This window comes from Thermobia domestica, chromosome 8 (genome assembly GCF_964235325.1).
Source record: "Thermobia domestica chromosome 8, izTheDome1.hap1.1, whole genome shotgun sequence".
Classification (NCBI taxonomy): domain Eukaryota; kingdom Metazoa; phylum Arthropoda; class Insecta; order Zygentoma; family Lepismatidae; genus Thermobia; species Thermobia domestica.
In genome coordinates, this window is record NC_137461.1 from 181,109,170 (window position 1) to 181,253,348 (window position 144,179).

At 37.4% G+C, this 144,179-nt stretch overlaps 1 protein-coding gene across 1 annotated transcript; it reads right to left on the reverse strand.

Annotated features, from left to right (window-relative positions):
- Window positions 1-115,993: 115,993 nt before the first annotated feature.
- Window positions 115,994-116,401, reverse strand: LOC145692395 (ATP-dependent DNA helicase Pif1-like). Its single transcript, XM_081767699.1, has one exon. It carries the CDS (start codon window positions 116,399-116,401, stop codon window positions 115,994-115,996), a length of 408 nt encoding a protein of 135 aa, XP_081623825.1.
- Between the last annotated feature and the right edge of the window lie 27,778 nt (window positions 116,402-144,179).

Below are 144,179 nucleotides of genomic sequence, written 5' to 3' on the forward strand. Positions count from 1 at the left end.
ATTTTAGTTATGTGTAAATAACTAAAATACACATTAGTAATAAAGCTGAGGGAGCTCCTTTCTCAATTATCTAACCATCTCTGACGTCAAGAGTACGTGTTTAGACGAAATCATCACATCTACACGTGTCTGGAGTCAGCAAGTATACCAGCAGATTTAGGTATTTAAATACTCTCTACAACCCAGAAACGAGGAGTAAGTCGGAGTTAGATTGCAGAGTTAGTCTTTGGAGTTAGTTTTCGTAGATAGTCTCCAGAGTCTGTCATGTGCCGGTCATTGGAGTTATCTTTGGAGTCAGTCGCGAAGCCAGCGGAGTCGGTCCGGAATAATCTTTGTAGTTGGCTCGAGAACATCGGAGAGAATAATTTATTAAACGAGCCGTACAAACTATCATTCGGTCAACGACAGGCGGAACATCGGACGATCATCAAGAGGATATCAGGAAGCCCAGCACAGAAAATGGAACAGCAGGTACTGTGACGTTAGAACTCATCCCTTCTTTCCTTCACCCACCCACACACTCTCTCTCTTCAAATATCTTGAAATTCTCGCTTTTATTTCTCTTAAAATCAGACGGATGTCGTCCGGTCCCAGGACCCGTTCTACTTATGAGAAACATCCCAAGGAACTCTGATTGACCACAGAGCTTCCTTTCAAAATACTTTTCAAATTAAGTACACGTAGAACTCACAAAAGTGATTTACTTACGTTACGTGAGACGTTTTGCTATACGATTCCACTGTATAAAAACAAGAAGAAGAAGAAGAAGAAGTAGTAGTAGTAGTAGTGTAAGTAGGAGTAGTAGTAGGAAAGGATTAGAAGCCCCACAGTTCTTGTTTTGTTCCACCTTGACTGCCATGATATAAATTTAAACTCAATTTTCTTCTTTAACCCCAACAAAGTGACAACTTTCTTCTGTTACAACACAATACATACACCAGGTTTGCACCAGGCCGTAACCAGCCATAGAGGTTTAGAGGGGAGATGAATATGTTAGGGGAGACATTAAAAATTCTCTTACACATATCTAAATTGTGTTTCCTGTGTTGAGGTCTGGAGATACCACGAAAAGTTTAGGGGGTCCGGCCTCCTAGCCCCCTCTGGTTGCGGGCCTGGTTTTGACAATCACAAACTCCAACACATAAGAAACGTGTTTTTTGTTACTATGGTTAGGGTCGAGTGTTAAAAGAAACATGCTGTTCAGAATATGCTATCTACAATGCAGTGAGCAGAGTGGGTCGGCGCGTTGTGAGTTGCAGTGGGTCATGGTGAGTGGTGGGTCGCAGTGGGTCTCAGTTGGTGGTGGGTTACAGTCGAACACATGCTGTTGACCCACGACCCACTGATACTCAGCAAGCTCGACCCACTTGACCCACTGACTCACCCACTCACTGACCTACTCCAACTCTGGCACTTTTCAAAATATCCGTATATATTTGGGGAAAATTCCAAACGATATGTAGTTGTTTCGTTTCAGGTTAAGGTATTATGAGTCTGCTGTTTCACTTTTGAACGGAATTACGATTCCCCATGTTTTTTCTACATTTTTTGTGAAAAAAAGTTAATGAGCAATACAAAACACAACGGTTTTTCGGTTCGGATTGGGTTGGGTTAACAGCTTGAAAATGAAATCTTTACGTTTAATGTCCAACGATTATGCCTGTTAGGCTGAAATAAGACTATGATTGAAGTAAGTGAATTATGATGGACGAAATGGTGGAATGAGAAAGTGAGAGTGTCCGGAGAAACCCTCGAACACGATGGTGTCCGTCATAACCTTACTTGCCTTGGGAACTAACCAGTCACCTCACCCATCACATAGTTTAGTACGCGGGACCTCAGTTTCGATTTCCGGTGGGACAACCTTTGAAATATTACATGTCCTCGATGTATCTGTGTTCGTGTCCCTGTCGTTCGAGGATACTGGAAAAAACTGTACAACGAGAATAACCGAATATAATAGAGATAGTTACGCAAATACTTTCGGTCTTTTTTTAAAATTTAAACTTGAATTCTCAGGACAAAATTATTTTATCATGACTGAAATCAGTGTTTCATCGTTAATAAAATATTGGAATCGTAAACGTTTGCAATTTTCTACATAGACGAGTGTTTCTAGACTCTTACTTAAAAGAGCGGTCTTAGAGTCGCTTGAGCATTCGTTTCGTGAGTTAGGGGTATGCGGTTTGACTCCCTCCGAGGATATTCAGAAAAATTTTATAATTTAGAATGTAAATTTTTCTGATGTGTAATAATATGAAAAATAGTCAATTTCTCTCGCTCTTACAAGTTAGAGTTGAAAAGACTTCCTCCACATGGAAAAACTAACAACATTACGTCACAGTCTACAATCTCGATTTCTACTGTCTATAAACTTCGCGTGTTTCGCAGATACAAACGGGTCATCCTTCAGGTCTAGTATGAGTCATAAATTTGTCTGAAATGTAATTGTGGAATTGCTATTAAGTTTTTCCACTCTTACTAGAAATAATATTTTCTTTCACCATTTTCAACACGTTCCATATATACGTTCAACAAAAATTGGTAGATAGTAAAGATTCTTTTTTTTTATATTTGTTTGTATATTTTGTCAAAATATCAATATAACGCATGCATAATTCAATGTTCTTTACCCAAAGAAACGGTGTTACTATGTATCGTGATGAAGACAAATCCTACTTAGTTTCCCTTAAGGCATCCAAAGGTTCGATTTTCATATTGTCCAGTAGCTGACACTTTCTTTTCCCGCCTCTTTTCTCTTCAAAGTATCTCTTGTAAGGCAATCCATCCATATACAGGATCCAAAAAAATTCCTTTCATTTTTCTTAACTTCAGTATGATTATTTGCATTGGAATAGGACGTAATATTGAGGTATCAAATAATATACAGTAATATTAATAATGGGACGTAATATACAGAAATAATAATAATAATAATATAGAAGACAAGTTCTGTATGAGGACAAATTGTATTAAAATCTGTAAAATCGCACGTAGGGTTAGGCAGAAGTGACAAAATAGCCGGGATTGGAGAGAAGTGTCAGGACCATCAGGACATACCTTATGCATACGTCCCTACCACTAGCTAAATGTTAAAACGGAAAGTTTCCAGGCAAATTTTATGCTGAAAGTTGGGATACAGAACTGCCAAGAGCCGTAAACAAACTTGTTTTTAAGTGACGGTTATGCCGACTAAGCAACAGAAGACGTCGATGACGAGAATGAAACAAATATTGGAATATGGAAGGTTGAAGGAAGCGGAACCCCGAGAAAACCTACACACAGTGTGTATTTTCACCGCAATGCCCACTAGGCGAGAGCTGGGTGGAACAGGGTGAACCATTAAATTAACAACACTCAGTAATACTACTACTACTACTATTATTATTATTATTATTATTATTATTATTATTATTATTATTATTATTATTATTATTATTATTATTACTAATAATAATAATAATAATAATAATAATAACAAATAATGGTATTAAAAGTTTTAAAGTTGCCCTAAAATTTGGCAAAAGTTACTTAAACATAGAGATTTTTGAGAAGGGGTTAAGTACCTTCAAGACACACCTCTGCAATACCCAAATTTTAAACAAAAGCTTTCCACTGAAGTTTCATGTAGAAAGTATTCTATTGTATGTTTTAACTAACTAACTAACTAACTCTATGGCCTATGGAACCCGGAGGTTCAGTGCCGTGTTCACAAAAGCTCTCCACTGACTTCTATCCTTAGCTAATTGCATCCAGTTTCTACTTTGTATTCCTATCTCTGCGAGATCCATCTTAATATTATCCTCCCATCTGCGCCTAGTTCTTCCTAATGGCCGTTTTCCTATGGGTCTACCAGTCAATACTTTGAAAGCGTTTCTACTTTCTTCCATTCTAGCTACATGACCTGCCCACCTAAGCCTCCTAGACTTGACGACCCTAACAATGTTGGGTAAACCGTATAAACTATGTAGTTCCTCGTTATGAAGCTTCCGCCATTCCCCATTCCCGTTCCTCTTGGGTCCGAATATTCTTCTCACTATCCTGTTCTCAAATACTTTCAGTCTATGTTCTTCCCTCAAAGTAAGCGACCATGTTTCACAACCATACAGAACAACAGGCATGATTATCGTTTTATATATTTTAAGCTTCAAATTCCTCGACAGAATTCGCGACGACATGAGATTTTGAACCGAATAGTAACAAGGAAAATAACTACAATAAAAATAACTGAATAACTAAAGGGGTTCCGTACCTTCAAGACACACCTCTGCAACTACCCAAATTTTAAACAATAGCTTTGCCCTAAAGTTTTATGTAGAAAGTATTCTACTGTATGTTTTAAGGAAAATAACTGTAATAAAAATAACTGAATATCACTCAACAGTAAGGCATATAATAAACTCTTTTTTAGGATATGCAGAGGTAATTATAAAAGCTGCGCTACTAAAATACCTACACAGACCATACTTCAATGAGCTCTCAAATACAAAGCAACAAAAAGCCTGTAAGATGCAGTCTACAGAGCAGTTGTTACTTAAAGAACACTATTTTGAGAATAGACACAAGACTAGAAATGTTTACGATACTTTTCGTCTCGTCTCGATTCTCATATTCTAAGCGAGACGATAATTTGAGTTAGCCTTTTCCCGTTTGGAATGTAAAATGTTAATTCTCATTTTTGTGTTTGTTTTAGAAACAAACCTCTTCTCGTGGAGAACATTAAACGAAACCAAAATATTCTTGCCAAATGTCATGTTTCTGCTTGTAATGGTATGAGCTGTGCGATAAGTAGCTCCTAGCTTTAATCTTGTACGAAATAATAATAATTATTATTAGTGTATTATTATTACTATTATTATTCATGAAGATTTGAGAGTTCAAGTATTGAAACGTGCGAGTATTCAAATATCTGAATATAATAAAACGTGTGTCATCGTCAATCAATCGCTTTCAAAAATCCTAAAGTAAAAAAAATGCCGGACGTGGATACGAACAACGAACCTCCAGATTACTGGTTCAGCGCCTTGACCATTGAACCACGATCACTACGCGGTAAACTATTCGTCTTTAGTCTCGTTACTTTAGGTGTCTTTGCCTCCGCTTGCAAAGTTGTATGTTATATTTCTTCGTTTAAGAACGTCTCTCGTATTTCTTTTATGATGATATAAGTCAATAATCTTCGGGAAAGTTTATATTAATAACTTGAGTTGTTCTTAAACCTTTGGTTCAGAAAATTGTTTCTTCTCCACACGAAACCACAGATATGAGTGATTTAATTTTCATAGTCTGCATTTGTTTGGAAACAGTCGCCATTACCAGATCAATGATTTATATCCGCCCCGATACAATCGCAATGTCCAACATGCAGAGGACTTGCTCGAATTCATACATGTCTTGATAAACAGAGTATTATCAATGGAATCAACATCAGGTTTCGAAGTGTGTCTCTTGATAAGAACGGCGATGTGAACATTGATAGTGAAAGATTAAAATTGGAAATGAAAGTATTTTGCAAACAAAAATTAAAAGGTTCAGTTATGGCTGATTTAATTGATAATGTACAAATACAGCCAAGATTGACGGAAAACGATACTCATCAGTTGAAGGGTATCGACGAAATGGACTTCTGTTCATAAAGAAGAAGAAGAAAATAATATTTTTCATTTATACTGAACAGTGTAACGCTAAATTTAGTGCATTTAATAATAATAATAATAATAATAATAATAATAATAATAATAATAATAATAATAATAATAATAATAATAATAATAATAATAATAGAGAAATTAAAATATCTTATTTACACATAAATATGTATTTTGTGATCGTTTAGTCGCTTAAATATGGTAGGATTTTTTATTAATGTACTAATGACGGTATTATTTCGATATTTGTCTTGTAGGAATAAAGAAAATTCATTTAGAATAATTGATCTCAAAAGAAATCGTACGGACGTTCTTTTTCACTAAGGACATACCTATCTATACTGTAGAGGTCTTTGGTTCGGTCACAGTGCAACGTACGTTTACGGTGAACAACATTACAGGTGTATGTATGTAGATTTTGTCGAGTTCTTTTGTTTTCTCTCGCATATTATTATTTAAAAAGCTGAAAAAGCTAATCCTATTCTTCATTTGCTGTGTACATAAGGTGGGTCTTAGGGAGGTTTTAACACCCAACCTAGAGATTCCGAAGTTTTTGTAAATTTTGTCTAATTTGGGAACGGTATCACAAATTTGTCTTTGGTTGCAGCCATACTTCATTTGTATATTACAAATATTCTTCATTATCGGTGGGCACGAACGAGTTTTCTTTAAAACTCGACTCGTCTTGAAATAAACGAATCGATTTTTCTGTAAATTTTGTTTAATGTAGGAACAGTATTTCGTGAACGATCAGCTTCAATTTTCCCTTCTTTGCAAAGGAATTTATGACCTATCTAAATCTAAGTTAATTAGTTTATGGAAACAAGTAAGAATAAATGCTAATTACACGGAAATTTTGTCATAATCAAAGCAGACATCACATTGTTTAAAGCATGTATACACGACTTCAAAAGTGCATTACCACCTGCAATTCTCTGTTTCCTGCAATAGCAGGCAACCCAGAAATCTCGGCGGTAGGGTTGGTTGCAAATTCAAAAGGCGTTGGACTAAACCTCAATTTTGTCACAAATATATCAGTGTGGCAAACTGCAAATAAGGGAATAAAACAAATTGTTAAGAATGACAATTTTATTATTGTGACGGAGTTGGATGACATCAAAAGTTAAAAACTGACTTACTTAAGCAGTTGAAACAAGATGAATGTTAAGAAAGAGATATCAGAAGAAAGCATTTCTCTCTTTCCCCCCACCCCACCCAAAAAAAGAAACTCATAAAAAGAAAAAGTTATATAATATAAAAGTTTCATATAAAAGCCTAACAGCACAAAAACAAATATCTACACGAAACGAAAAAGAGACAAGCACAGAATAGGGGACACCAGTGGCGTAGCAGACTTGCGGCCCTGCCATGCAAGATAAAGAGAAGGGACCCTAGTTGTAAACCCTATTGTTATACTAATAATAATAATAATAATAATAATAATAATAATTATTATTATTATTATTATTATTATTATTATTATTATTATTAGTATTAGTATTAGTATTATTACTATTATTAAAAAGTCGTTTTATTTCAAAATCTCTGCCTCAGAACATGAATGCATATAGCGATCATGTGTGCACCTTTCGTCAATTAGCGGACCCAAAGGCCAAAAGGGATGGAAATCTCCAAGAGAGAGAAACAATAAACTTTCTTATGGTAAATTCTAGTTCAAAGTTCGAAGTACTTGCTTTAGCACGTGATTTTTTGTTTCTTTTTTCAGGGAACAGAAAAGTTCTGGCGCCTAAGAAATTTGCAAGTGGATGTATTTACATTGCAATGTTTGGTAACAAAGATATTATGATTAGAAAACAATCTGGCAAAAAGTAAGCTTAATTTCTTCTTCTTGATATATTCATGTCCATATACTTGCGATATCGAATGTTGATATATGATAATATAGATATCAATGATAGCGATATATCGACATATCACAGGCCCAGATTCCGAGAAGTTATGTTTGAAATATACTGGAATCAACAATCAAATTCTAATTAAGTTTTCCATTTCCGTATTCTATGTTGAGGGGGAAGGGCGGGAGTCTACTTAGCTACACAGGCCATATCAATTGTGTTCTTAAATCAGCCATTACACCCGCTATTATCAAAGTGTTAAGTCAGCCATTGTCTGTGAGTTACCCCAGTTCCATTCGAAGTTTGAATTGAAGGCCTGAATTGCAAAACATCCCAAGTCTGCCCTTCTTCGTATTTTTTGTTTTCTTTTTTTTATGTTAGCATCTATGTTTTATTGCTATTCACTTGCATAATACGTAAGTCCAAATAAAAACTTTAAAAAAAATCAAAACAATTTCAGCTAAACAGAATAGCATTCCAAGCATAACCTTCTTGTCTTTCTTCTAAAAAAAAATTACTCCGGTGGACTTCGGATGTTCTGAAATTCAGATCTTCAATTTTATTTACGGTCTTTAACCATCTTTAACTCGCATGCTCCTTGCTTTCGTAAAAAGCATTTGTTGTGTAGATAAAATCAAAAATGAATTAATCTATATTCTTTGGAACTTACTGTTGCACCAACACATATATATACAGGGTGTAACAAAAAGATACGGCAAAATTTCAGGGGTGGATTCCTTATGGGTAGACAAGCAAAATCGTTCATATGACCATATGTCGGGAAATGTATCATTACAGAGTTACGACCATTGAGTCGCCTAATGGTGGAAATAGTCATATTCTGGTCGCTCCTTAATGTGACTCAATTTAAATCTCAATAACTCAGACCCTAATTAACCTAGAAATATATTTTTGGTATCTATGTATTTCTGAAGGACGATGCTTTCCGTCTATATATTCAGGGTGAGTCAAAAGTCTTTGGACACCTGCATAAGTTTTAAAATCGACGGGAAAAGTAAAAAGTGATGATGATGGGCTGCAACTTTTGGAGTATATGTCATTCATGGCCGCCATCTTGAAATCCGCCATTTTGATTCAAGTAATTTTTTTAATGGAAAGGGGGTGTATGTCACATCAAATAACACTAGCTTGAGCTCAGAAATTTAGTGGTGTAATATGGTTTTTCCTATCTTGTATAGTTTAGAAGTTATTAATGTTCAAAGGCGGGAAATTATTTTGATACTGACCCAGTTCTCTCTGTCCCAGGTGATCTAAAATAGGTCTGACACGTGAACAGAAGATCGAAATCATCCTTATATCAGTGGAACGCAGCTACCGAGCAATAGCAGCTGATTACAACCGACGGCACTCAGACAGAGAACCGGTATCGCACAGCACGGTGGCTCACGTGATCGCCAAATTCCGAGAGACGGGCTCTGTTCTAGATAGGGCACGTAGTGGGCGCCCAAAGACTGCCACCAATGAGGAAACTGCAACGGCGGTTGTTGCGTCGTTTGTGAAAAGTCCTAAACGAAGTTACCGTCGTGTGTCCCTAGCATGTGCAATAAGCCAATCCTCCGTTGTCCGGATATTGCACGCCAATCAGTGGCATCCTTACAAGCTGGACATACAACATAAACTGAACGAGGATGACCCTGATCGCCGGTTGGAGTTCTGCATGTGGGCTACTGAACAACACGAACTGGATCTCGCGTTTGCCAAGGGCATACTGTTCAGCTACGAGGCGTATTTCTCTTTGAACGGGGAGGTTAATCGACATAATTGGCGATACTGTTGTGACGAAAATCCGAACTGGGTTGACCCGAGTGGAGAACATAGTCCATCGAAGGTGATAGTGTGGTGTGGCATATGGGACACCCGCATCATTGGGTCATTTTTCAGTTACAACACCTTAACTGCACCACAGTATCTGATGCTGTTGCAGGACTTTGTGTTCCCTGCCACACTGAAAGATGACAGCATTTTCCCATCTTATTTTCAACACGATGGAACCCCTCCGCACTATAGAATTAGTGTCCGTCAATGGTTGGATGAACAACTGCCAGGGGAGTAAATTGGTCGCCGTGGTCCCGTGGAGTGGCCACCCAGATCCCCTGACTTAACGCCCCTTGATTTATATCTATGGGGACATTTTAAGCAGGTAGTGTATGCTGAGAAAATCCGTGATTTGAGACACCTGAAAGAACGCTTCCAACAAGCCTATGACCAAATTTCAGGAGACGTCTCCTCCATATGCAGTCAGAGTGGTTGCGGCGACCACAGTTGTGCATTGTACGGGATAGACAACACGTAGAACATGTGATGTTGCATTCAGTATCAAGGTAATTCCATACATTTGAACAATAATAACTTCTAAACTGTACTAGATAGGAAAAACAAATTACACCACTAAATTCGTGAGCTCAAGCTAGTGTTATTTGATGGGCCATACACCCCCTTCCCATTTAAAAATGAATTGAATCCAAAATGGCGGATTTCAAGATGGCGGCCATGAATTACATACAATTCAAAAGTTGCGCCCCTCATCAAACCTCTGTTCCCATCATCACTTTTTACTTTTCCCGTCGATTTTCAAACTTATGCAGGTGTCCAAGTACTTTTGACTCACCCTGTATATTTTATGTATGTGGGAGTACCACGGTGGACATGGGAGGGTAATTACTTGTTTTTTGTTTGTATTTTGCACCAGTATCTTGGCGATGGCATTCCTTGGGGATACACTCATAAAATGCATGTCAGCGGAAAGCTTAATTTTTGCAGAACACATTGCTACTAAAATTATCTTCCTATCTTAATCAGAGTTTGATATATTGAGGTTTAAATTGAGAAACATTAAAGAGCGACCAGAATATGACTATTTCACACCATTAGTCAGATCAAAGGCCGTAACTCTGGAACGATGCATTTCCCGACATATGGTCATCTGAACTTTTTTTGTTTGTCTACTATAAGAAATCCATCCATGAAGTTTTGTCGTACCTTTTAGTTACACCCTCCATATACAAGATCTGTTTTGTAGATTTACGAAATCACTCATTTTTCCGCAATCAATTTACAAAATGGGTCGTGAATGAGGTGGTCGCACTAGTAATGACATGCCGTAGCGTCGTTACGTAACATACACAGTATAAATAAAGCTTCGAAACCACTAATTGCAAGTTCTGCCGGAAATAATTCGGTAAGGTGTCTACTTGTTCAGTGGGCAACCCAGATTCATATCACGGCTGATACGGTTTGCTTTTTTCCCTTTCTAAATACATTTCTATATCTTTATATTTCTTCTTAATAATTACTTTCTTGCAATCTTAAATTAGTCCGGGTTAAGTAGTCAGAATATTAAAATACATGTATGACTACTTTATCCGTGTGTGTGTACTCATATATGTATCTTTACATATTTGTTTCTTTCTAGGGGCCGCGGTGGCTCGGTGGTAGAGCGTTCAACTGTGGTGTTTGGGGTCCCGGGTTCGATCCCAGTCCTCGACAAGTGAACTTTGTGGTGGACATGCACCGTGTGCGTGGGTTTTCTCGGGGTTCTCCCACTTTGTTCATTCCACCATTTCATTCATTACTCATCATCACCGAATCCTTTAGCCTAACCGGCATAAACGTAGGACGTAAAACTCAAACATTTCATTTGTTTCTTTCTTTCAACTAGTGTTGCCACGAGACGAGACAGAAACCTTTGATACGAGACACGAGACGAGACAGACTACTTTTTCCGTCTCGTTTCCGAGAGGAGACGAGACGTCTCTTGAAATGCGTCGTATCGTCTCATGTCTCAAAAATGCAAATACAGTTTTTTAAATTGTTTAAAAATTTATTGACTCGGAATAAATTATTGCCTTCGAAAGTATACCAGCGTTTATTATTTCAAATGAGGACTATCCTAAAATAACAAAGAAAACCTAAAATATTTTTTAAATGATTCTTACAAACAATTTTCATATGATTCTTACAAACAGTCACATAGGCCTTCTTATTTTTTGAAGTGGCGCCAGAGGTTTTGAAAAAAGTATTTCAGAATAAGTGGGGAAGGCCTGCCTTTCGACTGTACCGACGATATTGACAAATATTCCTGTCGTAATAATTCATTACTGGAAACCATTGGCGCCCGAAGAAATTTTTAAGGGGGTCATTTCCTTGATTGCTATTTTACGTCTGGTATTTAATATACGTAGTTTGCTATATTACGCATACATTTCCGAGAGCACGGGGGACCTGGCCCCTCCCCCTCCCTTCGGGAGCCCGTGGTCGAAACTAAGTAGACGTTGTTTTAAGCAGTGTTTCTTCCAGACATGTTTTTGGGGTGCTGCCCCCTGTAACTCTAAGAGTGCCTCCACGGGGAGACCAAAATAATACATCTATAATATAATAATAAATAGAATAATAACAGCAGTACCCCGGAATCCTAAATGTAACCCCCAGGAACATTTTTTCTGAAAGAAATACTGATTGGAAGATTGTAGTCGTGTTGTGCTGTGCTCATAACCAAACGAAAGTGGTTAAAAGCCGTAATGTTAACCACTTTGTATAACAGCTCCTTTTTGTGGGCCTCATTCGCTCTAGTTTTGCCACGAGACGAGACATTTCTCGTGTCTCATCTCACAAGACGAGATATGGGACGAGATGAGACAGCTTGAAATCTCCTCTCGTCGCATCTCGTGGAAACACTACTTTCGACCATGTGGGTAACTGCTCCGATCTTGGAAATGTCCTCGAAGGGATTGTGCTACGAATAACAGATTTCATTCGAACTAATTGACTGACTCCGATGCAACATTCTTCCAATTTCGCCTATTCACAATGTAATGGAATAGACAAACATGCGTTTATATGATTACCTGAAGGCGGTCCCGTGTTCGATTCCTGGTGGGGGCACTCGGTCGAAAATTTAAAAGTTTTTCAGGCCAGCCGCTCTGAATAAGATTTTCCTTGGTTTCCACATTCACATTAGGCAGATGCCAGGGTGATACCTTAGGTTTCAGATCGCTTCCTTTCTTTCCCAATTCTTTCTTCCTTTCCTTTTCCCGGAAAATGTGTTCGCCTAGAGACGTCATCCCTCGAACGTGACGGGCTAAATGGTCTCAGATGCCGAAAGCCCAGAGGTCGATGACGGCGGGAGCTCATGTGGTTCGGATTCCACGTTAATCAGTAGGTCCACGTCTCATATAGCCTCGCTGCAGAAATGGACGCTAAACTAAAATCAACAACTACCCCGACCCGCAACTAAGTGGGGTTAATTTGGAAGTTAATGTAATCGGAGTTTCACCATTGATCTCAGCGACCGCCAAAACTTTGAATTCGCTACTAATATCGGTTATCTTCTACTACTTTTACATGTCCCTGCAAATGTCTCCTGTGACACCCCTGGTTAGATTAAAAAAACGCTTCGTCTTGATCTGGAACCTGGGCCAAGGTACCCAAGATCAAAATTTGGTAACTCTCGGTCCTCTCGTCTGGTCTCCAGGCAGCACACAGATACATACATACAGACAGACACACACACAAACAAACTTTTTAAATTTATTTATTAGATTAGGTGTATTTCAAACAGTGTTTCTTCCAGAAGCGTTTTTAGGGGGTACTGCCCGTTCGGAGCTCTGAGAGTGCCCCCCGGAAGAGACCAAAATAATACGTCTATAATATAATAAAAAATAGAAAGTTATCAATAATGCCCCCGAAATACGAGTGTGCCCCCCAGGAACATAGTTTCTGAAAGAAACACTGATTTCAAACACAACAAATAGAACCAATGGCGTCGACTTTCCAAAATGTATGTGGGTGTATATAAATGGCGGGACGTGTTATATGTTTTCAGGTGAGTCTCGATTTTTTTTGATATTTCTTTTTAGTCAAAATCTTTTATGAACGCTGTCATAAAGGGCTGTGCTGTGATAAAGTAAAATATACCGGTAATATAATGATAAGTTGGGACTGTCCTAGCTCAGTCGGTAACACGGCTGACTTAAACGTAAAGAAACAGGTTTAAACCCGGGTTCAAGTTTAGTTACTGTAATGCATATTCCCAACATATATAATGGTGGTATTTAGTGTATATTTTCAACAACTTACATGATGCTCAATGAGTGCAAGAGGCAGTGATATTATCAACAAGTTACTAAAATAAATACTACATACATACAAATTAAAATGAAAATATCATCATAAAATAGAATAATTTTAATGGTATTGCAAAGAACTTGCAAAGATTTTGTTGTGGATATAAAGTATAAAGTGACTAACATAGTGTGTTCCTTGGTTGCTTTTGCACAAACACATTTGAAACAAACAATTATGTTTTAGAGGTTAGAAATTTTAACTCCCATCTCTATGCTTTAATTGTTTATTTTTTGATAGTGTCAAGCGAGAAATATTTATTTTGTTATGTTTATTATGTTTTGAAACTAAAAATCTTGCCTGCAGCGCCCTGACAAGATTATTTGTGTGAGTGCTGTAACCAGGCAACATCAGGGAGGTGGCGCACATAGACAGAACAACCCCTAGCATTTCTTACACAGCACAACGTTGTTTGGCATAGATCGTTGCTACTGTACTAGCGAGTTCCAGCTAGTTAAGCCTTTCATTAACAGCCGGAGGGAGCATTCTGTTATATCGTTGTAGTGAGTGGCGTGTTAAAATACTCCTAGTATCAGTTTTTTCATTGTTCGATTGACCTTGAAGGACCAACAAATGCCTTTCGAGGAATACAAGTTCCCTTTAATTCATGAAGTTAATATAGAAATGACCTTGAAGACTATGCTGTGCATAAATGCTGGAAGTCTTGTAGAACGGTTTTATTCATGTGTCTGTAGACCAGAGCTCTGCAAAGCCAGGCCCGAAGACGGCCCGGATGGATCTGTATTCTGTGTCCGGCTCGACCTGAATTTCGAGCCGGGCAGAGAATGGGCCGGGCTCTAACCGGGCCGGATCCTAAACTGGCCGGGCACAAATGAAGCGGGCTCTAAACGGGGCGGGCGTAACCGGCCTGATAACAACCAAGTTGATAAGTCAAATCAATCCTTCAATAAGCATTGGAAAATGAGAAATATGTCGTCATAATATTGCAATGTCTATTTGTCCTTCTCGAATGGGAAAATCGTGTGGAAAGTTACCCAAGGTTTGTTTTCTATATTCCTATACTGTCTGTCTATTTGTTATTCCTGCTTGCTCTGTCCAGTCATGTTTATTATACAATAATACAGCTCATGGATGTATAAGTCTTATACTACACTCATTAATGCATTACGAGTAACAGAGAACATATGTAAGACTTCTACACCGTATGTGATACTAATACTACAACTACTACTGCTAATACTATTATTACTATTAAAATTACGAATGCTAGTGCTAATTCCACTATTGCTGCCACTGCTACTACTGGTTCTATTACCACTACTGCTACTACTTATTCTGTACTAATAGGACAGCGAATACCACTACTGCTATTACTAGTAATACGAAAACAAAACAATGCAAATGAAATCTGAGTTTTACGTCCCACAGTTATGCCGGCTAGGCTAAAGGAGACGGTGATGATGAAAAATAAATGAAATGGTGGAATTAATAAAGTGGGAGGAAACGGGAGAACGTCGAGAACCCACACACACGGTGTTTGTCCACCACAAATTTCATTTGGCGACACCTGGGGTCGAACTAGGGACCCCATCCACCAGAGGTGAACGCTCAATCACTGAGCCACCGTTCCAGGAACACCTAATCGACCCTAGAGTCTTGATGATTTATTTCATCATAATATTTTGTTATATTTGTAGTATCATACTATGATATAAAGAATACAGGAATATGTAACATCATTTAGTATTTGGCTTGCTAATTGAACATAACTACGAATTGCACTGATCTTATGAGCACGCCAGTTCACGGTTTTGGCCTCCGTGGTCTAAAGGTAGCGTACCAAATTCTACTTTGTAGGTCAAGTACTTGACTTTGTCATACGTTCTTCAGGTAACTACGGCTCAGGCCGTATGGATGATGATGGGATGAATTGGTGGAATGAAAACAGTGGGAGGAAGCGGTACTACCCCGGGAACTCCCACGTACACGGTATTTGTCCACCACAAAGCTCACATAGCATCTGGGTGGAAGTTTTGTACGGATCCAATGAACTACGGAATAACGTAGCAGAAACTCCCTACTCTGTAAATATATACTGCTAATATTCGTAAGTTTCAAGCTTGTAGAAGAACGTAGCTATTTTGTCTTTCTATTAAGGTTTACGATATTTCTATCGTATCTTGCCTGAGCTGCAAAACTAGAGGTAATACACTTATCGATTTATGGTTCGGGATTGGTCCTTTAAAACATTTAATTAAATCGAGAGGTGATAGAAAGATACTATCCCTCGAAAAACGTGCATTTTCTTTTGTGACAGTTGATAACACTACTTCAACCTTCACTATGAATTCATATAGTTCGGAAATCTTCGTTTCACACTGTGAAACGATACTCACTTCTTTTATTTTGGTATTGGTATTGGTAACTCGTCTAATATATGCAACAAGCTGACACTCTTAGTCATAGATTAGAAACTTGTAGCAATACACGTTGAAACCGAACTTTGCTAACTTTAGCTACTTCTGATTTGAATATGGATTGGTGGAAAATATTCTTGGGGTGCTGAATTCTTGGAGGAACATTTCCTTACTATCCTGAGTTGATTCTAAAAAGCCGTATCTTGATATCTCCTATTGTTTTGATTCCTGAAAACAAGAATTGAAATAGGAAATGATAGTTAATTTGAACCACTTCCTGTTGGTCGTAAAAAAAAGCCGTATCCTGATATCTCCTCTTGTTTTGATCTATTGGAAAAAGAATTGAAATAGGATGTAATAGTTAATTTGAAACAATTTCTGTTCCAGCAAGGTGTTGATAATAATTATGGCATGTTGGCTTGAGACGCTAAACCGTTTGGACAAAGATGTTCTCGCTATCTGTTATTGTTTTCGTTCTGTGGCGACGAACGTTGAAACAGAATATGGCTAATTTTAACAAATTCTGCTTTGATCGAAGCTGCCACGGAGATGGAGGAGGCTATTCTTGAGACGATGAATCGATTGCAAAAAGCCACTTTTTAATATCTTTTACCATTTTTGCTCTACGAAAATCAGTATTGGAACAGGAAGTAGTAGTAAATTTGAACAATATCCAGTTTTAGTAGAGTTATATGGATAGTAGCGATATGTTTGTTCAGAGGCTAAATCGTTTGCTTAAAACTGTTTCTAGCTATCTGCTGCCGTTTTCATTCTATAGCGAAAAACGTTGAAACCGTTATTGAAACCAGAAGTTATAATAAATTCTAACTACAGCCGAATTTATTATTGTAAATATTTGTCTTTAGACTCTAAATCGTTTGCATGAAACCACTTCTCACTATCCGTTATCATTTTCTTTATATATCGGCAAACGTTGAAATCGGAAATGGCTAATGGCTGATGTTGTCTCTAGATGGTAACTCGCTTTCAAAAATCAGTTCTCGCTATGTTACCGTTTTATGCTATGACGATAAAGTTGAAACTGTTGTTGAAACCGGAAGTAATAATAAATTTAAACCATTTTCAATTTTAGTAGAGATTGTGAATGACCATGATATGTTCCCTATACACGCGCAATCGTTTACAAAAAAAAGAAAGAAAAAAAGAAAAAAAAGAAAAGAAAACGTTTTCATGTATGTTACTGTTTTCATCTATGGGTTAAATGTTAGAACCGGATATTGCTAATTTGAACCACTTCTGGGTTCAATATAGAGTTAACGGATGAGATGGAACCTATTCTATTCATTGGATGAAGAATCAATAGCAGGAAACCATTTCTCTATATCACTTTCTGTCTTGGTCTAGTATCTGTCAACAGACACACGGATGAAACCACTCTATAAGATTTCCGACTTTTATGCACAGCACAGTTTGGAAATTTTAAAACCTGTCTTTGGTTCCATAAATATTATTAACACAAACATATCAATGATACTCTTGTGTATGATTCAAAAAGTTAGCCGTGAAATTTAATCTAGATTGGAAGTAGATGTGGAAAGGCCTCTTGCTATAACAGATTTGTGGATGTTCAGATAAAATCAACATAATCTTTCTATTTCCCAACGGGTGAGTAATGCATAGGTCATTTCTACTGTATATCAACTTCACGGACCAAAACGACTTGTGACTTCATGAGAAACCATTTGTTAGTTCTTCAAGGTCAATAAAAACAAAATAGCTAAAACTAGGACTACACGCGACCCATTACTTCGATAGAAGAGGCAGATTCAATAGACGTGTTTACGTATAAAAGAAGCCCTCCGGCACTTAGGCTGGGTGGAAGCAACAACATTCTATGCGAAAGAACGTTGTTTGTTCTATCTGTTCGAGTTTGCTTGTGTGTCTGTCTGTGTGCAGCCTGGGTATCAGACGAGTTGACAAAAAGTTACTAAATTTTAATAAAGGATACTTTTGTCCAGGCCCCAGACCAGGACCAAGCGGTTTTTATTTTTAAAAAATCGAACCAGGGGCTCAGGGGAGAGGGACGTTTTCCGAGACATGTAATAATATTAGAAAATGGCCGATATCTGTGTCGAATTCATAGTTTTCACGGTCACTGAGATCAATGGTGACACTTCCATTAGCGATGACTTTCAAAATCAGCTACCATTGCGTGCGGGCCGGGGTCACCGGGGGGGAGATGTACCGAAACACGTAAAAATAATCCAAAATGACCTATATTAGTGTCAAATCCTTAGTTTTCACGGTCGCTGAGATGAATGGTGATTCTTCCAGAGGCGTCGACTTCTAAATACAGCTCCCATTGCTTGGGAGCCACAGGCGTTCTTTTTAAATTTCGAACCAGGGTGTCTCAAGGGGCGTTTCCCGCGATATGTAAAAGTTGTAGAAAATTACCGATATATTCTCGTTTCGTTGTTCAGTTGGTTTACATAGATATTTTATCTGACCCATGCGAAAAGTGGTTATTTTCAGCAAGTTATTATTAAATGCAAGAAATAAGTTATTAATAATATACAGGGTGGCCCAAGAGTACGTATACAGTACCGTACTGATCAGCTCATTGCATTTTATATTTCTTATTTTTATCCATCAGGTAGACTTAGTTTCTTTGTTATTTGTTATTTATATGTTTTTACTTACATCGTAAGCTCAGAAGAGCCGAAGCAAATAAACTCATAAACTAGAATGTTATAGTTGATCAATATAGAGGTGTATGCCTGTTTTTGGACTACATGAAAAGATAGGAATGTATTTTGAAAGAAAGAAACGAAAGTGTAAACATACATAACAGTATTTGACCTTACATAATCTATCCTAAACCGCGGTCACTAATCTAAGATAATGTAGGAAAAATGCAATAAAGTAAATAATAATAATAATAAATATGAACATATAAAAATATATTTTGAAAGAAAAAAATCCTGGCAGAACTTGTTTACTCCAGACGCTGAAGCGTTAACCAGAGTTGAAGTGGGTCAGCGGGTCAATGGGTCAAGTGAATCGAGTTTTCTGAGTGGGACGTGGGCCAACAGCATGACCCACTGTGACTCACCACCCACCGTGACCCACTGCGACTCATCACCCACCATGATCCACTCTGCTCACTGCATTGTAAACAGCATTTTCTGAACAGCATATTTTTTTCACCCTCGAAACTAAAGATTAAAGGAAGAACATTGAAGAAGCAGTTGAAGTTAAATTTATATCATGGCAGTCAAGGTGGTTCATATCAAAGACTGCCTAATATTAATATTAGGCAGTCAACTAATATCGATCCTTTTCGATTATTTTTAGAAATCAATCATATATAAAGAAAATGCCCCCCCCCCAACAAAAGGGAGTTTTAAAAATTATATTGAGATTAGGGCCTAACTATGTATATGCCAAATGTCATTTTAGTTGACTTTGCAATTTGATCATGATGATCATGATGATGATAGATAGTTATATTCAATTTTTATATAATAATTCATACATTATAGGTGATTCAAAAAAAATCAAGTAGTTAGCTCCTCTGAAATTCTTAGGCTGTGTCTGAAAAGTCAAGAAGTAAGTCCTATTGCTATTATTACAATTGCAAATATGATCAATTTCCTGAAGTTCTACAAGAGTGCCTGAAGTTCTTTCTTCAATAGAAACAAATGAAAAAAGAAGAAAAAAGAAGGCCTTGAAAGTAAAACGTATACAAATTCACCAGAGCTCAGAAGAAGCTGTCTACAATGCATTGAGCAGAATGGGTTGGTGAGGCAGAGTGGTTCGGTGGGTCAGCGTGGGTCAGAATGGATTGTTGGGTCAGAGTGGGTCACGGTGGGTTATGTGTCGCAGTGAGTCATATCCTGTTGACCCATAACCCACTTAAAAATCTTAATCCAATTGACCCACTGACTCACTCGACCTCTGGACTGCACACACGGAAAAAGCAGCCATATATTTATCTGAACCTTCCTGACTTTACTTAACCTCCACTAATTTAAGTTAATCTACAAAGAATACAATAAAGCAATTATTAATAACAATTACAAACATAGAGAATTGTATTTTGAAAAAAAAATCAAAGTGAACCAGAAGAAAATTTGAACGCGGGTTGCTCCACTCAACAAGCAGACATCTTACCGACTTACCCACGGCAGAACTTGTAACTTTTGGTTTTAAAGCTGTATTTATATTGCGTGTGTTACGTAACAACGCTACGAGATGTCATTACTGTAGCAACGACCTCCTTCAAACCCGTTTCTTAAATTTAGGAAATAGCTCTTTTAATTCTCAATAAATCATGTGTGTGTGTGTGTGTGTGTGTGTATGTGTGTTGTTGCACCAGTAAGCTCCTAAGAGTATAGATTAATTCATTCTTCATTTTAATCTAGAGAAATAAAATACAGACTAGAAGTGTAACTGGGTAACTCACCGACAATGGCTGATTTAACACGCTCGATAACAACGCGTGTAATAGATGATTTATAAACGTAATTGATATAGCCTGTATAGATAAGTGGGTAGCGTGTGTTACTGCTGTTGTAAGGATTCTGTGTTCGAGTATGACCCTGGACTGAGTTACATCCTTTTCAAGGAATTAAACATTATAAATTATGTTCCCGTTTGATCCTGAAATAGATTTATTTCATGAAGTGAGAAAAACCAAGGCAGATGCAAGGGGCAGGGGGAAAGGCGCAGACTGTTTATCCTTAGGTGTTAAAATTTAATTTATACCCATGTCTTTGTTCTTTCCTTTCCCTCTTTCGTTCTTTTCTCATTTTGTTTAGCTTTCTATACTTTTATGGTCTCTGTATGATGCATATTATTATTTTCATTTCCTTTGCATTAATTCCTATCTCTTAGAACTTAACGTGAATGGAATTTCTGCAGATTTATCTCGTGGTTGTTTCTCTAAGTGATGCTCTCAGATAGTAATACTTTTCCCTCCAAGTGGAGGAATATCCTGGCATGTTATGTTTTCGGGATGTATTTCCTGTCATATTGGTTGTCCAACTATCAGACATACAGTGAAACTATGCTGCTACAGGAAAAAGTTATCATTTCTTACATATGCAACCTCCAGGTTTTAAACTTCCTAGGTGTACCTGGAAGATCTAAAATAGTCCCTATCAGCATCGACGAAATTCTGTCAACGTTCTGGAAGGCCATGGATTCCTTCGCGGTAGAACTTGGTTTGCCGTGAAGCGAAGAAGGTATCAAGTGCATTTTGCACCTCTATTAATGATTTGAACTGGCGTCCTCTAGGGTGATTGTCCAAGGAACAGTCCTATTAGGTTAATTATAATGTATTTCGGATCAGTACGTTTAATGAACACTACCAAATTTGTAACCGAACCACGTTAAAAGAAAGGGTGTGTGTTAAACTTTTGGCATAATCCTAGATGTGTCTCGGAACCCTACAGTGTCACAGGAAATTGAGTAATTAATTTGACTAGCAAGTTTACTATTCATTTTGAAAGTGACTTAATAAATCTTTCAAGCATTTTCTATATATTCCAATAGTTCTGAAAAAATATTAAAAAAAACAAACGATATTTCCATATTACTGACGGAATTCTGGAAACTGAACTTTATAATGTTAAGTTCTTTTACTAACTCGAATATTTTTATCTGTGGTCACTTTTTTCTCTTCTTCTGTCTCCTTTTCTCTCTCTGTCTCACTTCTGTACATCTAACAGATGTCTATTCGTTTCAATTTTTCATTGAGAAGTGTTTCAGTTCTCCCTACATTAATTATGAATCTCGTTTCGTCTCATTTTTATTGTTTCACTTTATTGATACTAATACATGTATATTTTGAAATTAGAATTGTGCTCATGTTGTTGTTGATTTTAATACGACAGAAAGGAAACGACAAGAGAGAGGGGTGGTCTTTTTACCAGACACGATTATGGGATAAGAAGGGATATGTTGGATGCTCTAGTTGCACGACGTTAGCTGTCACACTTTTTTTTGGTGTGTATAAGTTCAATAATTCACCATAAATACAATCAACCAGAAGTGTTTTTGTAATGAAGAAATAACAACATGAAATGTGAAATCTGTTTTAACAAACTGTTGAGATTTGAGAGTCGACAAACTTAACACTTTTGGGTACCGATTACCTTGAAACCTCAGTACCCACAACTATCCCGAGATAGGGAGCTTATATTTAGAAGAATGACATTCTCAGCAAAATGCAGAAGTCTTTTAGTCTGAGAGAAAAGAAAGAATAAAATAGTTCATTTCTAGTTCTATTAGTCTTGTAACTCTGAGTCTGTGGCAAATGAATATTTTGTAGAACATTCCACTTTAATATCACAAGAGTTTCATCTTCCGGTTTGCTTAGTTCTGAAAAAATATAGAGTATATTGCTAAACTATGTAAACTACTTGTACTGTCGCTGATTTGCGATGACAATCAGAAACAGAAGGAAAAGTAATTACAGTAATGGTTTTCTATTAATAGCTTTCTATTAAGGGGGAAGAATAAGTAGTTTTATTTTAACAAATTTTTTGCCTTAAAATGCTTGTTCAGGTTCATCCTCTTCCACTTCAACCTTGAGTATGGAAATAGAAGAACATAATTAGACTTTGATTGTTGATTCTGGTATATATCAAGCATAATTTCTCGGATCTAGGCCTGTACGATATGTCGACATATCGATATCGTCGATATCGATATTAACACATATCAATGTTCGATATCTTAAATATATCGACATCAATATATCATAATCTTGAATTCTTGATATCGATCTTCGGAGAGGCGAGGTACAGGGAGCCCATAAGACTAGCAATTGATGAAGAAATACAACTTAATTTTTACAATAATGACTTCTAATGACAATTGAAGACTTAGGTGCAAAAAACCGTCAATTCTAAAAATTGAAAGTGTAAGGGAGATATCTTCATAAAGGTTTCTCTTCATCCGATTTCTTTCGTACTTGGCACATATGTACTAGACCGAAAATAAATCGACAAGTATTTTTGTTTCTTTCGGAAAATAGGTAAGGGGGGCAAAGGGTCCCTTTTCAAAACGGGGCCCCATTGATTAAAAGAACAACATTAAAGAAACGAAACTCTGCCGATGCACAGATGACTTCAAAGTAGAAAATGTGGGTTTTGTCGTTTTTGCGAGTCAATGCTTCGAAATACCAAAGACCCCGCGCAATCCTGACGTAAATTGGATTTAGGTGGAACTGCTTGAAACCGCGGTATGTTGTAGATATGGTGTTCCTGAGAAGAAGTCTCAATGGGCACAACAACAAATCACTAACCGTTTGGCAACTACAGGGCCACATTTTTGCAAACAGCAGAAGGTAACGTTATTTTGGATTTCGGTGGAATTGCTTGAAACCGTGATATGTTGTAGATATTATGATGGTAAGAGAGACATACAATTTGCCCGAAAACTAGAAGATCGCTATCTTCGACTTGGCTGCTTTCAAAAAAGATGTTTCGTATTGACTAAACGGTCACTGATTAGTGGATGTGCCTATTTAGACCTTTTCTCAGAATCATCATATCTACAACAATCACAGTTTGTCATTTTTACCGAAATCCACAACATCACCATTTCGGTTACTTTCAGAAAGTGGCCTCGTAGTGGCCAAACTGTCAGTGATTAGTGGTTATGCAATTAAGAACTTTTCTCAGAATCACGATATCTACAACATATCACAGTTTCATTTTTACCGAAATCCAGAACATCAACATTTTCGATTACTTTCCCAAAAGTGGCCCTGTAGTGGTGAAACGGTCAGTGATTAGGGGTTGTGCCTATTAAATCCTTTTCTCAGAATCACAATATCTACAACATATCACAGTTTCAGTCATTTTTACCGAAATTCAGAACATCACCATCTTCGGTTACTTTCAATGGCCTTGTTGTGCCCAAACGGTCAGTGATTAGTGGTTGTGCCTAATAAGTCCTTCCTCAGAATCACAATATAGAAAACATATCACAGTTTCAGTCATTTCTACCGAAATCCAGAACATCAACATTTTCGATTACTTTCCAAAAAGTGGCCCTGTAGTGGCCAAACGGTTAGTGATTAGTGGTTCTGCCCTTTTCTCAGAATCACAAGATCTACAACATATCACAGTTTCATTTTTTTGAAATCTAGAACATCACCATCTTAGGTTACTTTCAAGAAGGTGGCCTGGTTGTGGCCAAAGGTCAGTGATTAGTGGGTGTGCCCATGGAGACCTTTTCTTGGAATCACAAGATCTACAACTTATCACAGTTTCAGTCATTTTTACCTAAATCCAGAACATCACCATGTTCCGTTACTTTAAAAAACGTGGCCCTGTAATGACCAAATGGTCAGGGATTAGTGGTTGTGACCTTTTCACAGAATCACAAGATCTACAACATATCACAGTTTCAGTCATTTTTACCGAAATCCAGAACATCACCATCTTCGGTTACTTTCAAGAAAGTGGCCTGGTTGTGGCCAAACGGTCAGTGATTAGTGGGTGCGCCCATTGAGACCTTTTCTCGGAATCAAGATCTACAACATATCACAGTTTCAGTCATTTTTACCGAAATCCAGAACATCACCATGTTCCGTTACTTTCAAGAAAGTGGCCCTGTAGTGGCCAAACCGTCAGTAATTATTGGTTTTGCCCATTAGGACATTTTCTCAGAATCATAATATCTACAACATATCACAGTTTCAGTCATTTTACCGGAATCGAGAACATGGCCATCTTCGGTTACTTTCAAGAAAGTAGCCTCGTTGTGGCCAAACGGTCATTGATTAGTGTTTGTGCCCATTAAGATTTTTTCTCACAATCACAATATCTACAACATATCACAATTTTAGTCATCGTTACCGAAATCAAGAACATCGCCATCTTCGGTTACTTTCAAAACAGTGGCCTCGTAGTGGCCAAATGATTAGTGATTAGTAGATTAGTGGTTGTGCTCATTAAGACCTTTTTTCAGAATCACAATATCTACAACATATCACCGTTTCAAGCAATTGCTATCAAATCCAAAATAACGTTAAGTTGTGCTGTTTGCTAAAATGTGGCTCTGTAGTTACCAAACCGTCAGTGATTGGTGGTTGTGCTTATTGAGACTTTTTCTCAGAATCACAACATCTGCAACACATCACAGTTTTACAGATTTTCATTGAAATCCAGAATATCATTATGTTTAGCTGTTTTCAAAAAAGTGGCCCTGAAGTGGCCAAATGTCAGAAATTGGTGGTTATGGCCATTAAGACTTTTTCGGAATCACAATATCTACAACATCACGGTTTTAGTCATTTTGTCCAAAATCTCGAATGTCGTTTCCTTCGGTTTTTTTTTAAAGAAAGTGGCCTCGTGGTGGCCAAACTGCTAACGATTGTGGTTGTGCCCATTGAGACTTTCTACAACATAACACGGTTTGCAGCAATTCCACCGAAATCCAATTTCCATAAAGATTGTGCGGGGTCCTTTCTCATTTCAAAGGAGCATTGCCTCTGCAAAACTTCTTTCTGAAAAACATCAAACCCCGTATTTTGTATTTGAAATCATCTTCGCATCGGCAGAGTTTCGTTTCTTTAATTTGGTCCTTTTAAATCAAAGATACCTTTTTTTAAAAGGGACCCTTTGCCTCCTTTAACCTGTTCTCCGAAAGAAACAACAAAAAACATGTGTGCATTTATTTTCGGTCTAGAATATATGTGCCAAGGTTGAAGAAAATCGGATGAAGAGAAATCCTTGTGAAGCTATCTCCTTTATACTTTCACTTTTTGGACTTGACAGGTCGTTTGCCCCGGTGTCTTCAATTTCTTTATTACCTCAAATTGCATTGTAAATAAGTGCACTTGCAAATTTGCAATATTTACTGTAATTTCTTAGCCGATACAATTTTCTGTCCCCGAAAAACAAGGAAGCACCCGTCAAAAGCAATTCTTCGAACTTTCTCCTAGAATTTATCATGAAAAAGTTTTTTGTTCCTCTCTCTAAGAGATTTGCATCCCTTTTGACCTTTAGGGCCACTCATTGACAAAATGTACACACACGACCGCTATATGCAGACATGCTCTTAGGTAGGTCAGAGATTGGGCAATTAGGCGATATTTAATAATAATAATAATAATAATAATAATAATAATAATTATTATTATTATTATAACAATTAGGTTTACAACTAGGGTCCCATCTCTTTATCTTGTATGAGAGGCCCACTAGTCAGCTAAGCCACTGGTGTTCCTTATTCTGTGTTTCTCTCTCTATCTTTGTCGTGTGGATGCTTGTTTTGGAGTTGTTAGGCTTTTATATTAAATCTTTATATTATATAATCTTTTTCTTTTTTATGAGATTTCCTTTTGGAAAAAGGAAAGAAACTGCTTTCCTCTTATGTCTGTTTCTTACCATTCACCTAATTTGAACTGCTTAGATAAGGTGATTTTGTAACTTTTATGTCATTCATTGCCATCACGATAATAAAATGGTAAGTCTTATCAATTTATTTTATTCTCTTATTTGCAGTTTGCCACACTGATATATTTGTAACAAAATTGAGGTTTGATCCAACGCCTTTCGAATTCGCAACCACCCCAACCGCTTAGCTTTTTGGTTTTCCTTCTATAGCAGGAGAGGAGAATCGTAGGTGGTAATGCACTTTTGGAGTCGTTTATACATATCAAACGAAAGTGGTACAAACTAGATTTGAAGAGTTAATATTCGAAACAATTTCTGAGAAGATCATAGGAAAAAAAATTAATGGTTTGAATTCAACCACTTTGACACAGGGTTCTAACGCGCCCCCAAAATATGAATGTTAGGTACCGTTCAGATATCCTAAAAGAAGCTTTTAAGATTTTTCGCTCCAGTGACCCATCGGAAATCAAATCCTGAATCCCCTTGTTTCAAATATCTAGAATCAATATTAACAGACGAAAAACATATTCACGAAGAAATTAAATGTCGATTAAAAGCAGGGAATTCGTGTTATTACTCAATTGATTTAGGGCCCGTCCAAAAATTTTGTGACCCCTCATCCAAGATCAAATATACAGTATTTCCAATATATATCCAATAATTATATTTCAATAAAAATTCTTTTGTACGCCTTATATCTGAAGAACTACTTATAATGCAGCCAAACTTAAACTATGAATTAACTCAGTAAGTTGTTCTTATTCCTTGGAAAATACGAAAACTCGATTTAGTGGCCGTTCAAAAATTTTGTGACACCTGATCCAGGATTCAATAATTATATTTCAATCAAATATTTTCTTGTATGCCTTATATCTGGAGAACTACTTATAGTGCAGGCAAACCCAAACTATCTCTTAGCTCAGTATGATGTTCTTATTCCTTGGAAAATACGAAAACTCGATTTAGTGGCCGTTCAAAAATTTTGTGACACCTGATCCAGGATTCAATAATTATATTTCAATCAAATATTTTCTTGTATGCCTTATATCTGGAGAACTACTTATAGTGCAGGCAAACCCAAACTATCTCTTTACTTAGTATGATGTTCTTATTCCTTGGAAAATACGAAAACTCGATTTAGTGGCCGTTCAAAAATTTTGTGACACCTGATCAAGGATTCAATAATTATATTTCAATCAAAAATTTTCTTGTATGCCTTATATCTGGAGAACTACATATAGTGTAGCCAGATCCACGATATAACCCCTGGGGATCCCTACTCCACCCCCCATACATGATGAACTAATGTGTTCGGAGCTTCATCACTGATCACAGCGGCCCCGGAAACTATGGATTTGACACTAATATGGATAATTTTGAATTACTTTTACATGTCTCGATAATCCACCCGTATTAGGGGTGTTCCTTGCAGCATGGGGCGGGGGGATAACTTTAAAACTGACGTGAATTCGAGTTTACCCCCCAAAACGCTTGATCATGGTCTTAAGCCAATTACATTCCGAACAGATAAAGGAAGTGAGTTTACTAACAAAACAATATAGAAGTGCTTCAAGGAAAACAAAATAAAACAGAACATCTCAAAATCCTGATATAAAAGCTAGTATTATAGGCCGTTTTAACAGAACTATAAAGAAAAAAAAATTGGAGGTATTTCGCAAAGTATCAAACGTATAATTATGTAAATGTAGTAAATGTATTATCTCTTCTTGTGAAATCATACAATGAAGATTATCAATCAAGCATTAAGATGTCACCTGCAAATGTTTCTCAATATAACCTATTATAAGTATAGCATAATCAATATGATACTAAAATGAGGAAGAAGAAGAAGAGGAGGAATTCAGATTTCTCAAAACATCTTAAGATCGGTGATACAGTACGAATTAATGCATGCAAAACTGGACTTGGGAAATATTTAAAGTGAAGAAGATAATACCTAGAGATACATCTGTTTATGAAATAGAAGATTTAAACAATGAACCACTAGATGTATTATTTTATAGAGAGGAATTACAACCTGTGGCGTAATCAGAAACGTTTCCCATAGATAAAATCATACGCGCAAGAAGAAAAGGTGGCAGAAAAGTATATCTTGTTCATTGGAAAGGATATCTTTCTTCTTTCGATTCCTGGATGGCTGCATCATCCGTAAAGAAGATCAAGAAGTACAATGCAACCTGATGGAGATTTTCACGTTACGCTTCCTAGTAATAGTTCTATGTAATATTTTCCTGACAACAACTGAACATCATACACTACTAAACTTCATCAAAGAATGGAATTCCCTGAAAAGTGGGAAGTGGCTATTGTCGAGATTCATTATCCTTATTAAATTTTAAATATTAATGAACAAAATAATATTTTTTTTACAAACCTACAGAAAGTGATGAATGAAAATTTGTAACTATTCCTGTACGTTATTATACTGCCATTTCAGAGTTGATAAATATAATTAATACGCATTGATAAAGATAATTAATAGGCACAACGGATTCACAAATTTACATATTTCCTACATTCGTGACAGTAATGCCTGTCATATACAACTTCTTCATAAAGACGTAGATGTGGACTTTGCATTATCACCAAGTGTTAGTGGGATGTTGGAATTTAATCCAAACGTTGATTTAAAGGATATGCAACAAGGACAACGAGTTCAAATTTACGTTTAGGACTTTCATCTACAATGTATGTATATTGTGATATAATTCAATCCGTATGTGTTGGAGATACAGTAGCACCATTATTACGTTTAATTATGAATTCTGTGAATCATACATTTGGAAATAGTGCTATAGAAATTTTTAATCCTCCACATTATGTGCCTACAGAAAAGATACATTTTGAACACATCAAAATAGATATGAGATAGTACATGCTCACCACTGGCATTTACTTTCGGAACTCTATGCGTTAAATTAAATTTTAGACCAGTGCGTCAACATCAACAAATACGTATGAATAATCCACATTTACAATATTATTAAAAACAAGCTCTTTCTGAACTGGAAAAGTTTATGTTGGATCACCTTATCAAGTTGGACATGGTATTGGAAGTTTCCTTGTAGGATTATTTCGTTCTGTCATGTCATTATTAAAACAATGAGATAAACCAATAGGAAATGAATTATTAAAATCCGGAGCGAACGGTATTAATGATGTCATCATCGATAAACAACCTATTAACGAATCCTTTCACCAACGAATGGGTGAAGCGATGTCCATGTTGGAAGAAAAAGCTAAAAATAAACTGAAATCTATGCTAGGATCTGGATATCAGCGAAGGAAAAGAATGTTTACACATCATTCCATCTTTAACCCTCCATCATTACACATCATCAAGAGGGAAAAGAAGAAGAAGGGCAAGAGGAAACGTACACAGAAAACAAAGAAAATTCAGACTTATAAGAAGAGGAAATTATCACACGGTATCTTTGATGAAATACTCTTCATCATCATAGCTTTCTTACATTCACAATCCTGCGAGTGTGTAAAAGGTGAACTACATATTTTTCTACAAAACCAACGCAAACCAGTATATTAGATAATCATATTGTTACATATAAACAAATCAGTTCACTAGCTGATAACGCACCTCTATCCTCTCACAAGAGTGCAAATGAAATCATTCGTCATTCCAAAGGATCTTCAATCAAAAACAATCGATAATTTTTTATAGGAGTATTACCAACTAGAGTGATTGTGTCGTTTACTCAAAATGATGTCTATAGAGGAACGATAACTTCAAGTCCATTTTATTTCAAAGATTTTTGCATCAATTTCTTCTCATTATACATTGATGAAAAACCTGTACCTTCATAACCTTTACAACCAAATTTCGAAAAAAACCTATATGTTTCTCCATATCATACCTTATTCTGTGGATCAGGTATTCACTTTTCCAATCATGGGAACTACATTCCTCGCCTCTACTTTCCTCAAGAATAGATTATCTTTATTTTTGACATTACGAAAAATGGAGAAGCCAGCACTATGCAGCATTGGAATCTCGTACGGCATGGTTGTGTTCGTCCGGAAGTTCATTTTTAAAAAACCCTACCAGCACCTGTCCCATACATCATATATGTCGAGTTCCAGTCACTGTTACAAGTGGATCAACAGAGGAACATCATAACGGATTTTTAAGGGTACGTTATTATTTAAATGCCGCAACATACATGTATCCTCGTCGCCAAAAGTGCCTTTACATCGCTGTGACGGGTATGTGATCGCGCAGTACTGCAAGGAAGGGAAGGTTGCATAAGAAATTGTGATTAATTTTGAAGAGTTTTTATTTTGACTAGGGAATTAACATAGGTGAAGGGAGAAAAGACACAGATTTGAAGCATAAGTGCACTGTTATTGAAGCATCAGTGCACGAAAAGATTCGTATTCTCAGTTTTTCTATTTATTGTTTTATATGTTAAGTTGAACACCACAATATGTATCACTGATATCGCAGATCGTATTATTTTTAAAATCGTGTTTGTAACCTATTGTCAAAACATTCATCTCCAGACATGATGTAGAGAGAAGAGAAAGAGATACATCTGTAATATATGTATATGTGATTCACTAAGTAACTGTAGAAATTAGTTAAAGGACACATAAGAGAGCGAAAAGAAAGTCTAGAAGTCTGAACTTTTTAGAAACGTCCTAGATAGGTGAAAATATAGTTAAAAATTGCGAAAAGTATCATGTAATTTACCTTTCTTTTCTAGTATACTTTTTCTTTCACATCCAAACATCTCTATTCAGAATTACGAGATAAAGGCGAAGAGAGAAACATTTCCATTTCAAGAATTATATCAGGAAAAAAATCTGTCGACGTAGACTAGTTTCGAACTCGCAACCCTTGAATCCATAGCTCAGCGCTCTACCGATTGAGCTAACAACTTCTGCAGGAAAAGCCTGATTTCTACAACTATCGGTTGCTGAATGTTGTGTATAAACCAAGTTGGCCGAGATAATAGCTTCATACAGCTATTGCAATAATAATAATAATAATAATAATAATAATAATAATAATAATAATAATAATAATAATAATAATAATAATAAAGCAGAAGAAGAAGAACAGAATTTAAAAGGTCGCATATGTTAAAAGTTTGACGTGCAGAGTAAGTCCTAATATGAGATTTTATTAATTATATATAATAAATGTAAACGTGGTTTATTCGTGCGTGCTACTCAAACTGCGCAACTCACTACCGTAGTCCCATAAGGATTGTACGCGTATGGTACAGTAGCCTTGCGTCCTCCAACCGTGAAGAATGTTTCGGTTTGACCCTATGCGTGTCCTAAGAGGATAGAGGAGATTCAAAGAAAGAAAAGTGGTTTAGAAATTATGCAAACGTAGAATATCTCACGAGGTGAGGTGATATAGAGTTCAGCGTGTCTTTCAGCTACTACTCTATACAAGACGTGCATCTACGACTTAACGTGAAACCCGAACCACACGACTCCTGACGAGAATCGAAACCCGTATCACCTCTAGTTCTATTATGGGAGACACAGGAACATGTAAAAATAATCGAAAATGAACGATATTAATGTTAAATCCATAGCTTTTTAGTACCAAATTTCTCAAAAGTAAATCCCCACGTTAAACCGGGTTTGCGTATCCAGGCTCCTAACTATGAAAACTTTTACGATCACTCTAACCACAATCATTTCACAGATTTAACCTGTTGTATATAAGTTATTAGGACGTAAAATTGAACATAATTTATATGAAAAGACTTTTATGCACTGCAAGACCTGTAACTGCCAAATATTCACCACAAACTCATAGTCGTATCGACATAAACAAAAAGAAGTGTGAAGCAGGAAACTACTTTACCCGAAAGTCAAAAGAGACGCACTGAAGACGTACGAACGGGTCGAGCGGTTTGGGTCACTAGTCTATCCATTAGAAGTTTATGTGTTCGAACCCTGAAGGAAGTATTAGTTTTTTTTTGTTTTTTTTAAGTGTTTTCCTATTTTCATCAGAGAACTGAGAACATTTCTTTACATAAATCTTTGGCAACTACTTTTCTCTCAAATTCCATTAGAAGGGAACATTATATGAATTGCAAATCTAAAATCCACAGCTGAGAACAAAATATTATGTTCAATATTTCATTATTATCCTTTGATTTGTAATGAAAAACTAATTATAAGCATTGACGATTTCAAAAGATTCTCCCCCGGTAATGGTCAATATATGAATGAGAGAAAACTGATAAAACATTATTAGTCCACTTTGAGCATGATCGAAGATAACTTATGGTCACGAAGGGGAAAATTTATGTCGACAGAGTCTCAAATTCTCCCAGAGGTCATGCCCTGAAATCATCTCTGTTTGAAAGGTTTCCTTAACAAATAGAATATTACATTTATTTCTCGTTCTACGTTTTGAAATGGAAAAATCATAATTTTAAAGTGAATTATAATACGATAAACATAAAGATTTATAGAACTAATGAAGTAAATATTATTGTGTAAGTTATCGATTTCTAATCAGATTAAAACTCGAATATTCGTTTGCATCGCACTTTAAAGTAAATCCTCTCTCTATATAATTCTTACTGGAAAGTATGTTTAACTCCAATTACTTAATCAATATTTTTAATAATATATTTTTATTGTAATACTTTTACTATTCAATGTTGTATACACTACATTTCCCAAAGCAAAACCTCGCAAATGTATAGTGGACTAGTGAATATTATCAAATAAATTATCATTTTATTTACGTAAATACTTCATCGCCTCATTTGGAACTTCGTACTTTAAATAATAATAATAATAGTAATAATAATAAAATTATAGCCATACCTTTATCAGAATTTCAGGCTTAGTCAATAAATGAATTCAACGTGGTCTCTATTCGAAGTTCTATTTAATCGAATCCGATAGAAATACAGAGAGAAACTTCGAGAACAGATAAAAGAAAAATGTTACCTTGGTGGGACTGGAACTAACCTTTAAGAGTTCCTTTCAATTTACAGACAAATGCCTTAGGCACTTTGTTTCTTTTCTTTAAATTAACTGATTCACCGAATGTATCTGAGTAACTTGTCTCTATTTTCTACTCGGTTATATACGTTTTATAATCATTTTCGTTAATCTTGAACGACAGGAACACGAATACAAAAACATCTAAGAGAATTAAAATTCCAAACTCCCCCACCGGGAATCGAACCCGGGACCCCATACATCTAATGCACACGTGCTAGCCACTTTTTTTTATTTGCCATTTGCAGAAGAGTTACATGAAGCTAAAACAGCTTAGGACAGATATTCAGTACATAGTATACGTAAATAATTTGAAAAATATTTGTGAGCTACATTTACGGAAAATTGTTTACAAGCAGTTTTAAGAAACATCACATATGCATATTCAGTTCCATACGGATATGTGTCCATAAGATAAAAAGTCGTTTGACCAATTAACCATGTGACGCTATTGTTTTTCGTGATTGGAAAAAACATAGTCGGGGAACAAAGCATAATTATGATCAAACTTATGTGCAGGTTCTCGGCAAATCACACTTAACAGGCGTTGTAATTTAGCCCAGATAGAAGAAGAGTGAAGACACAACGTCAGTCTGTGTTCTAGCGTGTCTTCCTGATTACAGTGTTGACACATGTCCGTACGGACTACACTAATACGTTTTAACTTAACATGAGTAGGTACGAGCTCATTTACTATCGTATACTAGACACTCACGACCGCTGATGTCAACGTGGTGTTATGAATATTGAACCAAATTCTGGACCAATTTTTTGTTGGAAATTTCATTTGGATACGCGGAACGATATTATTGCAAAGAAGTGCGTGGAAGTGTGTGGATAGAAAGCGGATATGGGAGTAGTTTGTAGAATCAGAGATAGGAACATAGGACCAACCTTGCACGCAGTGCTGAATATACACCGGGGCCTGTTTGAGTGACATCATATTAGGAGGATTAGGTGCAGGAAGGGAAGAGATCCAACAAGAAATCCATTGGTGTGTGATTTGGTCAGTAACTTGAAATTGTTTATAATTATTAGCTAGAAAGAATGCAGTACATTTAGCTCTGACTGATATTAGGTTCAAGCCCCCACGGTCAAGGGGTATGGTAACAGTGTCACTCTTGACACGAAAATAATGCCCTGCCCACAGAAACCAACCAATCAGGGAATTTATTTTACGAACATACAAATCACTAATGGGATATATATGAGCGGAGTACCACAATTTAGCACATAAATAACTATTGATGTACCAAATACGTTGGACTAGGTTTAAGTTGCGCAATTTGTGATTTAGACTGAGCATTCGTAATTTTTGAATAAGAGGATCCCAAATATGTTCATACTGTAAACTGTCTGAATTAGAAAACGTTATGCCCAGGATTTTCACTTTCGTAACCAGTTCAATGTTGGCAATTGGTAGGGGTATGCCGTCCATAGTCCAAGAATGAAAGGGCAACACTTTCATTTTTTGTAAATTAAGCTGTTCGCCACTAAGAGCACTAAATTGTTGTAATTGGTCAATAATATAGTGAAATTGTTGTAGAGTGGTACAGCTAAGGCTAACATCGTCTGCGAAGGCAGTAACCGATATATTTTGCAGGTAATTCAGATCAGGTTGTATATAAGCAGCTAACTTATATAATAAAGGTTCTAGTGCGAGGCCAAACAAAAACATGGAATCGGGCAACCTTGACGAACTCCTTTCTGTAGTGGAATGGGAGCAGTAGAAAAACCATTTATTTGAAGCTTAGCCGTGGCTGTGCTATAAATGTGAGTGAGAAAGTTAAGGAAAACTTCCGGAAAATTATACGCTCGTAGCACAGCAAACAGAAAGGCATGAGATAATCGATCAAATGCATTTTGAAAATCAAGGGATATCAGGCAAGCCGGTTTTCTATTAAACGTAAAATAACCCACAACATCCCGAATCTTGGTCAGCGCATAATAAACATTCTTATGTGGGTTGAGAGCAGGCTGAAATGGACTAATTTTGTCTTGAAATATTGATTTGAGGCGTCGCACTAGAACTTTACTAAACAATTTGAGATCGGTGTTGAGCAAGGTGATTGGCCTATATTGTGTGACAGTGTTGGCATCAGAAGACTTAGGAATAAAGATCACATGACCATCATTTTGAAGGAAGTGCGGAGTAGCATAGAGTTCATTATATAATGTTACCATATCCACGCCTATGATATCCCAATACTGTTGATAGAGTGCATACGGCAAACCGTCACTCCCGGGACATGAGGTAGGATTACATTGCTTAAGCGTGTGAAGTATTTCCGCTTCTGTTAGTGGTGCAGTTAGTCTGATTATCAGCCGCTGATAATTGTGGGAGCAGCAAATTTAAATAATCGTGATACCCTTGGGAAGGGTCCGTAGGGGCAGTATATAACGTTGTATAATGGTCAAAGAAAACTTTTTGAATGTCAGGGAGGGCCGTAAGTTTGGTATTATTATGATTCAGGGTGTCAATCACCTTCCCAACACGACGTTTATGTTTCGCCATATAGTGATAAAATGTAATGTGTTCATCGGGCAGACAGTCTCCGTCTGGCAGGGTATGAACATATTTGCGTACATCATTAGCATGAAGTTGTTTTATCCATGCTTTCGTTTTGTGAATTGCAATCATATTTTGCGGAGAGCTGGGCAGGATCCAAAGTTCATGCAGCGCTCTGTAAAGATACGCTAGGGTGTCACGCTGGTCTCGTTTCTTTTCAGCTCCTTGCCATTTGAAAAAAACTTCTTATTTTAGGCTTCACATATTTGACCCACCAGTCATTTAGTGTCGCGTAGTAGTGACGTTGGCGGAGCCAGTACGTCCATTTAGTTCTAAACAAATATTTCGTGTCGGCGCCAGTAAGTAATTGAGTATTCAATTTCCAAGCTGTTTTTCCATAGGTTGTAGAAACACCTAGCGCAAATTTACATGTCCAGATTACGGCGGCATGATCACTGAACGGAACTAATTTCAAATAAATATCAGTGATGGAGGATACTAGATTAGTGGTTGCCAAAACTCGGTCCAACCGACTGCTCATAGTAGAACTTTGAAAAGTGAATTGGAGATCTCGCCGGTGGTGGACCCAGACGTCCTTGAAAGGTATTGATGAAACTAGCTGTTGTAGGGCAGGTGATGGAATAAACTTTCCCGTGGTATCAATTGCTCTTGAGACGGCATTAAAATCGCCTGCAAGTATTATGCTATTCGGAACATTCGGAAATAATGGCAAGATTTCAGTAGAGTAAAACTGTTCCCGTGCTATTCGAGTATTAGTGCCAGAATACGAATAAATATTAATGATCGTAATATTGTCATAAGTAATGCTAATACCCCTGCCAGACGGCAAATGAATAACATTTGAGACCTCTATACCTCGTTTACATAATATAGCTGTACCCCGGTGCGCTGGTCCTATATTGACATATGCAATATATTGGAGTAAAAAGTCAAATTCTGCAAACGCCACTTCTTGTAATAAAATAAAGTCAGTCGATGTTTGGTTGATAAAGCTTCGTAAAAGATTGCGATTAGCATCACTTTGAATTCCATTCAAATTTAAGGTAATATATGATCGAACATTTGGCTTACGAACTTCTTGCATTGACCCAGATATAGCGCACAGGAACAGCAGAAACAAAAAGAAAGGAAATGACCTCTCTGGTACGTTTCTTAACAGACGGTACATTTGTAAACAACCTATATAACAGCATATAATAGAAGACAATGTAAATAAAGCTTTCGTATCGCAGGCACTATTACGTAAATCTTACTTTAGAGTCAAAATAACTACCAGACCGGGAAACTATCAACCTTGAAAAAAAAAGGGAGAGAGAGAAGAGCTGTGCGGTGTGTTGTTGGTCTCGTGTCTGAAACGTGTAAGATCGCAGAACGATATAAACACTTGGAACATGGTTTGTTTACGAATTCACTGGCTAACATTGTTTTCACCATTTGCTGGAGTGAGGGAAGACACTGCACTAGAAGGCCACACGGATAAAGCACTTGTTACGTCATTCCGTTCAGTAGATACTTTTGTTTTCCTTTTCTTTGACACGTTTTCACTTTGCACTGGCTGTAACGGAGGCTCTAATACAACAGGGGGAGTCACATGTGCTTCTTGGTTAATAGACACTTCAGGCTGTTTACAGTCGGGCGAGAGGTCAGATGACAGGTTCGCTGCAGTAGTGGGAATCATTTTGCAGGTAGCATGAGGGGCACTGCCCTCTTTACTCTGCTTCTCGGATACAGCTGACTGAAGGGATTCACTTTTGAGGGGCAACTGGGGAAAATTCCTCTCATCCTGTAAATTAGGAGCCGAAGGGGAGGGGGTGCTCTCTAGGACCATTGGTTGGGCAGTAGAAACCGTTGGCAACTGTAAATCGGGTGAAGAAGGGCAATAACTAGGAGTTGTCGGCATCTTACCACTGAAGAGTTCAGTCATCTTAAATGCAGTAGGAGCTGAAGTAGATATCACTTGGGGTTTAACTTTCCGTCGACATGCACTTGCGAAGTGGTTCGGGGCCAGACAAATAAAGCAGGTAGGCGGTTGACCTTGATACATGACACTAGCACGACACCCACGAACCACAATTTTAGAGGGAATATGTTTCCCTAAAATCATTTGAACGAGTCTATTGCCATTATAAACTGGAAATGGTAACGTACTGGACCACATTTCCTCCGTGACATGTATCAGTTGTCCATAGGGGCGAAGCACTGCACTAAGTTCATCATTAATGATTTCCATGGGGAGATCCAATATGCGTACACGGGTATATTGTATACATGCACTGGACAACTGTACTTGACTTATTGTGCCATTTTCATGCTCAAAGTTCATGGTTTCCGGGTGCTGACGAAGAAAGGTGTCCACGTGATCTTGACATTTAAACTTGATGTACAAACTATAATCCTCATTATGAAGTTGAATCGCTGCAATATCCTGAATATGTAATTGCAATTCGTTAGTTAACCAAGCCTGTATCCTGGCTACACTGGGCCTGATAGTACGCGTCATCTTGTCAAATGCAATTCGAACTGTATTTTTACGTAAAGCATTCATTGTAAGTGGTACAAAACTATCGTAGAGTGACACAACAACTAAGATTCACTAAACAAAACTATTCAGAAATCCGGGTTAGGTACAGTGACAGGCACACTACTATCAAACACAAAGTCCGTCAAGGCGAACGTATAACCTAGTTACAGCGGAGCTCACACACGAGGTGCACTACACCGCGTCTCACAACGAACTGTGGCCACTAGACCAGCGGGGAAAGCAAGTGAAATGCATTTTGTATTATCTGAAGTTTACACCTATTTCATCCTGCTGTAATAATGTTTACCGTATTCGTTACTTTGAGGAATGATATATGTTATTCATATAGGTTCTATTACGTATTCGTCCGTAAGTATTATATAAATTATCAGAATTATTCATGGTCTTCCATGGAAATTGACTGGCGCATGCACAGTAGACAGACAGTGTAATTGAAAGGTGAGTTCAACAGATATTATATATTTCGCCAACATTATTTAATAGCTATGTAGAAGAGATAGCAAAAAAATGAGTTTTCTTAATGAAGATGGAATTTCGGTAGGAGATAGAATGATGAGGTGTATACGGTTTGGGGTTGATATGATAATTGTTGCAGACTGTAAAAAGAAAATTAATAAGATGTAGAAAACTTGAGAAAGGCTTCTGAAGAATATGGAATGAAAATAAATGTTAGAAAGACAAAATCCATAGTGATTGAAACGAAGCGATCGGTGTCAAATATAGAAGTAGGAGCGGAAAAAAAACAGGTGACTAATTTTTGATGTCTGAATAGTATTATTAGTGATATGGCATGCGAACGTGAAATAAAAGCAAGGATAGAAATGGCGAAAGAAGCCTTTAGGATGAAGAAAATACTATTTTGTGTGGCCCTAGATTTGAAAAGAAAAGACTCTTAAAATGCTTCGTGTACTGTATTTTACTGTATTTATAGGACAGAAACACTGACATTACGCAGAAATGATGAGAAACAATTGGAGGCTTTCGAAATATGTGCGTGGAGAAGAATGGAGAGAAATAGCTCGGTCGAGAGGAAAACGAATGAGATGGTTGGAAATGGAAGGAGAAAATATTATTAAGAAGAGGAAGAGAAACTGGTTGGAATATTGGTTAGGAAGGAACTGTATCATGAGGGATGTGCTAGCGGGTATGGTGGCAGGAAAGAGATGGAGGGGACGAATTAGACTATATAGAAACATAATTAGGCTATTGGCGATATCAAAACAGAAAAATCGTATGTGAAGATGGAGAGGTTAACAGAAGATTGCGGAGCATGGCAGCTTCTCAGCTGCGGTAAGTGACCTCTGGTAATGGCGAAATACTTCTGATATAACGATGCTGATGATGCACAGAAGAAACAGAAAGATCCACTTTACTGTCATTGCTAATACGAATCACAATTCAAATTGCTACAAGTTGTCAAAATGCCTAGCTCTAAAGGCTGTAGAGAACTATCTGTTAGTCTGCGAGGAGAAATTATAGTCGAGTAAAAGTGGAACAAACTCTCATTCAGATCGCTTGGGTTTTGAAGAGAAAGCAGTGAAGAAATTGATTTAGTGGTATGAAAAATAATAATAATAATATTAATAATAATAATAATAATAATTTATTTCACAATTCATTTCTGCCAGTAGCTTTCGCCCCCTTACTCCCACTTCATGCTTACTCAGGAGGAAGCTGCGCGTCCCCAGGTTGGGAACCACTACTTTCAAATAAGGAATTCTGATAGCCTGTTAGAAATTTGAATTCTGACTAATACCAGTAAACTGCATTCTTCTGTTTCTACTGCGCATGCACCAGTGAATTTCCATGGAAGATCATGAATAATTCTGATCATTTATATAATATTTATGAACGAATATGTAATAGAACCTATATGAATAACATATATCATTCCTCATAGTAACGAATACGGTGAACATTATTACAGCAGGATGAAATAGGTGTAAACTTCAGATACTACAAAATGCACTTAACTTGCCTTCCCCGCTGGTCTAGTAGCTAGCACGTGTGCCTAAGGTGTAAGGGGTCCCGGGTTCGATTCCCGGTGGGGGAGTTTGGAATTTTAATTATCTTAGATGTTTTTGTATTCGTGTTCCTGTCATTCAAGATTAACGGGAATGATTATAAAACGTATATAACCGAGTAGAAAATAGAGACAAGTTACTCAGATACATTCGGTGAATCAGTTAATTTAAAGAAAAGAAACAAAGTGCCTAAGGCATTTGTCTGTAAATTGAAAGGAACTCTTAAAGGTTAATTCCAGTCCCACCAAGGTAACATTTTTCTTTTATCTGTTCTCGAAGTTTCTCTCTGTATTTCTATCGGATTCGATTAAATAGAACTTCGAATAGAGACCACGTTGAATTCATTTATTGATTAAGCCTGAAATTCTGATAAAGGTATGGCTATGATTTTATTATTATTATTATTATTATTATTATTACTATTATTATTATTATTTAAAGTATGAAGTTTCAAATGAGGCGATGAAGTATTTACGTAAATAAAATGATAATTTATTTGATAATATTCACTAGTCCACTATACATTTGCGAGGTTTTGCTTTGGGAAATGTAGTGTATACAACATTGAATAGTAAAAGTATTACAATAAAAATATATTATTAAAAATATTGATTAAGTAATTGGAGTTAAACATACTTTCCAGTAAGAATTATATCGAGAGAGGATTTACTTTAAAGTGCGATGCAAACGAATATTCGAGTTTTAATCTGATTAGAAATCGATAACTTACACAATAATATTTACTTCATTAGTTCTATAAATCTTTATGTTTATCGTATTATAATTCACTTTAAAATTATGATTTTTCCATTTCAAAACGTAGAACGAGAAATAAATGTAATATTCTATTTGTTAAGGAAACCTTTCAAACTGTGATGATTTCAGGGCATGACCTGTGGGAGAATTTGAGGCTCTGTCGACATAAATTTTCCCCTTCGTGACCATAAGTTATCTTCGATCATGCTCAAAATGGACTAATAATGTTTTATCAGTTTTCTCTCATTCATATATTGACCATTACCGGGGGAGAATCTTTTGAAATCGTCAATGCTTATAATTAGTTTTTCATTACAAATCAAAGGATAATAATGAAATATTGAACATAATATTTTGTTCTCAGCTGTGGATTTTAGATTTGCAATTCATATAATGTTCCCTTCTAATGGAATTTGAGAGAAAAGTAGTTGCCAAAGATTTATTTAAAGAAATGTTCTCAGTTCTCTGATGAAAATAGGAACACACTTAAAAAAACAAAAAAAAACTAATACTTCCTTCAGGGTTCGAACACATAAACTTCTAATGGATAGACTAGTGACCCAAACCGCTCGACCCGTTCGTACGTCTTCAGTGCGTCTCTTTTGACTTTTGGGTAAAGTAGTTTCTGCTTCACACTTCATTTTGTTTATGTCGATACGACTATGAGTTTGTGGTGAATATTTGGCAGTTACAGGTCTTGCAATGCATAAAAGTCTTTTCGTATAAATTATGTTCAATTTTACGTCCTAATAACTTATATACAACAGGTTGAATCTGTGAAATGATTGTGGTTAGAGTGATCGTAAAAGTTTTCATAGTTAGGAGCCTGGATATGCAAACCCGCTTAACATGGGGATTTACTTTTGAGAAATTTGGTACTCAAAAGCTATGGATTTAACATTAATATCGTTCATTTTCGATTATTTTTACATGTTCCTGTGTCTCCCATAATAGAACTAGAGGTGATACGGGTTTCGATTCTCGTCAGGAGTCGTGTGGTTCGGGTTTCACGTTAAGTCGTAGATGCGCATTTTGTATAGAGTAGTAGTTGAAAGACACGCTGAACTCTATATCACCTCACCTCGTGAGATATTCTACGTTTGCATAATTTCTAAACCACTTTTCTTTCTTTGAATCTCCTCCTTCCTCTTAGGACACGCATAGGGTCAAACCGAAACATTCTTCACGGTTGGAGGACGCAAGGCTACTGTACCATACGCGTACAACCCTTATGGGACTACGGTAGTGAGTTGCGCAGTTTAAGTAGCACGCACGAATAAACCACGAATAATAATTAATAAAATCTCATATTAGGACTTACTCTGCACGTCAAACTTTTAACATATGCGACTTTCTAAATTCTGTTCTTCTTCTTCTGATTTATTATTATTATTATTATTATTATTATTATTATTATTATTATTATTATTATTATTATTATTATTATTGCAATAGCTATATGAAGCAATTATCTCGGCCAACTTGGTTAATAACACCATTGAACACAGGGAGTAATCTACACCCCCCCAACACCCCTAACACCCCTCCAAATTTCTTTACACACACCCCTGGATGGAAAAGGAATACTCATCCAAATCTAATTGTATCAATCAGTATCATATAGGTTATTTAATACATAAAGTTAAAAAAGGAAAGGAGGTAATATTTTTATTTGTTTATTTCAATTCAAATTACGAAGCGACCTCGTTCTCATATACGGCTTCGAGAACCACATAACCTCACTTCGGGTGGTGTTTCGATAGAAAGAATTGACAAAAAGCGCCGCTGATACCTACCCTCCTGGGCTCCGCGGTCGTTTCCGAAAAAAAGAGATTGATGGACAGATGCAGATGACTGAAATTGGCAACTTCTTGAGCGGGCATTCACCTACCTCTTCCTCAATAAGGAAAAGTGTGGCAATATAGTAATAAGCGTATACCAGATTCAGTTGGTAAGTGCTACTCTGCAACAGGCTCGCAACCAAAGAGGGGCAATGGAGGGCCTGGCTCTCACTAAATTTTTCATGTCCCCTCAGACTCCAATACAAAATGCACAATTTAGATATTTGTAAGAGAATTTTTAATGGCTTGGCCCCTCCTAACATATTCATGGACCCGCAAAGCTCTGTGGCTGGTTTCGAGCCTGCTCTGCATGTTTTTTATCAACGGACGGACGTTAGAAGGGAGTAGTCAAAACGTTTCTAGAAATGAAGAGATCGAATGAGTCTAGTGTTATGCAGGAACGCATTTGGCGCTAGATGAATTTTTTGAAAATATATTTTTATTCACGTAAATTCATTGAGTGGAACAGAACTCATAGTGAGTCACTTTTTTAAAGGAAAATTTACTTTTATTCAAGTTGGTCACTAAAAGTTACTTTTTTTTTTCAAATTTGTCACTAAAAGTTACTTTTTTGAGAGGTAAAATGACTTTTTCGTGTGATTTATGTTTCACATTGGCAGTTTTCTAAGAAAAATATAAAAACAAATGGAAAAAGGCAGAAACATGTTACTCATTACTCTTCTGAAAGCTTCAGTACTTGCTGCCACATGTGAAATAGTCAGCTTTATTCTCACTTCAGATTTTATTCTTTTTAAAGCACAGTGGACGGTTGGTGGATGCTTGGAGATTAAGCAACAAGGTGGGGTTGAAAACCCTTCTGTGTGTATTCTTTCTTCTATCATAATAATGTTTTAGTTTCCTCTCGTAATAGTTAACGCCCCGTTCAACGTTATGTGTGTGTGTTTGTGTGGTTCATCCTGTTCGTCTTGTGTTACGCTTCTTGTATGTTCTTCTTAAGAGTAGGTGATGAATTTGAATATTTCAGGTTTTTGAGAACTCTTAATGCGAAGTTAAATATAATGTCTGGGATGAAGAAATTCGAAAATAGACCAGAACTGGTTCCACTTACTCAGAAGCTTTTTAAATCTGCTAAAGTCGGCCATACATTGACGTATTTTTTAGTCGTAACCATAAAATTTCATACTCGTCTTGTTAGCAGCTGTCAATGGGACCTGGTGTAAGTTTACGTACCGAGCTTACCATAACTACCAAGCATACTTTGAAAACCTAAGAAAGGAGGAAGCTCAAAAAGAAGAAGTAAAGAGGAAACAAAACAACAAACAAAGAGAGAGGTGATAAAGAAATTGACAAAGGAAAAAGGGGCATGATGAGATTTAGGTCACTTCTTCGAGTGTTTTTGGCCATTTTTTTGTTGTTGTTGTCACTTTTCAACTATTTACAAGAGATCAGACCACTATGAGCCCTGAGATTATTAAAATTTGGGTACATTAAAGAAGACAAAACAGAAAGATACAAAATATTTGTAAATTGAAAAACTGGATTTCTGGAAAACAACTAAATCAATGAATAATTTACTTATGAAAGATATTCAGAGCCAATAACGTAGTCAGGAAGGTGCAGGAACGGAGGTTAAGAGATCAAATAATATTACAACAATTAACGTTAACAACAGGGTTAGAATATTAAAATAATGAAATTGGAACTATGTACAGTATTAATTACTAAACGAATGTGATTTCACCATGGGACGAGGGAATTTTTTCCAATTAATATTTTGAAAAAAATCACCCACTAAAACTTGCGGGGGGTTAATAAATTGAAATAATAGCAAAATTTTGCAAAATAATTACAATAATTCGTAAGTAATCAATTCACATGTAATTACTGGGTAAAATAGTTGAGGTTAATTCCTAATACAGTGAAACCTCTCTTAACGGGCATCTCTCAATAGTGGACGTCTTCGTAAGAGGACAATCTTTCTTATTCTTCCATGCCATAAATATGTGTGGTGTACGTTATGAGAGAGAACGCTTCCTTTTAGGGACACCTCTCATTTACGGACAAATAATCGGTTCCACCGATGTCCGTTTTGAGAGGTTTCACTGTATTACTTAGTTTAATAATAATAATAATAAATGTTCAAATGTGTGAACTTACTTTATTGAACCTACCACTGCGAAGAGCTGATAATAATAATAATAATAATAATAATAATAATAATAATAATAATAATAGTAGTAGTAGTAGTAGTAGTAGTAGTAGTAGTAGTAGTAATAGTATTGCAATAATTGCGTAACAAAATATACTGTTTTCTTGTTTGAGTTTGTTTAAAAATTATATCACTATTCTGAGAGCACTCCCCCTTTTATTTTGAACACCCCCCCAAGTAAAACTTTCTGGCGTACTTACTGATTCAGCAACCGGTAGTTGTAGAAATCAGGCTTTTCCTGCAGAAGTTGTTAGCTCAATCGGTAGAGCTCTGAGCTATGGATTCAAGGGTTGCGAGTTCGAAATTAGTCTAACTCGAAAGATTTTTTCCTGATATAATTATTGAAATGGAAATGTTTATCTCTTCACCTTTATCTCGTAATTCTGAATAGAGATGTTTGGATGTGAAAGAAAAAGTATACTAGAAAAGAAAGGTAAATTACATGATACCTTTCGCAATTTTTAACTATATTTTCACCTATCTAGGACGTTTCTAAAAAGTTCAGACTTCTAGACTTTCTTTTCGCTCTCTTATGTGTCCTTTAACTAATTTCTACAGTTACTTAGTGAATCACATATACATATATTACAGATGTATCTCTTTCTCTTCTCTCTACATCATGTCTGGAGATGAATGTTATGACAATAGGTTACAAACACGATTTTAAAAAATAATACGATCTGCGATATCAGTGATACATATTGTGGTGTTTAACTTAACATATAAAACAATAAATAGAAAAACTGAGGATACGAATCTTTTCGTGCACTGATGCTTCAATAACAGTGCACTGATGCTTCAAACTGTGTCTTTTCTCCCTTCACCTATGTTTATTCCCTAGTCAAAATAAAAACTCTTCAAAATTAATCACAATTTCTTATGCAACCATCCCTTCCTTGCAGTACTGCGCGATCACATATCCGTCACAGCGATGTAAAGGCACTTTTGGCGACGAGGATACATGTCTGCATTTTTATACATGACGTCCTCTACACGAGATTTAATTCGTGCACTTCAAACAAATTGTTTATTTCAAAATAATTACGTTCGTGTATTTCGGCGAACGAATTACCAACGCATGTTCCACTACCTGCAGCTATCATTATAAAAACAGATCCAGCTAGTAAAATCAGTACCTATTGGGTATCCATATATATTAATACTGATGGACGTAGCCACTACTTCGATACATTTCGATTTCCTCCATATGTAATGTAATATATTCAGTTTCTACGTAGAAATTTACTTCCTTATACATTTAATAATAGACAAATTCAAAGTGTGAAATCTTCCCTATGTAGACATTATTCATACCTATTCCTTTGGTTCAAAGCTAAAGGAAGTTTTTAAACGATTTTGATTATACCTTCTCATCCACTTTCGAAAAAATGATCTATTATTTTATCTATTATTACAGGTAATCATTTATCCTTTCTCTTTTGTATACATATTATCATGTCTTCATTATTATGGCTGTTATTTATTTTTCTTCGTTTGTTTTGGATATCTTTTGTTATAGAAAAAATAAACCTTAAACCTTATCTATTACTGCAAGTAGTCATTTCTCCTTCTTCTTTGTTATAATGTGTTTTGTATACATATTATCATTTCTTCGTTTGTTTTATTTGTTTATAATTATACATAAAATACATTTTTTATATTTTTAAATTTTTCATTTCAGATAATAAAATATCGTCAGCGTGTGTATGGGCAACATCATTGTACAGTATTACTTCTATCTGTATTTTATCATCATCATCATGAGCATCATATGAAACTTAGTATGTGGAGTTATCATCATTTAAGACTATTATTATTGTACTGTGTGTGTAGAAGGTGCATTTTTAAGTAAGTCACACAGTTAATATGAAGGAGGAGGAACTGATTAAACAATTCTTTTTAAAAAAGATGTACTATACTTACCATCGTTTTTCTTGTGTAAATATCATTATCATCAATAAATAATTTATATTCTTTTTTGTCTTTGAAAACAAAAATTGTATTTATTATTTTCTTCCATTTCCTAATAAATATGTTTTATGATCAATTATATAATTAAATAAATATATCCAAAAACATATTTTTGTACCTTTTTAAAACTCATTGAACTATTTGACTTCGGTAGTTCGAGATTCCTCTTCTTCTTCTTCTTCTTCTGCTTCCTCGTCATTATCTACTATCTTCGTACTGGGATCAAAATACGTAAGGCATAATTCTTCGGTCAAACTGATACATATTCTGAGCTATATACCTCTACCATATTCGAGTAATTCGTTTGTTAAATCACCTAAAAAGTCACCAGTTGAAATTGTACTTTCAACAAGTTTTTGAGTATAAATTACTGAATCACTATCAAAATACAACACTCTTTCTTGTAAATGTTCCAAATACTTGTACAACTCCGATCTTGCTTGTGCTGTTGTGTATGCGGCTATGACAACGTTTACTGTTGGTAGTGAAACAGGAACTTCGTCTGTATATTGCCAATATGCATATAACATGTCATCATTTAGTGGAAATATTTGATGTAAGTCTATATCATGGGATGTTAATTTATCATAAAATTCGTTAGGGTCATTAATGATGTTTACATGACACATGTTCGCACGTTGACCAAATTTTCCCCAAAATGAATTTAACATTAACTTAGCTAAACTCCTAAGTGCTGGATTATATTTAATTTTCTTTATATCTAGACGTATTCGTTCCTTTTCTTAAAATTGCTGTATGTATTTCTCCTTTAACTCTTCTCTTTCACAACATGATGGCCATCCACTAGCTTCCGTTCTTGTTTTCAGGAAGGTGTGAATGTACTCTGCAAATAAGCATCCATTTTTTGTTTCCTCACCATATTGAACAATATCATAAGCCCAAATTTCATGAATATCCATTATTTGGTATCCCTTTTCCAATGCTTTTCTTACTTCATCTGCTACCCATGCACGATGTAGAATTCGGTCTTCTTCATTAGGAGTACAAGGTGCCTGGTTTAATTCATCACAAAATGTACGACAAAGTGTAAACATTAATCCATCATTTGCTTTGTAAGGGAACAGTGGATGGAACAGAGTTTTTGGAGGAAGAATAGTTAGCTAATCCTTTTACTTCTTCGATGCTGGGAATATTTGAATCTCCAGGCAAATAGATATTGAGGTGATGAATTGGAAACTTCTTAGATTTAGAGACGTAAGGGTACAAGCTAATAACATCTTTCTAACATATTGTTTCTTCTTCAGACTGTCGTGCTTTACGATAGAAACCTATGGCATTCCTACGTCCTCCATAAAAAGCGTCACGAGGATTCACGAGGATCCGGATTTTTGTACGGATGATTACTAACACACTTATTGATACCTTCATTTCCCGCCATTTGTTTTTTAAATGCACAGCCCCATATTTCGTGAACCGGACAGCCAAAGTTTTAATTTTTGAACCTTCTTCTTCGCTGCTTCATATCAAAATTTCATGGTGTCTGTAGCATTCTTATATATGAGTTTATCTCTGTCATTAGGGTAACAAAATACAACCATGTGTAAAATATGCTTCATTTTCCCACACCTGTATTCTTCCTGTATCATGGTTTGTCCATTCATCATCTTACTTTCATTGATGCAATTCGTTTATCCTTAGTACGTACAGCATTGGTAATTTCAATGTTTCTTGTTTTTTCTTTCCAATCTATCCATTGTACTGCTTCAATTGTTTGTACATTTCTCCATCGATACTTGTTCTTTGATAGGATAGCAATAGTATTTCCTTTAATAAGTTTCTTCGATACACCAAGTTAAATGCACTAGCGATTGTAATACGTTCGAGTAAAGGATTTACATTCGTTTCTAACTAAAATGTATTCACAAAGGAAATACATGCTTGACGTAAAACTTCGACATCCTGTACACAATATTTGATGAGTTCTTTCATTTTAAAGGTGTCATTACGATGTTTAGCATACCCTGCAAAACTTGAGTCTTTCGTCTACTTTCATAGTACCTGCTCAATAATACCTAATGTCTGGAAGTTTACCTTCGTATGTTTCGTTCTCACGTCGATTGAAAAAGTGTGGAAAATACCGTTTGCAGAATTGAAGACCAAACTCACCACTTAATTTACTTAATAGGAAGAAAACTTAGTGAATCAAGGAAGGTTATATTCCCTACTTTAAGAGAGAGAATTTTCACCCCGCTCATGATCACTTATGGGGGCTAATTCATCTTTTCAACCATGTTCTTAATGATGAAGTGTGCATCATAGCCTTTCGAGTTGTGTGCAATGTATTTTATTAAGTGAATATTTGGACGTCGTTTTTGTAAATGTGTTAAGAAGTCTTCTATTACATTTTCTCCACCAAATATATTTTCACGTTTTCCACAAACGATACAATCACTTTTAATATTGTTATCTTCATAACAACGACAACATGCATGCTGGCTAACCAAGTCATTAGGTCTATGTTCATATATGTTTGCGTCCTCATCTATTTTCGTCGGTTTTTCTTGATCTTCTTCTTTCGTTCACTTTCATGTAACATTCATGATTAGGTGGTACTGTAGTATAGCAAACATTGCAATACGTTTCTCCACATATGTGAGATCCTTTTTCTTTCACTACATAAATTTTCAAACACTGGGGACAACATTTCACAATTGAACATAAAGGCTCTCCATTTTGATACGGAGCTGACTTGTGATATTTATAGCATGATTGACCATAAGATTCTCGATTACAATCATTGGAAGTAATATGGCCTACTTTAAAATAACATGGTGGCTTCTGATGACATCGATAACATATAGTAGCTGTACAATGTTTGAAATGTTCATGCTTTTATTCATGTTTCTTATGACAACTTTCGCAATAATGCCAGGTAACTGCAGCTGAAAAATGTTGCGAAGTTTTCAATGACCTTGTAGTGATTACCTATGAAAAGTAAATTTAAAGATGTTTTCTCATTATTACTTCGTGGTGCTTCAAACATGACGTCACTTCCTGAAAATCCCCTATACACTGTGTTTTTATAATCCTTTAAATGTTCTTGAAATTTACCAATTTCAGCAATTCCAACACCATGACTGAGATCTAGACCGGCTGCTTCACACAGCTCTTCTGCTTAATTTTCTATTACATATTTATATTGTTTACATATTTTCTGTATTCGGTTTGATCTCCCCTTTGTTTTCTTAACCGTATGGCAACGGCGATTGCATGTGCTAAACATCTTGTGCCTTTGTTCTTAATTGTAACAATACTTTGTTTTGCCTTTAGATATTCATTAGTATTGATAACAAGTTGTCTCAAAATATCTTGTCGTCTTGGCGTATGTAGATGATAAAAATTCACTATACAATCTTCATTTATAAATACCAGGATTCTTTCCAGGATTGGGAAATAATTGGTTAACCCAGTTTTGTAATTCATTTTCGAAAAACCCTTTTTCTTCTGTATTCTTCCCGTCCTCCTTGTAAACCTCTTCTATTATCTGCGAAAACGTAATATTTAGCACCTCTTCCTCATTTTTCCTTTCTTCGACGTCTTCTTCTAGTTCTTCTTATTGTAAACATTTTTTCTTCAACACAGATGGATGCTTCCTTTTCCTCTTCTTGTGTTATCATTATATTACCTCCATTTTCTAATATTTCTAATAGTTCTTTGTATTTTCTTCTTCGTCTTCTTGTTTTTCTTTTGCAATTTGAATTTCATTAATTGCATCTCTTTCTTCTTCTTCTTCTTTGGCGCTGGTGATCATATCTTCTTCTGCTATTTCAATTTCATTAACTACACCTCTTTCTTCTTGTTGAGCAATTGCATCTGTTGGTAATCTTACTTCTTCCTTATGTGTTCCTTTCTTCTTCTTCCTTTCATAATCTTCTTCTTCTTTCTTATGGACTCCTTTCTTTCTCTCATGATGATCAACTTTTATCCCGATTACGTCATCTACTTCCCTTAGACGGACTTGCATCTCTTTATTTCGTACGTACTCTTCTTGTTTTCTTCTTCTATGTTGTTAATAAAATCTGTAATCTCTTTTAGTAGTTCTTGTGTACTCTTCTTGTTTTCCATTTTATTTCCCCTATATGTATGTAAGTATTTAAATAGAATATATAAGTATATAAAAGAGGATATATATAAGTATTTAAAAAGGAATAACAATATCGGTAAGGATAAGAAAAGGAATGTACACTTAAGTTTGTTTATTTCTATTCAACCTAAAATAAAAAAAAAAGACATTCATCTCGTTACATTCCAAATAATTATAAATCAGTGTATATTTCAATTCATTATAGGGAACAGGTAAGGCAGAACTTTATGATGTTAAGGAAACAAAAAGCGTACCTTTTAAGTATCTCACGTGTACTGAAAATGATTTCTTATCTCTTTTTCGTTTCCACGTGAGTGAGACAAATGTATGTTCACAGTTTGCTTCAAGTATGTTGTCTGATGAACAAACGTTCTGTACGTTGTTGTTTATATTTATTCTTTCAGAGTTTCATCATTAATATCAGCGACCAAGCAAAATATGTATCTGACACTAATATAATCCGTTTTTACATATCCCGCTATCCCTATTTCCTACAGTAGTCGATGCAATGGATGTATGTGGAGTTTCAGCATTGATATCAGCAACCGTGAGTTCAATAGTAATATCAGTCATTTTCTACACCGTATTATAGAGTATTTTCGTTTCCTCTCAGTTGCTTTAAGCATTATCTCCTTTAGCGAAAGGACATACCCATACTCACTCTATGTGTCTCCTTGGCGTAAAGGGGATGTTAAACTGAACGATTTCATCCCTCCCTTACGGAGTACGGTGCCTGAATGATAAAGTGTGCTGGTCACTGGTGTTTAGGATCGACCTGAATCGATCTCCAAGCGAGTAAATTTGTGGTGGACAACATCGTACCCATGAGTTTTCTCGGGGGTACTCTCTTTCCACATTGTATTCCATAACTTGTCTTAGACCTGTGCTCCTTTAGCGAAAGGAGCATATTTGTGGGACGTTAAACTGAAAGGTTTCAATTCTCTCTCTCTCTTACTAGGGGCATGGTGTCTCAATCACTGCAAAAACTATCACTTATCTCAGTGAGATGTTCTTATTCCGTAGAAAATAAGAAAACTCGATTTAAGGGCCGCTCTAAAATTTTGTGACCCCTGATCCGAGATCCAATATATTTCAATCAAACATTTTCTTGTACGCCTTGTATTTGGAGAACTACTTATAATGCAGCCAAACTCAAACTATCACTTAACTCAGTATGATGTTCTTATTTCGTAGAAAATACGAAAACTTGATTTAGGGGCCGTTCAAAAATTTTGAGACCCCTCATGGAAGAGCCAATGTATTGAAATTAAAAATGTCCTTGTGCGCCTTATATCTAGAGAACTACATATAGTGTAGCCAGATCCACAATATCACCCTTTGGGACCCCCACTCCACCCCCATACTTGATGAGCTGATGTGTTCGGAGTTTCATCACTGATCACAGCGGCCCCGGAAACTATGGATTTGACACTAATATTGAGCATTTTGAATTAGTTTTACATGTCTTCCCGTATTAGGGGTTTTCCTTATCACATGGGGTGCGGGGATAACTTTAAAAGTAAGATGAATTCGGGTTTACCTTCAAAAACTTTTCGTCTTCTTCTGAGATCATAACCAAATTTTGATAACTTTTCGGCTCCATTGTCTGACCCCAGACCACATACAGACTAACAGAGAGATAGACAGACATACACTTTAATTTTAATGCTATCACATGATATTATCAATGGCTAAAACACATATATTGTCATATTCTAACCCTCATAAATCATGAGCTAATGTGTTTGGAGTTTCACCACTGATCACACCGGCCCCCGAAATTTATGGAATTGACACTAATATCGAACATTTTCAATTATTTTTGCATGTCTCGGTATCACCCTGGGGACCCCCACTCCAACTCCCCTTGGGTGATGTGTTAGTGGGATTGAAGCTTCATCACTGAACACAACGTCATCGAAAACTATGAATTTGGCACTAATATCGATCATTTTGAATTATTTTTACGTCTCGCTTATCCATCCCTACTGGGGGTGTTCCTTACCTTATGGGATGGGGGATAACTTTAAAAGTAACGTGAATTCGAGTTTAACCCCAAAAAGCTTCGTCTTGGTCTGAGACCATGACCAAATTTTGATAACTTTTGGCTCCCTTGTCTGACCACCCCCACGCAGATCACATACAGACAAACAGACAGATATACACTTTTATTTAAATTTATCATATTATATTATCAATGGCTAAAACACACATATCTTCATTCATGTTAATATTTTTAACATACAGACAGTGATGATTCACTTCCACTTCATGTTCAGCATCTGTTATCCAGGAATCTCTGAACGTTTTATCGCACGACGGCTGACAAAAAATTGAACGCGTTCTATGCGCTTTTCAACGTTAGAATTCACTACCATTACCAAGAACGTATCTCTCGAAATCTTTGTAGTTAAACGAAGATATCACATACAGTTTAATAATTCAGGCCTATTCATAGGACGTAACATTTTAGTAACACCTTATTTATTATTAATATTTCAAGGGTTTTTACTTACCTATTTTAATAAAAGCAGCAAGTGAATTCGGATATTGACTTCATTGGATGACGAGACACTGCACACACACATGTACAATGTATCATTTATGAATTACAACTATTCTTTCAAGCTTTCGTCACAGACACACACACACACACACACGTGATTACCATCGATAAAACATGTCATAACATGAATCGGATGTTTATTCTATGGAATATTAGAAGAAATTACATTCTCATGTTATTCAGGTTTAAAAAATATGGCTTTGAAACATTAGTCAAACCATTATTCATTTTTCAAACACGTCTGCAATATTCAGGGCCTCATTACCCACAACTAATTTCTCGTGTGACCTCAAGACTATGCTAACTTCCAAATTCGTAGGCATAATTTGATCTTTGTGTTCTCTGCATAAGTGATTTTGATTACTAGTCATCGTTTTCTATGGGAATGTGTTTCCAAAAAAATATCCCATCACGGCTTCAATAGAAACATCATCATCTATTATAGTATTCGTTGATATAGTTATTCACATAACACCTTTTACGAGAGTACAAGGACACTGTGGGACTTAAATATACAAATTGTCATCTTACGTTGTCAAAACGTTATGAAATGCTATGAGCAACTTCCTTCTTAAATGATGCTGAATGGACTATTTACTCAAGGCTTGGGAAAGTCGTGTTTCATCTGTTTATACAGGCATCTCTATGGAAATACGATCAATGCTAAATTTCCATGGTGTTAATGCTGCACTTCTTCGTGAAAACCAAGGACATTCAATGTCTATGGAGGCACCTGCATATACGAATTCTCATACTACGTTTCATGAAATATGATATTCACCTTAGCAAGTAAGACCAATTCGATCAAAGGATTAATTTCATACAATCTGCTGGGAAGTTTCGATCATTGAATATCACATTTTCAGATCATAGCCTACAGTCGTTTCAGTGGGAACAGGACAAGACTAAATCGCTTACGATCTTCGCAGGAGTAGCGGGGGTCCAAAATATTACTCAATCCACGTCGAGAAGAAGAAGTAGAAAAAGCATGTTATATCTCGTTTGTACATCTGGTAGGCGTCCAAGAGCATACTACCTTATTCCAGCATAGCAACATACTACCTTATTCCTTCTACTAGTTTACTTCTACTAGTAGTAAACTAAACTGCTAGTTTAGGCCGTTTTGGCCTTGATGGAACGTTCCCAGGGCCAAACGTTTCCCACGGGGATGGTTGCGCGGACCTCTACTCAAGACGCTGCTATTAGATTTCACCGTAGTTAGTTTATTACCTACCAAGACATACAGGTTTCTGAGGTAGAAAAGAAATATTCTTATCACACTCAACAATTCTTCAAAGGGTTGTCTTAACCGAAACTTGGCTACTTAAGCCTTCATTCGGCAGACCGGAAGTTTGTTTTATTTCTATTTTTTTAAATCAAACTTTTGTTTCCAGTTTTCTCCCTACGACCATAATTTCATGACACCACTGTCAAGTTAGGAGACTACGGTAGTAGTGAAAGAATAGCCGATGTGATATAGGCAATAGGTCGTGGCGTTGTGGGTTCAAATCCATTTAAGTCAATTTAACACTTTTAAATTTAATTTCTTCTTGCAAGGTGCATGGGGACTTCTCTTTAGTCAAAGTTTTCCAACTACAGATGAGATGCAAGAATCATGCAAATGTTAATCGAGAGAGAGAATGGAGATATCTCCAATTGAAATATAATTGGATATCGATATTCATATTACGTTTTGGTTTCATTTTGTTTATTCTTCTTTACGAAATTAAAATTACCGATTACGTAGGATAAAACATGGTACAGTGAATGATATATTACGGCATATTATGAGAGAACTCGTATTCTTTGATATCGTATATGCTTGTAATAAAACCATGCTTCCATCATTAATTAGGGATTAAATTACACAAACTCATGTTATATGCACAGAAAATATGATTTTTTTGCCATATTTGAAACATATTACATGTTTTCTAGTGATGCAATGGTTGTCTTAAATTGAACTGACACACACTGCATATCTGTTTTCAACTTTCTTAGATTGTAATCCTTTTTCCTTTTTCTTTATTTCTGTTTTTGTTTCATTTTCCGAAGACACTGGAAACTAATAATATAATGTTAGAAAATATTGTTGTTAGCTTTAATGTCTAAATGAAAAATAATAATAATAATGCATTTAAGAAAATAAAAACTATGTTGGTTTTGCAGAAAAGTATTCTCGAAAAAAATGGAATTCAAAACACCTCGACTTGATATATTTTTCATAAAGTTTTACTAAAGATATTAAAACCGATAAGTATAACAAATGTGAATGTAACGTTGAAATGAATAATGTAAAAGATGCGGAGATTTTAAAAAATACTGTAACCTGTAAAATACTATGATTATTTGACCAACATTGATTTTTCATTGGTATGTCTGAGGTGAAATAGATCTCTGTGTGACTTTCTCATGATACCAATCACTCTGTAGATCCTAAGAGGCGTATTCTACCCGACATTTTATTCGTCGCAGAGGCACGGATATATATAGTTTTTGCTGTTGGTTACACTTACACGTTTCAAACAATCTATTGCACTTGTAGAACGACTTGTGTTGTTCTCAACCAGCCAACCTTTAAAGTATAACCTGTAAAGGTTGTGTAACGTTCCAGGATATGAAAAATGGAAGTGCGGATGGAATTTTGCTAGTGTGTATATCTCTGAGAGAGAAAACGCATAGATGGCGTGTGATAGTCACAGTCTATGTCCACCCTTAGGCAGACGCCTGACATGTACCTGGAGAACTTACCTACTATGTTCTAGGTATGTTCTTCCCCATACCGTATGGGAAATTTACTTCCCAGAAATATGTTAAATCGATTTTATGCGTAATTTTTTTTTACATAAAGTTGAGTCTAAATACACTTTAAAGAGTTAGAGAAAAGTACCGGGGGTTGGGCGCGAATCAGCAACCTTTTGCTAACAAGGTGCCTGGTCGTGCGACTTTTTTTATTTCCTGAAAACAAGATACATGGCCAAGCTATTTAGCACAGCACACTGATGCTTGGTAGACGTGATGTTGTTACTGAACCATGTCAATAAGCAAGGAAACAGAATGGTAGGATACAAGTACAAAAAAAAAATTGTCAAGGGTTAAATATTACCTGTGAAAAGCAAGCGTAGAATTGTCGTTCTTGAGGTTGAGTGAAAGCCTTTCTTCTTACCCTGTTGAGATAGTGCACATATAGGCGAGGATCACACTAAGGTCTGTATTGGTCTATAAAAGGAATTGTTTTATCAATTAACCAAACTACTGCCTGCCGTTTCATAGGAGGATACCAATGAAAATCAGGGAAGAAGAGAACAGTAGATGTAAAGGTGGACACTGGACAGCGGCAATTTAGTCCAAGAAAATGCATAGCGTCTGCCATACATGCTGAGTGTCAACACAAGAAGTACAGCGATGCTTGAGAGTATCTATGTGCGAACACAAGTCACAAAGTTAAGAAGCACTGCCGCCTATTTTAGCAAGTCGTAAGTTGGTAAGTACTAGAGTATTCACAATTCCGTAGCAAACGACCGTAGCTCGTCCCATGAGGTATGGCGCGTGAATTGTTTTCTAAATAATAGCGCAATTATGATCTGGTGTTCTTTGCTGGCATAGGGGTATGACACTTTGAAGAGTAACACAGTATAGAGGAGTTTTGAGGTTCAATGTTCCGGCATATCCTCAAGAGACGTTGATGACCATGCGAACGTTAAGTGTATAATATACGAAGGACACACGTTTGGAAAGCGAACATATGCGGGATTATTGTTAGACCATAAGTAAGGTACCCAATAATGAAGCCACTGCGCTGTCTGTGGTGTAATAGTTCATTGTCCATATGCATCCTGCCTGTAACCATGTAAAATGCAAGGCATTTGTGACGGACACTAAAAAGACCGATTACGTTGAAGATAGAACACATGCCTTTTCACAGGAAACGTAAGTTTTCCAAATGAACCATCCATAGAATGAATCAATTTGGCGAGCATATTTTTCTGGCAATGGAAAAATTCGGGCACTGAACCATAACTTAGAGCTGATATACACATTTAAGTATTGAAGTTGCTGAGCAAGCGTGAGAGAGCGCAGGCGACTATATGCCAAGTTAATACACAAAGTTCCAATTAATGGGCTCCATATGTGATCGGAAGAAGGGGTCGTGTCAGCTGTGAAAGGAACGCCTAAAATAGTCTTATTAGTCGCGTGAACAAATGCTTGTGACGAATGTTCTGGTAATTAAGTATGAAAATTGTTTACAGTTAAGATCGTTGCTTTCCGCATATTGAGATGAATGCCGCTTGCGCGAGAGAACAGCTCAACATGATGTGACGCACACATGAGTTGTTGAGGGGTTGAGCAAGAAATAGTCAGATCATCCATGAAGGCAATGGTAGTTAATTGTCGAAAGGGATGAGTGTCGCCCGCATTAAGCGTCAACAATCGACGGAGTAAAGGCTCGAGGGCAAGATCTGACCTGACAGAAGACCTGAAAGCGATCATCCTTAACGAACTCCTCGGAGGATTTTAAAAGTTGGAAGAAGATGCCCATTTATTTGTAACGGCGAGGTCGCTCCTGCGTATAGGTGACGTATTACAGATATAATTTGGGCAGGAAAATTGTATCCTTGGAAGACCCTGTATAAAGAGTCGTGTTTTACGGTGTCAAAAGCTTTGTGAAAATCTCAAGCTAATAAACCTACAGGGAGTCTTTTAAATTTAAATAGGCTCGAGTATCTCGAATGGTTGCAAGAACTGTATGTATGTTCCGTTCAAAATGAAGCGTCGTTTAAGCTGAACTGATGTATGGTTGAACAATCTTCTTAATTCGTTGAGTCATGATAGCGGTGAAGATTTTATAGTCTGTATTGAGCAGAGTGATAGGTTGATAGTCTGCAACACCAGTTCGCTTTCTTCCTTTGGGTATTAAAATAATAATTCCTTCTTGCTGATACATTGGACAAACTTGCAATAAGTTATATATATTGCATAGCATCGGAGCTAGTAAAGGAAAAAGTGTCACATAAAGCTAGTAGATCAATTCCACTTTTCCAGGAGTCGTGCATCGCTTGACCGTGCGGAGAACGTCCCGTATTTCTTGAACCGTGACAGGAGTGATAAGTTGCTGTCGTTCTACATCGGAAAGGCTGTGTGTAATGCTGGCAACAAAGGGAGCTGATAACGAGATATCGCATCGCTGAAGTAAGTACAGTTGGGTAAAAAATTCCTGAAAACGGACGTAGAGACTATCGGCTGTCGTAAAGGTTGTGCCTGCCGTTCACATCACCTCTGTGATAAATTGTGAGTTTTGGCGCCGTAACCTATGTATGTAATGGTATAAGGAGATAGGTTCCGCAACCATTCTGCCCGCTGTCCCTTCGTTAACGCATACACTAAAAGAATGTTCCAATTGTAGCTCTTTTAAGTGATGTTTCAATCCCATGATAGCGGCCACATTCTGAATACTACATGGTTGTTTCCAGAGATCACATAAACTTGCATAGAGGAACTCAAAAGTTTCTCTATATCTCTGACGTTTTTGTTTGCCCGTTCCTTGAAAAAACAAACGAATTTGGGGTTTCACAAAATAACGCCACTGCATATTTATATTCAGGTAAACTGTCTGTACACGTATCCACTGTTCCCATCTATCAGCTAAGAGATGTTGTATTATGTCATGCGTTAAAAGCTGGCTATTTAATTTCCAAAAAGTGCGACCACACAACCTGGAAATGTTCTGAGGAAATCTCAATTTGAGCTTTAATTATGAGTGATCCGAAAAGTTCAGAAGTAAATCTTGAATCTCAAACTCAGTAGGAAGGTATTCTTTTGGAATAAAACACATATCTAAGCGAGACAGAACTCGCGCCGACTTATATGCAGATTGGTGATTATGATGAGAATGTAGCCAAATATTTGTGAGACCCAGCTGGGTGAAAATTTTGGAAAGCTAAACATAGATTAAAGACACCAGTTGTGTCCTGGGAGGACATAATACAGTTTGTGTCCCCGAGAAGAATAAGCCGGTAACGTGTGGTGGGTAACAGTGAAACAACCTCCACCGCATAAAAACGCTGACGGGCCACACGTTGTGCTGTTCCAGAAGGCCCGTAAACACAGAGAATACATAACTTGACTATGACAGAACTAATCGCTCTAGAAGACGAGGAGAGTGATATGTGTGAAGCTACTAGTCCTCGTTTTAATAAAATTGCTGTACCTAACACGTTGGGTCTTACATTCGTTGTTGCAGTATAATTGTAAACAAATGATAGATCACTGAAGGTCAGTTTTTGAAGGCAATATATGTCACGTTCTTGCTCGCGTAAAACTGGGCTAACACCTGTGTATTGGCCGTGCTACTAATAGAATTAATGCTGAAGGTTATATATGAACGTCCGTTAATACTGGCTATCATTTTATAAACACATAAGGCATAAACAAAAACGTATTTCAAAACACCTGTCCAAGTCAGTGGCCCTTGTTTAGACATGGCACCAAAACGTCCAACCGCAGTAACTGGAGGCGATTAATAGTAAACAGAACACAATAGTAACTCACCTGTGTATGTGTGTGAACAAGGCATGAAATATTGCTCGGGAGTGCATGCCACTGACCATGTAATACCACCACTAACACCAATAATAATAATAATAATAATAATAATAATAATAATAATAATAATAATAATACTGCAAAGTACGCCAAGAAACAGAAGCACGTTATAATCACAAATACCTTGGATTCCTTCTTGCTGTGTAGGGCGCTTATCTGGACACAACTTGCGTAAACCATGTTCTTGCAGTCAACATCCTGAAAGTCAATTTGAGACCCTCTTCTTTTGTTTATCGTTTTTTAACGTGTTTTGCGGATAATATTGGAGAAACACTGAGTAAGGCACTACTCGCGTCACTAGTAGGTGGAGGGTTGAGGGAGCGAGACGACAGGTCAGTGTTAAAATCATGGTCATTCGTTAGCGTCACCGATCGTCTGTTCTGGAAGCACATTAGAAGTAAGGGATAGGCTTCTATCACGAAGGTCGTGGGTGCTATCGTTGTTGGTGGTATAATGCATTTTTTGGTTCTTTTCGTCGTTAACGTCCGTAAGTAGTGTTAGGGGTTTTAGTATACTAGCCATAGGTTGCTATTTCAGCATTAGCGGTGGAAATTCTGTGGCAGTGAGAGCGGGAGGTTCTGGGACGGAATCCTGCGTATCATCTACACTGGTAACTAGGGAAATGGGATTTCGGGCAGGTCCCGAATTTGTTTCATGTAACGTGGATACTTTCCGAAGATCCGTCATTACTGCTGGTTTGATTTCTGGGTTCATGAGAGGAGATGGGCGCCGGCGCTTGCGACAAAAAAGATAAGAAGTAGCAAGGGTCCACAAAAATGGTAAGTTTGAACTTGACCTCCATAAGACACTGCATTTCACATTATCAATGATGAGTCTGATAGGAATGTGTTTTCTCATGGTCATGAAAAACACTCGGTTGCCACTATAGATACGTGTAGGAAAGATAGTATTCCAGACTTCATGGTCGATTTTGAGTACGCAATCACTTAACACTTGGGAAACTTTCTCATCGGGATAATCAAAAGGGAGATCCATAATCTTCACACGGGTAACATGCACTACAGCATCAATAATGTAGACATCAGTGGTGGAATGATCGCAATGGGTAAAAGAGTTTGTCCGGTGTGTTTTCAAGAAATTGTGTAATGCACAAGTTTTCAATTGAATGTACATGCTATAGTCCTCATTGTGTAGTTGTGAGGCTTGAATATCCTAGAATATATTCTTAAAATGTGTACATAACCAGGAATATAAATCGGCTGGCGAAGGTCACTTACTGCGCGTGGTTTTGTGAAACACAAATTTGACTGAGTTTTCCCTATCTTCCTGCATTGCCTGTGTCGAACTTGATCACAGTACTTCTAAAAAAAATCACTGAATTAGAGCACAAACACTAAATGTAAGAAAAACAAATACACTAGTTTAAACAAACTTAGTCGGAGCTCTACTTCCACAAATCCCGTTCGTTCAACCGTCTGTAACGAAGTCCACTTGGCCATGAAGGCGATGAAGCAAACGTCGCTTGTAGAGGGATAAATCCTTGGAGTCTTTTTAAGGTCAATCCATACGAAGTGGTCCGGAGGTGATTGCTCGACCATCTCCGAAAATTATAAAACTGAGTGTGATGAACCTTGTGTATGAGAAGGTCAATAACACTATTCAAATTGACATATGTACAAGTGTTCCTGAATGGCGGACATCTTTGTTGTCGGTGGAGTATGATTTTTTGCATTTGCAAGCGTTTACGAAAACTACAGTTGCTCAGGACGTACCTATCACACGAACTCCAAACAAAAACGAATGTTTACAGGAGAGACGGAGGTACGCGGAAAACATACAATCTTGCTTCTAAATAAATATGCAGGGTTGCAAACTAATGCATGAAATCACCAGAAACGTACAGAAAATAACACTTTTAAATGGACTGTATTTTGGAATGGCTTAAACAAAGTAGTTCATAAGTTTTGTGCTAAATACCATTGCATGTAAAGAGCCAGCAGAAATATTGACAGGTATGATACTACTGGTATCGTAGATTTATGGGGCTCCTAAATTTGAAGTTTGTGATGTTGATATTGGTGACGTTGATGTTTGTGGCGTAATATCTCAGGAGGGCAAAGTGTAAAAATTGCTGCTAGGCCACAAAGTAATTCTGTATGTGAATAATCTATTGCGGGAAAACATGACTTATATTACATGAAGAAAAAAGTGAGGACATGGTTAAAACGCGAATAAAAGCACGCACGTCACGATAGTCTCAGCCCGGTAAAATTTAAATATTTGATGTTTCATGCTAGATCTCAGAAACTACGCATGGTTCAGTAATTAGGCCTGCTACATTTGTGGTACATAGTGTCAATTAGGTGTAAGAAGCACCTAGAACTTTAGGTAGCTGAAGTACATTCTTAGCACATGAATACCATCTGTACGAAGTGTCAGGTACCTAAAAAGTAGATGGAGCACCCAAATGGTACAAACCTAGTTCATCTTGTGGTGTTAGGGAACAAGTGAGCCGAAGTGAACCCAATTGTGCACAGATATTGTAGACGTAAAATGAGGGAATACGTGTTTCTTATTTTCCTGAAAATAAAAAAAACTGTTCGGTGGACCCAGGCGTTAGGTGGCGGAAAGAGTGGACCGAAGCAAACGAAATTGTGTGTAGAGATTGAATATGTAAATTAAGGCTTTTCGTGTTTCACAAGTATTCCCATTCAATTTCTTTAAATTTGGCAGATCAACACTAAGCACAAACAGTATAGCGTATTTTATAGTGTTTCAGGAGGCACCTTTAACCCCTACAATGTTTTTCCGCATAAACAAAAATGCGTGCCGAATTATTTCCTGTTTGCTGTTGATGTGCCAAATTTGAAGCAAATCGCATAGGGACACTTGAGGAACACGAAAGGCTTTATTTTACTTATACAATATCTACAACAATTTAATTTGCTTTGGTGAACTTCTTCCTGCGCTATTACAGTAATATTTACATTTTTCGGAGGGGGGCTTAGCCCCTACACTGTTTTTCCATACGACATAAAACACGTTTCCTTTATTGTTTCGCAAATTGTCCTTACACGAAATTTCCTTGCAATTCTCAATATCCTTTAGGAACTTCTGACGTATACTTATTTGCACGTTTGGCCACCCAACCGGTTTCTTTTCTTGAAAATACGAAGCACATATTCCCTCGTTTTACGACTACAGTATCTGCATATAGTTTCATTTAGTTTGGTTAACTTCTTCTTGCCTTTCGGGCATCAAATTTCAGTTTTGGGTGGTGGCTTTTGCGGTGATCTGCGAAGCTCTTTCTAGAATGTCTGTTATTAGTTGTAGTAGTTGATTTGAGCTTAGTTTCCTGTTCAGGAGTGATGCTATATATGACATGTACCTATAGTGTAACTAGGCCTCCGGACCACATGAGCTTCCGCCGGGAATTGAACACCGCGTTTAGAACAAAATATCTTACCACAGTCAGTTCTTACCCGTTAGGGTTGGAACAAACCTTACATTATATTTGGTATTGAGAAACAGTGATTAAACTGAATAAGAAATTCATGACTTGGAAGCAGTCAGACCTTTCAACCGGTAGGACCAGAACAAACGTGGAGACGACGGAAACGAAAATCTGTATGACACAGTTAAAGTAGTCCTAAATGTTCTTGCTGGTTTAGTGGCTAGCTTGGGCGCTTGTGGTTCCTGTTGTCTTAGATTCGATTTCTGTTAGGAGATCGTTAAAACTACTTTAAGTGGCATTTATTTTCTTTGATGATCCGTCTCGTTTATCTTAAAGGCCTTAATCCTGGAACGGTAACCTAATTTTTCATTAATGTTCATATCCTTTTAAATGTAATTCTAACAACACGATTCTCCCCTCTCTTCTCACTAAATTTATAATTGTCTTTCTCTCTTGATAAGTGCGCCTGTGTATGTTAAGACATTATACTGAAAGATAACTACAAGGTCTATAAGAGTGTAAACGCTTCAGAATTACATAAAAGATAAGTTATATGATTTAAAGAATTGTCAACATTCAATCAAGCGAGGCAGTAAAATTTGTCGTGTAAAATACAGGGGTAGCATGACGGGGGATAATTCCTAGCATAAAATGGTCAAAGCAAGAAAGCAATTTAACTGCTAAAACGAATTTTCAACATAGTTAGCAGGTAGATTCACTTGTATAGCTTTCATCATTCATTTTTCAGCGAGAGAAGGGGCTTAAATATTTCACAAATAACATTTTCATAAACTTATTCCTCTCGTACGAAGAAGGGGAATTTTAACTAGTTGGTTGATAATTTTTAAAATGCAGTGAACAGAGAAAATACGTTCTTTGAAAATCCAGCCTAATGTAACTATGGCTAATTCTTTTTACATATTTCCTTTAAAACGCAGGATTTAAAGTAATACCCAGTCAATATTTTTGAAGGATTTTTTTATTTCCTTTCATTAAATCACATGCACCATAGCACATGCACTGCACTAGTAAACGTAACGGAGGATATAAGATGGGCTATTGATAACAGAAAACTGACGCTCCTTACTCTACTTGACTATAGTAAGGCATTTCAAACGATTGATTTTGACATATTACTTCAGAAATTATCATTATTGTTTAATTTTTCTGAATCAGTGGTTAAATGGTTTCATTCTTACATTCACGAACGTAAACAAAGAGTAGTGATCAATCAGGATCACATATCGACATGGCATTGTATCAACAGTGGAGTGCCGCAGGGTAGCGTCCCTTCTCTTTGCCCTTTACATTAATGATCTCCCTAAAATTCTCACATATTGTAAATACCATATTTACGCTGATGATTTCAGTTATATGCTTCTTTTCTCCAACAATGTATTAATAATGCGATTGAGAAAATAAATACTGAGGTAAACAAAATCAGTGACTGGTCTACGGCTCATGGGTTAAAATTAAATGCAACAAAATCGCAGTGCATCTTAATTGGCTCCCCAAGAATTCTTTCTTCTATTAATATCTATCATCTCCCAAATATAAAATTGTCCAATACTGTTATTCCATTCTCTACAACTGTCAAAAATTTGGGAGTCATACTAAATCAACATCTCTCCTGGTCAGATCAAATACATGGAGTTTGTAAGAGAGCATTTGGTGCCCTGCATACGTTAAATCGACTAAGAAATTTCTTACCAATATCTTTGAAGATCAAACTTGTCAAGGTACTGGTATTCCCACATCTTGACTATTGCGACTTAGACTATTCTGATCTAACAGAAAATCAATCAAAGCGCTTGCAAAGAGTGCAAAATGCCTGCATTAGATTTATTTTCAATATAATTTACAGGGAACACATCTCACATCTTTTTATAAAAAACTGTCATGGCTGACGTTAGCTGGAAGAAGAAATTTACATAATCTTACCCTATTGTACAAAATACTGACTATGTCAGAACCATCGTATCTAGCCCGTAGATTTTTATATTTATCTGCCTTTCATACTAGAAGCACAAGGATCACAAGGTAATTTCTTGCTCTCCATACCCAGTCACAATTCTGATTCATACTCAAAATCCTTCACAGTAAGTACTACACGCCTCTGGAACAGTTTACCTCAATTAATACGCAACGTTTCCACAGTTGCCAAATTTAAAAAATCTGTAAATTCCCTTCTCTTAAGGAAAGATAAGGATACTGGTAGCACATGAGGCATCTTCGTTTTACCAGATTATTAATAACCCACATATGAACACACAACCAATAGGTAACCTTTCATACTTCTTTTACCGCTATAGGCAATATGCAATTTAGGTTTTCTCCATGTCATTTTTGTTTCCTCTATTGTATATTATTTTCAATTTTGTTTTTGAAGTGTTTAACCATTTTTTTATTTAAGTAGTATATTATTTCTTTATGTGGTTCAGTACTTTTCTTATTGTAATTGTTAATATTTTCTATATATTGGTGCTTTTTTTTTTTAAAAAAAATACATAATGTATGCACGTGGTTAAGTGCTCGGAGAAGGCTGCAGAGCCTTAACTTCGCCCCGTAAAAGAAGTCATAAATAAATAATAAATAAATGATACATTTCTTCTGGATCTGACACGAACTCTTCCACTTTCTTTCCACTCCATAATAACGCTAGCTTATTAATCATATTTTGATTTAATACTGGAGATGGTTTATTTATCCAACATGCTTAAAGATCTAATAGAGTGACGCGGATAGCTCATATTTTTTTCTTTCCCGTCCTTTTTGTATTCACAGCGAGACCAATATTCTATTTGCATAATGTGAATCAGAAATTCGGTTTAGAAGCAAAATGCCTTCACTTCACAGGCTAAACAGAGACAAGACCCTCATCTCAAACAGAGCTTCAGCAATATTGCTTTGGTTTCTTTGCCTTGCAAAGTCTCTTCTTCTTCCTCTCCGTATCAAAATCTGAAACTTAATCTGAAAAGACGCTTACATAATATGAATAAAATATTTTTACTAATTATCTAGAGTAATTAGCAAAACAAAATTAACTTATCATAATACCCACGGTTCAGGGAATTACATATAAATTAGGCTTTTCCAATTAGACCAAGAAAATTCTGGAGTTGAATTAAAAGTTAGTTAATTAAGAAAATTGAGTTCTCTAATTGTTCAGTTGCCTGTATAAAAAATATGTTCATCTCTTAGAACTAGAAGTCACCGCCTACCTAATGCCTCAAATTCTGCTTCCTTGAGTCAAGAAGCGTTCAATCCAAGAATATCTAAGATTTTCTCTAAAAGAGGTTCTGGACCTGCGCTCTCTTACAAACCATCATAAACTTCGACATCTCTAAAGACAGCCCCAACATTCTTAGCACTGTGTTTCCTAAAGTCTTTAATTCAGGTATTACCTTTACTAGAAAACTCTTCAGGAAAATAAGCTACCTATAAATCATTGAACAGGAAAAAGGAAAATAGGGAAATTTCCTTCACTTAAGAATGCACCACCTTCATTCAAGGCTCGGTAATAGGAAATAATCTCAAACCCCACAGCCTGTCATCCCCTTACGTAAGGAATCAGCTGTGTAAAATTTTCTAATCCTCCTAGTCAAACACAACTAACTGTTAAAAAAAAGTAACTCTTTCGGCTCCAGTTGCCATAGCAACGACCTTCCCTAAAATTCAATCAACTTTAGCCTAATTAGAATGATTTTTTCTAAATCTGTAAAAGATAATTTTCAGATAGACAGAAATAAATCAGAAGGTATCACTTCTTGGCTTGCGTCTTAACTTTTCTAAATGGGAGGTTGGTTGTCTTGGAACAGATGAAAGCACATTGTACGAAATCTTTAGAAGATGTAATGAGGCTGCACCAGGCATACGCCCTTGTCTTCTAGGTGCTGCTCTCAGATCGGAAGCACTCACTAACGTGCTATTGAATAAAATATCTACTTTATAATTGTTCTTGTCTTGACTTCCCTCAATTTCAGCCCATTCAGCCTTTTTCCTTTTACAAGCATTATCAATCCCTCGGTTAACCTATTTTTAAAGATGGTTTCCATCTTGGCATGAGACTTCTTTGCTGGAAAAATATGATACTGTCCTGAAAACTGGCCTTGAATCAGTTTTGAACTGCCCCTTAAATGACGACTTTTGGACACAAGCATGTTTACCTGTTGGCTTGGGCTGTCTTGGTATTTGACGAGTTGTGGATATGGCGATTCCTATATTTTTAGCGTCATACCACAGATCTCTGCGTTTAATCGAAGCTCTCCTTCCACATGGTTATTGTTTGGACCCAGATGGTTCCGTTCAAGAAGGCTGTAATAAGTGGGCAAGCTTAGCAGATACAAGCCTTCCGGAGATTAGCAAAAACTTATCAGTCATCTTGGTATACACCAGTTGCATGTCAATTACATAATCATTTGTTAAAATCAATCGTTGTTCCGGAAGATAAAGCCAGGCTTCTTGCTGCCTCGTCCCCCGAAGCGGGTGCATGGTTGATGGCGATACTTTCTCCGCTCTTACGCCTTCATTTGTCAATTGAAACCTTTCGAATTGATGTAGCCTTACGTTTAGGCTTAGCAGTTTGTAAGCCTCATCGCTGTCCAGCTTGTAGGGATGAGGTTAACCAACGTGGCCTGTATGGCCTTTCATGCATGAAGAGCGCTGGTAGATTCGGCCGACATTCCTCTGGAAATAATATAATACTACGAGCCCTCAACACAGCTGGATTTCCTTCAATACGGAAACCTTCTGGTTGCTGTTGTTCGGATAGAAAGCGACCGGATGGGATGACACTGGTTCCACAGATGAGAGTAAATGTTTATTGTGGGACTTCACATGCGCTGATACATACGTTCATTCAAGGCTCCCTCTGTCAGTAATGAACGCTGGAGCTGTTGCTAATCGCAGAAAAACTGAAAAGCAAAGAAAATACAACCTTCTTGAAAAGTTTGTTTTCACTCCAATCGCTATCGAAACCAGTGGTGCTTGGGATGCAAGAAGTGTTGAATTCATTACGGAGGCGGAGGTAGGAAGACGCATTTCTTGTGTTTCCGGCGAAGTTCGCTCCACATCTTATCTAATACAGCGCATATCCGTTTCTATCCATGTGGTAACGTCTCGTCGGTCCTTGGCACTTTACCACCTGGCAAAGAACTGAATGAGTGTTTATACTCTGAGAAGAATTGTTTAAATATAATAGTTCCTGGACAATAGATTTCCTTTGGGCGTTATAATTACATATTTAAATTTAAAAATTCAATGGTGTTCATATTTAACGTCAAATAACAATGAAATATATTTAAGTTCTATTCCAAACAATGATTCAACAATGTACAATGAAATCTCAATAATGTTGTACATTGCCGGCATTTGTAGAAATAATAGAATGTATATATTTTGCTTAACTAAATTGATTGCATTTTTCTTTTTGTTTTGTAACATCTCTGAATTGGTGAATGTGCTACAATACATGATCTAAATAATTAAAAAAGTTACATGCAAATTTTCAGATTAACATATATATATATATATATATATATATATATATATATATATATATATATATATAAATTTTCAACAATATACAAAATATAAATGAAATGAAATCTTTAAGTTTTACGAAATCCCACCCTTATGCCGGTTAGGCTAAAGGAGACGGTGATATTGAGTAATAAATGAAATAGTGGAATGAAGGAAGTGGGAGGAAACGGGAGAACCCCGAGGAAACCCACGCACATGGTGTTTGTCCACCACAAAGTTCACTTGGCGAGGGCTGGGATCGAACCCGGGACCCTAAACACCAGAGGTGAACGCTATACCACTGAGCCACCGCGGCCCCAATGTAGAAAATAATCAAACAGGAAATATATATATGAATATTTATATAACTCATTAATAAGTATTTAACATATTTTAGCATGATTTTACCAGCGCTGGTACTAACTACTGATTATATATGAATTAATTAAAACCAAAGAAAATAGTGTATGTAGATATATACCTGAAAGTGCTCATTGCTTATACCGCGGGCTTAGAAAAAGGAAGAGAAAAGTTGTGTTTTCACTTTAGTTTCAGAGTTAATCGTCTCTTTCAGTCTTTCTCCCCCGAATATATTTAGGGAAAAAATCATTTTTTTTAACACTAAACACAAAATTGCTCCCACACAAAAACAACAACAAAAAAAAAAATAATAATAAATAAATAAATAATTTGATAATATATTTGGGACTTATGTCTGCCCAGAAGTCTGGAGTCCGGAGCAGTTTTTCTTACCCGTTCACATTGAGGGAAAAATTCACTTTAAAAAAACTCACTTGGCACATTATTTATAACACACATAAACAAATAACTTTATAATTTGTTTCGAGGACATATGGCTGCCTCGATAGTCTCACGTCTTGTTCAGTTTTTGAAAATTAAATCGAAATCAAATTTACAACTTCAAAAAGGTAAGTATCCACTCACAAAAATCAAATTTCACAGATCCAGCTTCTTCCTGATTTTGGATCTATCTTACTTTCTCACAGTAAAACTTATGTTCTTACCTGACGTCTTCGGTATTCCCAATCCTTCACCGTCTGTAAAAACGTTAATGCAATCTTCGTCCTCTTGCTGTGTAGTTAAGGGACCTGGAAGCAGAGATGGGCACCCTCACTCATTTTTGCCCTCAAGAGGGCCACCCTCACCCTCACTCACCATCATTTCGGTAGATGAGGGTGAGGGTGTCTGAGGGTGAGTGTGAAAGATTCTATTGAGGGTGAGGGTTTCTGAGGGTTAGGGTGATGGGATCGACTGAGGGTGGGGGTGGGAGAGGCGGTTGAGGGTGAGGGTAAGGTGTCAACTGAGGGTGAGGGTGGTTGAGGGTGAGGGAGTCAATTGATGCTGAGGGTGGCTGAGGGTGAGGGTGAAGGTGTCGATTGAGGGTGAGGGTGGCTGTGGGTGAGGGTGAGGAAGTCGATTGAGGGTGAGGGTGGAGGAGTCGATTGAGGGTGAGGGTGGCTGAGGGCGAGTATGAGGAAATCAACTGAGGGTGGCTGAGAGTGAGGGTGACGGAGTCGATTGAGGGTGAGGGTGAATGAGGATAATGGTGAGGGAATTGATTGAGGGTGAAGGTGAGTGAGGCTAAGCGAAAATGCCCATCACCAGAATGAATTCCTGAAGGATGTTTGCTTGAAAGTTATTTATTTGGGAAATGGTTGAAATAGCACTTTCCGCGAAATAGCACTGCGAACTTCAAATAGAGTAGGGCCGAGGTGGCTCAGTGGTAGAACGTTCACTTCTCGTGCTTGGGGTCCCGGGTACGATCTCAGCCCACGCCAAGTGAACTTTGTGGTGGACAATCACCGTGTGCGTGGGTTTCCTCGGTGTTCTCTCGTTTCCTCCCACTTTCTTCATTCCACCATTTCATTCATTTCTCATCATCACCGTCTCCTTTAGCCTAACCGGCGTGCGAAGTAAAACTCAAAGATTTCTTTTCATTTTTCAAATAGAGTAGTAACCTGGTTTTCAAAGAGTCACGTAATTAGGCCACAAATTATCAGCTGGTCCAGTGTACGAATTAGTGGGGATGGTGAAAGGAATATTCCGTATGGCAAAAATTTAATTCCCTACCTGAAGAACATTTTCATTTTTTCCCCTCTCTAGTATGTTTTTTCGTGTGGTCATATAGCTAGAAAAGAAAACATATTTTATGTAGCCAAACAAAAACATAGCATTTATGTCTGACTTAACAGGTTATTAACATTTTTGCAGTCGTTAGAATCACATACTTTGTTTCTTGGAATAGTTACTTACTCATGCGGAAAACACATTCTTTTTGTCAGAAGCAAACTATAGAGGCTCGAGAGGAGTGGAAAGGTTACGAAAAATCTGTAATTCTTAGAAAAGCGTTCCTTGTAAGACGTGTCATAGTCAGAAGTTCTCATAACATAGAATGACGTATTAGCTTCTATATATTTCAGCACTGAACTTAAAGTATTTTAAAATTAATTGATAAGTTTGAGATTTAGTTGCCTGCTTAAATGTACAGTACACATCATGTTTTGCCACTCCCATATAGAAACATAATTAGTGGTTAGTTCAACTTTAACTAATACAAATTTAAACTACTGTTACTTATTTTTTAACCTTCCTCATCACAAGTCTAGTGGTTAGCGTGTGCGCCAGTGATGCACAGGGTCACGGGTTCAATTCTCGGTGAGCGAACACAAGGACTTAATTTTACCTTTATTCATTTGCATTAGTTGCCCGTCTCCTTTAGAATAAAGGGCATAGCCATGGAACGTTAAACTAACCATTGTAATTTCGTATTTAAAGAGCTTGGCTTACCAACACTTCTTGAAGGTAAGGGATGGTGCTTGAGCGTGGCTGAGGGTGAGAGAGTCGATTGAGTCAGGAGTCGGGCGAGAGAGTCGATGTACTATTTGGGGGAACGGTCAGAATGGCAGGAGGACAAAATGGCAGGGGACATAATGGCAGGAGGACAAAATGGCAGAGGACGAAATGGCAGGAGGACATAAAGGCAGAAAGTATAATTTGAATTCTCGGGTTTTAAACTATTTTGTTTCTACTTGGTAAATGAAAATTTCAGCATAAATTTTCGATTTATTCATTATGTTCCAAATTCGAACTGCTAATAATATTTCAATTCTGAGAATTCTGATGTCGTAAGAATTAAGAGTGTGCCACCAAGATTTCCGCCGGAAGTTTGGAATTCTCATGAGGCAACTCTGTCTAACAATCCTCGCACAAATAACTTATGTGAGGGGTGGAATCTTAAGTTTTTCCATTTGGTTGGACACAACCACCCAACGGTATGGAAACTCATACAAAGCCTACAGAAAGAAAATTCCACCGTTCATTCCACCATTTCCTAGTCCGAAAGAGAACAATACCTCGTCAAGAAAACTAAAATGGTTTATGTTGATCTGCAGCATAGATTGAGGAACCTATGTGTGGATTAGACAAAAGATCTCTTGAGGAATTCTTGCGAGGAATTGCTCACAACTTGAAATTAACGACAATATAAGTAGTTAGTCATTCTTATGATTGCAAATTGTTTTTGTAGTCTATTTTACGGTATATTTTATTATATAAAATTAACGACGGTGTTAATAATTAGCAATTCTTTTCTTAAGACTGCAGAATGTTTTTATAACATATTCTAGGATATGTGTTATAGGATGTTTACGACACTGTAAGTAACGATAGTCATTCTTACGACTGCAAAGTATATTTATAGTCTATGTTACGATATGTTTTGTTATATAAAATTAAAACCGATGAAATTATTAGTCATTCGTACAACTGCAGAATGTTTTTATATTGTTTTAGTATATGTGTTATAAGGTGTTAACGACCAGGTATCAGGCCGGTAGCCAGCCCAAATATGTAGGGGGGACCCGGCTGAAGTTAGAGGGGGCCCGATCCAACCATATTATAGTTTATCACCATCGTGAACATTTTAGGGGGGCTGCAAAAATTTAGGGGAGCCCGGCCCCTAGAACCCTATGGATACGGACCTGTCTGGTATGTAATTAGTTATTCATAAGAGTGCAAAGTGTGTTTATAGTCCATATTATGATATATTTTGTTATATAAAATTAAGGACTATGGTTTAGTCAGTCTTACGAGCGCAAAGGTTTTAACTGGTGCTGTCGAAATCGGTTTTTCAAAAAGCGAAAACCGCTTTTACGGTTTCGATGTTGGAAACCGCTTTTGCTGTTTCAGTTTTGAAAACCGCATGATTAAATTTGACATGATTGTAGCTTTCCGGAACAAACCCACAGAAAAATTGCCAAAAGTGAATATTTTTAATTTTTTAGGGGTCTAAACGGGGATGAAGAGATTCCTATGTTATTTAAACGGGCGTTTTTCTGGGATACAAAATCTTATCTTATAGATAGTTGAAATAGGAAAAGAAACGATAGAATTATGGGTTTAAGAGATGCGAGGCCGTAGGCCGAGCAAAGACAGTGGGGGGGGGGGGAGCGAAGCCCCGGGATGGGCAGATTCAGAAAATACGAAAGGCAAGTTCACGAAATTCATTGTTGATGCAAAGGTCGATAGATAAGAAATGCGAGGCCGTAGGCCGAGCAGACCTGGGAGTCTGGAGGCGGAGCCCCCGGCTAGCCAAAAGCTAGCTTTGTTAGACCCTATATAAAAATTAATGACGATGTTAGTAATTGGTTGTTCTGACAACTGCAGTGTTTCTTATAGTCTGTTCTACGATATCCGTTATTATTGAGAATTAAGAAAGATGTACGTAATTAGTCATTCTTACAACTACAAGCTGTTTTTATAATTTAAAGGATATGTTATAGGAAATTAGAAAAAAAAACTTTGTCATTCCTGTAACTGTAGAGGAATTTTGTAGGTCTGTTCTGTGATATGTATTAGTATTGAAGTATAAATAGTAACCATTCTTTCAGTTTTGTACTTAACTTGTTTGCTTTTAATCTATATTTTCTTGTAGTTAGAATTGTTATAAGACCAAGATATCAATTGGAAGATGGTTATAAAGAAATAAATTTAAGAGAAAAGTTAAGATTTTAAGTTAAGTTTGGATATCTGATATTTACCCTCTTTTACGCTCTTGGTTCAATTTAGCTGTATTTATAGGCTTTGGTCATTCGAGGCAGAAATGACTAAATCGAGAACCGTTACCTACTAACAAACACAATAGGTGAACCCTAAAAATACGAGCCCTAGGAGTTATAATTTTTGCCAAATTAACTTCCTGCCATTCTGTCCTTCTGCCATTTCGTCCGTTGCCATTTCGTCCTCCTACCATTTCGTCCGCCGCCATTTTGTCCTGCTGCCATTTCGTCCGCTGCCATTTTGTCCTGCCTTTATTTTCTGCCATTATGTCCCCTGCCATTTTGTCCTCATGTTATTCTGTCCTAAATTCACTATTTGTAATGTGTTATAATTATCCACTTGAAGAGTGTGTGGCATTTGGGGCTGGTTTTGGAAATATAAATGTTTTTTCCATAGATTTTCATGAGTGATGTTTGAGGCTGGCATTAGTATTTGTTGTCTAAGTAACAAATTCCATTGCATTAAAAAAAAAACATAAACATCATAGAGTAAGGAAACCTCTTGAATTTACAAGGAAGGAAATCTATATAAAGTCTTTTTTCGAAAGCTACTCTGAAACAACGGAGTGTCGTTTCCCACAACTCTATTTTGGTGTAGTTTGTCACAATATTTTTATTCAGGATATATGAGTTCTTATTCCAGTAAAGATTAGTACCTATCTGACGAAACAGCTAAATGTTGTCTGGAACTTATATTCATATTGATCCCTTGCAAAAAAGTGGAGAGTGTTCTCGCCTTCGGGAAGAGATAAGTCTCATACAATCTCGCTGCTGAAAAAATATTTAGCTCCAAATGATCACGAAACATCCTAAATTTCACGATAACTTCTCTTTTAACGGAGTCCTTTATATTAACTCATTTTATATAGTGTACTTTTATATACTTAAAGTAATGTATAGATGAATCGAAAAGTAGAACCACATTATCATTCTCAAATGTATTATATATAACTTCTAGACTCAATGTGGTGTTATGACGTAAATTTCATACTCACAAACATCTTACTTGAGCTTTAACCCTTAACTTTAACCCTTTCACTGTGGAAGGCGACGAAAAAAAAATCCCTAACCTGCGAATGTCGATTATAGTCAACGTGTTAAAATTTGTCTGTATCTTGGTTTTGTCGATTGTAGTCGCCAAAGGTTTTCTGTGTGATTTCTATTGTTTATCGAAAACAATAGAACACACACAAAAAAAATGAACGGTACAACTTTGGCGACTACTCTCGACAAAGCCAAGATACGAACAAACAAATTTTAATACGCCGACTATAGTCGACATTCGCATGTTAAGGAAATTTTGTTTCTGTCGACAAAAGTCGACTTCTTCTGTGAAAGGGTTAATATTTGTTCTTTTAGCAAAATACAGGCTATAAAATTGTAAATCAACTGTTGTAAAACCTCCTATAATTGGGGATGATCGTCCCTATTGGACTTAATAAATAAAATAAAATAAAATAAAAATATAATCAACTCGACCTTTCAAATTTTCTATTCTTATATTCGGATTTAATAAAGAATTGTTTATATTTAACGTATTCTAGCAGGACAATATGTTCTCAAGCACATAATTAAAAATAGAGGCTGCTCTTGAGGGAAGTTACACTGTTAAAAAAATTAGTTTTCTTGCCTCAAAGTAAGGGAAAGAAGATAATCTAATCCAGTCAGAAGGTGCAGGGCACGATTCGGAACAATCTTGCGGAGTCTCAGTTTCCCAAATACATATAAGGAAGGCTTGGTGCAATATAGTGCGAAAACACATATTGTTCTCAGAAGAAAATAAAAATTCCAACTGCACTACCATACTAATTAATGAAGATAATAACAGCACTTATGGTATTTATTGGTATCTAGTCTCCTTTTTTTTTAAAACTTGTCAACAGCAACGGGTCATATGATATCCATGAATGCTAATTTTTTTTTTTTTTTTTTTTTTTACAAATTTTGCTTAGCACATAGGTGACCAAACTTTCAAGCAAGTCACTCGCGCTCAACTGAGCTCGGGCTCAATAATTAAGAGCGAGCCCGAATCCTAATAAAATAAGTCGGAGTAAGCCAAAATGAGTGCGAGCACAACTGACCGAAGTGAGCCCGAGCGAGCCCAATATAAAATGACTGTCTATTTAATGTATATATATATATATATATATATATATATATATATATATATATATATATATATATATATATATATATATATATATATATATATATACATTCAATATATACAGTAATAATATTATACCGAAGATATAATGTATTCCTATGTATATTGTAACATATAAATTTCAATCACTTGAATGAGAATCATATTTAACCTTACTTACTGTTTATTAAATACATGAAGGTAACTGTATGAGGGAGACGATTGACGGTGAGAGTGGCTGAGGGTGAGGGTGTTCGCTTGAGGGTGAGGAAGTCGATTGAGGGTCAGGGTGAGGGTGGGTGAGGGAGACGACTGAGTCGGGCGAGAGAGTTGATGTACTATTTGTAATGTGTGATATTTATTCACTTGAAGAGTGTGAGACATTTGAGGCTGGTTTTGGAAATAGAAATGCCTTTTTAATAGATTTTCATGAGTAGTGTTTGAGGGTGGCACTTGTATTTGTTGTTTTCGTAACAAATTCCTTTTTTTTTTTTTTTTTTTTTAACAGCATACAGTACGGAAACCGGTTGAGTTTCCGAAGTAGGAAATTTATATACTAACAACTAATGAACCCGTGCGTTCATACAAATATCTAGCGAAATAGGTATTATTTTAATTGTAGGTTTTATAAATCCCAACAAACAAGAGTAGCACTTATGTGTGTTGAATGTCGACAGCATCATGGTTTCTCAGCCCATTAACTTGTATGAGGAAACATTCTACTTATTCTTTAAAATAAACGAAAATTTTAGAAAGTTAATTTTACTGATTTTTTCTTGAGATCTTTAAATATATACTACGCAAAATGTTACTACTGTATGATGTAATTTTAATATTTATGAACAGGGACGTACGCAGGAATTTATTTCGGGATGGTTCCAGAGCTTCTCAGGAGAGGGTCCAAACACAATTTCAGGCTAAATTATATTAAAAATTGTAAAATTGCCCCTAAAATAAGACTAAATTTACAAAAGAGTCCGATTTCGGGTGGTCCGGACCCCCGGGACCCACCCCCTGCGTAAGTCCCTGTTTATAAATAAAAATTAAAGCAACATAACATTATATATAAGAATACTTTTAAAGCAAGGGACACCAAAATAGGCCAGAAGGAGAAATTAGTAAAATCAAAAAAAATTAAATCACGAAATTAAAAAAGAATACTTTCTCTAATAAAACAATGGGGTAGAATAAAAAAGAAAGTGGCAAGTCGACATCCTAGAAAACACACATACCCTTCCTTTTATTAAAGTCTTTTTTCGAAAGCTAGTCTGAACGAACTGTGTGTCGTTTGCCACAACTCGAGCAGGGGGCGCGGTGGCTCAGTGGTAGAGCGTTCACCTCTGGTGCTTGGGGTCTCGGGTTCGATCCCAGTCCCCGCCAAGTGAACTTTGTGGTGGATAAACACCGTGCTCGTGGGTTTTCTCGGGGTTCTCCCGTTTCCTCCCACTTTCTTCATTCCAGCATTTCACTCATCTCTCATCATCACCGTCTCCTTTAGCCTAACCGGCATAACCGTGGGACGTAAAACTTAAAGATTTCATTTCATTTTCACAACTCGAGTATGGTGTTGTTTACCACAATATTTTTATTGAGGATATATCAGCTCCTATTCCAGTAAAGACTACCACATACCTGAAGAAACAGCTAAGTGTTCCCAGGCACATACAGTATATTCGTATTGATTCCTTGCGAATGAGTGGTGAGTGTTCTCGCCTTCAGGACCAGAGAAGTCCCATACTATCTCGGTGCTGAAAAAAAATGTTTAGCTCCAAATGAACACAAAACATCCTAAGTTTCACGATAGCTTCATAAATTGGAAATTGCATTTCTCTTTTAACGGAGTCCTTAGATTAACTCATTTTATATAGTGTACTATTTTTCCGTCATATTATGCTACTTAAGAATCGGTTTTTATATACTTAAAGAAATGTACAGATAAATCGAAAGCTAGGACCACACTATGCTTATCATTCTCAAATGTATTACACATAACTTCTAGACTCAATGTGGTGTCATGACGTAAATTTCATTGTCACAAATATCTTACTTGAGCTTTCATTAACTTTAATTGGTGTTGTTTTAGCAAAATAAGGCTATAATGAACTCGCCCTTTTAAATTTTCTATTATTAAATTTGCATTTAATAAAGAAATGTTGATATTGAATGTGTTCTAGCAGGACAATATGCTCCCAAGCACAAAATTAAAAGTAGAGGGTGCTCTTGAGGAAAGTCACACTGTTAAAAAAATTAGTTTTCTTGCTTCAAAGTAAGGAAAAGAAGGTAATCTGACCCAGATAGAAAGTGCTGGGCACGATTGGGAACACTATTGCGGAGTCCCATATTCCCGGTGCAATATAGTGCGAAGCCACATATTGTTCCCAGAAAAGAAGAAAAATTTCAACTCCACTACGACAACAATTAATGAAAGGGAGAATAGCAGTTATGATATTTATTGGCATAAAAAAAAATAGAGAGAGAAATATTCAAAGGTGCTCACAAACTTGATGCAAAATTTTAATCTGTATATCTTAAAAACTAAGGGAGTTTTTTTTAATTTCCCTCACCCCTCCGCCCCCACTTGGCACCGGCAAGTTTACCATCCGGTTCCGAAACGCATCTGGGGTGCTCTTTGGTCCATGCTTGACTTGACCACGGTTCCGAAACGCATCTGGGGTGCTCTTTGGTCCATGCTTGACTTGACCAATAAAAATAAACGGATTCAATACTTGTTATATGAGCTTAATAAGCGTTTAAATACAGCACTATTCCATAGTAGCGATTCGTACCATAAAGTCCCAAAGGGTAAAACACTACTAAGCAAATGTTTTCGAAGTGATGGCTGTATCGAAATGATTAAAGATTGGTGTGACATGATCATACGCTACAAGTCATTCCTAACAATTGTTTTCTACCTCTTCCTGTTAACAAAGTTTCTTCAATTTTCTTTTTTATCTGAAAGAAAATGAAATAATGAAGAAATATGTTTACTTTTACCCCGTCCTTTTTTTTGTTCAGTAGGTTGAGGGAAAACTACTACCAGTACTATAATAGCTGCTGAGTATCGAAATCAATCGCTCCTTTCTCTGATGGCAACTGCGGCTACAAATGAACAGTACTAATCCGAGGTTCGCTGTTCTATTTGGGAACGACGGCGAATGCTTCAAACTAGACCAACGATAGGTCAGATGTTTTGTTATTTTTCTTGGCGCAAATACATTCATTTAATTTCCTCTTAACTCTTAAAGTAAAGACCACATTTTTTTCGGAACCTCCTTCTGCGATTAGAAAGGAACTTTTTCTATTCCATATTGCCTTGCTCAAATTGTATCCAATCGACAGACTTTGAATTGAATTTGGAATTTGGAAGATAGGAACAACGCATGTGACATCTTGAGGAAAAATCACTGCCTGTTCAGGGCGTTGTTTTCCTTTATAGAAGAGATTCTGAGAAAATTTGATTCCCACACCCCGAAAACGCAAATATTTTAAAAGAATTTAGACATCATTCGGGGTAACAGCCTGACGACCAGCTGTTTAGTGAGATATTTTTGTTTTGAAAATTTCATGAAAAGCAGTTGTTGTTTGTTCCAATGAAGTGAGTATACTATTGATCGAATGTAGCGTATACCGGCGTACTTCCTAAATTTTAGGTGGCTATACGATAGTTTCCAAAAATTAGAGGTGGGTATACGCCGTATACCCGCGTATATTCTCCATTACATCCTTGAAACTAATACGCTCATTTATCCTCAAAGTTGAGTTTTTAATAAATCCTACGGTCTACTAGAACGAATTTTTCTTGACACCTACCATTCCCCACACCGAGTTTTCCACACACCGAAGTTTCCTGCTCCCATATTATATATATATATATATATATATATATATATATATATATATATATATATATATATATATATATATATATAGGAAGGCTTGGTGCAATATAGTGCAAAGCCACATATTGTTTCCAGAAAAAAGGAAAAAATTTCAACTGCACTTCAATTAATGAAGGCAAGAACAGCATTTATGACATTTATTGGCATCTAGTCTCCTTTTTTCAAAACTTGTCAGCAGCAACGGGTCAAAAGATATCCAAAAATCCTTAAAATAGTAAAATCTGTTTTTTGTTTTTTTACTTTACTTGAATGAGAATATTCACCCTTACTTATTGATTAGTAAGTACAGTACATGAAGATAACTGTGAGTGTAAGGGAGTCGATTGATGGTGGTGAAGGTGGCTGAGGGTGACCAGAGTGACTGAGGGTGAGGGTGGTTGAAGGTTAGTGTGAGGGAGTTGATTGAGGGTAAGGGTTAGCAAAAATGCCCATCTCTGGTATGAACCATGATCCTGCGATAAATAGTCAAGACGAAATAGCTGCTTGACTGAAAGTCTAAAATTTACCTAAAAAGAGCGCAAGTCTCAAACGGGTTAATAGAAAATATGCATTATGCAGTACTTCGACAAGCTGCTGCAATTGAGTATTTTATATATATTTAATAGAAATAATGTATTTTGAACTGCGTACAATTCAAAATAATGTATACCTCTATTGTGGAGTGTGTACTCTATATCATTTTATAGTAAATTAATAATATTAAAAAAAAAACACTAGTGCCTATGTTTGACATCCTGTTTTCTATGACATGCTGAGATTTGCCACCACGATAGATTTTTCAGGGGGTTTAGAGGTTCAGACCCTCTGTAGCAACAGCTCTGATTATTATTAGGTTATTACACACATAATTTTTATCATTGTTATAACATAGTTTGTTGTAACATAATTGTATTATTTACTGTAAGTTTATGTCCGGTTAGCTTTTGTCCGCTTCTGCATCAATATAGGTGAGCTTATATCCATTATCCGTCATTACAGGCAAGAACCACGTCAGGATGGTCACTTTGGAAAAACTGGAAAAGAACGGATCCCTATCAACTCTCCCTTCCAGATGTTGGTGTGCAACGAACAAGTTTAAATAATTCGCCTGGGGCGAATTCCAAGAATCAGGGGGGTCTTTAGGAGAAAGCGAACTTTTCTGAATGCGTAGCTGGCAACTTGCCAGATGAACAAAACCCAGCCTCACAGTTGCCCTCCTGAAGTCTCCTAATCTTCCTCGTAGTGTTAATATTATAGAACAACAGCGAAAGGCAAGAATTGATCCCTCCCCCAGCACTCAACCATGCGTCAATCTGCGAGAAATCTTTGCTAAGGAAACATCCCAGCGGAAACAAATAAAGACGGTGGTCACGGTATTGAGGACAATACATAGATTGGAAGCGGAATAAATGGTAGGTTGTCTTGAACTACTCCAAGTAATTTATTAAAAACAACTGGGCATTCACAAAATTGCATTTGCATACGATACCGGTAATGTCGGAGCCAGTCGCGGCAATGTCGGTGACGGCCATGATTTCAATGTAATGAAATCTTAGCTTGCACACGCACCGGCATTCAATGGCGCAAATCACGGGGGATGAGGGGGACATGTTCCCTCCAATCTTGGAACTGGGGGGACTGTGCCCCCAATAATCTGATTTGAAATGTGTATTTTAGAAAAAAATGTGATGATTTGTGTCGATTGTCATAAAGGAAAGTGAGATGAAATTGATGTCCCCCCAGAATATGCCTTAAATCTGATCGCCTCCCAATGTTGAAAATGAAGACAACTCTGCTCTCTGATCCTCCACAGATTGCTTTTCAATGCAACCGGAGCAGCCGACGACAATCCCGGCGTTATCACCGAAACCGGCTTTGTCGGAGGCAATGCTTCCTTATGGGTGGTTGCACACACGGCCGGCAATGTCGCCTGGTGGCTACCTGATACATTTCTACAGTTTAGGTAAGGTGAGCGAGTGACAAGGCGCTGTGTATTTTTGTTTCGTTTCTTGTGTTTTGGAGTTTTGTTGTTTCCATTTCTTTTATTACAATTGTATATTATTATTATTATTATTTCTCGACCTACAAACCAGTTCAGATGGAATAGATAATTGCCTTTCATAAATAAAATATAACACGTGGGAAACCTGGAGATTGCCGATTTTTTAAAATTAATTTTCGCCAAAGAAAATCTGCGAAATCTGGAAGATATCGATTTAGGCCTAAATGCTATCATCAAATACAATATACGAAATTCGGATATCCAATTTTCGTTGATTATTTTCTACTCCTTTTTTTATTTTTGTTCTCTCTCTCTCTCTCTCTCTCTCTCTCTCTCTCTCTCTTCTGGTTGAAATTAAGAAAAAAAACAGGGCATAAATTTTGTACATACATTTATTGAAGATACTAGATGAGACGATAAATATTTTTGAAAATCGAGTAGAGACGAGACTTCTACAAAAATTACGGTATGAGACGAAAACGTTTTCTCGTCTAGACTCGTGAGTAACAAATAGATAAGATACAAAGTATTTAGGTATAGAGAAAAGACATCTTTAGGATTTTATACTTTTAATGTCTCGAAGTGCAATCATAATGTCAGCAGGAGTAGAATCTGATCGAATGTAAAATAAATAAATAAATAAATAAATATCCATTCACTTGAATGCATCCCTCTTCATTCAAATCCTTTTCGATTGGAGGGTTAGTTTTACCCTGAGGAGCGATTGAAAATGGCCACGAACGACGATTGAGAAACAAATACGCCTCTAATTTGAAAATATAGAATTCGATATTTGAACATTTGTTATTAACCTTTACCACGAGAAGCGAATAAAGAAAAAAACACCTATCTCTAATGGAAGTGAATTAGAATTTAGAAGTGATCAGTCAGTAACTTTATTAGAGCTTTATAATATACTAAATAATAATAATAATAATAAACTTGTTTCAACTGTCAACATTTCTGTTGGTGGAATACAAGATTTCATGTCTGTATTCTGGCGCTGAATAAGGTTTCCAATTCTTTCCATTAGAACATAAAAAATTAGTGTAGACATACGATAGTAAGTTAAAAAGTTCGCATCGTCTTCACGTAGTTTCTTTTATAGTGTGTAAAAAGTACCTTCTGCCGGAAACGGCTTTACCGTGACTTCCACCGGCATTGCCGGCCTCGTTTGCAAAGCACGCCAGCACGGGCACCGGCATTACCGGGTCTTCCACTACAGTCTTCGTATCTCTCCCATATACTTTTTACCCTTCACGATTTCTCTTACAAATTTTAACCTAGAGACTTCAAATTTTTAGAAAAGGAACTTCATAATCTATCGAAGGCAACAATCCGTGCCGATTTTTTATTTAGATTTTTGTTCATTGTTGAAATTGCTTGATTGTTGAAATGGGTATTTAAATCTTTAAGAATGGAACTGTTTCAACAATAAAGAAAATTCCAAATAAAAATCGGAATGGATTGTTCCCTTTGATAGGTTATGAAGTTCCTTCTCTAAAAATTTGAACTCTCTAGGTTGAAATTTGTTAAAGAAATTGTAAATTTTCGTGAAAGGTAAAAAATACATGGGAGAGATACGAAGATTGTAGTGACTCTATCGGTAAAACTTGTACCTTTACACTAACCTTAAACGTGGACAGACCTTGAGGAACTTGTAACAAAATACCCTGGATATTAATATTTAGACATTGACTACAATTACAAATAGGCCTAATAATTCAGTATAAAACAGAGCTACTAATGTTGTATAGCAGTTATCAGATAGAATAAATAGGGATGTTGCAAGTTTAATGTGTTAAGCATCGGCGACAGTAAGCGTAATTTTTGCCCTCGAAATTTTGGAACCAAATTTTTCTTATATGGCGGACAATTCATCACTGCATTAAAATATTTTCATGATAGGCATGCATACTTACATAATAGAATTTGGTTACTTAACGGGATTCGTGATTCTGATTTGTGACTTTTTTTTTTTTTTTTTACGAATTCATCATACTCAGATGTATTTAGGCCTTGCTTCTTAGTGCTGTCGTCGTATTTGCAGCCTAACACTCAAAGAAATCTCTTTCTTATTTACTAACACAAAGGTTTTTCTTTTGGTTCGTAATTTGTTGTTTTGTTCTTAATAAATAAAATAAGAAAGAGGTTCATTTGATGAGTATTGGTCTGCAAGTATAATAACAGCCTTAAGATTTGAACTCTGCAACATTGTTAATATTTTATTCTGATGTCTGATAACTCTTATATGACGTTAGTCATATAGCCTACTTTCTATTGAGAAGGTAGGCCTACTAGTAGTCAAAGCCCAGATTTAAATATCTGGAGCATTTTATTACAAGTTCCTCAAAGTCAACCCACGTTTAACACATTAAACCCTGCAACATCCTTATTATTTTATTCTGATATCTGACAACTGATATATAGCATTAATAGCTCTATTTTCTACGGAATTAGGCCTACTACTAATCAAAGTCAAGATTTTAATACCTCTTCATACCCATCATACATTTTTCTAAAGGAGGCGGGAGCTCATGTGGTTCGGATTCCACGTTAATCAGTAGGTCCACGTCTCATATAGCCTCGCTGCTGAACGGGACGTAAAACTCAAAATCAATCAATCAATCAATCAATTTTTCTAAAGGAGGAGAGCGGTAGCTCAGTGGTAGAGCTTTCACCTCTGGTGCTTGGGTCCCGGGTTCCATCCCAGTCCCCGCCAAGTAAACCTTGTGGTAGACAACTACCTTGTGCGTGGGTATCCTCGGGGTTCTCCCACTTTCTTCGTTCCACCATTTCATTCGTTATTCATCCGTCTTCTTTAGTCTAACCGGCAAAATCATGGGACGTAAAACTTAAAAGATTTCATTTCATTTTTCTTCTAAAGGAAAAAGAAATATTTCTGAGTTGATTTCAGCCATAGTAAATAAAAACCTAACAAGGAGACACACTTTCACCAAATTCCGTTTACCATATTTCTGTGGTGCAACATTTCTTGCACCGAGAGTTTCAGCATAGGAGAGGGGGTTGGATTACTTTCTTCAGTAAAAGGAAGTAGTACTCTTTTGTTTGTCCAAATCGTTTTCAATTTATATTTTAATATTCAAAATCTACTTCATGTTAACATTCAAAATCTAGTTTTCATTTTTGTAATATTTTCTGTTTGCCATTTTTCAGTTTCATTTTTTTTTTATTTTATTCATTTTTATTTTCCTTTGCAATTAAATTAGTTAACCTATAAATGTATTTAGTTATCATTATTGTATTCTTTATTGCATTGATTACCTTATAATATAATTATATTATTAGTGGTGAGCTTATGTCCGGGGAGCTTTTGTCCGCTTTTGCATTAACAAAGGTGAGCTTATGCCCGGTGAGCTTATGTCCAGTGAGCTTATGTCCAGTGAGCTTATGTCTGCAACCCTTTGATATTCTTTATTGTCTTCGTGAATCCGAGCGCGAGCGACCTCAGTGCAAAATGGGCATCTATTATATACATATACATATACATACATACATATATATATATATGTACAAGTATATGAAATATAAATAATATTATACCGCAGATATAATGTATATCTACGTAATTTAAATTTCAATCACTTGAATCAGAATCATATTAACCCTTACTTATTGTTTATTTAGTACATTAAAGAAACTATGGGTGTGAGGGAGTTGATAGAGGGTGGCTGAGGGTGAGGGTGAGGGAGTCGATTGAGGGTGAGGATGAAGGAGTCGACTGAGGGTGAGGGAGTTGATTGAGGGCGAGGGTGTCTGAGGGTGTTGAGGGTGAGGGTAAGGGAGTCGATTGAGAGTGAGGGTGTCTGAGGGCGAGGATGAGGGAGTCGATTGAGGGTGAGGATGGCTGAGGATGGGGGTGAAGGTGTCGATTGAGGGTGAGGGTGAGTGAGAGTGAGGGTGAAGGAGTCGACTGAGGGTGAGGGTGGCTGAGAGTAAGGGTGAAGGAGTCGATTGAAGGTGAGGGTGAGTGAGGGTGAGGGTGAAGCAGTCTATTGAGGGTGAGGGGAAGGGAGTCGACTGAGGGTGATGGTGAGTGAGGGTGAGGATGAAGGAGTCGATTGAGTGTGAGGGTGGCTGAGGGTGAGGCGAAGGGAGTCGACTGAGGGTGAGGGTGGCTGAGGGTGATTGTGAGGGAGCCAACTGAGGGTGAGGGTGGCTGAGGGTAAGGGTGAGTGAGGGTTAGCAAAAATGCCCATCTCTGCCCGGAAGATGCTCAATGTCCCTCCTCCTCCTGCTGCTCGCACTTCAAATTGCGAATGTCTTGAAGAGTTAATTCGGCCGCTGCAGCTCTGCTCCTTTCAGAGTCGGATGCTTCCTCTTGAGCAAGCCTTACTTTCCTTTTATTATTTCTTGGAGCATTCACATGACATAATAATTGAAGCTTTAATGGATTATTTGGATTAGGTCTAGCACCTGCGTATACAGACCTAGTCATCATAGCATACTTAAACTGGCGAGACATCTTGCCTTAATGTTATTAAAAAAGAAAACTGATCTGATCCTTTCGGTCTTGTCTCGTGAACTGATCTCGAAGAGAATAAAACTAGAACTAGCTGGAAATAGAAACTTTGTTGTTTACAAACTCTATACAAAGTGGGTAAGAAACAAAGAAAACATTAAACTACAGGTCGGCGGGTAACTTTACTCTCCCCCACCTTTTTTTATCTCGTTTGGACAGATTTTCCTTGCGTATTCGACTTGTAACTCATCGACATGCTTCCCAAACTTCGGCGCCTTGAAAACAGGTTTCATCATATCTGCGTTGGTTTTTAGTATTCTTCGCGTCCGCTTGTTTCTCACCAAAAAGTGTTGGTGGCTACCTGGCAGTCTACCCTTCACGGCCCACAGTATAGATTCGATAAAGAAGCACTAATATTCTGTGTAGGAGATGAAATTCTACTAACCATCAGCCATATATCTAGTCCTATTTTAAATGGGTTCGGGCGTCTATCCTTATTGTACATTTTCCTATAGGCTGTCTGCTTCTCCTCCTGAATTTTGTTCGCACGTTGGTGTGCCTTCCTGAACCGTTCGTCTACTCGGCCATATATTTCGGGTGATCGACACTAAAATTGGTTTCCTTTTCTTTCTTGGTTTCTATATCTAACCATGGATGCCGAAGATCCCTGCCAAAATGTAAATAAAAGGCAGGTACCCAGTGATTGAACACTTTTTTTAATTCAGTGTAAATTGAATTAATTTTAAGTCCTGCTTCCAGTTCTCGTGCTTTGCATTATATATGCTCAAAATACACTTAACACCCTTTATTGCCTTTTCAACCTTGTTAGCACGCGCCCTATACAAACTGATAAAGCTGTATCGAGTACTTATTGTCTCTATGGTCTTTTCCAAATCTCACTGTTAAAGATACCGTCATTATCTTTCACATTTTTTATACAAACAGAATTCAGAGAAAAAAGTCAAAATACATTCAACCATAGTCTTCGCTGTGAGTTTTCGAAGAGGGAGAAGTTTCACTGGCCTTGTGAAAGCATCTATCAAGGCTAAACAATACCCATACCTTCCTACTTTTGTTTTGAAAACTGGGCCAAAATTATCCGCATACATGACTTCTCGGGTGACAGTGACTAAAGTACTCTCCATATATCCGTACTTCGTGTTGACATTTTCTTTAAAAATGCTACACGGAACGCTGGCTTTTATTACATCCTTGACATCCTTCTTCATTTCTTTCAAGAATAAACGGTTCTGGATTCTATCCAAAGTCTCGACGAAGAATGGATGCCTTGACTCCTTCTCAATGTGTGCTGCTTTGCAAACTGTGGCTCGCAATTTCTCGGGTACCCACTCGCATCTTTTTCTTCCACCTTAATATTGACTGTCCTCATCAGAATGTTCTTTTCATTAAAGAAAGTAACCCGGTCTAGCTGTCTCAAACTCTGCTTGAGTCATCTGGAAACATTTATTTTCTCCCCGCATTTATAAATTATAAATTTGCCAAGTAGCGTGTCAGTCCTTTGTAGTTGCCTCCACTTCTCTAAATCCTGTAAGTCTTGCGAATTCGGAAATTCTTCAACTTGTTCTTCACCACTTACAGCTAAAATATTAAAAAGTAATTCAGTAAAGTACTCTTTTCCCTGTTTATGAAGTAGCACAACATACCACTTAGAGCCACTTCTTCGTTTCGCTTCCTCTTAAGCTCCTTCTTCAGATTTTTAGTCTCCTCTGAACGTCTATGAAAATTAAATCATTAGAAGGAAGATCCTGAATATCAATCAACTTCCTGCCCTCTACTCCTACTTCCAGAAAGCCCTTGTCACTTTCTGATTAAAGGGGAAGTAAATCATTAGCCTCAAAAGAGCACAATTCTAGCTCTTTCGTATAATTCCCTTCTAACTTAGACACCATATTAACTATCTGTTTGTTTCCCGGCAAGAATCTCAAAAGTACTCGGAATCTAGAAATTGTCGCAGCCCAGCAACTTAACATGGGAGAAATTTTATTCGACTTAAGAAAGTCAAAATAGGCCTGTGGTCATTGCACACATACACCACAGGGGCATGTATAAAGAAAATTTCAAATTTCAATAAGAAAGTAACAATAGAAATCTCTAGATTCGTTGCACTGTACTTCGCCTCAACCGGTGATAAATTTCTAGAATCATAGGTCACAACCCTCAGTCTCCCCTGGTCATCTTTTTGACAGAGAGTGTACCCGACGCGACGCTTGAGCCATCTACAAATATGTGTATTTTCCCCCATTTTAGGTAGTAGAAGCATGGGATCTTCTGCTAAAGCCCTTTTTAATTTATTTAATGCATCTTCATGAACTTGTCCATACAAACGGTCTATCTCTCTTCAAAGGATCTGTTATTGGGGCTAAAATTTTAGCAATGCCTTCGATCCAAAAATGAAAAAAAATAAAAAAAACAACCTAAAAGCGATTGCACTTGCTTTACGTTCCTTAGTCTTTGAAACTGTTAGTTTAGTTTTTCCTTCAGTACAAGAAATATATCCAAGCCTAATTCGGTGGCCAAGAAATTCAATATCTTAAGCAAAAATACCGCCTTATCTGGATTTAGGGTTAAACCAGCATCTTAATTCTTTTCAATGTCTCGTATAATATTTCGAGAAGCTCTTCTTTTGTTTATCCGCGACATAGTATGTCATCATAATATACTATAACTTTAGTAAAATGAAGTTCATTAAGCACCAATGGCAAGAGATTAGCCAAACTATGCGGAAGATCTTTGATACTATAACAGCCTTTTTGAATCTATATAAGCCCTTATGCGTAATAAAAGTATAAATTCTTGACTCTGTTCATTAAACTGAATTTGTGAGAATGCAAAGATAATGTCAAGAGATATGAAATAACGTTTATTTCCTAAATAGGAAAGCGCTTCAGTCATACTGGAAGACTACATTATTGTCCTTCCGTTATGGAATTCAAAGCTCTCGAGTCCAAAATTAGCTAAAATCCCCATTGTTCTTTTGGTGCAATATAGAAGCACTGATATAATTAGAATGGAACGTTTTTTTCTATAATTTCATCCTTCTCCTTTTCGTCCAGAATCATTTCCATTATCTTCCTTTTCTCAAAAGAGAGCGGCCTTACTTTCGACGAAAATGGTTTAATATTCGTCACATTTATGTTATGTTTTATCAGATGTGTAGGTCCCGGTTTATGGCTAAAAGCCTCTGCATGTTTCTCTAAAATTTCTTTCCTTCACTCTTTTGTATATCAATTGTGACACGAGACAACATCTGTTCTATAACGTGTCTTGACCCTATCGAATATAATCACAGTCATCCAGGTGAGACCTTTTCTCTTTTTTTTCAGAGTCAAAAACACAAACAGGCTTAAACCGTCATCTATACTCCACCCATTTTGAGAAATGAAAAGAACAATCTTGCTTTCCTAAAGGAAGTACCAACCCACAATATCGTGTTTTATCAGAAATAGGAAAATATGAAATTTTTGCTTTGCGCGGATTCCTTGAATAAAAACATCAACAATAGCGCTTTTATAAGAGATCGCTCTCCCCTGTGCTAACTATAAAAGCAAAGTGTTCTTTCTGAACTTGCACCCACGTGCTGCCCAGCGGTCAGCTTCTTGTTGAGAGTGGGAGCTCCCGCTGTCTGCATACAGATATACTTCTTCTCCCAGAATTGTTGTCTTTGTTAACGGTTCCTTGTCCCCGTAGATTTTGTCTTTGGTTGACGCTGCGGTAAAAAATGACCTGCTCTGAAATTTTTTTCTTTTCCTCCAAATTGTCCCTCTATTTCCTCTCTCTCTGAGGAGATACTTCATTGCTATCAATCTCTTGTTTTTATTCTTTCTCTTTAGAAGAAAAGAAACTGTACTGGCTGGTGCACGATTATTTGCTCTCTTGTTGCACCTTTCTTTGTTACTGTAATGCTTCTCTGGCTCTATAAATCCTGTTAGGTTCTTTTCGTTTTGAAACTGCCAGCCATTTTTCCACATAACCAACTCATCTTTTGCCTTCGTCAACAGATCATTTCCAACGATAACGGGAATACTTGTTGTTTCTAGTACTTAAAATGGATGCGTCAACTTCTTTTTCTATATGCAGGAAGTCGGAACAATAAGTTTATACGCAGAAACATGCCCAGCCGCCAACGAAATTCCCTGGTTAATTACCTTAATTCGGGCTCCTTGCTCTTCCCATTTCCTAGCAGTGATTCCATCCGGAATACAAATCCAAGGAAGGCTCTCTCGGCTGCCTATAGAAATACCCATAGATATACGGTGGTGCATTTTTGCTTCTGGCTAACTTCCTAAGAAATGTTGCTGCTGCAACGCTCTCTTTTCCTGCGTTTTTCTTCCAATCCTTATATTTTTCGCAGAAAGGTTTTTATGGCCATCGGATTTACAAAGAAAACATTTCGTCGGCTGTTTTTCCTTGTTATTCCCATCTACGACTTTATCTTGTCTTCTAAAAGGTGCTGTGTTAAGCGCTTCTGCTCTAATTTTGGGCGCGCTATCTAAAACCGTCCCTCTTTAGCAACTACGGCAATGTCTGACCTCTCTGTTCTACTTCATGAGATTTCCCGTAATTAAGTTTCTATAGTAAGTATGACTGAAATTTTAAAGCAGTCCAGGAAACTCTTCCTCGTGCAAATAGACTATATACTTCGGGTTTACCTTGCTCATGATTTTTTTTATCCTGTTCTACTTCTCGGGGGTAATCAGGCAATGTCCTATACAGATGCGACATCTCCCTAACAAAACGAGCTAGAGGTTCAGTTTGCTTCTGTATCCTGCTCACTAATTGTTATTCAATGTTGTATTTATAACTAAAACTAAAATACTCCGTTAGGAAGCTATCTTTGAATTCCTCAAAATTTGATTATTTTTTTTTCAAACTGGACCCATTCCTTACTTTCTCTCTCTACGACCTTTGGTACGACCCTTTCCAGTATAGTATCTAACGAAACTTGCTTATGCGCTGCAAAGTCTTCTAAACTCCATAAAAACTCAAATGGATCTTGCGACGGCAATCCAGAAAAGTGAGATAGCTGTAATTTTATTTCGTCGAAATCCTGTCTACACAAACAACTAACTTCTTCACTTCTTCGTGCATTTTGAGAGTCTCTCAATTTCCTGAAGAACTCTAATAGAAACTAAGGGTTCAAATACTCATCCCCTTCAATGCCCAGAGCTTGCCTCAAAGACTCTAATTCTATAGAACTTGACTCTTCCTCTTGGTATCAAAACTTGAGACTTAATATCAAAAGACGCTTATATAATATAAATAAAATATGTTTACTAATTATCTAGAGTAATTAGCAAAAAAATAACTTAATCATAATACCCAAGGTTCAGAGAATTTTATATAAATTAGCCATTTCCAATTAGACCAATTGTTATTACTGAAACTAAAAAAGAAATAGACAATTCACTAGTTGAATTAAAAGTTAGTTAATTAATAAAATTGAGTTCTCTAATTGTTCAGTTGCCTATAAAAATATGTTCATCTCTTAGAACTGGAGGTCACCGCCTAATTAATGCCTTAAATTCTGCTTGCTTCATTCAAGAAGCTTTCAATCCAAGAATATCTAAGATTTTCTCTAAAAGAGGTCCTAACATGCGTTCTCTTACAAGCCATAATAAACCTCAACATCTCTAAATACAGCTCCAATATTCTGAGCACTGTCTGGCCTAAAGTCCCTAATTCAGGTATGCCCTTTACTTGACAAACCTTCAGGAAAATAAACTAACTATTAATCAGTAAACAGGAGGAAGGGAAATTTCCTTCACCTAGGAATGCGGCACCTTCATTCAATAGGAAATAATATCAAACCCTACAGCCTGTCATCCCCTTACGTGACTAATAAGCTGTGTAAAATTTTCTAATCCTCCTAGTCAAACACAACTGACTGTTAAAAAATAACTGATTCAGCTCCAGTTGCCATAGCAACGGCCTTTCCTAAAATTCAATCAAGAGTCAAGTAAGAGCGAGCGCCCAAAACGGACGTCGCCTGCAAATGATCTAATAATCCCTACAAAATTTCATGTCCTACAAATTTCCTAGCAAGAAATCGAACACCTATCCTTAATGTAAACCCTAAGGACAAAGAATTAGAATTTTAATATTCCGATTTGTATTCGACTAATACAAACCTAAAATTGTAGTCCTACACTTCAGCCATCTTCTGGGCTTCACCCTCGCTACTGACTTAAAGAAAAATTCGCGAAGAAAGACGAGATCTCAGGGGCACGGAGGTTCTTACTGAAAGAAAATTCCGTCTAAACTGCTTGAAAGAATGGAAGGATCTACCATCCCTCTGCTATTTCCCTATAGCCTTTAATGATGACTCACTTAATAAGTAGTTGCTTACTACTGAAGAAAATTTTATTGGGTCAACTGCACACACACATACACACACACACACACACACACAAAAGACCCACAGTCGTCATATTATTTTGTTCAAATATAGAAAAAGAATATATTTAAAATTATATTTATATTAGCAGGTAGAAATGTGCTTCTTTAGAAAAATAAAATTAATAATGCACACAATGAACATGATTCAATAAATAAATTAACACATAATATTACTCTGGTCCTTAGCGCACGCCTTCACGTTCGTCCATTATGTGGAGTATTTCGTTTGTGCTTCACCTAGTGTCAGAGAAAAATGCGTAGAACTACTTTCGTCGGTTTCAACTACAACCATTGGGATACCCTAAAGAAAGCATGTGCTACGTTTTATCGTATTCAAATCATGTTTACGTAGTTTATATCAAAAAATGATTTTCTGTATGTGAAAACGTGCAGTACGGAGAGGATTTTATTCCGTTTTACTCTTTTATTTTGGTAGATTCTTGCAACATCAAACAATAGAGTTGTTTTCGAAGATTGGAGAAAAGCATATACCAAGTTTAATTAAAATGAAGTAAGGTTTACGAGACACATGGTGAAACAGACAGACAGACAGACACACGGACAGGAATACAAATTCCGGTTGAGACACTTGCTATTTCATTTCAATTACTTGTAATTTACATTCGGATGTAAGTTGCCTTTTATATTTTATTAATGGAAAGAAATCTAGAATAACCTTACTTTTGATTTGCCTAGGTAGAATTATACCTGCAACGTTATATTATTAACTTGGAAAAGAACGAGAAAAAATTTAACAGAGTGACTTCACACCATATATAAAACTCTAATACTACAAGTAATGGCTATTCTTTCTATGAAAAGAAGAAACAATTCTATAAGTAATTGCGGTTCCTTCGACGAAAAGAGAATGCAGTTGACTAAGATTCGAACATGGATATTTTTTTTTTTTTTTTTGTATGTTAGAACGTTACGTACTACGCCACTACTTAGATGGTCATTAGTGCTATACACTTTAAACATTCAGCATGTGATTTTTGTTTCTGTCGTTTTACCATATAACAGTGTCTCTGCTTCCCCTGCTTTTCATAATGTTCGTGTTATTTATTGTGTAAATTGCATTTGGAAGCATAATATATTTTGTTGTTTTACAAGGATCCACAGGTTTAAATTTTTTAAAGCTCAATTACATTGTTAGGCGAACTAATTTTCTCATATATTCCGTCGCTTCACTCGGCAAGAGATGCTATCCCGCGAAACAACATGCATTGTTGTATGTAACAGCAGGGACGGCATTCAGAATGAAGGAGGAGGTAATTGCTCCCCAAAGAGTTTGAGGTTTACGTATATTGTAATCGATTGTCTATCATATACTATTACAAATCATGAAAGTCTTACGTCAGTGGTGCTCTTGCCGTTACAGCAGAATTACATAGCAGGCATCGCCTATCATTGGAATGTGCCCAGTATGTGCCTTATGTACTACTATGAGCAAAATAAATGACGCGTCTCTTTATTTTGATTTTTTTTGAAAATATCTCCGTTTTCTTTATATGTTCTAAATTTCGGAAGGTTTACCCAACAGGACAGGTTAATAACAAATCCGTTTTTAATATTTGTATTAGATATTCATCATCATGGGTATTCTGCCTTTATTGGCAGGTCACTTGCCGCAGCTGAGAAGCTTCCATGCTCCACGGTCCTCCGCTAACCTTTTCGTCTTCACGTATGATCTTTCTGTTTTAATATCACCCATTAATTGTAGTCTCCTTCGCCCCCTCCCTCTCTTTCTCGCCACCATACCCTCCAGAACGTCCCTTATGATACAATCTCTTCTTAGGCAATGTCCCAACCAGTTTCTCTTCCTTTTCCTTATAATATCTAAAAGTGTTCTTTTCTCACCCACCATTTCTAACACTCTCTCATTCGTTTTCCGCTCTACCCAACTAATTCTTTCCATTCTTCTCCACACCCACATTTCGAAGGCTTCCAGTCGATTTTCGTCACCTTTACGTAATGTCCACGTTTCCGCTTCATACAGTATAACACTCCACACGAAGCATTTTATGAGTCTTTTTCTCAACTCTTTATTCAAGGTCCCACAAAACAGACTTTTCTTCCTCCTAAAGGCGTCTTTCGCCATTCCTATCCTTGCTTTTATTTCACGTTCGCATTTCATGTCATTACCCAGGTATCGACAACTATTCACTTGTTCTATTTTCTCCCCTCCTACTTTTATATTTGACACAGACCCCTTCGTTCCAATCAACATGGCTTTTGTCTTTCTAACATTTATTTTCATCCCATATTCTTCAAAGCCCTTTCTCATTTTTTCTAACATTTTCTTGATTTTCTTTTCCGATTCTGCAAGAAGCGCCATATCGTCTGCAAATCGTATGAATCTAATCATTCTACCTCCTACCGAAATGCCATCATCATCATGTAGGCTCTTTTTCACTATCTCTTCTTTATAGACATTAAATAGTGTTGGAGAGAGGCAGCATCCTCGTCGAAGTCCCCTTCCAATTGCACTCTCTTCCGTCAGTTCTTCCCCTATCCTAACACTTACTTGTTGGTTCATGTATAAGTTTCTTATGAGTCTTCTATCTTTCCATTCCAACCCTATCTTTGTTAGAACTCCCAACAACAATTCCCAATTCACGCGGTCAAAAGCCTTTTCTAGATCAATAAATACAACATACACCTCTTTCCCTTTTTCTATAAATCTTTCACCGATCACCCTTAATAATCCAATAGCATCTCTTGTGCCCTTGCCTCTTCTGAACCAGAATTGCTCCTCCTCAACATCTTTATTTGTTCTTCCATATAACCTTCTGTTCAGTATTCGGAGCAGAATTTTAGCTGCATGAGATATGAGACTAACAGTTCTATAATCCTCACATCTCTTAGGGTTCGATTTCTTAGCCATCGGTATCATGATCGTTTTCAGAAAGTCTTTTGACCATTCTCCTGTTTCATATATTTCATTGCATAGTCGCAACAATTCTTTCTTTCCCTTTTCTCCTATATTTTTAATGAATTAGATATTAGCTTAAAATAAATAAATTAGAAGCAAAAAACATTAAATCGACAGAAATCTCGAGAATTACCAACTTTGCTAAAGTGGGGATTTTTGAAGAACGCGAGGGAATTCTGCAGTTCAACACGAAGCAGCGACATCTATGTTATTGAGAGAAATGTGGATTAAATCTACAGACGAAACTTTTAACGAAATATTTCTAATATGTCTTATTACGTGCAGTATCTGCAAACTCCAAATATATGAATATATGCCAAGTATTAACGTAAAGATAGAGCAAAAAGTGGAAATTATCTATGGAAAAGGACGAATTGGTAACGCGACCGTAATGAAAAATCGTCTTTACCGGAACACGCTCAGTTCATGTAAGGAAACAAGTAGCTCAGTTAGTTAAAGCAACGAGTCTGTATGCCGAAGGTAGTTGGTTTGAATATTCCTCGAAGTGCCGTTGTCATTTTTATTAGTATGGTTATTTATTTTTATTTTTTATGTGGGAAAGAATCAAATTGTAACATATGTGTAAAACTCATGACGATACCAAAATAATAATAATAATAATAATAATAATAATAATAATAATAAATAAATAAATAAATAAATAAAAATTTCGTTGTCGCACTTGCATTAGCGTCCCTAACTTTGTTTGCAAACAGTTTCGTAATTATTTCCCCTGTGCTCACTGCTCACTATACGTTATGCTTGCTGGCGCATAACGAATGTTTTCCAGTAAATGTTAATTCTAATTTGGAGAAATTTATAAAGTTTCATAATATTTCTCACTAGATAGTCTTCTATCTACTTGTTTGGATATTTTGATAACAGATTTCCCTATTAAATGTTTAATTTTCCCTACATGTTTAATTACGGAAAAGTTTTACAATGTATTTGTATTAAATTGAAATTGTTTTGAATTTACCACATGAGATAAGTAGCTCGAAGGAGGAAAACTCAAGTAATTGATATTCTACGTAAAAGCAACCTATTGTAGAATGATGATACTTCTTACCTTCAGCACATAGTCTTTACGTTAGAGAGTCAGACAGAAAAAAATACTGGTTTTTTCCTCCCTACGACCACCCATCTTGAACCTCTACATTCCATTGTTCATCTCACAAAATTTCGGTGCTTCAAAAACATTCATATAATAATAATAATAATAATAATAATCCTGAATATGCCATCCTTACATAATGTAAGGATATCTTAATTTCTTAGTTTAAATCTTAGATATCTTAGTTTAAAATGCTTTCTTTAGTAATTATTTGAGCAACCATGTAGGAGGGGCTACGACTAGGGGTGTTCGGAATTGAGATTTCAATTCCGGAATTCGGAATGTCGATAATTCCGGAATTTTTCGGAATTCCGTTTTTCGGAATTTCGGAATTTTCGGAATCTCGGAATTCCGGAATTTCGAAATTCCGAGATCCCGGAATTCCGAGATTCCGAAAATTCCTGAATTCCGAGATTCCGAAAATTCCGGGATTCCGAAAATTCCGGAATTCCGAGATTCCGAAATTTAGTATCGTGTTCTGGATTCCGGAATTCCGATCTTCCGAAATTTCAGATCTTGTTTCGAGATTCCGGAATTCCGAACTTCCGATATTTGCGACGAAGTTCCGGAATTCCGATTTTCCGAAATCAAATCTGTTAGAGGCTTTATATTTTAGTATAGATATGTGGGAAATACCAACTGAAAATGTTTGTTGTGTAACAACAGTAGTGCCAATATTGTAAAGGTCATTGTTGACTTGGTTTATTTCCAACATTTGAGTTGTTTCGGCCATACTTTGAATATTAGAGTAAACAAACCCCTTGAGCTACAGGGACCTTCGGAAACAGACAACAAGATGAAGCAAGTACGCAGGAAACACATCTTTCATTCTATGACTTTTTGACTGAAGAGGGAGATAGTGAACAGATCTTAGAAGCAGCCTCAAAGAAGATGAAAAAAGCATGAAAATGGAAATTTTCTCTCTTCTGAAATCGCGATTCGAGAAGGATGAAAGAAGCAGAATTCTGTAGAAAATTTGTGCTTTCTTAGATCTCAGGTTTAAAGAAGATAATTTGGGTAAAAATATTGAGATAACAAAAGATAGAGTACTGTATAAGTTGAGACTTATTCCAGCAGGAAATCCTAAAAAAGATAATCGAGGGAATGTTGGTACTAAAAGATTAGACAGTTGCCTAAAACGAAGGACATTTGGTGACAGGATAAAGAAGGCAGTCACATAGAATAATTGAACCTGTTCCTAAGCCTTAGGGATGCAGATTTGGAGGAAGAGCTACTACTTTGGTGGAATAATCATTCCCACCATCTTTCAAGATTAACAAAATTAGCGAGAAAATATTTGTGTACACAAATAATCTTACCGCTGAGCATGGTGGGCAGTTAATATTTCTGTCCATGAACAAAGCTATTATCCCAAAAACATTTTAAAATACTATTGAATATAAGCTAAATTTTCTCATTGTTTCACATCTCTGGCTTAGTTTAACAGGGGATTCATAAATCAACACGAAGTACGGAGTCCGACATAATTATTCTAACATAAACATGTTTACTAGATTTATCATTTCTATAGGTATGCAAAGAAAGTAGACAAAATTACAACTGCTACAAAATAAATTTGAATCTTCTACTAAATATATAAACTCATGAAAAGCATCGGATATTTATTTCCACTACCAGAAAGGATGACAATAATTTGTTTACATCTAGATATCAGCATTCAACAGAGAACAGCTAGTAATTAGTTATGTTCCTCTTTCTATGGATTACTACGATAATTTTTTAACATGACTGTACTTTTTTGTGCTGACTGCAGAGTTCATATTTCTCCACTCTGAAGAAGTTCTTTCAGATGGTTCTTACTTCTAATGTGATGTTTCCTAACACGATCTTCGAGCTCGTTCCAGATGTTCTTGTAGGATTTAAATCTGGTGATTTGGTCGGTATCTTGAAAGTGTGAGGAGTGTTATATACCATCCAAAGCCTTATAATTTCCGCAGTATACTTTGGATCATTGTCCTGATGGAAGTAATAACCATTTCCCAATTCTAGCTTCTGTGCACTCCTCTTAAGATTGTTTTCAAGAATTCTCTTGTATTCAAACTTTTCCATGATTCCATCTATGAGCACCAGTTCCCCAACGCCTGATGAAGCTATATATCCCCATACCATCACACTGTTGCCTCCATGATTCACTGTAGCTACCATGTTCTTACAAGTAAGGGACCATATGGTTGTCGCGCAAATCAGATGCAGACATACGCCATCTGATTGAGCATGAAACGATATGGAGAACACAAACATTTAAGGTGCTAAGGGCCATAGGGAGCGGATCGAGGAAAGAGGAAACATTGAATGTCGGCAAAATTGAAGAAAGTCAGGAATGACGGGAAAAGTTAATTTCTTGCAAACAGGGAAAGAAAGTCAACCAAAAGAAAGAAACTAAACATAACAAGGGCATCAAGGACGAAGAAAGATCATAATCAGGATTGCCATCCGGAAAGCAGTGTTGCCAGCGCTGCATAACATTGATATGGAAGGTATAGCACAGTATAGCAATTCATACACAAGGAAAAATATTAGTAATACAAAAGACAATTGAAAAGACTCTGTACACGTGCGTAAAAAGGTTTAACGATAGTCGTGAGTGAATAATGTACATGAGAGAGGACAAATATAGACATGAAAGTGAAGGGGGTACACATGATAACACAGAAACGAAAGTGTTTGGGAGCATCGTTCCATGAATTCCCCAATGTGAAAGCATATGCAAGCAGATCAGCGAATATGACCAAACGGGATTTGTAAATCTTCCTGGAAGAAGTTTTGTGGCCCGATCTTCAGGGTAAGTATCGTGTTTTGCTTTTGGTTGACTCCCGGACTCCAAACAAGGATGACACTCTTTACAACATGACTGTTCCTGACGGTGTTCAGTTCTACAAAAAGCTGATTCCTCCGAAATGTACAGGCCTTATACAACCTGCTGATGTGTTCTTCTTTCATCCACTCAAAAACATGGTGAAGTTCATCACAGATACGTTAGTGTTCTCCAGTATTAATGTGTGGCAACGTGGGAACTTTCTCCGCCTTCAGTCATTTGTTCATTACAAGTTTTCCTTTAGGCGATTCCAAAAGATGATACGTTTTGCGTTTTTCAAATGTGGCTACTCCAATGAACATCCTGGATGGTTTGAAACACCTTCCGCATATTGCTTTGAAAAAGGACTCACAGAAGAATGCTGCAGAGACGCGTGTGACCGGCTTGTTTTTATCCGCTGTGCTCACTGCGAGAAATGTTTGTGTGTTGACCACGCATTCATTCGTGAACTTCACGTCAACTGCAATTAAACTACAAATGGTGCGTACTGTTCTCTATTTTCCTCCGTTTGTATTCACGCGGGTGTAATATTCACTCACTACTACTTTAAACCTCTTTACGCACGTGTACAGAGTCTTTTCAATTGTTTTTTGTGTTACTAATATTTTTCCTTGTGCATGAATTGCTATACTGTGCTATATCTTCCAGATCAATGTTATGCAGCGCTGGCAACTCTGCGGTCCGGATGGCAACCCTGATTATGATCTTTCTTCGTCCTTGATGCCCTTGTTATGTTTAGTTTCTTTCTTTTGGTTGACTTTCTTTCCCTGTTTGCAAGAAATTAACTTTTCCCGTCATTCCTGACTTTCTCCAATTTTGCCGGCATTCAATGTTTCCTCTTTCCTCGATCTGCTCCCTATGGCCCTTAGCACCCTAAATTTCTGTGTTCTCCATATCTTTTCATGCTCAATCAGATGGCGTATGTCTGCATCTGATTTGCGCGACAACCGTATGGTCCCTTACTTGTTAGCTGTATTTGATAGCCTTCACACTGTAACACGTCCATCACCCTTGTATAAGCAGAATTTGTTTTTATCCGACCAGAGAACGTGGTCCCAGAATTCTGTTGGCTTCTCCTATACAGGTTAACAAATTTTAGACTCTTTTTCTGATTCACACAATTGACATATGGTTTCCTCGTAGGAAAACTGGCATTGTAACCGGCACTATGTAAAACCCGTCAAACTGTTCCTGTGTGCATCACAGTGCCAGAATATTGTTCAAGGCTTCCTCTAATCTCTGATGCCGGATTCTGCTTGTTTTGCTCCTGTCCCTAGTAGTAAGTTTAGAAGGAGCGGCGTATCTCGGCTTATTCACAACACTATTAGTCTGTTTGAAGCGCTGAATGATGGAGAACACCATGATTTTGCTTCTGTTGACTGTACTATCTGTTGTTTGTACAGATTAATTACAACATTTCTCTCTTCGACTGTTGTCTCCTTACCTTTACACCCCATGTCACTTGTGAATGCTTAGCTTTATACTACAATTGCGAGCTGCTGTTGCGAGGCACAGTATGAAATCAACGACTGTGTGGTGGGGGCATAAAACATGCATCCAGTCATGTGTCTACTCGTTTGGAGACGTTATGTCGTCCTATAAGTGAGACCGCAGGAGAAATATAGTAGACTCTATATATTGTGTGCTAAATACATGCATTATGATATTTTAAATATAGTTTCGGAGACACATAATGGTAACGTTTATATGTTTACAAATTCAACACTACTAAGTAAATATGATGTATGTTGTTTATAATTCATACAATGTAAATAAAGTATTAATTGTATTATTCCAATACTTCTGTCGGTCTCTGTATCTGTTTTTTCTTATTTTCAAAGGTACGGTAAATTTAAGCTATTGAGAAGGGCATAGTTACCAGTGTCATTATCACTGCATAGATGTATCTGTATATTATTCAAATAACATTGCCTTTGATTTCATAATGTTAATACATTATTTCAATATAATATTTCAATTAATATATTTCTTAAGTTTCATAATATTTCGTATTTAAAATATTGTTTGTACAGCATAACATTTTCTGAGTTTTCTAGTGTTACGTATTAAATATGCGTAATATATATTGTTATTATGTTATTTGTATAACATTTCCTTATGTTTCATCATGATAAATACTTTTTATTTTAATTTGTAGTTAATGTACATTTCCATTCTACCTTTTACATATGTCCTAGAAAAACTAACCAGACTGAAAACGCTATGAAAGGATAAAAGAATTTTCAAAAGTAACATTTTGTAGTAGAAATAATTTACAGATACAATCAGGTTTAATGGCATCCATCAAATATATAGGATATTATTTCTAATTTTTAAAACATTTATTCTTTTGAAAATTGTCGCGAACATAACTATCCCCTCACGAGTCGGGATCGAAGAACTGATTTTATACATGAGAGTCCGACGAAATAAAGGTTGTTCTATAACCGCGAGTACCGTGTTCAGAAAAGTATTAAAATGTTGTACAATGATAGTATTGGATTTGAGGTAATGTGTATTTTTTTTTAGTTTTTGTAAATTAATTGTAATAATGTATATTCTAATCTATGAAAATTTATACGAAATTTATATTGCATTAACCAACATCTTTAAACATAATAAGGTATTTTTGTTTGTTTATTTTATTGATCTTATGAACAGGTAGCCTAACTTATAAGAGTAAGAATCCGCTATTATGTAAAGCTCTGATAGAAAAAATTACGGTAGAAACTAAAATTATAGGTTTCCTTTAAATTAAAGAAATTTGAGAGGATTAACATTCTATTGATATGGCACTTCATTATTACTTTATGTTGAAAGCTAGATTGATTGTATATTTTTCCACTGCTTTTACAAATATTAAATACAGGTATTACAAATATATTACATTGTATTTCCAATCTTCCGCAGTGCAGATCTATCATATTTTTATTTCTTCTTTATATTAACGCAAAATACATTTGACATTAAGGAAAGTTTTCATTTTGTGTATTAAAAAAGGTATCATGGTATAATTGAATTAATTTTCGTGCCATGCTATCTACAAAAATTACATAATTATGGTATAGCATTATGCAAAACCTACGTTATGAAAAACTATTTGCTATCAGCTAGTTACGGGACCGACTACGTATGTGAGCTCCGAACCACATGTTTTCGTTGAAAAGTTCTTTTCCTAATACAAGAAAATAAAAACTAAGAAAACTATGAGGGAGAAGAGCTAGATGCTTTGTCTTATAAAAATGGATGAATGTTTGTTCCAGCATAATTCTGGAACACCTGAAGCAATTTCAACCAAACTTGGTACACATATGACTAAACTAACTAACTAATTCTATGGCCTATGGAACCCGGAGGTTCAATGCCGCGTTCACAAAAGCTCTCCACTGACTTCTATCCTTAGCTAACTGCATCCAGTTTCTACTTTGTATTCATATCTCTGCGAGATCCACCTTAATATTGTCCTCCCATCTGCGCCTAGGTCTTCCTAATGGTCGTTTTCCGATTGGTCTTCCAGTCAAGATTTTGAAAGCGTTTCTAGTTTCTACCATTCTAGCTACATGACCTGCCCACCTAAGCCTCCTAGACTTGACGACCCTAACAATGTTGGGTAGACCGTATAAATTATGTAGTTCCTCGTTATAAAGTTTCCGCTATTCCCCATTCCCATTCCTATTGGGTCCGAATATTCGTCTCACGATCTTCTTCTCAAATACTTTCAGTCTATGTTCTTCCCTCAAAGTAAGCGACCATGTTTTGCAACCATACAGAACAACAGGGATGATTATCGGTTTATATATTTTAAGCTTCAAATTCCTCCACAGAATTCGCGAGGACAAGAGATTTTGCGCCGAATAGTAACACGAATTCCCTGCTTTTAGTCGACATTTAATGTCTTCGTGAATATGATTTTCCTCGGTTAATATTGATCCTAGATATTTGAAACTATCCACTTTATCAAAAGTATTATTTAATATTTTAACGCATCCACAATTTTCCGTATTACGGTTCCGATACACTTTCATGTATTTAGTTTTCTCTGCATTTACTTCTAAATCCATGTCCCTGTAAGCGTTTAATAAGATCTCTGCATTTCTTTCTATTGTTCTCCTATCATCCTCTATTAAATTTACATCATCAGCATATGCCATAACTGGTGAATACCGTTCAACTGTAGGCCCTGGTTGCTATCTTTGATTTTCCTTATAGCGTATTCCAGAACAAAGTTAAATAATAATGGCGACAACGCATCTCCTTGTTTCAGGCCATTTTCGACGTGAAAGCTCGTGGACAAAAATTTTCCTATCCGGACTTTACTTTGGGATTCATTTAAACGTATCTTAATTAATCTAATTAGCTTTGTCGGTATTCCAAGTTCTGTAAGAACGTTGTATAATATTTCTCTCCTAACCGAGTCGTATGGCTTTATAAAATCTAAAATCTCTTCGTGCGCAGAACGAGCATTTCAGCTACGTATCCAGAACCTGGCTTCTAAACATTAAGGAGTACGAGGGTGAATATCGGATCAAGTGTGCAAGTAAATATATAGGTAATGAATACGAAACTCGCAATCTATGGCTTCACCCTGTTTCTAAGTTTTTCATTTTCTATATGTCATTTTGAAGCCACGCAGGGAAGAAACTGGTCGATACTCTATCCGTATTGCACTAGTGACCCGCTAGCAACGATGTATAAACATGTTAGAGCCTGCCCTTGGATAGAACATTAGAACAAGATAAGAACCAGTAAATGAAGTCTTTACACTTTGTTCAATGAGTCCTTCTGCTCAGCTCGTTTCGTTCTGCAGAAAGACGGAGTATTGCCGCCACTGAGAATGAGTAAAAAAGAGTAAGTTTCATCATTACATTGTCTGAGTGTTGATGTCTATCGCATAATCATGTTACTTGAAGATTTCAGATGCTGACATTTCAGCATTCCGAGATTCCGATATGCTGGATCGACGTACCGTTATTGGGAATTTCGAATTTCAAAGATTCAGAAGTGCTGAACCGAAGTCCTCATATTCTGGAATTCATAAATTTCTAGCTGAAGTTTCGAGATTCCGGAATTCCGAGTTTTGGAAATTCCGGAATTTCTGACTGAAGTTCCGGAATTCCGAGATTCCTGAATTCCGATATTTCGAGGTGAACCTTCGGAATTCCGAAATTTCGAAATTTCGGAATGAACTTCCTGGATTCCGAAATTCCGAGATTACGGAATTCCGAGATTCCGAAAGTACGGAATTCCGAGATTCCGAAATTACGGAATTCCGAGATTTCGGAATTCCGGAATAACTAAATTTTTAATTCCGATTCCGGAATTAAGATTTTCATTCCGAAGTATTCCGGAATTCCGGAATCCGGAACACCCCTAGGTACGACGTTTTATTTTGCCCCTCTCGTTTTAGTATCCTTCCAACAGAAAGTAATTTCTGATAAGCAGGACAGACAAAATGAATAAGAAATATATTTACAGCATCCTCTCCCCTTTCATGATTGAATATCACGTATTGAATTTTTATTCTACTTTATTATTCTATTCTATTATTTGGCCCTGTACGGTTAGGGGTAGGTAACTAAAGAAATATCTAATATATAGTGCCCCTTGATTGTAATATTTCCGCTTCTTTATTTGTACGAGGGAGCCCCTACAAGGGTGGCAAAAAGAACAGAAAAAGTGTCTATTTACTCTAGTGGCGGATCCAGCACAAACGTCTGGGGCGGAGGGTAGTGAAAGATTCTTTTGATGATGTAAAGCTGTCACAAATTACCACTTAACTAAACTAAACATAATAGTGGGGTGAACCGGAACCCTGTCAGTATAAATTGATGTAAAAGTTTAATTTTTGGCTTCATATTAAAGTTTTGGTTTCAAATGAGAATTTCAGTCCAAGTGGTTAATGATCAAATCTCGTGGGGCTCTTCAGTGTAAGCTAATACGACCCCCTTATGAGAAAAGGCAAAAATATTAAAATGTTTATAACTTTCGAATTTTTCGTCTATTTTAAAGAAATATTGGGCTTCGTATTAAAATGTTGATTCCAAATGACAATTTCAGTCCGAGTGGACAACGATCAAATCCTCAGTATAGCATGGCTACGGCTCCCTTATGGGAAAAGGCAAAAATATGAAAATGCTTATAACTTTCGAATTTTTCGTCTATTTTAAAGAAATTATTGGCTTCATATTAAAGTCTTGGCTTCAAATGACAATTTCAGTCCGTGTGGACAATGACCAAATTTCGGAGGGCTTTTGGGTGTAGGGGTTTCGGCTTCTTTATGGGACAAGATTCTCGTAGTTGATATTGCAAAATTGTTTTGTATACATGAATGGAAACTTGCACCATTTGGTTAATTTTACCACTTATATTTTGCAGATTCAAATTCCAAGCAATAGTTACTTCTCAAAGCTAAAAGAAGGCACTTACTACATAGATTCATTAAAATGAAATGTCTTTTATAAGAAGTTGTCATGGAGCAGACAAGCGAACAGGCGCCCAAACGTTGGTTGAGTCGGACGGTTAAAACTCGTTAAGTTCGCTTCAATTTTATTATTATTATTATTATTATTATTAATCATGATAATAATGATAGAACATTCACCTTTGGTGCATGGGGTCCGTGGCTCGATTCCACTTCGCGCCGAGTGGAATTTGAGGTGGACAAGTACCGTGTGCATGGTTATGGGTTTTCTTGGGATTTTCCATTTTCCTCCCACTTTTTTCATTTCACCATTTCATTCATCATCATTCTTCTTTAGCGTAGGTGCATAATGGGCTGAAAATGGCCGACAGTATCATCCCCTCTTTGATACAATATAAATATCTATTTCTCCGCATTTATTTCTGGTTAGCGTACCACTGGTGTTCTGGAATCTTCCAGTAGTTCATATACTACAATTTGGTAATTCTTTTACAATAAATAATTTTGAAAAGCAACTACATCTTCCAAATGAAATACCTGTTTCCGTTCAACATATATTTTTGCGTCCTTACACAATTTCTCCGTTTTATTTTGCCATGTTTTCCACGTAGACAAGGTCATAGCGTATAGTGCACGATAATTTTCTTCATGTTTTGTAATCCAATATACTATGGATTATGGCAGACAGAAGAAATCGCTAATATTTGTGGGCACCACATGATGCTTCAAAAAATACTCATGTCTGCCTATTTTCTTACTGCCGCGCGTTTAGTTACACCCTGTCGCTGTAATTCATCAACTATTTCAAACGGAAATTCTATTTTATTACCTAAAACAAATGATTCGATGCTATTTAGTACGTTCTCCACCGTTCTAAGAACTACATCTGTAATCAAATTTTGACGTTTTCACACACACAAAAAAAACACTTCGTTATTCAGAAGATCTCTGTCGGAATTTATTCTTAAACCGACAAAATCGTGGGGTTGTGCATCCCTCAGGACGATAGAGAGCGCGTAATCCATCATGGATGTGATATAATCCATGTGATTTTTATACCTGTTGCGCTGTTGGTTTTACAACAATTTACACCCGTTTCATTTTGAAACGCGGGCACTCTTTCACATTCTCCCCACAATTTCAGACGTATTACACTCTGTTTCATTCCCTCCATGCCCTGCAATGGGGTTTCTCAGAAGTAGTGGGCCGCATATCTTCTGAATATTGTGCATTATTCAGACGATCCATACACGCATTTGCTTCCTCAATTTCTTGCATTTTCTGCCACAACATTTCTGTATAGTCGGTTTTGTTATTTCTTTCGGCATTTAGAATGTCTTATGGTTTGTCCAAATTAACCTCATCTAATAGTGCTCAATCAATATTTAATGAGTCATCAGCATTATGATCGGATTGACCATTTTCACGATTTCCCGTAAATGAAAAACCTCAGATATACTTTTATCACTAACTCGTTCTAACTGTCCTTTATCAGAGGCCATATGATTTTTATATGACATAAATGCCGCTTCATAAGTCGTTTTTCACGGAAGAAACCCTGGTGAAAGAGATCTATAATGTCCGCTGCTGAGCGCACATTATTCAATACGATAAGTAGATTATTCTTAAAATATAAGTACAATAGGGATAGTAGATTGCTTAAACTTTCGCGAGACCCAATGTACCCTCTCGATTGTAGATCAATCACCTGCTGACATGTATGTAAGACACGATCAGCACTAAGTCTCTTAATCTTCCCGGGAAAATTGCTTCGTCAGCAATGTTAACCTCTTCCAGGTAAAACTCAATTTTTGTAAAATATAAGATGAAAGCTGCAATCAATATTTATATACAGAATACAATGGATTTAAAAAAGTGAACACGGAAGGAATTTGATAATAATAATAATAATAATAATGATAATACTTATCGAATGTTTATTTCTTCTTTAATTAATGATCCAATTGAAGCGTCTTTTGTTGCTTTCTGCTTTTTTCGCGCTTCTATCAGTTTTTATTTCCTTCAGTTACTTAGCCTTGCCCCAATACTACTTTTCGTCACAAACTAAAAATATGTGTTCATTTATTTTTTTGCGAATTGCCCGTACACAAAGTTTTGCTAGAATTCGTCATTTCGTGTAGAAACTTCTGACGTATAATTATTTGCAATTGTCATGTTTCGTAATGAAGGGTATACAAGGTCTGCGCCCGAACCAACCATTTTTTAGAGGAAAATACGAAACATTATTCCCTCATTTTACGTCTACAATATATATATTCACAGTTTCACTGATTTCGGTCCACTTCTTCTTGTCTTTCAGCCACCAAATTTCAAAATTTTGGGTCGGGGTTTTTTATCCCTAAAAGATTTTTCCGCTTAAAATTAAAAAAAAAAACACATATTCATTTAATTTTGCGTATTGCCACTAAAACTTTCAATTCTTCATGTCCTTTAGGCACTTCTGACATACTGTTATTAGCACTTTTGATATTTCGTGTACAAAGGTTTGGAGACTTCCTTTGCCCACCCAACCGTTTTTCCAGAAAAATACGAAACACGTATTCCCTCATTTTACGTCTCATTTTAGGAATATTTGTTCACAATTTCATTCACTTCGGTCCACTTCTTCTTGCTTTTCGGGCGTCAAATTTCAGAATATTTTGTGGTGGCTTTTGCCCTATAAGACCGTTCATTCGCAGAAAATAAGAAAAAACATATAAGTTAATTTTGCACATTATCAGTACATAATGTTTCGTTGCAATTCTTTATGTCCTTTAGGCATATCTGACGTACTGTTATTAGCACCTTTGATATTTCGTGATCAAAGATTTCGAAGGGTCCGTATCCACCCAATAGCTTTTTCCAGGAAGACAAGAAACACTTGTTCCCTCATTTTACATCTACAATATCTGTGCACAATTTCATTCACTTCGGTCAACTTCTTCTTGCCTTTCGGGCGTCTTTCAAAATTTGGGTAGGGGATTTTTAACCTTATAACCGTTTTTCGGCAGAAAGTAAAAGAACACGCATTCGTTTATGTGTAGTATCTACCTGCCAAATTTTATCAAAATCGGAGTGTTACACTTGCGACGTGTTATATATAAGTCAGTTGGTCTTCCTCCTCTAGAAAATTCCCAGTAAAACATCTTCCTTTAAAATAATCCACATGCACTTTCACATTCAGCAACCGGATTTATTTTCAGAATCAAATTTTGATGTCTCGCACCAAATTCTAGGATACTAATAATTAAAAAAATATTCGATAAATTTGCTCTTTGACCTTATATTTGCTTTGAAACTTCTGCACCTGTATATGCTTTTATTACAACATATTACAAAAACATAATTTAAAGATCCGCTCCCGAAGCCTGATTGAAACCCGACACGACAGTCTTGTATCATGTACCAATACTGTTATATCAAAATATGAGTTGAGTTGATTTTGAGTTTAACGTCCTTTTCAGCAATGAGGCTATTCACAATATGTGAAAAAATTAGATAGTCTGACTATCACTATTATTAATATTGCGATTTAAATCCATATTGGGAAGTAACAATTTTGTATTTCGAAATATTTTGTAAATTGACAAATTTATGAATTAGACTTGCAACTTTTTATAAAGTGCCTTTAAATTTCAATGCTCTCCATCCGGAAATCGAACCCAGGACCACACGCACCACAGGCCCGTTCTAGCTTTTGACCAGCGAAGAGGCTAAGTGAGGTGTTTATTACAAGTTGTTCTCCCCGAAGCCTTCGGTTTACTGTACGCTATAGGCTAAAATTGCTTAACTGTACGTACCAATTGTTAAATTGTTTTAAACGTTTGTCCACTAACTTGCGATTACACGAAAGTTAATTTTAATCTAAATATAACCATGGCTCTTATCTTAGTAATAAACAGCAAAACATACAGTTCATCATTATTATACAGTTTCAACACTTAAATTGAGAGAATACAGTTATGAGTTGCAATTACATCCTTACAATATCTTGCTGTAGAATTCCACAAATACGAGTATTAATTCTTATCACAGACATTATTTTATTTTCAAATGATTACATTGAAACAATATATTTTTTAAATTGCAATTAAATCCTCACAATAGTTTTATATGCAAGTTGACTGCACGTTAGCGATATGTATTGGTGTTTAAGCATGATCTTGAACTATTAAGAAATGGTGTTACTCACAGGCTCAGACGTTTTCCTTTTATTCGTAATAAGGATTAATTACGTCAACGAACTTTGTTTATGAAAGTAAATTTAGCTAACTACAAAGACAATTTCGAAAGGGGTTATCTCCAGCTTTACACAATAGAACTTTGCACATGACTTTCCTATATTTTAACGAAATTAGATTATTGAGGTTAAATATATAAACAGAAACTGAATAGTGAAAACCATAGGCTATTAAGAATTAGCTAGTTCATATAAAGGATTCAGTTTCTGGTGCAAATTGAAAGTACTTTTTACCTTTATTAAATTATGTAATTATGTCATTATATTCTAACCATTTAATATTTATTCCATCACTTGCATCTTTTTTGTTTCCTTGATTTGTGATTTCTCGAAGAAAATTTAGATATAAGACTTGCACCCCTGTAAAAAATCTTCACAGTCGGTAGTAGGTGAAGAAACTAAGTACGAAGAGTCGCTAAGACCGAATTCCTCAGCCTTGCAACCTTCTTAGATGAAACCAGTATACCCTAATATTAAAATGAATGCCACAAATGTATCCTAATATTAACGTTTTCATTACAAATTGTTTCAGTTACACAAACAATTTCAAATATCTACCTAATTCTTAGGAGCTAGATACAAGATCGGCAATCACTTTGTCGTAATCAAACGTATATAATCTTTCTATGTATAACAGAATAAAGTCTTTCAACAAATCTTGTCCAAGCGATGAACGCAACCGATTTCTGGGGGGGCGCGGTGGCTCAGTGGTAGAGCGTTTACCTTCGGTCCGCGGGGTCCCTGCTTCGATCCCAGCTCGTGCCGTGTGGACTTTGTGGTGGACAAACACCGTGCTCGTGGGTTTTCTCGGGGTTCTCCCGTTTCCTCCCACTTTCTTCATTCCACCATTTTCACTCATTTCTCTTTATCACCGACTCCTTTAGCCTAACCGGCATAATCGTCGTATATTAAACTTAAAGATTTCATTTCATTTCATTTGCAACAGATTTTTGATCACTAGCATAATGGAGAAAATTCTTTCACATGATACTTGGGTACACGATAGAATTAGAACATACTTATACGCTTTATACAACGATGGATATAATCGACCATAAAGATTTAATTCGTGAAGCAGGTGTAGTGCACAAACAAGATCCATTATTGAAATTCGATAATTGTATTTCACTACTAAGTATTTTTAAAATTTATGTTCAGGAATGCGAGGATTCATCATTGCACAGCCTCATTTACACATGACGGAAAAAGTTTTTCAATGCAATTAGGGCATGTAGCCTATTCAGGGCCGGCGGAGAATGAACAACAGATGTTTAAAATTATAAACTAGTTCATTTTGACATGATTTTACCCATGTCCGTTGGAAATCCCAAAATAAAGACTGCTGTTTCAGAAAATGCCATCAGATTAAAAAAAAAAAGCAGTGAAGGAAATATAGACATTTGGGTAACGTTAATTAATTTTGAGGCAATTTTTATTGCGTTTTCATGTGAAATAACACATCTGAAACTTTCTTTTTAAATAAGCAAACCTGCAACCACCCTACTTAATCCTAACGAAGATCCGTATTTTGTCATAGCTGATCTGGGGCTCCTCTTTCCCTTGATACGTAAAAATTCCACTTACTTCAGGCGGAAGTCTGCTCGCGAATGTGCCGCAATCTGTCTCTGTACCTGTCTTTTTGACGAAAAGAAAATGTTGTAACCCACATACAAAAACTCGTCCAAATATTGCTGTATAATCTCGACGAAGTACTCCCCGCTCTTAGCTGACACTCCCCCCAAGCGTTTCAGGTGAGACAACAGACATGGCGTCAGTGTTGGAAACTTGAAAAAGCTGTAACTTTGTGCTGCAATGCAACACAAAGAATGCGATTGGAGGTAAATTTGCGATAGATTTCGAAACGCAAGATTTTCCTTGACATAAGTAAGTCATAATATCATATCTTCATGTCGCAGAAAGATTAGATATCGTCTATCGTCTAGTGTAGTCCGCCCATTGCTCGGCTGGCCTCAACTTCTCTTTTCATATTAATACCTAATTTGCACATCACAAATATTTTTTTTACATTTTACTACAGTTTTATTTTAAATAACTAAAGGGAAGTTAACATTTACACGATACACACACTGATTTGACTGACAGCATAAGCGTTCATCACTTTTAGAAGTTACACCAATGCTTACCGAGCCCAGTGCCGGACGCTAGTGCTCTCAAACGGGTCAGGTCAGGCTTCATCGAGTCAGGGCTCGAGTCGAACCTCCTTGGGTCACAGGTCGGGTCAGGGCTGCTCTAGCCAGGGTCGGTTTGGGTCAAGTTTCTTATGCGTCGTTTCGGTTGAAAAATATCCGGGTCATGAGTCGGGTCGGGTCGACGTTCAACTCGAAGGATTTAGCCGTAACGGCGCATAAGAAAGTTGACCCGTGCCGACCCGTGGTTAGAGCAGCCCTGACTCTAGCGTAGGTGACCTTACCCGACCCGTGTCTCAAGCAGGCTTGACTCGATCCCTGACCAATGAAAGCCTGATCTGACCCGTTTGAAAGCAATACACGGCAGCGAACAGTTCAGTTAATTTCGTGTTCGCCTGTTACAGTTGTGTAATTTCAAGTAAAAATAGCCATAAAAGATAAGCTACAATTGATTGAAATCATCCAAAGATGTGGTGTATACATTATAATTTATAAACACCTTAGACAGAAAAAAAAAAATCTCGCAACTGTCCTGCAGTTCTCGAATGAGTCACATCACGCTCATTTGTTTCTTGGGGCTTAACAGATTCAAATAGCCTACGTTGTTTCGGATCAGATGCAGCTTTTTGTAAATCACATCTTCGTTTATGTTCTCGCTTTTTAGCATCACTTTTATGTTTTTTCTTTACAATCTTACAATCAGTCCTACCATCCATACTGAAACAAACACATCTGTCTTCCACGACAAACGACATGTAACTTTTGTTCCAATAATTGGATTGCGTTGCTGCAATCGGATTTTCTCTTCGATGTGATATACAAATAAAAGACGAGCCGTGGGCAGCAAATTCATAGTAATTGTTTGAGGTTTGTATAAAACGATCGTTGATAGTGGCGACTAATTTGTTTTCGCTTTACCGCACTGAAAAAAAAAACAACGAAGCCTGATCCGATTTCTTTCTTCGAAGCTTGGTCTGAGGATAATGCAGTTCAAAAGCGTTCCGGCTCCACCTCCACTTTCAACAATAACAATATCTACGAAACTATTGTTTCTTTAAAACATCACTACTCGCCGGCTTGTAAAAGGACCGGAGTAGGTAATGGTATCCAAATCCAATAACAGCCTGAAATCTACTGTATTTCTTATATTTAAAAAGTAGTAGTTAACGTTCTCGTTCTAATCGCTGCTGTACCACAAACCCCGGAATGTTTTAGGGCCTGATTGTCTCTTGGACGGAACCTTTTCAAATCGATAAGTGTGAAGAAGAATAAGGTCTGTTCATGAAAGTTTATATTTACGTCTTTTTTATGCAAAACACAAGTTTGCGGGAGTTACCCTACCATCATTTTGATGCTCGTAGGTTTAATTGACCACATCTTTTTAAAATTGGTGGAGGGGGCCCACCTGTTTGAGGGGCCCACCCTGAATTTGCAGGGTACCAGGGTGGGTCAGGCCGCCCTGCATATAGTAGCTAAACCTGCATGTTATGTAATACATGAGGTATTTAGCTCTACATGCCCTCCTTATAATGTAATAAAAGGGTTAAGCTGGGAATAAGAAACAGAAGATTGCTTGGACAAAGCGGCATTAGAGGCATTAGAAAAAAATTACTGGCATTAGAAAAAAATATTTATCTACGAGACATGCAAAGTAACATAATTCATTATACTCACTGTTTAGCTCACTAAACGAAGAAAGGGGTATAGAAAACAACCACGCCGTGTCAACAAGACCGACCAGAGTTGACAGAGGCGGAAGGAGATTTTTAGTATTACAACTTTGGTTCAATTGATAATTCGTTCTGTATCCTGTAACAGATCGTATGTTACACATTGCAAGTTCACGGGAGAGCAGAGAAAGACTTACTAACCCTATCATATAGAAAGCTTTACTAATTCGATCATACAGACACAAATGGATGTAACTGTGAGTACTACAACTTGGATTTAACAAAAGCCATTTAGACATTCAGTGGTTTCCATGGTTGTATATTCACTGAAAGATAAAACACAATACAATTCTACATACCTCACCTTCCAGTGTCTAGATACATGCTATTTCAGGTTACATAATAAAACTTCTGTCGGATTTTAATAAATGACTAGCCTTTGGCCAGCTGGGGGCTTCGCCCCCAGACCACCGTATTTGCTCGGCCTACGGCCTCGCATGTCATATGTTCGTGCATTTATTCTTAATGTTTCCTTAAATCGGCCCAACATCCCCAGATATCATATTTATCATCCTTTGCTCCTTAATACTCTGCTTAATAACTCACAGTTTATTTTTTTATAGCAACCTTTGTTTTGTCAACCACAATTTATCGACTTATTATATAATGAATGATGATGTTGGATTCTCATTTTCAGAGGTTTTTTTTTTCTTATTTATAATTTTCGAAAAAGAAATCTGGGATTTTTGTTCGACCATAACTCTTGCATATTTGTAAGACAAAGGTCGATTCTTTTTCTTGTACCTTTGTAGTATTTCCACACCACCCCTGTGGTATCCTGCTACACGCATACTCCTTTGAATGAAAGCTTTTGCTTCGTCATGTCTTTCGTATACTAAAAAAACTGGAATGTAACTGGTATTTGTGTCTGGGAAGGTTCGTATCATAGTGTCAAAATGAAGTTCAATATGATTTGTATTTGCACAGGCACCAAGCATTCTCCATAAAGAAGCTTAAAGGGATTTCTTTTTGCGTAGACTCTTATGTTACTATCAAGTATAAGTGAGAAGGAATTTTTGCAGCAGACATGTATCATACTCCGAAATGAAAGTCCAATGGTGTTGTTCCCTGGGTAATTCCATAGCTATCACTCACTAAAAGGAACTATCGTAGAAGTTGTGGGTATACAACATTCTTTACAAAAGCGGTTCCTTCAATTATTCTTTCAGACTGAACCAGTAACACAACTGAATCCCTTGATCGGACACGTCCAAGTGCGACGTACAGTTGGCCGTGAGCGAATACGTCACTGCGCAAGTCAACTCCAACAAAATCAATTGTTTGACCCTGACTCTTGTTGATCGTAATAGCGTAAGCAAGTCTAAGAGGAAACTGCCTACGATACATAGTCAAAGGACTGTTGGGCTCAATAGGCGCTTGAAAAGTAATCCGTGGTATTGAATACAGCACAGAACTATGAGGTTTTCTCACTGTTATGAGCCGCGGTGATATATCAACAATTATGACTTTAGTGCCGTTTAGAAGCCCATCACCGAAGTGCAAATTCCTCATTATCATGCAAACTGCGCCTTCTTTAAGTTCCAGGTAGTGATCTGGTACTCCTTTGGCATGGACGTTAGCGAGGGCCTCTGGAGTAAGAAAAAAGTCATCGACGCAGCTTTCTTCCACGTAATTCACACTCAGCAAGTGAGATGAATCCCCAGGTAAGCTTTTTAAGATTGTTGCGTTTACAGAGTCAACATTTTCATTGTTTACACAAAGAATTGCTCTCCTTGCTCAAGTGTCAGGTTCATACAATATATTTTGAGGGAAAATTTTTTCAATAAACAAAGAAACATTAGTGAGGTATTGAATCTTCGGCAATGGTACGAGTTGAGCTGCATCTTGACCTTCACCGAAATTGATAGGAGGTAGTATACCGTCACCAATATGCAAGAGAAAGTTGGTAAATGAGGAATCATTCTGTATTCTTAGATTTTGTTTAAGACTGAACTGTTTAACTGACGACCATATAGGAGAGAAGCGAAGAGAAGCTTGAATTACTTCAAGATTGGTACGAGCAGTTGTAACAACTGGAGGGATCTGTCGAAAATCCCCGGCAAAAATCACAAGTTTCCCACCAAATGGCAAATTTGTTCTCATTAGGTCTCGCAATGATCTCTCGAGAATATGGATTAATGCTTTATGTGCCATTGGTGCTTCATCGTAGATTATAACAGATGCTTCCATGATTAATTCTGCTCGCTGACTCCCTCCCGTAATTCCCCAAAATTCCATGTCATTACTTAAGTTTAAGGGCAATTTAAACATGCTGTGCGCTGTCGTGACACCTTCATAGTTCTGAGCAGCGTTCCAGAACTTGCAGTACAAAGAACTATGCGACGGCTTAGGCGTAGTTTAGCAGTGAGAACATTAAGAAGCAGAGTCTTTCCCGATCCAGAAGGCCCGTCGATATAAATGACATTTGAAGTTTCATTGATGTGCGGATTTTCCAGGAAATTTGTGACATATTCAAGTACATTTTTCTGGTCCTTACTGAGTTTAGGAAGCCATTCCTCGAGAAAAGAAGTAAGCTGACTTACAGATTATTGCACCTTCTCTCGATCAAGTTCAGTTAACTCGTCTTGAACATCAGGAAGGCCATGTTCATAAAGGCGAGATCCATGTCGTCGAAGGCTTCTGTCGATTTCACATAGTGCTACTGTGTAGGCTCGCTCTGGATTATTTAAATACTTTTCTAACATATCTTCAGCCAACAGATTTTTAAAGTTGTTCCACAAGTCTGCGCCCCTTGCCCCAGCAACAAGAAGAAGAACGAAGAACATCCTAAGTCGGGCGCCAGTCAAACTGTGAAGCCTCCTCTAATGCTCTTTCGTACTCCTGCTCATCATTAACCAACCCCAGAGCTCGTGCAGCACCTTGTAAGGTAGTACAACCTTCACCGCCTAGAGATATAAGGTCGCTGTAGCCTCTACATGGAAAGTTGTTCAAGAGCATTCGTAAGTAGAACTGCTCTCCTCTGTTAGGGGCTACCCAAATCATTCTCGCCACCATCTCTCCACGCTGCCTCTTGGTGATGAAATGTACTCCATCAGGGTGGGGGATCACTCGAACACTACACGATCCTGGTCGTTTTGAATGCACGATATACCGTTCGAAAAAGTCCAAATAAGTTAGATTGTCAAATTCAGGTAATGTTGGTCGAGAAAAGTACAAAGTAAGATTAGAACATGCTCTGCTAACAGCATCGATTTCATGGCCCGGTCGGAAAACAACAGATTGGTAGCCCTCCAGATGCACAGGAAGCTGGATGACATTAGGTTCACGGCCAGTCATCTCAAATTCCAATGTATGCCACACCGCTTCACAGGCCCCAATGTAGCGTTTTGTAGCATAAAGTTCTACTTCATCGTTCAACTGTTCTTCCGGAACAACTGCAACGCGAGCCTCATCCGGTCCCTTAGTTATGTATTTGAATAAATACTTCACGATCTTACGAGTTGAAGCAATTTCAAGGTTTATGTGGCAGTCGTACTTGAGTAGAAGAGGAGCATTATAAGGCACAACCCAAGAGTCATTAACCTGTACGTACTTCCCACCAGAGGTAATTTTAGCAGTGTTAGAACTATCCCTCCTGTAGTGCACAAACCCTCTCTCATCTACATGCGACACTTCAATATGAGGCTTAGGGAAGCGTTTCGTGCACTTTTTCTCCTTACAGTCCCAGCATGGAAGATCTATGCGATTAGGAGGTCCACAAGGGCCGTGCATCATGTGTCTCAATACAAGCTCCCTCAATCTCCCGCCTGCCTCGTCCGGTGAAGGGATGTTGGCCCGAACAACTTGATCAATTTCAGTGTTTTGTCTCGGCCCTCCCCCCTCAACTCTAAAACACACATGTGAGTGAGGTAAACCACGCTTCTGGTACTCCACCACATAGAGTAAATAAACTTTTTTCCCAAAAAATGTCCCACTGCGCAGATCACGTAGCAATTCCAATAGTTTTAACTGGAACACTCGGCATACCAAACTGGGTGAAGCTTTGGTGCCGGGAGGAGTGGACTCCACAATTTCATCCCATTTCGGATTACATGTCATGGTAAGGAAATATGACGGTCTTCCTAATCTCGCTACGATACACATTCCATCCATATATTTAGTCTTCATATATCTTGCCCCACCTGTGAACGTATTTGGAAGATAAATACGGCCATGAACAATACCACCCTCCCCTTGAATAGTTTCGTCAGTCGCTAGAGCCCGCATAGTGTCTCCCTTTTTCTTTGTCAACATTGAAGTCTGTAGTTCGTGCAAAGGAGCAGATCGTATATTCATAGAGTTGTATTTATTTTGCATACCAGAAATAAATCGTAGCCTCTCCTCTTCCACACGACTGTACATATCTACGAGCCACTCCTCCGACAATCGTTCCAGCGTAGAAAATCTTGGTTTTGATAACAACAGGCGTCGGTAGTATTTAACTTGGGATAGCTTTTTCCCCTTTTTATCCAACAGTCCGATATACCAGCCAGGTGTACCATGTGGATAAAGGAGAGGGTACTGCAAAGACTCGTACAACGGATGAAAGATGTCAACTGTGTGTGGTTTTCTAGCGCCTATTTTCCAAATAACAATTTGACGGGAATTGTATTGTTCTTTTTCCGTACTCAAAATGGCAGCTATTTCTGTTCCTCTAGGAACATCTCCTAAAATAGGTCCATGGGTGCGTCTACACGTAGGTTCGAAAATTAAATGAGCATAGTCTGAAGGTTCTTGGCTCAGTTGTTTCAGCAGACCAATGAAAGGGTTAACAGCATATAAATACTTTGTGATTGCTTCAACAACGACTTCATTTAAAGCCATTCCCTTGGCAAGTCTCATACGCTCTTCTCCGTCATCAATGTACATGCCACATGGATTATTCGATGCAGTGTATGCTAAATCAAATACTCTATGATAAGTACGGCCTTGTATTTTTAAAAATGAAACACCTGTACTCGGATGCTTAAAACCATAAGATACTCCCAGCGCACTAAATGCAAAGATATTGTTGTACGGTCTAGGTTGTTTTAAAAACGGTGGCATAGTATAGAAATCGCTGTCAAGTTGTGGAAAATCAGGTACAATGTAAGCATTTTCACCGCAACACCACTTTTTACGAGTTTTTTCTTCATGAAATAATGGAGCTTTACAATATTGACATTTGAAACAGCCAGGGTTTAGAAGTGAAATAACTTTCAGTTGGTACTTCAGGATATTATTAAGTTGAGCACCACTGTAATGGCCAATGAGACTTCCTTTCCTTATTGTTCCTGGAAGATGGCGGGACCGATTTTGATCATTTTTAAAATTTTCATGTGTTTCGACATAACGTCGAACTGCATCCCTATGCTGTTCCTCTGGACTAAAAGGCGACTGCTTAGGTCGACCCACGCCTATTTTCTTTTTAGGACGACCAAGGGTACTGCTTTTGATGTCAATAGCACACAAGGTAGGCCAAGTTGCAAATTCTTCGCAGTTTACAGAATTCAAAACTACATTGTGTTGGGAATAAGAATTTTCAAGTTCCATAGTAACCTGTTTTAGTATATTAGAATTCTTATTCTTTCGGCAACCTACTGCTTTCTTTCTTGGACGACCAGATCTTTTAGGCACATTAGAAGTCAAGGGTGAAGGTAATATAACAGAATAATTACAATCACTCTCATCAATAGATAGTTCAGGTGGAATTGAAGTGGCTTTTGGTGGATGACCCAACTTCCTCTTTTTTGGTCTCCCACATTTAGAAGTAGAAGAGTGTTCAATACGTAGAGGGGATTCAGCAACATACCTAGTTTGAAGTGGTGAAAAATATGGAAGAGCTGGTGAAGGAAGTGGTGTAGTAATTGGCCTCAATAGACTGAAGTGACCACTCTCGCGCGGTCCAGTGAGCAATGCGATAATCATATCCCACTCACGGTTGCCCTCATCACACAGTACTTCCTGACCCTCTATGATAATGAAACGTCGCTCAAAGAGAAGAGCAGCAGCCATGAACTCCACATAAGTAGCAAACGTGTAAGGTGAAAGCATGTGTGCCTGATACGCATCTACTGTCATTGGTTCACCGGTACCATGGTGTAAGATAAAGGGACCATAGAAAGCGTAGTGTTCAACTATGTATTGGACCACATCTTTACGTACGTTCATCGCATACTCTTCAGTACCAAACAATGCCAAACTAAATGTCCAGAAGAAACAAGCCCCATCTCCACCCACATTGTGCACATGAAACTCAGTTATTTCTTGATCAATGCATATTGCAAATTCTTTGGAGTTTACAGAATTGAAAACTACATTGCTTTGGGAATAAAGATTTTCAAGTTCCATAGTACCCTTTTTTAGTATATTAGAATTCTTATTCTTTGGGCAAGCTACTGCTTTCTTTCTTGGACGACCAGATCTTTTACGCACATTAGAAGTCATAGGTGAAGGTAATATAACAGAATAATTACAATCACTCTCATCAATAGGAAGTTCAGGTGGAATTGAAGTGGCTTTTGGTGGATGACCCAACTTCCTCTTTTTTGGTCTCCCACATTTAAAAGTAGAAGAGTGTTCAATACGTAGAGGGGATTTAGCAACAAACCTACTTTGAAGTGGTGAAACATATGGAAGAGCTGGTGAAGGAAGTGGTGTAGCAATTGGCCTCAATAGACTGAAGTGACCACTCTCGCGCGGTCCAGTGAGCAATGCGATAATCATATCCCACTCACGGTTGCCCTCATCACACAGTACTTCCTGATCCTCTATGATAATGAAACGTCGCTCAAAGAGAAGAGCAGCAGCCATGAACTCCACATAAGTAGCAAACGTGTAAGGCGAAAGCATGTGTGCCTGATACGCATCTACTGTCATTGGTTCACCGGTACCATGGTGTAAGATAAAGGGACCATAGAAAGCGTAGTGTTCAACTATGTATTGGACCACATCTTTACGTACGTTCATCGCATACTCTTCAGTACCAAACAATGCCAAACTAAATGTCCGGAAGAAAAAAGCCCCATCTCCACGCACATTGTGCACATGAAACTTAGTTATTTGTTGATCAATGCATAACTGGAGATTATTCATTATGATTTAATCAAATAATAATTGTTAAGGATAAAGTAGTTTTATATATAGTTAGGAATATATAATTAAGAATTGCCAAACGACGTAAACTATTTGAAATATTACTTCTTACAGCAAGTGTGTATTCTGAAAGGTGTGTTCTTACAGCAATTCTCTAAGTTTGTACTTTAGTAATGTGGTTTTCCTCCGAAGAGGAAGCACAGAAAGTAATCGTTAGCCGATAGAAATGCCTAAGTCGCCAACTTGTTTCAAGTATCTCTGCCTCCGAAGAGGAGAGTATCAAGATAAATCGTTAAACCTAAGGAATAGCAAAGTCGTCTAAGTTGAGATCAAGTTGGTGTGTCAGCCTCCGTAGAGGATCAAAAACAATTATTCGACGGTTGTTTCCTTCAACCTCAAAGAGGAAGGTACTCCAACCGTATATATGATGTTCTCGCTTAAAACCAATGGGGATGGAAAACCTAGGTGACTCGCTTATTTTTCTCCGCCAGCTACGGATACCCAATTTTTTAACCTGGTTAGAGCTCCAGGTGGCCAGTTCGAATGCAAGCGCTTTTTTTTTGTTCGTCGTCCCGTTTAAAGGGTTGTGCCCTTTCTTCGGGTAAGTGTTGTACTGGAGATCAAGTGTCTGTATGGAAATGTAGGTGGTCTAAGAGTTGCCAGGTTTATTATTTCTTTATTCATCATATTAATATTAAACATACATGGATTGAAATGATTCCAGGAGAGAAAAACATATATATATAACACAAACATTAATAGGTTAATGGCTAGAAGAGAATATTGGCAGTTATTACATAAACACAAATATGAAAGGAAAAGAAAGTTGAGGGCTGCAGTAATAAAATGAACAAATGTAATGAATGGATGAAATGCAGTGCTTTGGGCGTCACATCACAAGGTTATGTTAGTTCAGACGAATGAAGTTATCTTCTGTTCCTGGGGCGATTCAGGAACTGATGAAGACGAAGGATGCCCTTGTTAATAGGTATTACTGTGTATATGATGGATAGATATGAGATGAAAGTTCATGCGGTCGGTAGATTGTATAGATTTCGGGGTCCAATATGTCAACATCTAACTGTAAATGATATAATGTCATGAAGTGTTGGAGAGGGGTGTCAATGAAAGTTGGTGGTGCATCGTTGTCACGGTCGTAGCGGAGTATATCAAGTATCATAGGATGGGGCTGTGCCATACGTTTGCTGATGTAACGTATACGTAGTTGTTCGAGGTGCGTTAATAATGGCGGAAAATCGATCATCTCATAAAGTAAACGTGTTGGATGAGGTAGGCTTATGCGGTATGCTAGGCGCATAGCGTGGCGTTCTAGTATAGCAAGTTTTTGATAGAACTTTAAGGGCGCAGATGCCCAGGCTGTATGTCCATAGGTTAATGTACTCCGCATGAAGGTTTTATATGTATTGAGAACGGTTTGTGCCCTTAATCCCCAAGTCGTGCCCACTAATCGTTTGAGAAGATTAAGTCGATTTTGCGCTTGACCTATGAGTTTGGTAAGATGTGGAGTCCAGGTAAGATGAGTGTCAAAAATGACACCGAGATACGTAATAGTACTTGAAACTGGAATAGGCGTAAGATCGACCTGAAAGCGAAGTAGATTCGGGTTTCGATGTACTCGTGAACGGCGTCGACGTGGTAAGAAAACTATGGTTTGTGTTTTGGAAGAGTTAATATTTAACCTCCAAACATGACACCATCGCACAAATGCATCAATGGCTACTTGCATGGTTTTATTAAGAGATTGTACGGTGCGGCCAGATGTGAAAAAAGCAGTGTCATCAGCAAACTGAAATATTGTGGTGTTATTAGGAATAACAAAATCAGCGACGTACAGTAAGTATAATAAAGGAGACAATGATGAGCCTTGTGGTACACCAGATTGCAGCAAGATAGGATGAGAGAGCGTTCCATTGATTGAGATATAAGCTAGTCGTCCTATTAAGAAGGAGTGTATGAAGCGGATGTACGAAGTTGGAAGAAGATAGTTACGAAGTTTATATAGTAAGCCAGGGTGCCAAACTATGTCAAAAGCCTTTTCCAAATCAAACGTTACAAGGCAAGAAGGAAAACCTGTATTATATTGATTGTAAATAGCTGTGGTGAGACGGAATAGTCGATCATGAGTACTAAAATTTGGTCGAAATCCAGCTTGGTGTATTGGAATAAGATTATGTGAGTGAAGATGGTCGTGCATGCGACGGACAAGGATTCTTTCCAAGATTTTGCAGAGACAACTAGTGAGGTGAATAGGACGATAGGATGTGACTTCTGATGGAGGTTTCTTTGGTTTAGGAAAGAGAAGAACTTTTGAGTATTTCCAGTCGAGTGGAATATATCCAGTTCGCAGAATAAAGGTATAAATGGTGCTAAGAAAGAGTAGAATAGAGTGAGGCGCTTGTCTGATGAGTACATATGTAACAGAGTCAAATCCTGGTGCAGTATTCCGTTTACCTTTAAGTGTATTACTAATAGTTTCGGGTTGAATCGGCATGGTTAGAGGATTATTTGGTTCTAAATCATGATCAGCAGACGGACGAAAGAAAGGAGAAGCTGCATCGGTATATCTGTTTATAGTTTATTGCAAGCGATCTGGTGTATGCCAACCGGGAAGAGGTGTAAAGATATTTTGAAAATAGGAAGAAAAATATTAGCCTTTTCTGCATCCGTAAGGACTGCTTGATGATTATGAACAATGGGGTAAGGCGTACGAGAAACTCTAGCTGTTAATTGATGGAACTTGCGCCAATATTTTGTAGGATGTGTTTCATTAGCTGGTGTGTTGCAAGTTTGAATCCAGTGGCGTCTCTTGAACGCAACGATATAATTATGAGTGATCCTTAGGTACTGGCGATGAAGCCGAAGCGCTACAAGGTTACCCGTAGCGAGATATTCACGGAAAGCTCTCCGGGATGCTGATATAAATGGTAAATATTGCGAAGGTAACTTGGGTTTGTGTAGTTGTACTTCGATTGTGGGAATAGAACGTTGTGCTGCGTCTTGAAGGGCTGTAGTAAGTCCAGTGATTGTTCGATCGAGTTCGTATTGCGTACTAGGCATTGTGAGCGTAGTTACGGCAGTGTCTAAATCGGTGCGATATTGTTCCCAATTTGCCCTTCGGTAGCAGTAGACCTTCTGAGGAGACGGCTTCGGCTGAGTGTTGGGTGAACAATGAAGTTCGACTTTGATGGGGACATGGTCGCTACCTATGGAGTCAAGTACAGATATGTGAATAGACTGAGATAGTGAAGATGAAGTTATGACTACGTCAGGAGTAGTACGACTGATAGGACGTGTAGGTTTCGGTAAAGTATGAAATTCAGCTCGTGTTTCATTCCGAACAAAATCTAGAAAGTTGTCTTTGTCACGTTGGGAACGGCTATGAAAATTGAGGTCGGCCATGGTAATGTAATGCCGGAAGTTGGTATCAATATAGCGGAAGAAATCATAGCTGAAAGCTCTGCCTGGACGATAGTAAATAGTAACAAAGGTAATGGTTTTGCCTCTAAAATAAATTGTCGTCATGTTATGTTCAGGAAGGTGAAGAGCAGGTGGAACAGTAAGTGCACGATAAGGAAGACTTTGCCGAATACCAATAGCTGTGCCTCCGTAGAGACGTGGTCCAGTTGGTGCGTCATGTCGAAGTAAGTGATACTTCGGTATATAGCATGTTAAATATGGTGCAAGGTAAGTTTCATTAAGAGCAAATGCGGCAATTTGATCTTCCTGTAGGAGCTGTGTAAAGAGCAGTTGGTGCGTCAACAGTGATCGTATGTTAAGGAATAGTAAATTGTAACTCATAATGAAAGTGAAAATAAGTCCGTAGGTAGAGTTGTCCATATCAAACATAAACTTCAAGTGGTTGGATTTGAAAATGCACTGTTGGTCCGGAATACGTTGCATGTAGTTGTAGATTAAATAACAGTTTGGCTGCGTGCATGATTTGAGTTAGAATATGGTTGCGAAGAAATGGGTGGATGTTCTGTAGTAAAATAGTGAGAAAACGAAGTAGATCTTCGACAGTTACTGGATGGCGCAATGAATTTGCTGGTGGAGTTGGTGCATCGACTGAACGTATGGGGACAACGAGTTCAGGCTTAGCTGGATCAGGCTGAGGCTTAGCTTTACATTTATAGCTGTACGTTGGTTGACGTTCAGAGCAACGATCACAACGTGGTGGTTCTTCAAGGTTTGGACAGTTTTTTGTAGGATGTTCGCGGGAACACTGTTTAACTTGCTGTCAAAGCTATCATCAAGCATTAATTTCCTAATTTGGGGACCAATAAACACTCCCGCTGTAATCTTAGCATCACTCAGGTTAGGGAACTTATCTCGCAAATACTTGAAACCTTCACCAGACGTGTCCATGGCTTTGACAAAGTTTTTCATAAGTCCTAACTTGATATGAAGTGGCGGTAGTAATATCTTATTAGGATCTACCAAAGGAGCGTATTTGACGTTGCATTCTCCAGGTACGTAATTCACTCTAGGTTCCCATTCCTTCACTTCATAATGTTTGTCATCAGCTCGGCTATCCCATAAACATAAAAAACATTGGTACTTCGTGTAACCGCACTGCAGTCCTAATAAAATACCAACTACCTTGAGATCACAACATATTTGCCAACAATGGTCCTTGTAATTTATAAGATTTAGCAAAGTTGACATGGTGTCATAGGATTCCTTAATCTTCACTGAGTGCGCAAGTGGTATAGATGGTTTTTTATTTCCATTATGTAAAAGGACAGCTTTAAGACTGACCTTTGACGCGTCGATAAATAACCTCCATTCTTCTGGAACGTAAGGAATTTCTAGCTCCGCCATCAACCCATTTATATCCGTACATACGCACACATTATCTTGCATTGAGAAATAGCTTGAAAATTGAACATGCCTTTTCCTGTACACTGATATGTTCGTTTCTGCATCCAATAAGTTCCACTGCTGGAGCCTTGATCCCAGAAGTTCCGCCTCTTGTTTTGTCAGGTGCAAATCACGGACTAGGTCATTAAGTTCACATTGCCGGATGAAATGTGGCTCGCGAACACAGTCAGGGATGAACGTTGGATCCTTGGATGTACATGTTGATGTCGATGGTTCATCAAGGTCATGATCATCATCAGAGTCTTTTGGCCATATCTCTTCCCAGTTGGTAGGGGGCTCGGGAAGTGGAAGTTCATCCCCGTGCGGAATAGGTCTAATTGCGGATTTAACGTTGGGATAACTTATTGTGTATTTACTTTTTTTAGAATGTCCCTTAACTACTGTGAGACAAAAATAACAATCATCCAGATGGTTGGTGGGTTCTCTCCACACCATTGGTACAGCAAATTTCATGAACCTCCGTTTCCCTTTGGCCCATGCAAGTAAAGTGACGTAGCACGACGCACGAATTATGTTGGGTGCCCAAGTTTTGTCCTGATCTCCCACACGACATCCGAAATATATATAATATGCTAGTTTCACCGATGGCGTAATGGATCTACACTGTCCTTTAACTACAAACTGGCCACACACATAACAAAAACTATTTGGTGAGTTAACACACGAACGCCGTCCTCTTGACGCCATTGTACTGATCACAAACTAAACTTCTGGTTTTAGTTGGGTATAATGCCGTTAAGATCAAACATGAAAGCACTCTTAGCAGCAAAGACAACTTTGAAAGTGAAGTAGTGTTAAAACACACGTCAATATAAAAATGTACAAAACTCCCTCACCAGGTGTCAAGAACACAAGAAAGAAATGCGCGGGGGGAGGGGGGAAACGATACCGTAGTGGAAAATTCAGACTGCATTAGTTCATTGTTGTCAACAATGAGTCTGTATTCCATTATTTCTTTCTTTTGCATTCTGTTACATTTGATAACAAATATTGATAACCATTTCATGAACAAAACGAAAAAACTTGGAGAATTGTATATATATGTATTAAGATATACATATACTGTACGTTTAAAAAAAATATACGTTGGAAGTACATTCTATTTTTATACACGTTTCTAATTTACAGAGAGCAATACAAGTGTGTTGTTGACTATTGTAAATATTCATTTTTATGTCTGTGTTTGTAGTAATAAAGCAAATCGTTTTTACCCCAACTCAGGAGATCTGAAAGCATTACTATCAGGTGCAATAAACAGTGCACACATTATACATACAAATATATTTATTTCTCTAGAAAGAACAAAGCGATTTTTACGAAACTTTTAGGGTTTATTAAATATAAATCAAGGTATACTTAGGTATAATTTCTATGATACTATATGTAAGGGGACAGGAGCTAGGGGAATAAAATATCTGAAAAAGGGAAATTTTTCAGGGAATTTCCCGAAAATCCCACTGTTACGGGAAAACTGTACGTTATGGAGAGAAACCGTGTGCATATTCGAATTCAGCGCAAAAAGTTCCTTTAAGATCAGGTGATTTTTCTCATGTAACAAACAAAAAGTTTAAATTTGTTAACTAGTGTAATTATATTTTTTTGTCATATAATATTCAGGCTATTAACAAAGTTCTTGATATGCCTCACGGGGTCCGTGAAGGTAAGCAGAAATGTAACAAATGGAATGAAAGATAATAAACAGGTTGGGCTAGATAGTACCATTTAAATAACTTTGTTTGATGTCCTCCCCAAATTGTTATGCCAGAGACGCCAGTGGTAAACAGTGACACTACAAGACAAGTAACTTATAATGAAATCAAAAGAGTACTTTGGGAGAAAAATGTTTTGATGTCTGATATTGTAAGTTGCTCTTTTGATGGAGTTGCTCAATTCAGTGGCTGCTATTAAGGAGTTAAAGCATTACTGGAGAAGGATAATTCTGAAATCATTTACACACAATGCATGGCTTATGCTCTTAATTTGGTTATGACAAATTCAAGTGAGTAGATGCCTGAAGCTGCAATTAAACCAGTGCCATGTTCTGTCTGAATACTGCAAAAGAAAGGATGTTTGTAAGGAAATGATTGATGCAAGCCACGAGGGACATGACAGACTACGAAAAGTTCAACAAGTTGGTACAACACGATGATGGAGCAGAAACAAGGCACTGAATGCAGTAGTGGACACTAACAAGTTTCGCTACGAAACATGAAGCCAAGACGAAGACGACTGTCTATCATCAAGATTTCTTTCATTTTTATTGTTCCTCAATGATGATGTACAGGACAGGGGTTTTAATGCGAAATCAATATTTTAAGCTAAACTTTGCTGAATAAATGGACAGAATTTAACACTGTAATGAGGACTTCTGTGTTTCAGGACTTATTTACGGAAATGGAGCCTGTTTCAAAATACCTGTGGTCTCATGGATTGGACTATCTTACAACTTGGAGATTTTTAGACAATTTGCAGCAGCAGCTTCAGAAGAAAATAGGGGCAAAAGATGTCTGTTTAATGCTTTACGAAAATACAAAAATATTTTGTGTGAAAATAAATCAACAGCTTTGCCAATCTGGTGTAGAGATAGCAATGGAAAAAGACTTTCTGCACAGGAGAATCTTAAAGAAGAAGAAAATGTTAGGCAGCAGATGAATTGGAAAAGAACTTTAATATAAGTGAAAATGATTTATTCAGAATAAAAAACTTCAACGAAAATTCTGAATACAGCTGTTACATGTGTCAGTGATAGATTTCTGCACCAAAAGAACTCCAAATACTGGAACCCAAGCACTTTTCAGAAATCAATAAGAATGGTGTATCTGCAAGAGCTTTCAGAATTCTTGCGAAAAAAAAAAACTAAATATAAAAGAGGAGAAAATATACAAAGAACTCCTGCAATTCTCTGTCGTGTATTTCACTGTCACAAAACGTTCTGGTTTTTGATGATCCTGAAGAGAATGATGCCCCTGAGTCCGTAGATAATGATTATGCATCTGAGCATGCCATGGGAGATGAAACATCTTTGGACGGGATTCACGGTAATGATGACAATGATGCTGCAAACACCTTGTATAAAAATTGTTTGTCACGTGCACGGAAAATTTTGTACCAATTTCTGTCAGTCTGGTTGATTTAATAATTTATACATTGTATACAAACATGCGTTGTCTCTACCACGCACACAAGTGACATGTGGAAGGTGCTTCTCAAAGTCAAAGTTAGAGTAAACAAATCTCAGAGCTAGTTTGTGTGAAGACATTTTGGACACATTTTTGCTAATGAATATGGAAAGAGGCATGTTAAATTTAGTGTCTGTGAACGAAGTTATTCAGAAACTCCGCAATTCAAAAGCTGAACTGCAGAGAATCTTAACTTTTTAAAATTATTAGTTGTTTAGTGGTTCAGCAATGTTTATCATTTTCAGTACAACTGTCGTGTTCATTGCACAGTCAAAAGTTCTTTAGTTGTTTAGTGTTACAATTTTTAGTAAGCTGTCCTGTTCATTCCATCGTAAAAGTTATTCGCTATTATTTTTTTAGTGTTTCAGCTACTATACAGAGTGTCTCAAAAGTCCCATGACATACGGTAACTCTCTTATTATCAGAGTTATAACAAAATATAGGCGGGAAAACGGTCTCCAAATATGATGTTTTCAATCTAAAGTGAAAGAATTTTTCAAATCGGACAAGCCGTTTGGGCTGTACACCCAATATGCGCCCAATGTTACATGAAAATGCAACGTTACCATTTACCCGGACCCACAACATAAATGAATGAAGTTACTGTCTATTAAAAAAATTATATTTGTAGGCGGTTTCTCCTCTTACATTGCGTTGTAACTCTGATAATAACAGGGTTATCCATGTCAGGGACTTTTAAGACACCCCGTGTGGCAATACAACAATAATTATAAAATATTATCTTGAGAGTTTATGTTTCTGGAAATCCTGTGCTTGCTGTGACATCAAATTTCCAATGACCAATGATAAATTATGGCTTGCAAAAACTATCAAGTAACAACGAATTTACAACTCCATAACGCGATGGATCATCGCAGATGTTCATTGTACGCAGTGGCGCAACCATGATTTTATTTCGGGAGGGGGCAAGAATATCCAGTACAGTAGTCTGCAAACGACGTGCTGCACCATTTGATGTGGACAAAATTGAAATTTTGAATTCTCCCCATGACAAGCAATTTAGTTATCCTTATTATTAACATGCTAAAAAACCTTAAAATGAAAATTCCAATTCACAAATTCCCTATTATTAACGGTTACAAGTTTTAAAATTTTGGGCTATAATAATTATTTTGAACATCTTTATTTTTGCATAAAATGACGCACTCTTTACTAACATTTATTACTCTAAGAAATTAATGAAGGGGTTTTCACTGGGTATTTCTCCTTTCGACCTGTGCTTTGATTTAATTCAATATTCATTTATGCATTGATCCATTTTAAAATTTCACCAAAATTTGTCTGCAGCGCTGCTGTATAAGATAGACTAGGTTTGTTTCGGAGAGAGCATGGGCCCCCGAGTTCATAGCTGGTTGCGCCACTGATTGTACTTTATTTTAGAAATTGGTGTTATAGTCTGAGGTCCCTCCATGGTAACCGCGGCCTAGACCCTATTACACCCAGTCCACCTATGACGGGAGTGCAAGCAAAATTTCATGGAGAGCGACTTAAGCGATAGCGATTGTCCTAAAACAATCAATAAGCAAACAAAATTAATATTACCATTCAAATTTCCTATTTGTTACTAATAACCACAGATATATTTCCTTCATTTGCACAAACACTTCAACTTACTAAGGGGACACAATCCTCTTGTGCATGCCTGATCTCCACTCTTGCTTTGATCTCAAGCTTTTTACCCGTGGAACCGTATTTACCGGGCCCTTTTGACGCGGGGTCTTTCTGACTTGTGACTTTTTGACGCGGGGCCCTTTTGACTCGGGCCCAGTTGACAGCTGACTTTTGGACCAGTGCCCTATTGTAGTGGTGCCCCTTTCGATCAGGACTTGTTTGACGCAGTTTCTTGTTGACTGGACCTTTTGTCGCAGAACCCTTTAGACCCGGATCCTTTTGACGCATAGCCATTTTGTCGCGAAGACCTTTTACCTAGGCCCTTTCGACGCGGGGCTGTTTTGACTCGGCCATTTTGTAGCGGGTCCCCTTTTGACTCAGGTCCGTTTGATGCAGGCCCTTTTGACTCGGAACCTTTTGTCCTGGGACTCTTTTGACCCAGCCCCTTTCCATGAGGAGCGTTTTGATTCGTCCCCTTTTGACTCGGGCCTTTTGTTACGTAGACCTTTTGACCCAGGCCCTTTTGACAGGGGGTCATTTGACTCGGGTTCTTTTGTAGCGGAGCCCCTTTTCACTCGGGCCCGTTTGACACAGCCCTTGCGACTCGAGCCCCTTTGAAGTGGGAACCTTTTGACCCGGGTTCGTTTCGGACAGGTCTCTTTTGACTCGGGCTCTTTTGTCGTGGACCCTTTTGACGCGGCCCTTTTGATTCCAGCCCTTTTGACTCCTCCCCTTTTCTTGCGGAGAAGTTTGCCAAAGCCCTTTTTTCGCGGGTCCGTTTGGACTCGTGCCCATTCTTGAGGGGCCACTTTTGACTTCTGCCCTTTTGTTGCGGAGACCTTTTGACCCAGGCCCATTTGACGTCGGAAAGATTTTACTAGGGCTCTTTTGTAGCGGGACTCTTTTGATCCTGGCCCGTTTGACGCAGGTCTCTTGCGACTCGAGCCCTTTTGTCGTGGGACCCTCTTGACTCGGTTCCTTTTGATGAAAGGCGTTTTGACTCGTGCCCATTTTGCGGAGACCTTTCGAACCGGGCCCTTTTAACGCCGTGCCCTTTGACTCGGGCCATTTTGCAGCGATGCCCCTTTTTGACCCGGGGCCTTTTGACTCGGGTTATTTTGTAGTGGGTCCCTATTGACCCGGGCTCTTTTTATAAGGGTCGTTTTGATTCTGCCCATTTTGACTCAGGCCCTTTTGTTGCGGAGGCCTTTTAGCCCGGGCCGTTTGACTGGAGCTCTTTTGTAGCAGGGCTCTTTTTCAGCCGGGCTCGTTTGAGGGAAGTACCTTTTTACTCGGGCCCTTTTGTCATGGAACCCTTTTGACCCGACCCTTTTGTTGCGGAAACCTTTTGACTTGAGCACTTTTGTTGCGGGGCCATTGTGATCTGGATCTTTTGTAGCGTGGTCCCTTTTGACTCGGGCCCTTTTGACTTGAGCCCTTTTGTTGCGGAGACGTTTCGACCCTGGTCATTTTCACATGGGCCATTTTGACTCTTGCCCCTTTGTAGCGGGGCCCCTTTCAACCCGGATCCGTTTGAAGCAGGGCCGTTTTGAATCGAGTCCTTTTGTCGCGGGCCATTTTGACTCTGGCCTTTCCGTCTTTGCCCTTTTGTCGGGTCCTTCTGACATGGAGCCATATATATAACGCAGCAGCTGAAATACCTGGGACAGGGAGCCTGGGGAGTATGACTAAATCGAAGATAGATCGATCCAGGGTGCAGTAGAATTAATCACATCACTGTCATATCAATTTATTTTTTCTTTCGACATCATATCTGGAGATGAATGTTCTGACTAATAGGCTACAGCGGCGAAAGACGATATACGCTATCAACGATAAATGTTATGACTGTTAACTTAATATATATATGGAATAAAACGAAAAACCCTATTTCGGTCTCCCCCTCCCGTTGGAAAAAATCCTGCGGGCGTAAGTGATTATTGTTTGCGTAGTTACTGTATTATATTATTCTATACACGGAATAAATACTTATGTGTTTTATATAAAAATAAGGACCTTATCTACATTTATTACGGCCCTTGCTTTAGGACAACGAAACGTTCATGTTCAGCGTAATCAGTTTCCATTCTCAAATAACTAGAATGAGGCGAATGAAATATTTCAAGCCCGAACATGTCATAGTAAATTCCTGAAGAGTGAAAAGCGCTAGTAGCAGTTGTTAGCAGCTTTTAACTTAACATATAAGACAATAATTTGAAAAACTGAGAATACAAATCTTTTCAGAGATGACAGTGCACTCATGGTTTAAATCTATGCCCTTACTTCCTATACCTACATTATTTCCCTAGCCAAAATAAAAACTCTTCAAAATTAATCAAAATTTCTTATGCAACCATCCCTTCCTTAGAGTACTGCGTGGTCGCATTCCCGTCACGGCGATGTAAAGGCACTTTTGGCGACGAGGATACAAATACTCGAAAATAAGTGGGAATATAATACCTCGGTATATCAAGTATTTATTCATTTTAGAAAGGTTACGATTTGGTTAGGAGAGAAACATTGTACAATATTCTTACATAATTCGGGATATCATAAAAGGTAATTAGATTAATTAAGGTATGATTAAATGATTTGCAAAGTAAACTCCGGCTAAGGAAGCTATTATCTAAGACCTTTCACGTCGAGAATTGCCTGAAACAAGGAGGTGTGTGGTCGCCATTATTATTCAACTTTGTCCTGCAATACAGTATAAGGAAAATTAAAGATTGCAAGTAGGGCCTAGAGTTGAATGGTGTTCACCAGGTTTGGCGTATTCTGATGATGTAAATTTAGTAGGGGATGATAGAAGAACAATAGAAAGAAATTCGGAGGTCTTACTAAACGCTTGCAGGGACGTGGGTTAGAAGTAAAGACAGAGAAAGCTAAGTACATGGAAGTGAGTCGGGATTATCATAGGACAAAGTATGGATGCGTTAAAATATCAAATAATACTTTTCTTAAAGTGGATACTTCGAAATATTTACGATCAATATTAAAACACCGAAACCATATTCAAGAAGAAATTAAATGTCGACTATAAGCAGGGAATTGGTGTTATTTATTTATTTATTGAACAAATTCCCAGATATTTATTGAACAAATGAACATAACTTTGCCATTTTACACAGGGATATGTTAACAAAGGAAAGAAGAAAACAAGACAACAATAACAACAACAACATAGAACACTGTCAGAAAATAGTGTAAAAGCAATATTATTCCGTCAAAAGTCGTTTAATTGCTCTATCAAATACCCGGTAGCTCGAAAATAAGTCCACACCAGTTGTTACTTGATTATTCTGTCCAATTCCGTCGAGGAATTTGAAGCTTAAATATATAAAACGATAATCCTGCCTGTCGTTCTGTATGGTTGCGAAACATGGTCGCTTACTGTGAGAGAAGAACATCGACTGAAAGTATTTGAGAACAAGATACTGAGAGGAATATTCGGACCCAAGTGAAAGGGGAATGGCGGAAATTTCCTAACGAGGAACTATGTAATTTATACGGTTTACCGAACATTGTTAGGGTTATCAAGTCTAGGAGAGTCAGGTGGGCAGGTCATGTAAGTAAAATAGAAGAGAGTAGGAATGCTTTCCAAGTCTTAACTGGAAGACCAATCGGAAAGCGTCCATTAGAAAGACTAGGCGTAGATCAGAGGACAATATTAAGATGAATCTCGTAGAAATAGGAATACAAAGTAAAAACTGGATCCAGTTGGCTAAGGATGGAAATCAGCGGAAAGCTTTTGTGAACGCGTCATTGAACCTCCGAGTTCCATATGCCATAGAGTTAGAGTTAGCTGTATAAAAAATAGGCATGGAAAGCGTTTTGAAAATTACTGAAGCTGCATGGCACGTCTTGCTTTCCTGGATGCGAAGGATGCTAAGACTTCACTAACGGGAACACTTCAAGCTCGCTCACATTCGATATTGAGAAGACTGAGATTACTGTGTTTCTTCTGGGCTGTAACACAATGTAGGTAGCTTTCTATGTTTCTATTGAGAAAGCGATCTCTCGGTGGCATATACCGTAACCGGAAGAGTCAAACACAAGTAAACCACCATGCACAGATCAGGAACGCTTGATGCTATTGTCGAATTTTCTGACTTTGACCTATAAAATTCTGATTTTGCACATCTCTGAAACATATTATTTGGCCTGAAAATTCAGTTGAAAAATCATCTAAATATTCAATTCGGAGATATACTCCAGCAGTGTGTACGTTTTCATCTGCAGAAGATGTTAAGAATTCTGAGGAGAGAACTTTTAAGAAATTAACGTTATGCATATTCTCAAACCTATTTTTCAATTGGCTTCAATGTTGCCACACTTGGTATCCTCGTCGCCAAAAGTGCCTTTACATCGCCGTGACGGGTATGTGACCGCGCTGTACTCCAAGGAAGGGATGGTTGCATAAGAAATTGTGATTAATTTTGAACAGTTTTTATTTTGACTAGGGAAATAACATAGATATAGGGAGCAAAGGAAAAAATTTGAAGCATCAGTACACTATCATCTCTGAAAAGATTCGTATTCTCAGTTTTTCATTTTATTCTCTTATATGTTAACTTAATAACTGCTGACAACTGCTACTAGCGCTTTTCACTCTTCAGGAATTTAACACGACATGTTCGCAGGACACTTTTCTAAGTCCTAAATGTATGCGTGAATTATTTCATCCGTCTCACTGTCCTTATTTCAGAATGGAAACTGAATATGCTGAACGTATGTTTCGCTGTCGTCAAGCAAGGGTTGTAATAAATGTAAATAAGGTTCTTCTTATTAGATAAAACACAGAAGTATCTATTCCATGTATAGCACAATATAATACAGTAATTAACCAACACGATAATCACTAACGCCCGCACGATTTTTTCGAACGGGGGGGGGGGGCAAAGACCGATATAGAGTTTTTTTATTTATTGCCCTATATATATTTAAAGTCATAGTTTATCATTGATAGCGTATATCAACTTTCTAAAATCGCCAGTTTAACCTATTAGTCAGAACATACATCTCCAGATATAATGTAGAGGGAAAAGAAGGAAAGAGATATGAAAAGTGGCGTAAGTAATTTTACTGCACCCTGGATAATTCATTACACATACCCTCCCCTGTCCCACGCATTTCAACTGCTGCGTTATATATATATATGGTTCCATGTCAGAAGGGCCCGAAAAAGGGCTAGGATAGAAAGGCCCGAGTCAAAACGGGGCTTGGTTTTAAAGGCCCCGCGTCAAAAGAGCAAGTTCAAAAGTGGCCCCGCGACAAAAATACCCGAGTCGAAAATGCACAGCGTGAAAATGTTCCCCTCGTCAAAGGGGCCGGGTCAAAGATCATCGCGAGAAGAGAGTCCGAGACAAAAGGGCCCTATGTAAAAAAACGAACAAAGTGGACACCGCCTCAAAAAGACACGGGTCAAAAGATCCTTGCGAGTAAAGAGGCCGAGTCAAAAAGGCCTTATGTCAAAAAAGCCGGGTCAAAAAGGACCCCGTTTCAAAAGGGGATAGGTCAAGACGGTCCCGCGTCAAAATGACCCGAGTCAAAATGACCCCGCGGCAAAAGGCCCCGAGTCAAAAAGGCCCCGCGTCAAAAGGAGCCAAGTCAAAAGAGCCCCGCGTCAAAGGGGTCGGCAAATACAATTCCACGGCTAAAAAACCTGAGATCAGGAGTGAAAACCAGGAGAAAGATACATATGACCAGTGGCGTAACTAATTTTATTGTGCCCTGATCGTTCATCCAACTCATACCTTCCCCCTGCCACCCGCATTTCAGCTGGTATATATATATATATATATATATATATATATATATATATATATATATATATATATATATATATATATATTTCTATGTCAGAAGGGCACGGACAAAAGACAAGAATATAAATGCCCGAATAAAAAGAGTCGAAAGGGCCCTGCGACAAAAGGATCCGAATCAAAACAGCCCCGCTGTCAAAAGGGCCGGAATCAAAAGGACGTCGCGACAAAAAGCCCCTATCAAAAGGGACCTCACCTCAAAAAGGACACGGGTCAAAACGGTCCCGGGTCAAAAGGGTTACAGGCGAAAGGGCACCGCGAAAGGAAGCCCGAGTCAAAAAGGCCTTCGTTAAAACGGGACGAGTCAAAAGACCCCTGCGTCAAAAAGGACCGACTCAAAAGGCTCCGCGTCAAAAGGGCCCGGCAATATAATTTCACGGCGAAAAAGCCTGAGATCAGGACTGGAAATCAGGAGAAAGAAAGAGATATGATCAGTGGTGTAACAAATTTTACTGCGCCCTGGTCATTGATCATGTCTTTAATCATACCTGCCCCTGCCCTGCCCCACACAGAGTTGATGTGTATATATATATATATATATATATATATATATATATATATATATATATATAGTTCTGTCAGAAGGACACGGACAAAAAGGCGAAGACAGAAATGCCCAAGTAAACTGGACCCCGGTCAAATGGGACCGGCGACAAAAGGGTCCAAGTCAAAAGGGCCCCGCTGTCAAAAGTGCCCAAGTCAAAAGGTCGTCGCGACAAAAGGGTCCTGTCTAAAAATGCCCGGTGAAAAAGGACACCGCATCAAAAGGGCACGGGTGAAGACTGTTCCTGTCAAAAGTTCCCGAGTCGAAACGGCCACGCTACAAAATGTCCCGAGTCAAAAGAGGCCCCGCGTTAAAAGAGGCCGTGTCAAAGAAGCCCCGCGTCAAAAAGACCCGGGATGAAAGGCCCGGTAAATACAATTCCACGGCTAAAGAGCCTGAGATCAAGAGTGGAAATCAGGAGAAAGAAAGATATATGACCACTTACGTAAGTATTTTTACTGTGCCCCGGATCGTTGATCATCTATTTTCTCATAACTTCCCCCTGCCCAACGCATTTCAGCTGGTGAATATATATTCTATGCCAGAAAGGTGAGGACCGAAATGCCCGAGTCAAAAGAGCCCCGGGCGAAAGGGCCCCATGACAAAACTGCCCTAGTCAAAAACGGTCCCGCGTCTAAAGGGCTCGGCGACCAAAGGGGCCGAGTCAAAAGGGTCCAAGTCAAAACGGCCCCGAGTAGAAAGAGCCCGGGTAAGGAGTCGGCGACAAATGAGCCCGCTTCAAAAGGGCGCTGTTTCAAAATTGCCCTGGTCAAAAGGTCCGGAGTCAAAACGGCCGCGCACCAATACCGTTCGAGTCGAAAGTGCCACGCGTAAAATAGTCCCGACTGAAAAAGGCACCGCGTCAAAAGGGCCCGGTTCCACGGCTAAAAAGCCTGAGATCAAAGCACGAGAGGAAATCGAGCATGCACAAGTGTATATTGTCCCTTTGGTAAGTTGATGGTTTTGTGCAAAAGAAGAAAAATATCTGTAGTTATTAGTAGCAAATAGGAAATTTGAATGGTGATATAAGTTTTGTTTGGTTGTTGATTGTTCTGCAACAAATGCTACTACTTAAGTCATTCTCCATTAAAGTAAGGTTGCACACCCGTCTTTCGGAGTCTGTATTCTCGTTACTTTATATATTATTCATTTTCCCCTTAGTTCTAAAATTTCTAGCCTTAGATCAAAGTATATTATGAAAAATATTCTGTGAAAGCGATTAGTTTAATTTTGCAGTCAGAAGACACATGTGGAGCTGTATACAGGGTTAGTGAAAAGTATTGGGACAGAACAATAATAACGACGTGCGTGGATGGAGGCAAAAAAATGTTATAATTGGCATTATTGCATTGACTTGGAGTGGGGTCACCTTCGAACCGATCTTGAATTCCGCCATATTGCATATCACACAATATTATTAAATACAAAAGGTTATGTTTTTAGACTAACTTATACCTTAATATTCCTACAAATGAGAATGTGAACTCGTTCGTGACACATCATCTGTTTGGGACAGAGTATGCTCTGTTTTACAGGGTGTCCGATGTTTAAAAGTAAATTACAGACATTCAGTAAAGCGACATCAGCATCATCCCAATTTATCGTATGATCATACTTCAGGTCTCGTTTTATCACAATACAGCAGTCTTTTAAATGGTAAACTCCGCATAAAACATTGCGACAGCTAACGCCGTGCAGTTAGGCCACCAAATATACATCTTATCACATAGTCGTGTCAGGTAAAGAGACCCCTCTCTCACCTCCTTTCTTCTCTTCCATACTAAAATTAGCTAACAACATGAGCGCAATTCTCATATCAAACTATACATGTATTAGTATAGATGAAAAGAAATAACAAAAAAGAGACGAAACAAGATTCATAGGTTGATGTAGGGAGAAACTGAAACACCCACAATGAAAAATTGAAACCAATGAATGTCTATTACCCAGAGATTCAGAAATGAGCAGAGAGAGAGAGAGAGGAGGAAAGGAGAGGAGAAGAAGAAAAAGTAACGGGATAATAGATAAAACTGTGGAATTCAAACGTAGTAAGAAAATAACCTAGCATTATAAAGTTCCGTTTCCAGAAATCCAACAGTAATATAGAAATAACGTTTATTTTTACATAGTTTTTCAGAACTATTCGAATATATAGACGAACCTTTAAATATTTATTATGTTACTTTCATAATGGATAGCATACTCAATTTCAAGTAGAACTGTAGATCTCCAAGACGCATCTAGGATAATGTCAAAGGTTTAACACACATGCTTTGTTTCCGCGTGGTTCGATTGCAAATTCGGTAGTGTTCGTTGGACGTAATGATCCAAAATACATTCTAATATACCCAGTAGATAGCGTTGGTCATATCTTCCATTTCAGACTACTAATGCAAACTGAACGAAAAAAAACGAAACGAAAAGAAAAGAGAAAGAAAGAAAAAAGAGAAAATTGAAGAGTGCTATTTTATTGCTAAATATCTATAAGATATAACCTATATTAAAAGTCCAAACTGTATCGTAATGGAAAGCTACAAATGTTGGAAAGGAAAAGTTCATGTTTCTCATAGATGTAGCATCTTTCAAATTTCAACGTGAATAAAACACATTGAATTATAGGACGGGAACAAATATTGTGTCGAACTAGTAAAATAAAATTTTGTTTTCAAATAACCAGAGAGGTACCATTTTCTAGTCTTTTCCGAAGAGTTATCTGTTCCGAACATCCAGCATTGATTTCATCTCTTCCGAATATAACGTAATTTGCACAGAGAGAAAGAACACGCTAAGAGCTCATACGCATCATCGTGTCAGTCGTATGATGTTGGTTAGGTTATAGACCACCACTGGATCGAGGAATTTAAATCCGTAGTGACAGGCACGTAGCCAGGATTTCGTGAAGGGGGGGGTCCGTGACATGAAATACTGTGGTCATCACAAAAGGGGCTCGATCACTCTAAGCTATTTTACTGGAACATATATTGGTTCGTTTAGCCAGGATTTCGTAACGGGGGGGATGATATGAAATTCTGAAGGCCAGAAGCTCGACCAATCTAAACTACTTTACTATCAACATATATTGGTTTGTTAGGACAATAGAATGAGGATACGTTGGCAAGTATTTTAATAAACTATGAAGAAATTTCGAGCAAAATAATAAAAAAAAGTATTGAAAAAAATTTGATATATTTACGTCCTTCTCTTGTTTATTCAAATATAACATTTTTCCTTTCGTTATGACCTCAATTATTATAAAAAGTACATACTGAATACTGTCTTGTAAATTATCTTCTAATATAAATAAAATAGTTTGTTTGTGTGTTTGTCTGTCTGTTTGCGGCCTGGGAACCACACAAATTGCCCGAGAGTTACCAAATTTTAGTCACGAATATTTTGGTTCAGGCTCCAGACCAGAGTTAAACGTTTTTGACGGAATTCGAACCAGAGGGGTCTCAGGCGGGCGTTTACCGGTACATGTAAAAGTATTAGAAAATGACCGATATTTATTTATTTATTTATTTATTTAACAATCACCAGATACAGCTCAGAGGCCATTTTACATTGAATATCCAACAACATTGACAATGGAAAGGATTTGAGAAGGTATCGGCCAGGGCCTGTTTAGTAGGTGCCATCCCGGCATTTTCCTAGTAGGACTGAGGGAAACCCTGGAAAACCTCAGTCAGGATGGTAGGCAGCGGGATTCGAAACCACGACCTCCCGAATGCGAAGCCAACGCTCTACCACTTGAGCTATTAGTGTCGAATTCATATTTTCGCGGTTGCTGAAATCAATGGTAGAACTCCAGTCGCATTAACTTCCAAATTCACGCTATTCGGCTCCTGGCCGGGGGTCACTGGATGGGGGGAGATACCAAGACATATAAAGGTAATCCAAAATGACGAAATATTAGTGTCAAATCCATAGTTTTCGCGGTCGCTGAAATCAATGGTGACACTTCGATTAGCGATGACTTGTAAGAATTTAATCGGGAGTCAGCGGGGGTGGATACCGAGACATGTGAAAAAAATAGCCCAAAATGACCGATATTAATATCAAATCCATAGTTTTCGCGGTCGCTGAGATCAATGGTGATACTCTCACTCTCACAACCGTTGACTTTCAAATACAGCCCCTGTGCGAAACATGTGTATATTCAACTAGTTTTACAATATATGCGTTCCTTTCTCTGTTGAATCAAATGCTAACAGAACTTTCTTTTAACATAATTTTTTGTTTTTATTATTCCGTCAACTACTGTCGGTTTTAAATGACATTTTAAAGGAGCAACAGAAAATTGTCCTTGAAATAGCATGTTTGATACTGCAAGGATGCGATGACGAAAAGTTATGATTAAAAATGACCACGCTGTTACACAACGGCACTTATGCTTTTGAAAGTTTGAAATCTCCCTGACTAGTAGCAGGAATTCTGAGAATTCCATAACTTTTCTTGAAATTTCAAATACCCTGACTCTTCCAGAATACCTCGCTTACCTCGCCACCATATTGCAAGTAATACAAATCTCCTCATAAGAAAGAGTAAGCAAAAGCTTCCTGTAGTTTTCTTTTTAATTTTTAACGTTGATCCTTCTATCTGTCATTTCATTTTGTTTTATCCTTCCTTAATTTTTTCATTTGTGATCTTGAAGGGGAGGTCCGGACCCCCCAGACCCCCCTCTTGGCTACGTGCCTGGTAGTGAACCAGTAATTCGACTGAGATTCGGTAACCCAGAGAATAAAAAAGAGATTTTACTTATTTCCTTGCGTTTAAACAGTATTTCTGTCAGATATGACTAAGGCCGTTGATGTTATCCCCAGATCACGAAAAACACGACGCCGAAGTTAAGAGTTAATTAGATTCCCCGGACCAGGCTTCTGCTCCGTTTTAACTTTGGAATATGAACTGCATGTATGTGTGAGAGGGAGAGAGCTAGAGAAGTAAAAGATGCAAAGACAGATAGGGAAACGTCAAGAAAGAAAGAGAGAGGGACGGGACGGATATAAATATGAAGCATACTTACTATTGCAGTGTATGATATAGAACGCACACACTATTTACTCGAACTATCGCTAGTGATGCCTTGTAAGTTCTCCATCAGGAGATGAATCTCTGTTTGCAGCCATTATTTTATGCGAAAAAATCATACTACCTGATGGAGTATCGAACCAAGATTTTTCATTTGGAAGTCTAACACGTTACCACTACATCACCGATTGCTTTAGCCAAACTTTGTTTAACAAATGGTGTAATGTTTCTTTCTGAGAACGATAACACGAAAATTGCATACTGCAGATCAATGATGTCTTTGGAATGTCCTAGTAATTCCTGTCCTCTTTCCCATCCAACATTCGTAAATCGTCTCTATCATGATACAGGTGTTTGCTTTCGCATTGTTATGTATTGCTTGTCCAGTATGATAAGTCGATTCTTCCCAATCACTATGCTACGAGGGTCATCCGGAAATTGGTACCCGTTTGTGCAATAAAGACACAGCAGTACATATTAACAAATATACAGATTTTTATTGGAAAGAGCATACTTTACACAACTTCTCCACATAATCACCAAGCAAATTTAGGCATTTGTCATACCGTGTGACGAGTTTTTGTATTCCAGCGCCATAGTCCTCCGCCACCAGCGTATTGAGATACGTAGTCACGCCTCCTTTAAGTTCGTCATCACTGTCAAATCTTTTTCCCGCCAGAAAGTCGAGACACATTAGGAAAATGTTCACAGAGTTCATCAATTGTGAGCGCCGATCGTTCCTCACTCATTCGTCTACTGACCTCAGCAGTTCGTCTGTAATGACAAATGGTCTCCCTGAACGCTCCTCGTCGTGTGTACTTCCCCTCCCCAGGTTGAAGTTGCGACACCAGCGCCGAACGGACGACTCGTCCATCGCATTGTCTCCATACACCTCCTTTAATAGAGGATGAATTTCACAAGGTCGAACGTTTCGTTCATTAAGAAATTTAATCATGGCCCTCACTTCACAACTGGCGGGGTTCTTAATTCGTTTAATCATTATAAATGAGCACAAACACAACACAGGCACTGCTAGCATCACGCAGCCTCGCACAGAGCAGGCAGACAAGCCACTGACGCGTTATGACCTTGCCCAGCGGCTTTCCGAG

What these genes read in the sequence shown, in the direction of transcription:
- LOC145692395 (XM_081767699.1), bottom strand. Translation starts at nt 116,401, where the DNA reads ATGAGGAATTTGCACTTCGGTGATGGGCTTCTAAACGGCACTAAAGTC.